This window comes from Mauremys mutica, chromosome 9 (genome assembly GCF_020497125.1).
Source record: "Mauremys mutica isolate MM-2020 ecotype Southern chromosome 9, ASM2049712v1, whole genome shotgun sequence".
Taxonomy (NCBI): Eukaryota; Metazoa; Chordata; order Testudines; family Geoemydidae; genus Mauremys; species Mauremys mutica.
The window spans coordinates 95,930,150-96,041,394 of NC_059080.1; the positions used below are offsets into that span (position 1 = coordinate 95,930,150).

General features: G+C 39.6%; 1 protein-coding gene across 3 annotated transcripts; it reads left to right on the forward strand.

Moving 5' to 3' along the window:
• Window positions 1–714: 714 nt before the first annotated feature.
• ATP11B (ATPase phospholipid transporting 11B (putative)) lies at window positions 715–99,760 on the forward strand. Of its 3 annotated transcripts, none has more exons than XM_045030344.1 (30): window positions 715–971; window positions 27,277–27,393; window positions 28,362–28,451; window positions 33,670–33,750; window positions 38,778–38,885; window positions 39,089–39,217; window positions 40,378–40,481; window positions 41,908–41,955; window positions 44,842–44,906; window positions 45,413–45,494; window positions 47,086–47,236; window positions 50,144–50,341; window positions 50,609–50,767; window positions 51,029–51,204; window positions 52,585–52,653; window positions 53,698–53,771; window positions 53,857–53,960; window positions 55,369–55,550; window positions 56,531–56,734; window positions 57,012–57,165; window positions 62,236–62,338; window positions 63,016–63,161; window positions 68,733–68,792; window positions 71,098–71,225; window positions 74,809–74,947; window positions 79,973–80,038; window positions 80,359–80,462; window positions 81,619–81,784; window positions 94,225–94,358; window positions 99,166–99,760. In XM_045030344.1, exons 1-30 carry the CDS (start codon window positions 945–947, stop codon window positions 99,245–99,247), a joined length of 3,450 nt encoding a protein of 1,149 aa, XP_044886279.1. In that variant the 5' UTR covers window positions 715–944; the 3' UTR covers window positions 99,248–99,760. The 3 variants fall into 3 exon arrangements, with proteins under 3 accessions (XP_044886279.1, XP_044886280.1, XP_044886278.1); XM_045030345.1 differs by lacking the exon at window positions 99,166–99,760 and adding an exon at window positions 90,635–90,760 and having other exon boundaries at window positions 94,225–94,355; XM_045030343.1 differs by lacking the exon at window positions 99,166–99,760 and having other exon boundaries at window positions 94,225–96,969.
• The last annotated feature ends 11,485 nt before the right edge of the window (window positions 99,761–111,245 follow it).

Consider the following 111,245-nt stretch of genomic DNA (forward strand, 5'->3'; position numbering starts at 1 on the left):
CATTATATAGATGTGACTATATAACTTCTTGTCCCCTGCTTCTTTCTCTCCTCCCCCCAGCTTGCTCTCCATAGGTTGCTATACTTTGCCTAACTGCTTCCTCTGCTTTTCGCCAGCTTCTTCCCAGCTTTATTACTTATGTTACTGTAGTGTTTAAGACCCCTAGTAATGGACATGGACCCCCATTGTGTAGGCCCTGTACAAACATATAACAAAAAGACAGTCCCTGCCTCAGACTATACAATTACGTTTGAGAGCAGGCAACAGCTGGATACATACAGATGGGGGAATGCCTGGAAACACTACAATAAATGTGTTAGTCTCTAAGGTGCCACAAGTACTCCTGTTCTTTTTGCGGATACAGACTAACATGGCTGCTACTCTGAAACCTGGAAACACTGAGCCAGTTTTGGTCTGCAGGCTAAGCAGTGGTCTCAGCCCAGCAGCAGCTTGGTTCTTGTTGAGGGATTTGTAGGCATCGCAGCCAAGGAGGGTTTTAAAGCAACAGGAGTTGATTTTTCAAGACGTTTAAAGGGGGCGCCTCCGAAGTGGGAGGGGCAGCCTAGGCGGAAGCACAAAGGTTTGAAACTTTTCCTCAGCTCCCCCTGTCCCCCCCCCACTAACTTTCCCTTCCCCTCCGGCCCGCCCCTTTCTGCAGGCCCCGCCCCCCACTCGGTGTTGCTGCTCTCTCGTCATTTCCTGGGGGCGGGGCGGAGCGCGGGGAGAACCTGCCTCGGTGACAACAGCGGCTGTTTGATGGCGGTTGTCGGGCGGCCGCGGCCCCGCCGGCTCGGGGTGCTGGGCGGGTTGCGCTGCCCCTAAGGAGGCGCCGCGTCCCTGCGCCATGGGGAGGCCGAGCGGCAGCGGGCGGCTACACTGAGGCGGCGGCATCGAGCGGCGCTTTCGAGGGGAAACCCCACTCCGGGACCCGCAAGGCCGGGGGGATGTTACGGTGGATCCGCCAGCAGCTGGTAGGTTCCGGGCCGGCGATGGGGCAGCCTGAGCGAGAGGGGCCGGGGAGCGCTAGGCCTCGCCCAGGGGAGCGGCGCGAGGGCGAGGGGGGGGGGCGCCCCTCCCACTGGTAGGCGGCGGGGGGGGAAGCGACCCTCCTACTGGTAGGCGGCGGGGGGGGGCGCCTTTTGCCCTCACCTCAGAGCCGCCCCTGCGGGCGGAACTTTCCCGCGTCGCCCCTCTACCAGCCCCCCCCGCTTGCCCCGTGCCCGGGGGCGGCTCACCAGCAGGGTCCCGAAATCCCGGGTTCCCTCTGAAACACGCCCGGACCGAGCCCTTCCGTCCCGAGCGGGGCCGCGGCGAACGAGGGAGGCTTGGGGCAGGTCTGAAGGAGTCCGGGACTCCGGCTCCTCAACCTGTCTCACCCCGAAGGAAGCGAGAGGCGGCCTCCCCCTCCCCCATGGCAGGCGTGGTGCAGTTTGACGGCGGTGAGGAAACGAGCGAGTCTTTCTTCCTGACTGCGGGATGTGTGTAAAACAGCGCTCAGAGGAGTCAAACGTGGCAGGGCGGCTGAAATCCGAGGGGTTTTTTTGTTTGGTCTGGAATAAAATATGTTCCTGCAGCTGTTATCTTTGGGGGGGGGGGCGCTCACACTCTTGAGAGAAGAATGACAATGTCTTTTTCAGTGGGTGGACAAATTCTAGGACTCCTCCTTCCTAGCACAAAACCTTTGGAGTCTTCTCTTGCCTGTCCCAATTCTAAATACGTGAGCTCTTAGAAGCCGAGGTAACTGAATGAATAAGATTTTAAACTTAATTGGTAACGTAACAAAATCTTCTATCTGAAGTCGGACACTTGATTAAAAATTGCCTTATGACAGACTAGTAGTGAAGGGAGACTCCTTCAAATGAGCAAGAGTTGATATGCCTGTTGCACAGTACTCTGATAGGGACACAAGGCAACTGTACAATAACACACATATTATCCCGGCCACTACAAAAATAAATGTACAGTGATGTTTGCTGTTTCCCTTTAAATAATTTGTCAATAAAATAAAAGTCAGTAGCCCTTCAATGCCTTCCAATTTATAATGAAAAAATGAAATACACACTCCCAATTAAATAAATGCTTTTAGACTGTCCCATGGATAGATGCTTCCATTATTTTTAAACGTTTATTTATTCATTGCACTTATCTTATGGCTGGCATGATTTATACAAAATGTTAGTGTGGCTAGAGCTTCTCTCTCTCATCATTTATTCTAGTTTGTTTAATTGCAAACTGTCACTTTTTTATAAAGTAAAGAAGAACAAAGCCAAGACTGTCGTTTTTGTGGACATGATTTGCCTTTTTTGAACCAGTTTATAGTCATGAAGAGAGCTATAGTTTAGATTATTTCTGATGTAATTTATTTGAAGCATAGAGCTGCCAGTGGCAATATGATTGCCAGTTTTGACTGTTTTTATTGCTTTGGTGTGATGCTGAAGTTTTATGTCCCTGGTAATTAATTGTTTTATCTCAGATCTGTCTATACACTTTAGTTTTATTGCATCCACACTCAAAAGGTTTGCTAGGCTGTTTGAAGGCTTTGATATAGTGCATCCATCTTTCATGTTTACCATGAAGATGGAATTACTGTAGAGCCTGTCTGTAAATAGTTTGGGTTTTTTTTTTAAATATCTAGTCTCTTTCCCACAAGGTGTACCTTGAAATAGTATAATCAGTTCTGGATATTAATATATAAGATATGGTTTTCTTCTCCAATTGCACTGTAATATGAACAGTTCTTCAAAGATCTTTTTAGTCTTGGAGTAGAAAGGTAATTATGTGTCATAGTCTGCATGCTCAAGATGATCCAGTAGATTTAAGGTAACTGCTTAAAGTGTGGCTAAAAAGTGACTTTATATGCAAAAATCCTGGTACATAGACCTATCCTACATTTTGAATTACTTTACCTGCTGTTTATTTTTAAAGTTAAACATTGGGTTGTCTGAGCCCACAGCTCAGCCACTGCAGATATTGAACTTCTCATTGCAAGCTGACAGTTGTAATTTTCTTAAGAAGGTTCTTAATTTAATATTTTAAATACTGTAACTTAAAAAAAAATCAGGTGAATTAAAGGTATTTTTTCAGATAATCTGAAGATGAAGCTGTGATCTCTCATTTCTTTATAAAAATAACAAATGGCACATAAGTTTCATTTTATTTGTAGTTTTTAATGTTAATAAAGGTTCAACAAACAGTTATATTAGAAGAGAACATAGTAGTGCTGAGTAGCTGGGGTGAAATAGTGAGAAGATACTAGGGAAACTGGTGAGCTGCAGGAGAAAAAAGTTAGATACCAGAAATAGGTTTGATTGTGCCATGGACGGCACAGATGTTCAAGGAGAACTGGGGCTATTGTGGGGATGTAGAAGCAGAATCTAGTGGGTAGGAGGAAATATGCTTTGTTTTGGATATATTTGGAGGTGTGTGCTGGACGTGTTGGGTGTGGCAATGGGTCTTGAAACAAAGTATGCCTGTAGATGGGAAGTTTAGAAACTTGAGTGTATGAATGAGCCTGATTTCAGTGAGTGGGAGTAGTGAAAGAAATATTATAGAAGAGTATGGAAAATGGCAGGGAAGCAGTGTGGGAATGGGTGTCAATGGGCAGGTCAGATATGCTGCTGAGGCTGCATCTATCTATATTTTATGTGAATACAAAACTAACGTTTCACATACCCTTTTTTAAAAATTGTTTTACTGAAAGTCCAGTACTGCATATTGTTTGTTACTGGTGATATATGCAGAAGTAGGATCACCATAGTATCTGAACACCTATGTGCACAAGGAAAACAGCAAGAAGACTGGTTTTCTCTGAGATGTAGGAGGGATGGTAGGGGAAACGGGTTACTGATAGAACCTGATTCTCAGTTGAGGAATTAGATAGTAAATTCCTCAGATTGGTGACCTTTCCTTGTTTTTGTCTGTGAAGGTCTATGCAAACCTCTGGTTTTGTACAGCTAAGTGATTGGCCTAGATCTCTCTTGTGTTGGGAGGGCTCTGGAGCCCTCATAACTGGGAAGGCCATAAATAGAAACTAGCAGTAGCTTCTCAGGAGGACTGGATTTGAAGAAACTGAAAATGTAGTGTGTGTTTAAAAAATGAAGCATATAAAAGAAGCAGGAGAAGCAACAACTGTGTTCATTTTTTAAAGTACAATGTATAATGAACTTATTAGCGTTCACCACCATGAAGAGAGTAATTGTTCTACTCTGTCCCTCTGTTCTTTCAAGGAGATATATAGTCTTTCATTATGCTGTTTGAACATGTAGGTTACCATTCTAATGCACATGAGCAACAAGCATGAGGGGGTATAAACAGATTAATTTGCAGAAAAGGAGAGAACAATCCAATTTGAAAATACTTTTGTTGTCTAGATGTAATCTAAAACTACTATGTTTTAAAATATAGTTTCCCTTCAAGCTAATGTTACTATATTGTTATATAGTATTTCTCACAAGCCTATAAACACTTTACAGAATTGCAAAACTGTACATATCTTCATTAATATTTATACATTGTTTTGAATATTTGTTTTCCTATTAACTAGTCATATAATAAAGCTGTGTTCTTAGAGATAACATTATTGATGAACACAGAGCAAGATAATGTTAGTAAGACTAGAGGTTAGTGTTCAGTGTACACACATGAATCTGTAATACCAATCACTAAGTTCTGTTTTGTTGTGCTAAATTTCTGCATATTACATTAATAACTGTCTGTGTTGTTAGCCTAATTCAGGGGTACGCAACTATGGCACGGGTGCCGAAGGCAGCACGTGAGCTGATTTTCAGTGGCACTCACAGTGCCTGGGTCCTGGCCACCAGTCCGGGGGGCTCTCCATTTTATTTAATTTTAAATGAAGCTTCTTAAACATTTTAAAAACGTTATTTACTTTACATACAACAATAGTTTAGTTGTATATTATAGACTTATAGAAAGAGACCTTCTAAGAACGTTAAAATGTATAACTGGCACACGAAACCTTAAACGAAAGTGAATGAATGAAGACTCGGCACACCACTTCTGAAAGATTGCCGACTCCTGGCCTAATTAGTAAAACTTAAAAATGCAACATCTTCTTTAGTTTTTATTTACATAATGCCAACATGCAACAAGTCATGCAGTAGGTTTCTAACCAGGTTATCTTACTAGCTGCCAGTTAACGTATGTATTGGGTGTGGTGGGAGAGGAGGTGGATGTGGGACCAGCACAATCAATAGTTATAGGAATGGGGTATGGAGGGTGGAATGTGCTTTTGTATCTTGGAAGCAGCAGTCAAGCAGCAAAAATGCTGGTGCCCTCACCATATTTAATCTTTAGATTACACAAAGAGAGTAGGTGAGTGGATTTGTTGAGGATTGGTTAATTTCATAAATGCAACCAACTCTGCAGAAAAATGCAGCCAGGTTGGTAAAGAGCAGTTAATAGAACACTGCATTAACATAGAATTAACATCTGCACATCTACCAATGGGAGAGATGCCATCATGTGCCAGCAGTGCCCCTCTGCCATGTACATTGGACAAATCGGACAGTCTCTGCGCAAAAGAATAAATGGACACAAATCAGACATCAAGAATTGTAATATTCAAAAATGAGTAGGAGAGCACGTCAGTCTCCATGGACACTCAATAACAGACTTAAAAGTGGCCATTCTTCAACAACAAAAAACTTCAAAAACAGACTTCAATGAGAAACTGCAGACCTGGAATTAATTTGAAAACTCGATACCATCAAATTAGGCCTGAATAAAGATTGGGAGTGGCTGGGTCACTACAAAAAATTTCTCTGTTGATATTCACCCCTTCTTGTCGACTGTTGGAAATGGGCCACATCCACCCTAATTGAATTGGCCTCGTTAGCAGAGACCCCCCCCACTCAGTAAGGCAATGCCTATCTTTTCATATGCTGTGTATTTATACCTGCCTACTGTATTTTCCACTCCATGCATCTGATGAAGTGGGTTATAACCCACGAAAGCTTATGCCCAAATAAATTTGTTAGTCTCTAAGGTGCCACAAGGACTCCTCGTAGATATAGAATGAAAGTGTCACTTTGCTTTTTAGCAGTAATGATGGCACTTTAAAACAATAAATTTTTAAAGTTCTACATACTGCATTTGAAATGCTAGTGTTCTGGAGTGAAATGTGTGAAACTTGAAAGAGCAGTTTAGTTAGTGATTATTTATAATATATTAAACAAAGCATTGTAGTTCAAATCTTGCATATCTTGGAGTGTTTAGATGTGTCAGAAAGTACTCTAATTTTGGTGTAACTAGCTAAAAGATTTTTTTTAAGAGTAGTTATTCACATAAAGTATTTCCTATTGGGTTATTCTGTAGATGCTATGAACCTGCCACTATTTCCTTTCTGGGAGGCTTTAGAGTTGCCTGTTCTTTGGGTCATATGTGATTGACCACTCTGTTGCATCTAAGTGAAGCATAAATATAAAAATGTTTGTCATCTAGGATACTTGTTTCTCTTTTACACAAAAGTGAATAGAAGATCTACCCAAGCATATAGGTGCAGTATGCGGAGTCAGATTCCTAATAAATTTATATTATGTTCTAAGGCCAAGTCTACATTGTAAACGTACATTGGCATAACTGTTGCTCAGGGGCATGAAAAATCCACATCCCTGAGTGATAGTTATACTGACCTAACCCCCACTGTAGATAGCGCTAAGTCGATGGGAGGGTTTCTATCAATGTTGCTACTGCCTCTCATGGAGGTAGATTATACTGATGGGGAAAAGCTTTTCCATCTGCATAGTAGCATCTTCACTGAAGTGCTACAGTGTAGACCTGCCCTAAGATGCTCTTAATCATGACTTTGAACTAAAAACATTGTTGATAGAGGATGCCCTAGGACAGGAGTGGTCAAACTATGGCCCGCAGGCCACATCCGGCCCTCCAGTTGATTTAATCTGACCCTCGAGCTCCTGCTAATTTAGTTAGGGTGGATGTGGTATTGGTATTGACACCTCCTCATCTATTATTGGGAATGTACCACATCTACCCTAACTAAATTGGCCTTCAACTTGGTTCTCCACTTGTAAGGTAACTTCATTCTCTTCATGTGCCAATATATATTTATGCCTGTTTCTGTAATTTTCACTCCATGCATCTGAAGAAGTGGGTTTTTTACCTACGAAAGCTTACGCCCAATTAAATCAGTTAGTCTTTAAGGTGCCACTGGACTCCTCGTTGTTTTTGTGGATGCAGACTAACACGGCTACCCCTCTGATACTTCATACCCAGATGTGGCCGTCAGCCCATAAAATTTGCCCACCCCTGCCCTAGGACATAGCCAAGGATATATCCATTATGTTGCCGATTTGGAGTTAACTGTCTAGTTTTGAAAAGAAAACCCTGTTTTAAAAAAACAAACAAAAACCTTCCAAAAAAGCAGCCAGGAATATTATTTTCCATGATGTTTCTTCTTTGTGGTATACCTGAGATTAACTGGTACATATCAGGCGTTTATAAGGCATGGGATGTCTTATTCAATAATCATTTTATGATGCTTGTCTCTATACAGCGAAGAACTACTGTAGTTCTCCTGATCCAGTCTGGATGAAGAAGCTGTCATGAAGCTGTGGTTTTGAATATAAAGTTGTAGAAATTTTAAGCTATTTATAGCCAGTGGGAGCTGTGGACCAGCACTTGGGGCGGAGGCAGCGTGTGGAGCCCCTGTGGGCACCCTTGCGCCTAGGAACTGGACATGCCAGCCGCTTCTGGGAGCCAGGGCAGGCAGGGAGCCTGCCTTAGCCCAGCTGTGCCGCCGACCAGACTTTTAGCGCTGACCAGAGTCACCAGGGTCCCTTTTTGACAGCACGTTCGGGTCGAAAACTGGACGCCTGCCAAACCTACTAGGGAGACTTCAGTTCTTACCAGCAGTTTCTACCTGGACAAATTAATGCACAACACGTTAGTGTGTGGTAGAAATACCCCCAACGTCCACATTGCTGCTCTATGTAGAGACAAGCCCTTAGATCAGTTGTCTTCAACATTTTTTCATTTACGGACCCCGAACAAATTTCAAATGGAGGTGCGGACCCCTTTGGAAATCTTAGGGTCTGTGGAACAAAGATTGAACACCACTGCCTTAGATACACCATTTCTGCTGTTTTTCTAGTGTTTGTTGGATAAGCACCAATTTCATTTTTGTTTAAATCAGGAGTGTTTTATCAGTGTTTATTGGTTAAAACCAATAATCAGAAGCCCTGTTTATAACTGTGTGTGGCCTGATTTAGGCAGTGTTTGGTATAATGCTATTTGGGCAGTGTTTGTTCATGTTTGTTTTGTTAAGTCATTGCAATGTCAGCAGCTGAAAAGAATGGCAAACTTGTGATAATTTCATTAAACTGCCCTGCAAGAAGTCCTTTTGGAAAGCCCTGTTGAGTGAGAAAAGCTCTCTGGAGCTGTTTTCTAACTGCTGTTCTGTAGAGTTCTTGAGCTTCTCAAGCTAGTATATTCTTGCACTATTCAAACGAATAAAAAAAAATCTACCTAGGAGCAGTTCCAGGGAAGATGCTGAGAGCTACCTGGATTCTCAATTTTCACAAGCAATAATCCAAGAGTACCAAAAGGCTGCAGTTGGCAGAGTATCTATCTTTTTCCTGTGTCCAGCGAACCTGAATATTATCATGCACTGACAATGCATTTGTCTCTGTGCAAGACATGAATCAAGACAGTACCTGCCCTAGCGGACTTAATTAGAAAACGGACAAAATTTATGGAGCAGCTTGGAAAAGAGGAGACTAAGGTGGGATATGATAGAGGTATATAAAATCACGAGTGATGTGGAAAAAGTGAATAAGGAAAAGTTATTTACTTGTTCCCATAATATAAGAACTAGGGGCCACCAAATGAAATTAATGGGCAGCAGGTTTAAAACAAACAAAAGGAAGTTCTTCACATAGTGCAGTCAACTTGTGGAACTCCTTGCCTGAGGAGGTTGTGAAGGCTATAACAGGGTTTAAAAAGAGAACTGGATAAATTCATGGAGGTTAAGTCCATTAATGGCTATTAGCAAGGATGGGTAAGGAATGGTGTCCCCAGCCTCTGTTCATCAGAGGATGGTGATGGATGGCTGGAAAGAGATCATTTGATCATCACTCCCTTTGGAACACCTAGTATTGGCCACTGTCGGTAGACAGGATACTGGACTGGATGGACCTTTGGTCTGACCCAGTACAGCCATTCTTATGTTTTTATGTACTGTTTAATTATCTCATTTAATTTTAATAGACTTCTTCATCTAGCCTCTCAATTTAATAATCATTACTTGGTTCTAAATTTTAGTTGCTGCTCAGCAAAAGTTTTCTTAATATACCATGGGCTTTCATGTAGTACCATACATACAATGAGCAAAGCCTGACTTGCTGATAGGAGATAGGTCCCTGTAAATATAGATTTATTTTTTTTCTTCAAGGTGTTGGACTCTGTTTAGACTTTGTGAGTGGGGAATGAGTTATGAGGTAATTTGCATTTTTTTCTACAACCTCAGCAAGTTGAATAGCATTTGGTTATATTGCCTATTTTGGCACTAAAGGCCTTGCGTGGTAGTTTCATTTTGTCACGAAGTAATTTCACTGCTTTTATTATTTATATATTATTCTTGTTTTTCTGTATTGTACTGTAAGTGCTCTATTTTGAACTAAAACATTATTACTAAGGATCCTTAATTTCTGAAGTCATCATCAAAATGTCTGATTGCTCAGTGATTCTACATTTTTCTGGTCATTTTATCCACCAGTCAAGATTGTGGTCCAGATTCTCTGCCCTGAATCTGGCTTCTTTGCACTGCCTGAGCAATGCAAAAGTGGAGGAATCTTGCCACCCCTACTTAGCTGAGAATTCCCCTGGCTCAGCTCCACCAATTCATAGCGGATGTATGATCCCTTACAGATTATAGTGTTGTAAATTAGAGCAGCTTCTGGGCTTCTCTATCTTGTATTGGGACACAGGAAGCATGAGAATCAGGGAGCTATAACCAATGCGAACAATCTCCCTCGTAGATCTCCACACAGGAGAGAATCTTGCCTTGTGTCTTTGAATGGGCACATTCTGTCACCCAATTAATATGTTGTCTTTTAATCGTGTTACAAAAGTTGAACTTGCTGAGTATTTTCTCCTTCTAATTTCTCTTTTATAGTCCGTTTTACTGCTGACCAGGGCTTTTTTTCAGTTCAGTGTGTTCCAGAAGCATGCAGCAATGGTCCTATGTTCCACCAGCTGTCTGCTCCAAAGAGAAACGTCAGTTGCCTGCCTCATATATGACTTATATCTCATTTTATAAAACTCTAAATTTTAAATTGACTTGCAGAGCAGTGTGATTTTTTAAGAGATTATTGTTAAAGACGACTTTCAAAACTGCAATTGGAAATTCTGGATAGGGTTTGGCATTTTAATTATATGCTTTGGGGTTTTTTTCACTTGTATCTTGTCTCATCTTTTGCTCTAGTCATGAGCCTCTTCTAAGCATCAATTTCTAATTGTACCAAACTTTTTTGGTTTTGATATTTGTGATTTAAATGATGGATACTTAAACCAGTGACTAGTAGACTGTAACCATTATATAGATTTCACGTTTCTGTGTGCAAGACTCCTGCATTAACCCAATCCTATCAACTAGGTGTCCACTCTAAGTTTATATTGTAATATTATTGGCTAAAGTATTCACCAAAAATGTTACTCTGATAAAAATGAAGAATTTCTTGTACATTCTGGCCAATGCACATTATACCAGTAAAAATAAGTTGCAGTAAGTGATTGTTCCACTACGTAAATTCGCTTACAAGAGAAAAGCTAGTTTCCAGTTTTGTAAAGCATGAATAATTTAAGGTACTGCCAGTATATTATTTTAAATCAGATTTGCAACTAACTTCCACAAGTTGGAGATGCTTGTTATTGTTGCAGCTGGCTACTGCAGTTTCCAGAAAGTTTTAATTTTAAAACTCAGTTTTAATAGATTATTTAAGAGTACATAGCCTGTAAAAAAGCACCCTCTTAATAACAGTCAAAATATTTGACCCACAAGTCAGTTTTTAATAGGTTTCTGTTACTATTATAACGTATTTCTAGTGATTAATCGTATGGGGTAGTGTCAAAAGCCCTCAATCTGGATCAAGGTTCCAGTGTCCTAGGTGAGTACAGTCATGTAGAAACACATAGGCAGCATCAGACGTGTTAGACACTCTATAGTCAAGTTAGAGGACAATGTGTTTGTCACAAGGATCTTAGTCTAACAGATTACTTGTAGATGAAAGATGCAATATAATAAAAACCAAGTTAATTTGTTAAGCTTATCAATTTTTTTCTTTTGTTCTTGAGGACCTCTTTGGTGATGCATTCTATTTTTCTTTTTTGAAAGGAATCCTAGGGATTATAGGCTTCATGGAAGAATGATTTTTAAGGTGGGACTTGAAGGAGAAGATGGAGACACAATGCACTGGCCTATTTAGCCTGGATGACAGGCTTTAAATAGAAGCTAAATTCTTGAAATCCTTACACCTAATCATGTGAGGGTAGAACAAAAAAATCCATTATGCACTTTGAAAGTAAAAATTAAGATTGCAAAAAGGCAACATAGAAAGCAGAAAAACAATTAAAGGGTCACTGTTAAGGTGGGCAGTCCTAAAGTATAATCTGCCTTTAAAATAACATGCTATCTTTTGTACTACTGTACCTGGACTATTATATTAGTTCTCAGAATGGAAGGTGTGATGTATGAAAAACGCCCTGTACCCAACTAGGCGAGTATATGGTGACAAACTAGGACACTGGAGTTTACTATTTATAATAATCACAGGAAGGTAAAAAGAACTATACATATAGGTTACTGTAGCATATACAAACCAATATCTACTATACTTGGTCAGTCTATTTTTTCTTGTGCGCAGGTAGGGTATTTATCCTGCAGTTAGAAAGCCTAGAAAGTATTTTTTGGATGACGATAAAAGTATATTTACAGTCCAGGTCTAGCAATGAACCCTTTTCCTTTTTATATGGATTGACACAATGAATCCTAATTGACACTTAGAACAAATATGTTAAGACAAAACTTTGTTTTACTAGGCTGTTATATATTCCTTAGGCATCTTGAAACACAAGGCCAAAAGAATATCTTTCAAAAATGTGAAAATATGACCCAAAATATGTATTATCTTAATTCAATGTTACTGTAGTCTGGATTACAATTTAATTTTTTTTCTTTGAAATGTATAGGCAGGTGTTCTTTGTATTTTCCCTATCATTTAGTCAAATTTGCTTGCAACTTAAATTCTTGTTTCATTTTCTAATGGAGGTGGGAGGAAGATGCTGAATATGAAATAATTCCTTCTTTATTTTAATTAAATTGAAAGAATCCTGACTTGTCTGGTTACTCTTAACTCTGCTGTTGTGTCCTGTATAGTTTTGACCCCATTTAACTAATTCTCTAGGAACCTGGCATTGATATCAATGCCTTAAAAAGGCACACACAATTCTTTAGTTGCTTGCATGAAGATTTGAGAGCCAGCAGATAAGAGCAGTAACAGAGTTGATCTGACAAAGCAGTTCTGGAAATACAAGGTCATTTCTTCTGGCAAAGTACAGGTGACACATTTGCAACCAGGTTATTTTTTTTTATGTAAATTCTTCTTTTCTCACCTCTCTTCCATTGAAAGGATTTTAGGAAAAAACTGAAACTATAGTGAGAATGAATAATAGGAATAGCAGCAACACTATCTTTTTTTTTTTTAAGTCTAAACTTATTTGGCCTCCAAACTTGAACAGGATTTTTTTGTTTAGGATCAGCTAGGGGGAATTTTCCTGTAAATGAAGTAAGAAAACAAGTGGTTTAGGGACACTGAGAGAGGGTATTCCTTGAGCATGTTACATGTCTCTTCTGAAATGTTTGTTTTTATGTAGAAAATTGGAAAAGACATTTGTTCCTATACTACCAGGAAGCTTAAAATATTTAAATTATAGTTCTTATTAGGTAGAGTCTAACCCTCAGGGAACAGCGCTCCTTCTGATAGTGCATCATATATTGAAGACTAAAATTAGCATTGCCTTTTGTCTATGCAATATCTGAACTTCAGTGTAATAATACAGTTGCTGAGTAACTTTCATAGTACAGAGCTGGAATTTAATTTTGAGTTTTTTCTTATTGTCTGAGGCGTATTCCTCCCTCTTTTTGTGCATGTATAACTTTATTCTGAGTTTAAGCTTTCTACCTAGAAGTGTTAATTTCTCAGGATATTTAAATATCAATTTGGGGAAAAAAGGGTAGACACAAAATGCCAAGGAAAGTTAAGCTTTAGCAAGCTTTAGGGAGGAAATTGTTCATGGACATGTCTGAAAGTAGCACATTGTACTGATATAAAAATAATAAAATCATGGTTGAAATGCTGAATTAAAAACTGAGACAAAAGTGGCATGTTGATAAAAGAACAGAATAGGCTCTGAGCTGTAATGTTAGGTGACAGTGCATCCTTTATCAAAGTAAATTAAAAGGAAGAACTAGGCAGTTTGACTACTAACTAAATTATTTTCCTTTGAAATTTGTTGAGCAACAACCATAAGTGCAATTGTCACTATAATTTTGGCCTAAATTTTAAAGCTCTTCATTTCTTATGAATGTGTCTAGGAATTTTAATCAGGGTAAAATCTTCAGCTCTCTCTTTCTGTGAAGGAGGGGAAATCTGAATAGATTTTGAGGGATTGGGGGAGAGGAGGAAATACTTTACTTACCGTATTTCCAAACTAAACATATTAGCCTAAATTATCTACTAAATTAAAACCAAATGTTGGAAATGGGAATTATAAAATGTTTTTGGTGAGCCATTTGATCCTATTCATAGGTGTCTGTATGAAAGACCTATAGGGACATATAGTAATAAGCTTGTTGAGTAACATTGGGTTGTATGTTTAGAGGATTTGTCTGGGATGTCATTCAGAAGTAAATGGAGCAGAATTGTTTCTTAGTTGGTGTAGTCAACATTACAAGTAAATACATAAAAGAAATGAATGGAAGTGCATCCCCCTTTGTGGTTGTGCATGTGTCATGGTATAGACTCAACAAGATAAATGATTTTTTGCATTATAAAATTGATCTCTGCAAGTGAAAAAGAGCTTGAAATTTAATTCTGATTTTAACTGAAGAAAGCTCATGGTATGGCACAAATTTGGAGTGTCCTTTATGTCCCTGTAGAAATTTTCCTCCAACTTTCAACACACAGATGATGATAGCTGCCTGATAGTTGTGGCAGGAGTACACAATTGGATTTTTCAAGACAATATAATTATTCCACATGTATGAAAGATAGGTGTTGAAAGAAATGGATTTTTTATTACTGAGAGGAAAACAAGGCATATTCTTTTATTCTTGCATATGTTTAGAAACCATGCAAATCTTTCACCATATATAACATGAGCACAAGGAAATATTAGAGTAATAATACTTAACACTTACGTTCAAAGTGCTTCATATATATTGGGCAATATTAAAAAGTGGTTATTCAAATATTAAATTTGGTATGCCTAACTTGAGTTATGTTAAATGTGTTTGATTTTCAAGAGGTGCTGAGCAGCTGCCTTCTAACAATAAGATACCTTTCAGGTGCTCCAAGGTGAGCATCCAGAAATTGCTAGCCACTTTTGAAGATCTTGGCCATTATCTAGTTATCACACTCTCTTCTGGGAGGGAAGTTATCATGTTGTAGATGGGGAAACTGAGGTTAAATTATTTGCTCGAGGGCACAAAGGCAACTGAAGATAGCACTGGGATTAATAATAACTAGTTCTTCAAAACATCTTGAATCACATGCTTAAACCACTAGACCACATTTGCCTATCGGAGTAAGGTAATGATCGATCTATCGGGGATTGATGTATCGCGTCTCATCTAGACGCAATGGATTGATCCCCGAACGCGCTCCCCATCGACTCCACCAGGGCGAGAGGCAGAAGCGGAGTCAACGGTGGAGCGGCAGCCGTCGATCCTGTGCTGCGAGGACGCAAAGTAAGTCAATCTAAGATACGTTGACTTCAGCTATGCTATTCTTGTAGCTGAAGTTGCGTATCTTAGATCAATTTCCCCCCCATTGTAGACCTGGTGTAAGACTGAATATTGCATTCTGGAACCTGTAAACTCTCTTCAGTTTCACCCCATTGTTAGAGATGAGGACTTCTCAGTTGTAAGCCCTACGTGCTAGTCTGCCATCTCTGATGGTTACCAGTTCGTTCAGCATATCTTGGACTCTTGTTAAAAGCCCTGTTGAAAGACAAGCTCCATATTTAGCACTCCTCTTTGGTGTGCTCCTACTAGACATTATTTTGTTGCCAGAGCCATATTTTCTTCCCATAGGGTCAGGGAGTCTAATCCTTATCTAGCAACTGTAAAATAGGACAAGATCATATGGTGGAGGACATTGAATGAAGTTGGAACTGTGGTGGCATCCATAAAATAAGATTTTTTTTTTAAAACATTGTTTAAATTTTTAATTTTAGAATTACTTTTGCCTGAACAGTCATTGACAGTTCCACAGTTTGTGTTGTCCAAAGCTTTATTGGAAAATTTGATAGGAACTTGTATAAAGCTACGTAGTTCCACATAAATGCCAAAATCCCTTCCCCAGAATACTAAAGAATTAGACAAATATACTGCTTTGTGATAAGACTTGAATAGATCTATTTACTGATTAAAATTTGATGTTCTATATTAAATGAATGACCTTTGTAAACACTGTCATTTAATAGTCTTTATTATCTTATTTGCTATAAATTCTCATTTGACTTTAATATTAAATAAAATGTAGTTTAGACAAATTCTCGAATCTGTATTTTAGTTATGCATCCTAAATTCAAGCAGTCAATGAGAAATTTAGTTTGGATAATTGATTGTGTTTGTTCTTATACTGTACCTATTTAATATTCTCCTAGAGAACTTGAATTTTTGGGTGTGGGGGGGGAGGGTAGAGAAAGCTATCAGATTTCTGTTGGAACAAAATTTGTAAGAGAACTAAATTGTATGTGTATGCTGCCATATTGATTAAAGTAAAAACTTTTTTACTATTGCTGCAGAGGAGTTTAAATGACTTAATGCTCTAATAGAGTTTTAGGAATACAGTTTTTTGTTTTTAAATTATGACTTTTTGTGCTTACTTTACAATCAGTCCTGGTTACCAAGAGGTCTGTGTAAACAGAAGCAGTCTCCTTCTTGCTCGGATTGCACTTTTTTAGTGATGTCAGAAATCCATTATGTTTGACATCAAAATTGTTTCCATGGCAAAGCTGCCACAGTAAAGTGCAGCATCGTTGAATGACCCTGAAGAGAGAAGGGTGGATCCAGAAGAAGGCTTACAGGAGTAATTTAGACAGGCAGTTAAATTCTGCTTAAATTGGAATTCATCCAGGGCATTTTGGTTAACAGCCTTACTCTTCTTTTAAAAAAAATAAATAAATAAGTCTACTAAACATCATCATAGATAGCATGCTGTTTGGGAAACCGTACTGCTGAGTTATTGTTCTCTTTTTCAGAATAGAGTGCTACTTAATTTTCAGCCTCACTTTTTGGAACACCTGCGTTTCCCATAAAAATGTCATCTGATCTTATGAGAGACAATGTGGTTACAAAATGTGGTAAACCACAATGATTGAGAGGAGGAGGAAGAGGAAATTGCAGAAATAGTACATGATAGCTATGTTTTCTTCTTAACATTGCTGCAGTGGATCTTTAGAACAGGAAGGAATATAGCAGTAGTTCTTTAAAAGAACAGGAACAAAGTTGCATGGAAACACATAAACCTGAGGGTACCTGGGGTTCTTCACTCTTTTTCTAAAACAACGAGGAGTCCTTGTGGCACCTTAGAGACTAACATTTATTTGGGCATAAGCTTTTGTGGGCTCTAACCCATTTCATCAGATGCATGGAGTGAAAAAATTCAGTAGGCAGGTATAAATATTCAGCATATGAAAAGATGGGAGTTGTCTTACCAAGTGGGGGTGGTGGTCAGTGCTAACGGGGCCAATTCAATCAGGGTGGATGTGGCCCTTTCCCAACAGTTGACAAGGTGTGAGTATCAACAGAGGGACCACCTTAATTGAATTGGCCTCCTTAGCACTGACCCCCCCACTTGGTAAGGCAACTCCCATCTTTTCATGTGCTGTATATTTATACCTGCCTAATGAATTTTTCACTCCATGCATCTGATGAAGTGGGTTAGAGCCCCCGAAAGCTTATGCCCAAATAAATTTGTTAGTCTCTAAGGTGCCACAAGGACTCCTCATTGTTTTTGCTGATACAGACTAACATGACTACCCCTCTGAAACTTTTTCTAGTTGATGCTATGCTTAAAATTGCTGCACAAAAGGTTTTTCTTTTCTCTACAGTAGTCTTTGATATGACAAATTTCGTTTGACTTTAGTACACCAATCTGCCTAGAAGAATTATTAGCTGGATGTGTGAGTACAAATTTGTATAGACTGAGTATATGTTAGCAGGTCCTTTTCTGTTGCAGGAAAACTAGTCATCTAAATAAAATAGTTTTCAGAAGATGGATTTTCATACTCAGTTTTGTTTTTTTTATTATTATTATTCTTAAAAAATCTGAATAGGCTCAGCAATCTATTGGCAGATCAGTGGGCTGTTTCCCAGAGAGCAAGAGTTCAGATCCCATGCATCTTGGGTCAGAATCCCTCCCTTCCCTAGGGAAGTGACCTCTTGCAATGGTCTGAAGTTTATTCTCTTTTTGTTAATAAATGGTTGTGTTGAAGGGCTCCAGAAGGAGCTCTCTTTCCTCAGTTACTCTTGCTGTGATGCATGTCTTCTGAGTGAACGAAGAGTTTCCAGATAAGACTTTGCCCTCTTCTTTTTTTCACTCCATCCACTTAAACATGAAATTCTGAAATTGCCTTGTTTCTATTCCAAAACAAATTAGAGTCTCACACCTTTCGTGATTGGAGCTGGAATGACAGAGGGCTGGCTCAGGGTTTCCTAGCCAGTACCCTGTCACACACTTCCCCCTTTGAACTGCCATGTTCGTCCTTCGTTGGCCTCTCTGCCTCCTTCCGGTGGGGTTCATCCAGGGAAGTCTCCCCCCCTCTTTCGGATGATCACCGGCATTGTCTCCTGGGGGTTCCTTCATCCCCCACCCGCAAAAAGTACACTGTTCGGGGGGTGGATGTCCCCATAGCTCTGCTGCCACCCACAGGTCCTCACACCAGTCACACCCCTGCAGTTATCTCTTATCCCCTTTTTCTTCTGGTAGGAGGTCGAGGCCAATCCTGACCTCCTGCTGGACACCCTGGGTTTGCCCAAGCCACCAAGCGGGGTCCCCGTCTCTTCTCCTGGGAGCAGTGTTGTGGGGAGCTCCAGTTGCCCCTTTTTTCCCCTCTAAGGGGCTATGGCTGGACCATCTACCGTATCCAGGCTCTGTTGTCTAGGGTTCTTATGTTCATTACCCTGAGGACCTTGCTCCTCTTCCTCCCTGGGGCTTCTCAGTTTAGGGGTCCCTGCCCTCTTCCTCCGGGAACCTTTTGTTTTCCCTCTGGGGGGAGGGCACCAGTCCGTACCTAACACAACAGGGTGCGGTAACCCCCCCCACACTACTCTGACCCACTTCCATTTAAAGCTGCCCCGCACTTCAAGGGGCACCTAGGTCGCCAGGCAGTATCTCTGTCCCGATGGAAACATTCCAGGGCCATCTGTGCATCTGGAATTATTCAGTGCGGTTTTATCAGCCCCCTCTGGATGAGCAAGCGCTGAAGCTGTATCCGCCAGGCCCCTATGTGGTTTCCTCCCTACCCTCACCAGGAAGGTGAACAGTTCTCCAGCATTAGTCCATCCACAAAATTCAGCCCACCTGCATTCCATATCTGGGCAGTCCCCCTTTTTGTGTCCTGGCCACTCTCACTGCCAGCAAACAGTGGTGCTGACCAGAGCCGCCATGACCAAGTGCCTTACATTCCATGACCCAGTACTGGGTCATGACCCACAGTTTGAAAACCACTGGTCTAAATCAGAAAGGGTGAGCTCTTATATCCTGTTGGTCCCAAGAAAACATTCATTCCTCTTAAGTGTAGACCAGGCTCTAGTTTCACTTTAAAATTAGATTGACCTGGCCATGTCATGGGGGATGCAAAAAATTGTGCACCATATTTAGGTCCACCTAACCCCCACTATAGATGCAGCTAGATTGATGGAAGAATTCCTCTGTTGATCTAGTTATTACGTTTCAAGAGAGGTGGATTAGAATATTAGGGTTGGAAGAGACCTCAGGAGGTCATCTAGTCCAATCCCCTGCTCAAACCCAGGGCTTTATCAAGCTGGGCCTTAAAAACCTCTAAGGATGGAGATTCTACCACTTCCCTAGGTAACCCATTCCAGTGCTTCACCATCCTCCTAGTGAAATAGTGTTTCCTAATATCCAAGCTAGACCTCCCCTATGGCAACTTGAGACCATTGCTTCTTGTTCTGTCATCTGCCACCACTGAAAACAGCCTAGCTCCAACCTCTTTGGAACCCCCCTTCAGGTAGTTGAAGGCTGCTATCAAATCCTCCCTCGCTCTTCTCTTCTGCAGACTAAATAACCTCAGTTCCCTCAGCTTCTCTTCGTAAGTCATGTGCCCCAGCCCCGTAATCATTTTCGTTGCCCTCTGCTGGACTCTCTCCAATTTGTCCACATCCCTTCTGTATTGCGGGGACCAAAACCTGACGCAGTACTCCAGATGTGGCCTCACCAGTGCCAAATAGAGGGGAATAATCACGTCCCTCGATCTGCTGGCAATGTTCCTACTAATACAGCCCAATATGCCATTGGCCTTCTTGGCAACAGGGGCACACTGCTGACTCATATCCAGCTTCTCATCCACTGTAATCCCCAAGTCCTTCTCTGCAGAACTGCTGCTTAGACAGTCAGTCCCCAGCCTGTAGTGGTGCATGGGATTCTTCTTTCCTAAGTGCAGGACTCTGCACTTGTCCTTGTTGAACCTCATCGGATTTCTTTTGGCCTAATCCTCCAAAAGATTAGGTCATTCTGGACCCTATACCTACCCTCCAGCGTATCTACCTCTTTCCCCCCAGTTTAATGTAATCTGCAAACTTGCTGAGGAGTGCAATTAATGCCATCATCCAGATCATTAATAAAGATGTTGAACTTAGATGATTAACTGCATTGAACTACAGAAAAAAACACTTCTGAAGATGTAGGAAGCATTTGTGTTGCTAGAGCACTTGTAGTGTAGACATAGCCCTAGGAGTGCAGTAACTGACTGGAGGAAACAGCTTTGAAGTATGTGAACTAGTGGGAGAGTATGTGTGAAATGGGACGTAGGAAAGAAACAGGACCCTACTTATTTTGGAGGGAATCAAATTTTTGGCATCGTGTAGAATAGGGAGAGGAAAGATAAGTTCAGGGGTGGAAGAAGAAACCCTAGTAACCTCTTACATTTTAAAACAAAAACACTCTTCTCTTTCTATATCCATTTCTGTTGAAAATATGGTTGATAACCACCTTTTGTGAAGGGATCTGAGAGCCTCAATGAAAGGTCCTATTTGAGTCCAGGTATTATTTCTCTTCTTTCTTCTTATATATTTATTGTGCTGTGACCTTTGTACTGCTATAGAAAAGTATTAATATGCATTAACACATGAGCCATCAGACAGTTGAGGAATTTTGTGGGATTTTCATGCTTGGGTAACTTTTTAAATATGCAGTACGGTACACAGGAAACTTTGAATTCCTGATGCTACATTCACTTTTAAATCCCTATGCAAAACTGCCTCATACTTCAGTCCATTTTAAACACAAATCTTTTTGACTGTATGACTTGAAGAACTTAAGGAAAGAAACAACCAGCAGCAAAAGGAACACTACCACATACACCTCTACCCCAATATAACGTGACCAGATATAACATGAATTCGGATATAACGCGATGAAAGAGTGCTCCGGGGGGGGGTGGGGCTGTGCACTCTGGTGGATCAAAGCAAGTTCGATATACCACGTTATAGATGAAACCGCGTTAAGATTTTTTTGGCTCCTGAGGACAGCGTTATATTGAGGTAGAGGTGTATATAATGCTTTTATTATGGATTGAAAGCATTTGCTTCATAGTTAAGGTTGCAGCGGGGCTTCCATACAAGCTCACTACCCAGTCTAAAATGTACAAACAAACCCTATATTGGAAGGCTGGACCTAGGATTTGGCTGAATTGTTCCTGGAAAAAAGTAAATATCTCAGACGAAGGTTTCCTGAGCTACACCACCCTAAAAATAGAGCTGTAAAACAGTTTAGAAAGTTTAACTTTGAAGTGCAAAAACAAAAAAGGAGATAGAAGAATCCAATAAAGTGGATTTCATAACAGTTATAGTTTTTAGCACCTAAATTTAGTTGATTAAAGTCAAATTATTGAAGTTAACATTTTCTTTGATAATGACACTAGCGAGCCTGAGCTTAGATTTGCAAGAGTGCTTTGATATCATATACTGAGTTTACAATTTTTTTAAATGAATCTAGTTGTTATCCGTGTAGAAAGACACCTCAGAAATGTTTCATGAACACCAGATCAGGAGACATGAGATTGCCCTTGACACACACTCACTGCGAGGCTCGCATGGGAAACTGACAAGTTTCTTAAGGCTTAGTGGGGCCTTTCCCCAAAGAACCCAGTTCTTATCCAGTCCCGTCTTCCTGAGGCACTCCTGGGATTTTTAATGATGAATACCCTGCTCATGCATAACGTAGGAGCTCTGCAGATGGCTGAGAAGAGGAGGTAATATCCGTAATGGTATTTCTCCCTTCCTGTTGACTTTCTGAGGTCTGCAGGTGGGGACGAGTCCCAGCAAGCATTAAGAGGCTCGCTGGGAGCCACCTCCAAGTCTTTGGCTCATTGGAGCCTGCCACATCCACCTGAGCTTGGTGCGGTCACCCCGACCCCTTATGAACCTAATGCTGAGAGGGAGTGCTGGTCCCTAGTGGGCCCAAGGATACTTATCAAGTTCTTCCTCCTCTCCCTCCTTCTCCAAGGAATGGACACGCCAGGGACCAGGTCAGATCCATCCCCAGAAACCTGCCCCAGCTGCAGGAAGCTCCATGCCCTCCCTTCCTGCCCCCATTGCTCCTCAGCCGCTTGGGGAGGGGTCACTGTACGGGGAGCTGCTCTCCCGTCCGCCCAACACCTGTGCATCCGGACCCTGCCATACCTAACCCAACCCTCCCTCACCACCACCACCCCCCGGTTGAGCCTCACCCCCTGCATCCAGAACCCTTCTGCACCCAGAGCCTCAGTGAGTCCCCCCCACCCCTGCACCCAGACCACTCCCCAGTGAGCCCTGCCCCACTTGAACCCTCATCCTGACGAGCCCAACCCACTCTACGCCTGGATGAGCCCCCTGCCCCACTGAGCCCCAACCAGCTGCACACAGACCCCATCCCATCGAGCCCCATTCCCCCAGCACCTGGGCCCTCCTGCTGAGCCCACCAGACTCCCACTGCTGAGCCTCAACTACCTTCAGCTGGGCCCCTCTGCAGCATCCCATTCCCCCCACTGAGCTGCCTGCAATCACATTGCACCACTCAGAACCCTCTCACCCCACACCTGGATCCCTCCACACTAAGCCCCTCCACGCTTGGATCCTGCTGGATCCAGGCATTGTGGGGGAGATTATTAAAAGCACTATGGGAAGTTGAGTGTCTAACTTCCCTTGTGGCTTTGAATATTCCTCTGTGTATTTTTAATATACGTAGTTTAAAAAAAAAACCCAAAACCAAGTAATGGCACAGTGAGACCATTTTATTATCTGAATGTCACCAGTTATCTACCTTGGAGTTTGTTCTGCTTTCCCCTACTCTCATTCTTTCTTTAGAATGTAACCTCTTCAGACTAGAGACCAGGCTTTTATGTATGGAAAGTGCCTAGCATTTTGTGGTTGCCATGCACTTTCCAAACAAACAAGAAAAAAAATCTGTGTACATTTATCACATCAACCAGGTAAATATCCTTTCTTACTCACAAATATTTCAGTACTTAATACAGCATCTTTAGTATTGTTTTAGAAATAGATTAAGAAGTATTCATTCACAAGCTCCAGTTATCCAAAATATTGGTATTAAAAACATTCGTCTATCTTTTCTCTGTCAGCATTCAAACAAAAATCCCTTCATTAACATTCTGTATTTTACCATCTCAAATTCATGCTTTTTACACTTCTCCCTTACAAAGCTCTAAACAGTTTCTTCCTCTTTTGTTTCCTATATATGTTTCTAGTCCTTTCTCCTAACTGATCCCTTGCAGTGTATGTCTACACTGCAAAAAAAAGACCCATGGCAATGAGTCTTGGAGGCTGGGTCAACTGACTTGTGCTTGTGCTACAGGGCTAAAAATAGTGTTGTAGATGTTTAGGCTCATGCTGGAGCCCAGGCTCCAGTCCGAGCCCGAACATCTACACTGCTATTTTTAGCCCCACGAGTCAGTTGACCCGGGCTCTGAGACTTGCTGCCACAGATTTCCTCCCCCGCTCCTCTGCCAATGTAGACATACCTTTTGTGTTCTTGTCCCAGTTTTATCTTATCTTCTTTCTTGCCAGACACTGTACATAGAACAGACTCTCCCTTCTTGTCTGCCAAAAGTTTATTCTTCTTCAAATCTCTTTGTAAAACCTTCCTAAATTGTTCTTGCTCCTTTCTTTCTGCATTAGCGTCCTTCATATTTTCTGAAAAAATAAGTTCTGCAATACTTACCCACCTTTGTGTACAGTGCTTTTAAGATCAGTGAATGAAAAACACTGTAAGTGTATGGGGAAAAAAACACTCAGGATTAAAGTATTTTTATTTTATCCATGTTTTGTTGCACTTATGTTTATTACATTGTCCATCGCATATTTTTGCTGGCAATCAATTTCATGCTTACAAATTGAGTACGAAGGGATAGATCTCTAATTGGTTTTATCAAGCACTGAAAGAAATTTTAATATGACAGTTTTCAGAGTACTTGACATTGCTGCTTTAATTTTAAGGTCTGATGCCTTTATTACCTATGATATAGCTTTTAATCAGGAATCCTCTTTGAGTTGGTTTATTGCAAAAGGCAGCTTTATTCCCTCTACAGTTTATAAAGCAGAAGAATTGAACTTTTCAACCCTATCTATGTTACTAGTGAGGCCTTGAAAAACATACCCAAATTTACTAGAATGAGGATTAAGCCTTCCAGAAAGGTGAAAAAAATCTTACCTAGACTGGGAATCTGTGGAATGCTACAAAGAAGAGTTAATGAAAAACTGAGAGCATATGATTAGGTTTTGTGCTGTGTTGCTTGTTCTACCTTGTTAGGTTTTTAAATTCAACACTGTTGTGGCTTTATTGGGGTTTGGTCTTGTCAGATTGTCCCCTTATTTCTCCCGTTCTCATTTGGTATTGTTTTGTGGTTATTTCTGCAGGATTTGGACTAATTAATTGTTGCCTTCATTTCTTTACTCAGTTTATTCCATGACTTATGCAGACAAAAAAGCTAACTTTAGGCCACGTGCATTCTGTGATACCTTGTTGTTTGTTACTAATGACCACATGAGATGTCTCTCGTCATCAGCTGAGGGGCATAATCTAAACCAGGGGTTCTTAAACTTCATTGCACCGCGATCCCCTTCTGACCTAAAAAATAAATAAATTTACTACACGACCCCAGGAGGGGGAACCAAAGCCTGAGCCCCAAAGCCCCCACCCCACCACCTCAGGCAGGTGGGCACAGCCAAAGGCCTTCAGTCTCTGGCAGGGAGCCTGTAACCTGAGCCCCACCACCCAGGGCTGACACCCTCAGGCTTCAGCTTTGGCCCTGGGCAGTGGGGCTCGGGTTTTGGCTTCAACCCTGGGCCCCAGCTAGTCTAATGCCAGCCCTGGTGACCCCATTAAAACAGGGTTGCGACCGACTTTGGAGTCCTGACCCACAGTTTGAGAACTGCTGATCTGAACTGATATTTGCTTTCCATCAAACCCAAAGGAAGTGTAAGGGCTACCTCAGACTCTGTCTGTTGGAGTAGATTTTTAAAGCTCCCGTTCTGCAATCCAGTGCTGAGGATCTGGTAAGGGAGCCATAAAGGAACTCTTACCCCTGGTCTACGCTGGGGGGAGGGGATCGATCTAAGTTATGCAACTTCAGCTATGTGAATAACGTAGCTGAAGTCAGTGTACTTAGATTGACTTACCGTGGTGTCTTCACTGCAGTGAGTCGACTGCTGCTGCTTCCCCGTCAACTCTGCCGTTGGCTCTCGCCGAGCTGGAGTACAGGAGTCGACGGGAGAGCGCTTGGGGGTCGATTACTGCCCGCCAATCCAGTGGGTAGTGAAGACATACCCTTAGATATCACTTATCTAGTTAAGCCCAATGCCAAATTTGTAGGGTCAGAATTGTATGAAGTCTGAAAATATGGTGGAAAAGCTGTTTTTGGTGCTGAGCCTTCCTCATACTAAGCCTTGCTAAGGAGGCATGGAGCTGTGATTTGTAATCAGTCTCTCCATGCTGAGATTCTTCTTCTGCAGGGCAGACTTGCCTAAGCATTTCCCAAGAGTGGAGATTCATAAAGGCAGTTTTTGAGAGAGAGAGATTTGTTACCACTAATGGTAGTTCTTTCCCCTTCTTGTCAAGTAGTTGTCTCCTGGAGTGTCTTTCTTTCCATAGCACTTGTAGGTAGGTCTCTCAGCCTTGTGGAGCTTGGGGGTAATGACCAACCCTCTAGAAATTTGACCAGAATTGTCTGACCTCAGCGGCACAAATGGCATCTGTGCCGCTGTGCGTCCCCTCCCATCTCCATCCCTGCCTTGCAATTTTGGTCAGGTTGTGTCCCCAAAATAACTTGGTCTCCTTTCAAATTGTAGGATTTGGCCACCAAATTTGAGAGGATACATAACTTCATTGATACATAATGCTTGCTGTTTCCCTTCCCGTAGTTCCTTGTCAGAACAGGCAAAAATGGCAGAGCAGGCGAAAAGCAAGCTTAATCACTGCAAGGAGGTAAATGGTTGTGGCATGCAGGGACAGACTGGGCCCCTACAATATTTCAGATGGCCAAGAGCAGCCTTGTAGCAGACTCCTGGTACTTGTCCCCCCTCAGCTGTTGGAGCAGCTATCGCACTCCGACATCCTGTCCCCCTCCACCCACTTTTACCCACTTTTTTGATAGTGGGTCTTCCTGACCTACTACCAAAACTAGAGCAGCAACAGATATTGATGTGGCTTTGCTGGCTCTAATTCCAGAGCAGCTGCCAGTGTAGGCTACAGCAGCACCAGAAGTAGGATCAAGCTCCCAGGTGGAGTATCTGCTCTTTGAAGAGGCTTTGCAGAGGAGGCAGCACTGAGATTACTTTTCACTTCTAAGATTTGTCTAACCCTGCTGAGCAAGTCTACAAAACACAGTGCTCCCACTGTTATCATTGGTGCACCTGAATTGGTGGTAACAGTGGGAAATTTTAGAAAATAAAGTCTCTGAATGTAAGCAAGGCTTTTAAGTTCTTTGAGGCAGGAAATCATTTACTTATTTGGGAAAGAGGGAAAATAATGTTTGGTCAGTTTCTTGATTTTCTACTGGTCAGATTATTTTTTCAAACTTGAATCATAGCATTATGTTAGTGTGACTCTCTTCTATTTATTTAAACTTTCTTATGATTCAATTATGATCAACATTAGTATGGCGTTTAAAAGTACAGCTATGACTATCTTTAATTTCCACCTGTATTTTGGTTTCCATTTTTGCTTCTCTCCGCCTTACTCATACCCTCTCTCAGCCAAACTGCCATTTCTCTGTTTTCTTTTTTTCTGGTATTACTGTGAGACAGTAACTTTTATCCTCATTTTGCATAGCCTGCATGTGCTCTTCCTTCTGATTCTTAAGGTTTTTGGTGACGTGTCCCCCATAAGGAATGAACACACTCCACATAAATTTAGGTTTGTTTTCAGCTGATCATGTCAAAAAAATTTAAACACAAAAATTAATCAAACACAAATTAAAAAAAATAATCAAACACAAGTTTAAAAACCACACAAATTAATCAAAAATGTGTTTAAATGGCATTAAAAAGCCAGCCTCCTAACAGCAAAAAAAAAAAAAAAATCCTTTCTGGCCCAGATATGTTCATCTTTTGTGTCCAAATCATAATCTGCTATTCTAAGACTCTTGTTAAAATTTGGATCCCAATTTCAGTTTAAAAATTAGCAGAATTTTGTGTGCCATGTGTGGTCTGAAACTATAGTTTTGATGTAAACTGTTCTGCCTGTTGGTCAACTGATTTTTACTTTTGCCTTTCAGGGTTTTGACCCACCACATCAAAGTGATACGCGAACTATTTATATAGCAAATCGTTTCCCCCAGAATGGCCATTATGTTCCTCAGAAATTTGCAGACAACAGAATCATATCATCTAAGGTAAGGATCCATGTACTTTGTCAAAAGTATTTGATAAAGAGTAAACATCACTTAGAATGTTATGGAGTATCTATGCATCTGGTGGTGTGATGTGTTTTCATGTCATTTATAACAGCAAATGACTTCAAAACCAAAGTTTAAATAGTGAGACCCCTTCTCCTCCTCCTCCTCCTCTCTGCTCCCATCACCCTGCCCTGCAAAATACAAAAACCTAATTTCACACTGACCAACCCTCTTGGATAAAATTCCTCAGAAAAAAGGTGGGTCTTGAGCCATGAGATCCACTGGCAATTCCCTGAATCACCTCCAGATATTTACATCTGTACTTAGAGGGCATCTCTCAAATTGCGAAGTCTCAAACCTGTTATGTGAAAAGGAGCATGTTAGTGTAGAGAACATTGAGCTGCACACAATTTCCTTCCTGGTGCACAGTCTGGCCGTTGGTGGGGTGCATGGACATAATTGGTCAGGGTAAATATCTTAGTTGGCTGAAGGGTAAGAACAGAAGGCAGCAGCCGCAGTAAATGTCTGCTGCAGTAAATCTTTCCCCTGTCCCAATAGCCAGCTCGCAACCAGCTGATCGGCTCAGTGGGAAGGAGAAAGTAGTCCCCAGGGGAACCACTCTGACACTGCTCCCTCCCTCCCACCCACCCACCCACCCATGCACATGCACCAATAGGTAGAAAGGTGTCTTCAGCTGGCACTGCCACAAGTGCACAGCTACCTCCATGCCTGGGTTTCTCCCAGCTCCTGGCTTGCCCACAAGAAGGGACAAGCCTTGGCTCTGCCTCACCCCAAAGACACAGAAGGGTGTACAGCACTTTGGGGAGGGGGAGAGAGAGACAGACAAGAGAATGAAAAGGTTTTGAGGGATTTGTTGGGAAGAGACTGGGAGGAGATTGGGACGTTTTTGATGGAAAATTTATGCAATGTCATGTTATATAACCACACTTCTCTTTTCTTTACAGTATACAGTGTGGAATTTTATTCCGAAAAATTTATTTGAGCAGTTCAGAAGAGTAGCCAATTTTTATTTTCTTATTATATTTTTGGTTCAGGTAAGTTGAATAAAATTCGTAATTTCATGAGAGAGACTCCATAGTCTGAATATAGAGCTGGAAACGAGGATTTACTGGGTTATATTCTCAGCTCTGCTACTCATTCTCTGCCTTGGGCAAATCACTTAAACTCTGTCTCAGTTTTTTCGTTTTTAAGGCACAATAACTACTTCACAAGGGTGTTGGAGGCTTAACTACTTAAAGGGACTGCACTGAATTTAGGCTCACATTTGAAATATTTTGAATATTTAGTTTTTATGAATTTTAAATCTCCTTAATTAAAACTGCATTTTTCAATCAGTTATTTCCAGTGTCTGTAACATAGTTGTAGCACTGCATTGATGTCTGAAAAGTGGTCAGTGAAACCGGACAAAGAAAAGAGATTGGGGGCATACACAAGAATATAGGTTAGAGGCCCCTTCTTCTGTTGGGATTCCCTGGGGGAGAGGGCAGGTATTCAGTTGCTCAAAATTGCTACCTGCCTCAATTTTCAACCAGTTAGAATGCATGGTTTCTTAGTCCCCATGCATCATAAGAAAGAAACTTGTTTGTAGGATAAACATTTCTTTAATAAATTCCAAATGCGGGTCCATCTCAGTTTTATGGAAATCACTAGCATTTGAGACTAGAATGAGACTTCAGTGACAACAATTTTATCTGCTCAGCATTTTCTTCAAGGTTTTTTTCAATCACCAAATGTTGTACAATTCTAAAATGATGAATTTGGAGATTTTAGGTACATGAAACAAATGCCTGGAAATTTAATGTTAGGACGGACAGTTTGTCAAATTATACCTTTTCAGTAAATAAATGCATGAAGACATGAATTAATGTCACTGTCAAAGCAAAGAAAAGCATAAATTTAGCCTACTTTGTAACCTGATAGGGGATTCTCTAGATTCTTAGTGCTGCTACTTTTAATAAGTGGGAACCTATGTATTTAATGAGATTGCTCAGCACACAACTCCGTAATCATATAGCGCTTTAGGTATTCAAAGCGCTTTACAATTACTAGATACAATTACATCACCTCTGTGAAATGTAGGTACATGGTACCCAATTTTACAGATGGGAACACTGAAGAGTTTAAAAGGCTTGACCACGACCACACAACAAATCAGTAACAGAGCTGTGATTAGAACTTGGCACCTTCTGACTCCCTGTTCTGTGCTCATTGATCGAGACCATTCTGCCTCCCTTTGCACCTGCTCTTTTAAACTTCTGATATTTTGTTTCTCTGTTAAAATGCCTATTTGAATATCAATGAGTCTTAAAGTTGTTCCATTTCCCTGTGAAGGGCTGGTATCCTATAGTAATGAATGCTTTGTCCAGTCTCTCTGCCTAATTCCAGGAATGCTGATTTCACCCTTCTCTTGGGAATCTATCCTATTATGTTACTAGATCTTAGCATGATGAAATTTTGTTCCTAATATCCAAAAATGCATAAGTAAATATAGGTAATGCTCAAATTTGCCATTACTATTAAAAAAGCTTCTAAACCTGGTGGTGTGACTTGTTCCTCACACAGCTTTACTCGTGTAGCTTAGTTCTGAGCTCAACCTCCATTCCACTAAGGGTCTCTTGAGTCAAGATTAGTAATTGTCCCCTAAGCCCACCTTTACATTCAGATGTTGCCAGTCTCCACATGAACAAACTGAGATTTAAAATGAAACTAGAGTTTTATTTTGCCTTTGACTCTAAACCCACCTCCTCTCTCCATAGGTGAAAATGCATGAACCCAGTGGATCACCTACCTCATTAAAAAAAAAATAATAATAAATCTTTGTCCATTTTAATGGGGAGTGCCACATTTTTATAACACTTAATTTTTGTGCCCTGCAATATCCTGAGGAACTGTCCAGATTGAGGTGTTTAGAAAAGGAGGTTTTTCAAACAAATTGATAAATTTACACAGTAATAAGTCACCAGGACCAGATGGTATTCACCCAAGAGTTCTGAAGGAACTCAGATATGAAATTTCATAACTACTAAGTGCGGTATGTAATCTATCACTTAAATCAGCTTCAGTACCAGGTAACTGTAGCATAGCTAATGTGGCACCATTTTTTTAAAAAGGCTCAAGAGGTGATACCGGCAATTACAGGTCAGTAAACCTAACTTCAGTACCAGGCAAATTGGTTGAAATGGTAGCAAAGAACAGAATTATCAGACACTTAAATGAATACGATTGGGGAAGAGTCAACACGGCTTTTGTAAAGGTAAATCGTGGCTCACCAGTCTATTAGAATTCTTTAAGAGGGTCAACAACTGTGGACAATGACGATGCAGTGGATATACCATACTTGGACTTTCAGAAAACTTTTGACAAGGTTTTCTGTGGGATAAGAAGGAAGGTCCTCTTGTGGATCAGTAATTGGTTAAAAGACAGGAAACAAAGCATAAGAATAAATGGTCAGTTTTCAGAATGGAGAGAGGTAAATAGTGGTGTCCCCTAGAGATTTCTACTGGGACCAGTGCTGGTCAATATATTCATAAATGATCTGGAAAAAAGGGTAAACAGTGAGGTGGCAAAATTCACAGATAATATAAAATTACTCATGGTAGTTAAATCCAAAGCAGACACTGAAGAGTTAGACTCATAGACTTTAAGATCAGAAGGGACCATCATGATCATCTAGTCTGACCTGCACATTGCAGACCACAGAACCTTACCAATCCATTCCTGTAATAGACCTGTAACCTCTGGCTGAGTTGCTGAAGTTCTCAAATCATGGTTTAAAGACTTCTAGTGTTAATGGTGGATTCTCTGTAACTTAAATTTGCACGTGACCCGTGCCCCATGCTGCAAAGGAAGGCGAATAACCTACAGGGTCTCTGTCAATATGACCCAGGGGAAAATTCCTTTCTAACCCCAAATATGGCCATGAGTTAGACCCTAAGCATGTGGGCAAGACCCACCAGCCAGACACCTCAGAAAGAATTCTCTGTAGTAACTCAGAGCCCTCCCCTTCGAGTGTCCCATCACCAGCCATTGAAAATATTTGTTGCTAGCAGTTGCAGATCAGCTACATGCCCTTTTAGGCAGTCTCATCATACCATCCCCCTCATACATTTATCAAGCTCAGTCTTGAAACCAGTTAGGTTTTTTTGCCCCCACTACTCCTTGGAAGGCTGTTCCAGAACTTCACTCCTCTGATGGTTAGAGTTATAAAGGATCTCGCAAAACTGGGCGACTAGGCAACAAAATGGCAAATGACATTCAGTGTTGGTAAATGCAAAGTAATGCACATTGGAAAACATAATCCCAACTATGCATACAAAATGATGGTGTCTAAATTAGCTGTTGCCACTCAAGAAAGAGATCATGGAGTTATTGTGGATAGTTCTCTGAAAACATCGGCTCAATGTGCAGCAGCAGTCAAAAAAGCCAACCATGTTAGGAACCATTAGGAAAGGGATAGATAATAAGATAGAAAATATCATAATTCCACTATATAAATCCATGGTACGATCACATCTCAAATACTGTGTGTAGTTCTGGTTTTTCCATCTCAAAAAGATATATTGGCATAGGAAAAGGTACAGAGAAGGGCAGCAAAAATGATTACAGGTATGGAGCAGCTTCCATATGAAGAGAGATTAAAAAGACTTGGACTGTTCAGCTTGGAAAAGAGAAAACTGGGTGGAGCAGCATGATCGAGGTTTATAAAATTATGAATGGTGTGAGGGAAAGTGAATAAGAAAATGTTATTTACTCCTTCACATAACGCAAGAATCACGGGTCACCAAATTAAATTAATAGGCAGAAGGTTTAAAACATAAGGAAGTACTTCTTCATACAATGCACAGTCAATCTGTGGAACTCACTGCTGGTGGATATTGTGAAGGCCAAAACTATAATGGGATTCAAAAAAGAATTAGATAAATTCATGGAGGCTGGGTTTGTCAATGGCTATTAGCCAAGGTGGTTTGGGATGCAACCCCATGCTTTGAGTGTCCCTAGCCTCTGACTGCCAGAAGCTAAGAGGAGACAATGGGAGGATCACTCGATGATGGCCTGTTCTGTTCATTCCCCCTGAAACACTTGACATTGGCCACTGTTGGAGACAGGGTACTGGGCTAGATGAACCATTGGTCTGACCCAATATGGCCATTCTTTATCCTCTTGGAAACTTAAGAGAAGCATTTCTTTTCCTATCTGCTTTATCAAAGTAGATTTTTATTTACTGCTGTAAATGATCCACTTAGTGCTGCCCAATCTTTGTCTGTTATAGTATTCTTCTTGGTATAAAATATGTTTCCAGGCTGAAATCCTGTCTGGCTGTATAATAGCAGAACACAAGTTATCTAGCTCAGACTTGAATTGGCCATATATTTTAACTCTGGTAAATTTGAGAGTAAAAAGATCATAAACAGGCCCAGCTGTGGCCCAAGCTATTTTCTCTAACCTTTAACTTTTTAAAACTGTGCAAGATTTATTTGGTAGTGCTTCCCAAGGCAATGAGTTAAATTTCAGGTAAACCTAATAACGTTCTTAAATTAATATTAATGTTTTGAATAACTGTTTGCCTCTGTATCCTTTCTCTGCAGCCCTTTAATACAGTTAGTTTATTCTGTAAAGTAGCACTGTTCCTGCAGTAGAGAAAAACCCATGCAGGCCCATGCACAGATTTTTAGCATTTGCACTGAAGTTGGCATCACAGCAGTGGTAGCACAAATTGTAAAATCTGCGAGGTTCTCTTGTGGAAGACAGAAAGCAGTACTGTGAGGAAAGGGATTGTTTAATTTATGTGCCGGAGATAAAGCCATAGGAAACTTGTGCTTTCAGTTTTCGGTTTGAATTTAAAATGTCTTTTATCCTACTTTTATATTGTTGTAAGCTAGTTCTTTGTATGGTGTAAAAAAGCAGTTTCGTATAATATATTTCTTAACTCAACTTGGTAGGAGAAAAAAATCTTGTTTTCATTTAAGAATCTTAAAATCAAAATATGTGATGCACACTACCAACTGCAAGAGAAATTCTCTTCTCACCATGGATTTTCTGTCTGCATTGTATGTCAGTATTGCCACCTTTTAGGAGAACTGTTTCTGACATCAAGGGGAGTTTTACACAAAGAATGACTCTAGAACACGTAATAAAGATCCTCACTGATTTACGCAATTTTGCTCATTCGGTGTAAAATGTTATTGTCTCTGGTTTTATAAGATTTTAAGAATAATCTGGTACTAACATTATTCTCATTCTCTTTTCCTATAGCTTATGATAGATACACCTACCAGTCCTATTACAAGCGGATTGCCATTATTCTTTGTCATAACTGTAACAGCCATAAAACAGGTATGAAATTTGCCTAATTAACATGATTCCTTTTTAAACATTTTCTTTAAATAATGTAGTCAGGATTTGTTAGACATTCTAAGCAGAAAAGCGCACACAGTTTCTAGAAAGAAATCAGTAAATGTGTTTAAAATGTTGCCCACCAGAAGCTTAAACTGGGGAGCTCTGCTTAGCTGTCAGACACCCAATGACTCATTGTAACACCCTTAAATGCACAGGAATGACTGTCAAAAGGCATTTTTGTCTAGGCTTTGTATGTCGGTTGTTATAAGACCATTTCCTAACGCCTCTCACTTATTTGCTTGGCATACCTCAGTACACATTATAAAGGAATCCTCGTACGTAATACAGACCAGGAAAGAGACTTGGGGTGGATAATGCATTAAAAGTACCTGTGCGATGTTTGGCAGCGGTTAAAGCAGCCCCAAGAGTGGGGTGGTAGAAAGCTTTTCTTGCCAGTATAGAATGGTGCCCTAGGCAGGAAAGGCTTAAGTCCTCCCCTGGGTCAGAAATATATAGGCATTCACACAGCTGTCAGATGAATGGAGGTAACCACTTTACAGTTGCATATTGATTAGAAGCAGAAATTAAATTAATATCCTAACCTACAAGTATACTGAGGCCTTTTTCTTGTTCAGATAATTAAGACAAACAAGTTTGTTTACATTTACGGGAGATAACACTGCCCTCTTCTTATTTACAATGTCACTTGAAAGTGAGAACCGGCGTTCTCATGGCACTTTTGTAGTTGGCACTGAAAGGTATTTATGTGCCAAGTATGCAAAACATTTGTATGCCCCTTCATGCTTCAACCATTATTCCAGAGGCCATGCTTCCATGCTGATGATGCTCATTAAAAAAAATAACGCATTAATTAAATTTGTGACTCAACTCCTTGGGGGAGAATTGTATGTCGTCTTCTGCTCTATTTTACCCGCATTCTGCCATAGATTTCATGTTATAGCAGTCTTGGATGATGACCTAGCACAGGTTGTTTGTTTTAAGAACACCTTTACCGCAGATATGACAAAACACAAAGATGGTACCAGTGTGAAATTTCTAAAGATAGCTACAGGACTTGACCCAAAGTTTAAGAATCTGAAGTGCTTTCCAAAATCTGAGAGAGATGAGATGTGGAGCATGTTTTCAGAAGTCTTAAAAGAGCAATACTCCAATGCGGAAACTACAGAACCCAAACCACCAAAAAAGAAAATCAACCTTCTGATGGTGGCATGTGACTCGGATGATGAAAATGAACATACGTTGGTCTGCATTGCTTTGGATCACTATCGAGCAGAGCCCATCATCAGTATGGACGCATGTCCTCTGGAATGGTGGTTGAAGCATGAAGGGGCATGTGAATCTTTAGCGCATCTGACACGTTAATACCTTGTGATGTCGGCTACAACAGTGCCATGTGAACGCCTGTTCTCACTTTCAGGTGACATTGTAAACAAGAAGTGGGCAGCATTATTTCCTGCAAATGTAATCTTGTTTATCTAAGTGATTGGCTGACCAAGAAGTAGGACTGAGTGGACTTGTAGGTTCTAAAGTTTTACATTTGTTTTATTTTTGAATGCAGGTTTTTTTACATAATTCTACATTTGTAAGTTCAACTCTGATGATAGAGACTGTACTACAGTACTTGTATTAGGTGAATTGAAAAATACTATTTCTTTTGTTTTTTTACAGTGCAAATATTTAATCAAAAATAAAGCGAGCACTATACACTTTGTATTCTGTATTGCAGTTGAAATCAGTATATTTGACAATGTAGAAAACATCTAAAATATTTAAATAAATGGTATTCTATTGTTAACAGCACAATTGCGATTAATTTTTTTAATTGCCCATTAATCACAATACCCTTTTTTTTTTATTCACTTGACAGCCCTAGTTCCTAGTGCATGTTCTTTTTCGGAGTTGTGTTGCTCAGAAACAAGAGAATTGTAATGGCACTGGGATTTACATGACCCAAATAAGCCTTCCGTTCTTTCTCCTTCATTGTTCCACACCCTCAAAGAATTGGGTTATTCTTCTGAGTATTAGAGGAGTATTTGCAACATAACGCTATAAACTTGGAAAAGAATACGGTACTTTGGGTTTTTTTTTCTTCATTCATTAGTTGTGTGGGATCGTCCAATATCAGGTCATTTTTTAAATAAAGTGTTCTGTATCCAGGACACTTTAATCCATAAGAAAAAAAATCTCATGCAGTGACTGAATTAAGAGTATAATTGGGGGAAAATGCTTATATTTTATATATAATAAACACCATGTATGGAGATATCATCAATTTTATATATTAAGAACTAGTTGATAGGAGTATGATAGGTTTATCATCTTTGACGGACTCAATAAACTTTCCATAGAAATATTTCCTCTGTCACAGAAAACTGATCTTTTGCTGTAATCTTTAGAGGTAGTTGATGAACACACTTTTGGTACTTTGAGTAGCATTCAGCTTTTTATATAGAAATGGTAAATATAAATCTGCTGCAGGCTTTGCTTTTTATCAAGTCAAACTTTTTAAAATGTTCACATCTGAATTTTATGCACAGCTGTGAGCTTGCTTATTCGTCCACCAGGCCTACTTTTGTAACTTTGAATTGAGAGTACAATACACACACACTTGTGAAAGAAACATTGGTAGAAAAATTATTTAACAGTGAATCATAGCCAGAGTTAGACAGGAAACAGCAAAATACATTGCTGCTAAAAATTACTGGCTCAAGAACTTCCCTCCTATATACTTAGATTTTAAGCTTCTTGGGGCAAGGACTGTCTTTTTGTTCTGTGTTTGAGCACACCTAGCACAATGGGGTCCTGGTGCATGACTGGTACTCCTGGGCACTACAGTAGCACAAATAATATTAACATCAATCTTAGTTTCAGGAATACAGATAGCCATTGAATTCATACGTATGCTGGCCGATCCATTGCCTCCTGCATATCAATAGTATCTTCCAGGATATACCTATTACTGTCTATCACAAATGTATTGGGAGGTGTACAAGTAAACAAGCAATATTTTAACTAATGCACAAAGAAAATATAAAACAGGGCATGTACCCTCCTTTGATTTTGGGATATCTGGAGGAAAAAAGTTAGATTGTAATTCAGGTTGGTTAGTCAGTCTAAATCGTTGCCCTGGCACAGTCTGGATGAATTAAAACTTTGTACCTGACTGTTTTTCTCACGTACACTGTCATCTCCTCTTGCTCAACAAACCATGAATGTCAACTCCACACCGTAGAAGTTAAAATCCCTTTGCAAGAACAGGTGCCTCGGCTGTTGCTTAGAAAGACACTAGAGCAAGCTCTCTGAGAATTGCACAGGTTAACAGAAAAGGGAGTTATTTTAATAAATCAGTAAATGAGACTGTGGCTGTATTCCTTACGCAGTTGCCTTAATCCACTTAGACATTGTTAGGCTCTCAGGTTGCATGAGCAGTTGTTTTAACTCTTCTTCAGGCACCTTCTCCTCAGATATTTTTGTTTTAAAATAGTAGTAACAGATTCCATAATTCTACATTATGACTGCACAGTGATGGGTGCAATAGAACCTGAATAGAACAGAGGTCTAGTGACATGCTCAAGTTCAAACAGCTTGTTGTTTGCAAAGCTATGGTGCCTCAAACTACTTTCAGAGTAGCAGCTGTGTTAGTCTGTATCCGCAAAAAAAACAGGAGTACTTGTGGCACCTTAAAGACTAACAAATTTATTGTAGCATGAGCTTTCGTGAGCTAAAGCTCACTTCTTCGGATGCATAGAATGGAACACACAGACAGGAGATATTTATACGTACAGAGAACATGAAAAGGTGGAAGTATGCATACCAACAGGCAGAGTCAAATCAATTGAGATGAGCTATCGTTAGCAGGAGGAAAAAAAACTTTTTGAAGTGATAATTAAGATGGCCCATAGAAGGTGTGAGGAGAACTTAACATAGGGAAATAGATTCAATTGGTGTAATGACCCAACCATTCCCAGTCTTTATTTAGACCACAGTTAATGGTATCTAGTTTGCATATTAATTCAAGTTCAGCAGTCTCTCTTTGGAGTCTGTTTTTGAAGTTTTTTTGTTGCAAAATTGCCACCTTCAAGTCTGTCACTGAGTGGTTAGGAAGGTTGAAGTGTTCTCCCACTGGTTTTTGAATGTTATGATTCCTGATGTCAGATTTGTGTCCATTTATTCTTTTGCGTAGAGACTGTCCGGTTTGGCCAATGTACATGGCAGAGGGGCATTGCTGGCACATGATGGCATATATCACGTTGGTAGATGTGCAGGTGTACGAGCCCCTGATGGTGTGTCTGATGTGATTAGGTCCTGTGATGGTGTCACTTGAATGGATATGTGGACAGAGCTGGCATCGGGCTTTATTGCAAGGATAGGTTCCTGGGTTAGTGTTTATGTTGTATGGTGTGCGGTTGCTGGTGAGTATTTGCTTCAGGTTGGGAGGCTGTCTATAAGCAAGGACTGGCCTGTCTCCCAAGATCTGTGAGAGTGAGGGATCATCTTTAAGGATAGGTTGTAAATCTTTGATGATGCGCTGGAGAGGTTTTAGTTGGGGGCTGTAGGTGATGGCTAGAGGTGTTCTGTTATTTTCTTTTTTAGGCCTGTCCTGTAGTAGGTGGCTTCTGGGTACTCTTCTGGCTCTGTCAATCTGTTTTTTCACTTCAGCAGGTGGGTATTGTAGGCCATCTTAATTATCACTTCAAAAAGTTTTTTTTCCTCCTGCTAACGATAGCTCATCTCAATTGATTAGACTCTGCCTGTTGGTATGCATACTTCCACCTTTTCATGTTCTCTGTATGTATAAATATCTCCTGTCTGTGTGTTCCATTCTATGCATCCGAAGAAGTGAGCTTTAGCTCACGAAAGCTCATGCTACAATAAATTTGTTAGTCTTTAAGGTGCCACAAGTACTCCTGTTTTTTTTTCAAACTACTTTGTTACTCTTAGAAAAGTATATAGCTGTTAGGTTTCTAGTTTAAAATATAACGTTCAATCTTGTATTTCTGCAGGGTTATGAAGACTGGTTACGACATAAAGCAGACAATGAAGTAAATGGAGCTCCAGTTTATGTTGTTCGAAGTGGTGGCCTTGTTAAAACTAGATCAAAAAACATTAGGGTATGTGTCTAGTAACTAGAAGAAGACAGTGTATTTCTTCTTTAGAACTATAGTTATGCCAATTAGTTCATTTAAGCAAAATGCTCATTTGCTGCATTGCAATTTTATGTAGGCCTATTGTATTATAATTCTGAATAATTGTTAATTAATTCTTAATCTATTCTTTTTCAGAAGCATGCTCCCATTTGTGCTTATCTTTTCAGGTGGGTGATATTGTCAGAGTAGCCAAAGATGAGACTTTCCCTGTTGACCTTGTACTTCTGTCCTCTGATAGAGTGGATGGTTCGTGTCATGTTACTACTGCTAGCTTGGATGGAGAAACTAATCTTAAGGTTGGTAGTCTAAACATATGCAGTTTTCTAGTATGAAATGCAACATCTTTCTTGGTAGTCCATCGGTCCGATGATGACAAATCTGTGCAGATCATCTGTTCTTGGTCTCATGGTGTGCCCTCTGATGACTATACAAGCCAATTCTAGAGGTGCACATTTTGCTGCAGATGGTGCATGGGAAGTTCACGGTCAGTGGGTTGTGCGCTGCTGGTGCTCTGTGACGTTGTTCGCGTGCCTCTTGTAGATGCCGGCAGCGGTCTTCCTCAAAGGTGATGCAGGTATTTCTTACTGTTGCACGCCACTGTGTTCTGTCACTGGCGGCGTCCTCAAGGTCCTTAGGTTTGATACTGCTGTACTGCAGATTGGAACATAGAAATAAGGCAAATCAACTTTCAGCCTTTGCTTCCTTAAATGTATCTGTTAATGACTCAAATGGGAGGTTTTTGTATGTCTAATTTTACTTTTATTAAAAATTTCTCACAGCTTCCACAATGTGCTAGCAGTTTTACTAAAAGAAAAGAGTGTGTCTAGGCTCTGTACTTACTGAAATATAGTTATTTTTTTATTTTTACTTATTTGAGCACATAGCAAGGCTATTTTTAAAATCACAATACGTCATAATCTGCTGTTTTACCTTGTTGTGCTACACATAAGATCTTATTCTGCCACCCTTACTCAAACTGAGTAGTACCCAACCCCCTTGAAATCAATGGGCTTATTTTTGAAGTAAGATATACTACTCAATGAGAGTAAGAGTAGCAGAATCTGACTTTTAGTTATTAGGTGTGTCTTAATATATCAGAACTGTAGTCTCCCTGTTTATTTTTCTTTGGTTTGAGTTGCAGTATATTAATAGGACCAAGAATCTTGCTTGATCTGCTAATGTAAGAAATGTTATAAAATGGTAATTAATGTGGGTTTTTTCTGGTCAAGTTAATCACTTTTAAGGAACACTATTGCAGTACTTTAAATGGCAGTTTTCAATGTCACAGTGATGAGTGAAACATCTGTCAGTATACAAGATGTGATGCTTTCATATACAAAATCCATGACCCTTTTCAGGGTTCCAGAGGCTTTTCTTGACCAACGAAACGCCAGCAAACTAGTACTGTTCTGTAATCATTGAGAAATTCTCATATATAGAGATGTGTGTTTTTCAGACTCATGTTGCAGTCCCAGAAACAGCAGTATTACAGTCAGTTGCCAACCTGGACACACTCGTAGCTGTTGTAGAATGTCAGCAGCCAGAAGCAGACCTATACAGGTGTCATTTTATTCTTCATAATTTCAAAGTTGATTTAATGGTTGTTAATGATACGGATCTTGCTGAGAGGAAAGTTTCTCCACGTGTATTGTTGTACATTTCAGGTTTTATTAAACAAATTTAGGAATTTGTATGTAAATCCCTATGATGCTTAAAGCTGCAAAAAGAGAGAGAGCCTTCTGATTTTTATTGTTTACATTTTAACACCAGCATGGTTCTACATCGCTAGATAAGCAGTAAATTTGTTCACAAATTTTAAAAGTAATGGTGCTTGAGCAGGAATTGTGGAAAAAGACAAGAGCTGTACATGGTTCTGCCAAACACTTCATTCCTGAATATTTAACACCCCTTTCTTTTGTTCTAAATTAAAGTGTCTCAAATTGTGTGATTTGTGTTAATTTTCCACTAAGAACATATACCCCAAAATTCACTTTCATTTACAGCCTAAGCAGGATTTGAACTGTTTCCCAGCAGCAAAAGATTAGTTTAATAAATCATTAACACCCACCAACATGTCTCATTTAAAAGCTACAGTCAGCAAGCAATGTGATAAACTTTTTAAAGGGTGTTTTCATAACAAATGTATGTTATATGTAGGTCTATGGCCCTGTAAATATTTCTGACTCATAGCATATTATTAACATTGCATGAATTTTTTATTCATGACTAGTTTTAATAGACGCTGATAACTTTCATGTACATTAGTTTTAGTAATTATACTATATGGACAGTAGCTTATTTTAACTGAGTATTTGGATCCTTGTGGAATTTCAGATTCATAACATGAATGTATATTTGCTTAACTAGTTACTGAACACTGAATCTCTTAAGTGGATTGTAAAGGTCATAGAATTAGTGGTGTCAGTAAGGAAGTACTAAACCAATGATCGTGAACTTTAAAATCAGGGTGTTATAAGGCATACAAAATATATTTGACATATCAGACACCTAAGAATTTGAAAGTATGGTTTATTCATCCACATTGTTAGATGTGAAATTACTATTCATTTCAGATGGAAAAATGTACTGGTAACTTTTACCCTTTTTTCTTTTTTTTTCTTTTTTTTTTTTAATTCTGTTTCTTGATTGGAACATGTAATCACTCTGGGGGGGTTTTCAAAAGATACTTGTTACCTGATTTCATAAATTGAGTTGTATGGGTTATTTCTAAAATCACTCAGTTCATTTTCTTGAAGGGGGGATGGTTCCTAGCTCTTGTTGATGACTTCTTGAAACATACATTAACCTTGGTGATAATTTTGAGGTATTGCCCATTAATAAAACAGACTGTAAATCAAGGACGGGATATTCCATCTGGCACATACCACATTTATGTCATGCTTTCCTTGCATAAATGAAATAAAGATTTTTTTTTTATATTGGAGTTTGTACACCAACATACTGACATATGACCTTTTTTTCATAGATTTGTTGGAAGAATAACTATAAGTCATCAAATTGAGGAAATTGTACGGTAAGTAAAATGTTTGTAAAGCTCACTTAGTAAAACTTAAAAGCTAAGTTAAGGTGATTGAACATGACTATTATAAAAGAGCATTATCATGGAATGGAAAAGGATAATAGTTTATTATCCAGATGCTAGTTCAACTCCATAGTTAAGGTTGAGTCAAGTAAAACTGGATTAGACAGTTGAAGTATTTAAACCTAAATTTACTTGTGTTTTCCAAAGATTAGTTTATGGTAATTTTAAGTGTTAGCTTCACCACTGGAATTAACTTGCTTTTTGTAACGTTGGCATTTGAATGTTTTTAAAATGTGTGTATGAAGTTAGCATGTCAAATACGTGAGAAGTGTAGTAACTTACAATTCTGTGTCTCGTAATGCAATGGCTTGATTATCAGAGGCACTGAGCAATCTCAGCTCGTGTTGAAATCAGTGGGAACTACTGGCTTATTACTGACTTTGGTTTTTTTAAACACGTTTAATAAATGTGCACTTTCACTAGGTATTTAATTACTTAAATGTTGCAGCACATATAATCCCATGTATTGCAGTAAATGCACATCACCTGTGGTAGTGAACATGTCTGGTGTAATAGGTTTTCCTGTTCCATTAAATGGAATATCCATTTAAAATGCAGCAAAAATTATCAAAAGGGTCAAGCAATAAAGAAGTTCAGAGATTTAAGACCAGATTTTCAACTGATAGTAGCTCCCATATAGGCACCTAATAGAAGTGCCCAGAGTTTCAAGAGTGCTTAGCACCCAGATTGCAAGTAGAGCTGGTGGGTGTTGAGACCTCTTGAAAAGTTGGTCCTCTCTATCTTTTAAAATGTGCTTTTCTACATAAGAGATGTATTCATTAAAAACCAGTTCCTTCCTATGACTTGTTTGATATTTTAATACCCAAGAAGTTCATTCTTAATTGTTTTCATTGTTCAGGCATAGATCTTTCATCCCTAAGGCCTATCTTCTGTCCCCACACTTCATACAAGACTTCGGGCAAATCATTTATTCACCCTGGACTTCAATTTACTCATCTTTAAAATTGACATATTTACTGAGTTCACAGCCAAATTGGGAGGCTTAATTAATTAATATTTATATAAATTTTTATAACTTCAGATAGAAGACATTATGTAAGTGCTCAGTTATAAACTTTTAAAGCAGCAAAGAATCCTGTGGCACCTTATAGACTAACAGGCGTATTGGAGCATGAGCTTTCGTGGATGAATACCCACTTCGTTGGATATAGTACATGCATCCGACGAAGTGGGTATTCACCCACGAAAGCTCATGCTCCAATACGCCTGTTAGTCTATAAGGTGCCACAGGACTCTTTGCTGCTTTTACAGATCCAGACTAACATGGCTACCCCTCTGAAACTTGTTAGAGATTATTCAGTTAAGTGGGAAAAGAGCTATAAAAAAAAAAATCAGAACCAGTTAAGAATGAATTTCTTGGACTGGTTCTGATTTTTTAAATCCCTTTTTCCACTAACTGAATAATCTCTGAAACAAGTTTATAGTTCAGCACTTATATAGTGCCTTTTATCTGAAAATATAAAAATCTTTATAAATGTGAATGAATTGATGCTCTCAGTACTGCTGTGAGGTTGGTAAATAGTCTGTCAGTTTTAACGATGAGTACATTGAATAAGGGGTGAATAAATGATTTGCCTGAGCTCTTTCCCAAGGTCTTGCATGAAGTATGGAGACAAAAGATAGATCTTTCAGCCCCAAAGCCTATGCCTGAACAACAAAAACGGGGCATTCTCAAAGGTTTTCTTTAGGTTGCTACCACATTTACAGCTCTTCAAAATATCTTATTGCCAAGCTTTTCATGTTCCGCTCCAGGATTAATCTCAAAATTAATTCAGTTGAAAGGTATAGCAGAACCATTTTAAAGCATGTGTGAAAGACACTTACAGCTCCACCAGTAGACAGAGCTTATATCTCCTTACCATCAAAAATAAACCAGTTTAGCCTGTACTGCACTGATTTAGCTAGCTCAGAATACACAGATCAACTAATTTTATTGATTGTAAAACCAATTGAGTCTAGCAATATGGGTACAGCTTCTTAGGAGAACATAATTTACCTGAATACGTAAAATCTTCTCTACTTCAAGTGTACTATATTGCATTGTTTTATTTTTTATTAAAACTTTGCAAATCTACTAAGAAATATTTACATTATAAGAATTTTTACTCAAGTTTGGGTTGAATTCTTTCTAACAGTGCTTTTATAAGGAAAAAAATTAAAGCAAATGTTACAAACTCAAGTGCATAATTTGCACATGCAGTTACTGTAGTTGTAGATGCAACTATGGCAATTGCTTGTTTAGCTATAGTTAGTCTAGCATAAAAGTCTGTCTTTTGTGAACAGTTTTTTAAATCTGGGTTATGTTTTCAGTTGAACGTGAAGGATAAGACACTTTATGTAAATGGTAGTTATGAGTTGTTACTGCTTATGAAAGAATGAAAAACCAACACTAAGCTGTACAGGAGGTTAATAAGCTGTACATCTTAGTGTTTAGTTTTTAATTCTGGTGTCTGCTCTCCATTGGAGGGTGTTTTTTCCATTTCAGTTTCTATGGGAACCACTTCAGGCAAAATAAGAAAATTTTACTTTTTTTGCTTGACTTCAAGCTAACTTTTTTGACAGTTTCCAAAGATGGTGCAAACATTGGCATGGAACATATATATATCACTCTTATCTTAAATTAACCTTCCTGATAACTACAGTGGTGCTTTCCACAGCACCCGTTTCAGCTAATACAAATTGATTTAAAGGAACCCTTAGAATTCAAAATGGTGATGTCCTAGATTTTAAAAATAGCCATTCTTAAATATTGTGCTTTTTAAAAAAAAAAATGCTGATGTATTTATTTCTTTTTAGACCTCTTGGGCCTGAAAGTCTTTTACTTCGAGGAGCAAGATTAAAAAACACAAAAGAAATTTTTGGTTTGTAGACATTGAAACATTTTTAACAGTGTGTCGTCTTAAAACATGTTGATGAGTTGTGGCCTAATTTTCACCTTCATATTGAAGATATTTTAACAATCCTACTGGAGGTTACCTGTACATGGGGTATGATTATGGCGGAAGGGGAGGAGACTATGACCAGAGAGCCCTGTGGGGTATCAGATTCTGTCTTTGGGTTTAATAATGGAGTAACAAGAATCCATTAGCTAGGTGTCTCTGACACTGCCATCTGTTTCCAGACCTACTCTAGGGCATTTATATTCTGACCTCTATACTCTTAATTATATATCAGGGAACAGTAAAGACCTAACATTGAGCAGTATTAGCAAGTGCTAAAATTAGTTCCAAAACTCTGCTTTATCATCACAGAATGCCACCTCGCCATGGTGTCTGAGTGCACATTACAAGTAGCAACCCCTCTAATTTTTGTAGAAAACACTAAGCTGTACCTGAACAGAAACTGAAGTATGGTTCTGTTTTTTCAGGTGTTGCTGTGTATACGGGTATGGAGACAAAGATGGCATTAAATTACAAGAGTAAATCTCAGAAACGATCAGCAGTAGAAAAGTATGTATGTGTTATACTGTCTTATTTATGTGTAGAATCTAAACTCAGTGTTTCAGCAGTAATTTAAAAAATTAATTGCCTATGTTTTTGTCAGTTGTCAGTACATAGACATTGTAAATGTTAGGTCTTCTGCAGGCTGGTGTAATTGTAATTTAAATTCCATTTGTTAATACTGGTTCTCTGATTTCATCACTTAATTACTTACAGCTTCATTTTGCAATAGTATGCAAAACTAGTTTGATTGCTCTCTCTTACAAGGAAGGATTAGAATAATAAAAATAAGTCAGATTTTCCTCTAAGGCCCTGTTTGGCAGTCCTTAGGCAGCAACTACCTAAGGCCATGAATGCTACTCCAGAGTAGTCAGGAGGAGATTATTGAAGAGATGTGAGGTGCTCCTTTCACCAGAGGTTCCGAGTTCGTGTTTTACAGTAGTCCCAACCTTTGTCACTCTCTTGACACATCCTTTATTAGGAAGTTGCATCCTGCTCTTGCAATGGGATGAACCCAGTCGAAGTCTTAATTTCTATCTCCTGAATCCTGATTTTCTCCCCTTCTTGTTCCATGTGGGTGCTTGTCCCTGTTACATGGTCTGTGGTATTAGTAGAGAAGATACGGATTCTGAAAAGAATGTCTCCTCAGGTGTATATGGAGCACTAAGTATCTGAAGATACTGGAAAATGCAGTTTGCCATGAAAAAAAAAACATTTGGTTTAATTATTTCTGGGAAAAATAATTTACCCAGAAACATTGTGAGGGATATTAACTCCTTATACAGGTTGCAAGTTCTATTTTTAATTCTTGGCTTGTTGTCTTTCCAGTCTAAAAGGCTGTTAAATGTACTGTTTTGACATAAGTCTACAAATAGAACTCATTATACCAAATTTCTCTCTTAAAAATATTTAATGTTTTTGTCTGTGCAAGTTGTTCAAAGTCCAGGCTGGCCCGCTGACATTCTTTTACAACCAAAATGTTAATTATACTAATGTAGCCAGACACAAACAAATCTCTGGGATGCACAAGAAGCTGCTGTATCTTTCCCTCTCCTCATTTAACATTTCCCGTGCACTGACATCAACGATGGCTTTAATGAGTATTGACAGGGTTGAAAGGTAGTCACTGTCCAGTCAAGTACTGACAGGCAATGCTATGGAACTGCTATGGAAAAGGGAGCAGCCTTGGATTGGGTCTCTGTATTGGTTTTCCTTAGTTCCTTCACATTCTGAAGTGGTATTCAGAAGAGAGGGTGTCCTTGGAACAAGGATAATAAAAATTAATCCCCAAAACTCCAAACAGCAGCTGTTACAGGAGACAGGTTTTGATACAGTGTTGCACCTTAATCTAACCTTCAATTTACAATAACTGCAGAAATCTACTGTAATTTAGTATACATTTTAGTCAAATGTAGTATTCCATTCCTGTCTGCCATTGTTTCCATTTGTCACATAGAAACTTTTCTGTTTGAAACAGACGCACTGAAAATATTTTCCAACAAAACATTTTGTCATAGTTAAATTTTAAGATTACTTTCATACATTAAGGAAAAAACAGAACAGAATACACTGAAATAGTATTTTTGTGTCCTCCTTCTAGGTCTATGAACTCATTTTTGATTATCTATCTAATAATCCTCCTTTTTGAAGCAATCCTGAGTACAATCTTAAAATATGCCTGGCAAGCTGAAGAAAAATGGGATGAACCTTGGTATGACCAGAAAACTGAACATGAAAGAAACAGCAGTAAGGTAATATGTGGTTATGTAAAACTACATATTGAGTCAATACACCCATAGATACTAAGAGTATGTCTGAACCTTAGAATACTTCCATTCTTGGATTTAGGCATGGCAGCTTCATAGTCTTTCATAGATATAGTTGGAAATCGGTATTTCTTTAATCAGGGCCGATTCCAGCTTTTTTGCCGCGGCAAAGGCGGGGTGTGTGGTGGGGGGAGATCGGCGGCACTTAGGCGACTGCTCTACTGTGCCACTTCATTCTTCAGCAGCAATTCAGCGGCCAATCCTTCCCTCCAAGAGGGACTGAGGGACCTGCCGCCGAATTGCCACCAAAGACCCGAATGTGCCGCCCCCTTCCATGGGCTGCCCCAAGCACCAGCTTGCTGTGCTGGTGCCTGGAGCCGGCTCTGGCTTTAATTTAACCTTTGGAGCAATCCAGCTTTAGTTTTAGTCCTGTTTCTGAAGTGGGGGAGCGCAAACTGTCATTTCCTAGACTTTTTGTTTCTTTTGGCAAGGCCCAGTTTTTGTTTTAGTAGGGTATATTCACAAGGCTCTGTTTCAGGGTTCTGTGTGTTCATCTCACATTGTTTGAGGGTATCTTGCCCATCCTTTTATGTTAAAACAAAGAAGTTTTTGGGATTTTGCCTATTTTGTGCACTGCCTGTTGCAGTGATTTTATTGTATTTTTTACTTTGGGAAATCCTGTCATGCTGGTATCAGTCAAGTAACTTCCCTTTGCCTGTAATTTCACTGCTTTGAAGACATTGCCAGACAGAATTCTCTTTCCTTTAGAGTTTGAATGTATTCTTTGAAGAGATGTTCTGTTGGATCTTATAGTTTACGTCTTTGGAGGATATCACTACTTAGTCATTTTTTTATTTTAAATTTCTGACTTGTTTTGGGGGCCTCCTGCTTCCCATGCAGTTCAGGAGCTTATAAGAAAGTTTGGGAGGGGGGGTGAAATTTTCAGAGGTACATGGTGGAGTTAAATGCTCATTTCACTCTGACTTACACTGGGAGTTAGGCACCTAACTTGCCTTTGTAACATTGGAAATCTCCCCTCTAAACTCTAAGGCTGTGGCAGTTGGTGTGTGTTGACTAGTCATCATACAAATATGTAAAAGGATCCAAATTATTGTACTGAAGAGAGTTCTCCCAGGTTTCACATTGCTGCTGTAAAATAAAATGGAAGAAGATATGAGGAGCTCTCATTCAAGAACCTACCGCCAATGTTGTATTGGTACCTTTATTATAACACATGACTTTCCCAAGGGTTTATGATGTGAATGTTCTTCATGATTGAACTGGAAAAACATAAACATAATCTCTTCCTGGATGCCACTTTTTTTGTAAATTACATTTATAGTTAAGTTGAGTGTTAAACTCACCAAATGCTTTTAGCTTTAAAACAATCTTATTTAAAATTTTAATTTTGCAAAGTATTAATGAATTGAAGATGTTTCAAAATTGCTCAGTGGCCATCTTTTTAGTATCTGAAACTACTTAAAGACTCTCCAGTTTTTTGAAGTAGTCAGTCAAGTAAAAGGTGTATTTTTTTTCTTGATTTGTCTGAAGTAGTTGTTATATAAATGAGAAGAATTTCTGGAACCATTGCAGTGTGTTAGAAAAAATAGGTTAAGTATTTGCTAAGCCATTCCATCCCCTCATCCTCACCTTCAAGGCTATATGTAACCTTGCCCTTTTCTTTAATGTCGTTTCTTCCTACTTTTCCCTCTTAATCATCTTTTTTTCACTTTGTTGCTCCCTTTATCTTTCTTCCACTCTTGTCAACCACCTGCCCCTCTATAGCTCCATTAAATATGCAGTTTTTTAAGAATTCCTTCTAGCTTCTGCCACTGCCTTTTTCCCAAAAAATACCTTCACACCCTCCATTTTCTGAGCTACTACACTGTACCTTGTCTTTGTTTATCTTGTCTGTCTTAGATTTGAAAATCTTTAGGGCAGGAAGCCTCTATGTTTTGTAAATCACCATGTAAACTTACAGTGCTGATTAAATAGTTATGCCAGCATTCCCTAGTTAGGAAGAATACTTTTTATTATTAGCAAAATATTTACTACTTTTCCACTCTATTCCCGCACATTGTTCTCCTACTCCAGTTATGTCAGTGGAGTTAAAAGGTATGTTCCAGTTCTTCTTGTCTCAAATATCCCCCTTTAAGCTTTCAGACATGGGTAGGAATTTCCTCAAAGATAAGTTTAATGCTGAGATTGTCACACTAATTATCAAGATAATATCCAGAGAAACTGTAAGATTGCATTTCATCTCTGATTCACACCTTTTTCAAAGTATGACTGAACTATGTTGTCATCCTTTAATATAGAAATTTCTAGTTTTTGTTATTTTGTATGGCTACTTTAATGTGATCTTCAATATCAAATGTAAATTATGAATACTATAGATAAACGGGTAACAATGTGGAATATCTGTTGCTTTTAACTTGTTTTGCCTTCAGAATTTGTGGATTGTTAAAAACAGTCTGTGATTGGCTGTTTTGTGGAGTATGTGATGTGAGTTGGTCATCTCAATCCAATTCCTTTTAAAAAAACAAAACAAAAACAAAAAAAATTCACATTACAGAATCATCAGAACGCTTAATATTGCACCCTCCTTTACAGTCTCAGCAGAAAAGGCATGGATTGATGGGCTTGAGAACTGAAATATCCTCTCATCACTAAAGGCAGTCTGTCTGCATCAATCTTAAAGACACATTGCTAGGGCATTATGGTGAAGCCTGCATTGTTGCTACTTGTGTTGTACCTCTTCTGTGTATATAGAGGACTTCAGTCTCCTCCAGTACAGACAATCTAATAGCTTTCATAATGCTGAAACACACTTAAGTGACTAAGTTCCGCTTAATGACTCTGATAATCTTTCCTTCTCTCTCTCTCTCATAGATTCTGAGATTTATTTCAGATTTTCTTGCTTTTCTGGTACTTTACAATTTTATCATCCCTATTTCACTTTATGTGACTGTTGAGATGCAGAAATTTCTTGGATCTTTTTTTATTGGCTGGGATCTTGACCTCTATCATGAAGAAACAAACCAGAGAGCACAAGTAAATACTTCAGATCTCAATGAGGAGTTGGGACAGGTAACAATAATGTCCATTTTTTACTTTTTGTTTAAATATCAGTGTTAAACAGTAAGAAAAAATATTAGTGTCTTCATATTGACTCTATTTTGAGCAACTCATGAGTTTGAAAATAAGATCTACATATCTGACTTGATGGCAGAAATACATATTTGAAGTCTGGGTTTTTTTTAATGTTAGCAAAATAAGTTTGAATATGGGTAGATGGTAATATTTTTTGTGTTAAATGTACATGATTCCAATTTGTTTTCTTTTATATTACTCTAGGTGGAGTATGTGTTTACAGATAAAACTGGTACATTAACTGAAAATGAAATGCAGTTTCGGGAATGCTCTATTAATGGCATCAAATACCAAGAGATCAATGGCAAACTAGTTCCAGAGGGATTGACTGAGGATTCCCCAGATGGAATTAGACAGAGTCTTGTAAGATTTTTTTTTCTTTAACCTGAATAGATGCTGATTAATATTTCAGTTTAAATGTTCTTTCTTGGTGTGTTATGTAGAAGAAGCAGAACTTCTGGAAGGATTTCAGGTAGTAAAAGTGATTACAGAAAGAGTGGTAGATGTAGGACAGTTTTTGAGAAATTTGATTTAAATACCCTATTCTGTGGTACTGTAGAGTAGCTCATCTTGTTTTAGAACGATGAACTTGGCTTATGAACTGCTTTGTCTTTCTTTTTATAGATGAAAGAGGAAGAGCTCTTCTTGAAAGCAGTCTGTCTCTGTCACACGGTGCATATCAGTGCAGATCAAACTGATGGCATTGGTGATGGGCACTGGCATGCCAATGGAATAGTGTCTCAGCTGGAGTACTATGCTTCCTCACCAGATGAGAAGGCTTTAGTTGAAGCTGCTAGCAGGTGAGTTCTAAGGCCAAAATTGTGACAGGCACAGCATGGCCTACAGCAGCTTCAAAAGTTAACAGGGAGATTTCACAGCCCTGTGGCAAATTACTACAGTTTACTGCAAAGGGGCGCACGCGCTCTCGCTCTCGCTCTCGCTCACCCCCACCCCCACCCCATCCAGGCATTTTTTTTATATAGAGGAAGTTTTACTTCTGGATCAATTGATAGAAAGTAGGCAGCCCAGGGACGGGTCAGTGGGGTCTGTACACATCACGATTTCCTGGGCCACAAAGAGACTTAGGGGAGCACTTAGAGACTTAGGCCTGGTCTACCGCGGGGATTGGCGGGGGGGGAGGGGGGGAAATCGATCTAAGTTACGCAACTTCAGCTACATGAATAACATAGCTGAAGTCGATGTACTTAGATCTACTTACCACAGTGTCTTCACTGTGGTAAGTCGACAGCTGACGCTCCCCTGTTGACTCCACCTGCACCTCCTTGCCCTGGTGGAGTACTGGAGTCGACAGGAGAGCGCTCGACGGTCGATTTTATCGCGTCTAGACTAGATGCGATAAATCGACCCCTGCTGGATTGATTGCTGCCCGTCAATCCAGCGTGTAATGTAGACATGCCCTTAGGCAGCTCACATCCTTTACACGTAGACTGTGATTATTTGCCATCAGCACAGTCTTAGACTAGATTAATAATGAGCCACTGGGACATTGCAGAATATTTTAATAACTATTACAATTAAATACTCTGGCTGCAAATGTCTTCGTTTTAATTCTCTAGTTTATAATACTCCAACCTTAAAATTGCATTGCTGTTTAATAGTTTCCTCAGTTATTTTATAAATAAGTTAGGCTACATTAAGAGGACCTGTGAACACTTTGAATCAGCTGATCAAGCTTAAACAAAGCACACTGTTTTAATTGTCATATCTGTGTTTTGCTAATATTTAGGAAGTTGCTGCTATTGCTGAAATGCAGTTATAATTAGGCTTAGCAAGTTAAAATCTGTTATGGAATATGTAAAGTGTATGTTTAGAATAATAAAGTAAATAATATAAGATAGACTGTAGATCTGTAGAAGATGTCGAAATCCCCACCTGATGTTAAACAGTGGGTGGTTAAAAACATTTATAAAAACTAATTCTCTCCAAACTTAAATGGAGGGCATATCCCTCGTGTTACTATGTTTCACACAGTATTGCATTATCTTTACTACAAAAGAGGTATAGAAGTATTGAGTATTTTTAATTTTCTGGAAATTAGAATCTCTTTTTTTAGGTTATGTAATAGTTTTGCATTATTTAAAAAATGGCTCTTCCACAGAATCTCATGTTGATGAAAATAGCAGGTAAACCCTTTTTTTTTTTTTTCTTTCCACATTTAGAGTTGGTGTTGTATTTACTGGAACTAATGGGGAAGGTATGGAAGTGAAAAGCCTTGGAAAACCAGAAAGGTATTTCTTTCATATCACATTTATTGTGGTTTTCAAAGGATAGAACATTTAAATAATGTGGATTAGTATAATGTTGTACTTTATATTATCTTTACCCTTCCTAGCTGGAAAGCATAGACTATTTTATTCTTCTTGCTTTCCCCGTAACTCCCTTTTTCTGAAACCTTTGCATATGATGTCCTTGAAATGGTAGTATTCCGTCTTTTTTTTAATGAGAATTAAATGCATGTAACAATGGAAGGTGTGTGGGTGTGTATATATATGATCTACTGGTATATATGTTACACTTGTCCCCTGTGCCCAATCCCCAGAGGATCTGAGCCTTGTTACAGTTCTCAGATAACCTGGTTCTTTAGCTCAAGTTGTAGCATCTCATGTTTTCAGCTCTGGAGGTCCTCAGTTCAGTTCCTAGGGTCAGTCAAGATGGCAACTGTCATACATGCGCATTTTGATCATGTCTCAAATTTTTCAGCAAGCAGTTGAGACTATATGGATATTTGCATTCGCTGCATTATACCATAGAATTTTTTGTCTTGGTCTGATCTCTCTTAGTAATAACATGACTGAGGTCAAAGTTTTCAAACCTCTTAACTTCTTTCAGAGTTGTTAAATAACATTTTCAAAAGTGACATAGACACTTAGGATCCTAAATCTTATTGAAAGTAAATGGGCCTTAGGTTCCTAAGTGACTTAGCACTTTTCCAAATGTTACTCCTTAAATTAATACAAGATAAGGCAGCAAGCTAGCAGCTAATAGTAAAAGTAGCTTTCCAGACCCAAAGCTAGTATTCAGTAAACAAGAGTTCCATTGGAAAAAGAACATACTTAACTCTTGCCAGACAGAGGCTACCAATACACCACTGCTGAAAAATAGCAGTTGAGAAAGTATGGATAATCGTCCCCATTTGTACATAGTATAGTTCTTATAGAATGTCTAGAGCAGAATAGGGGTTTGGGAGACATTTTTATAACTTGTATTTAACTGTTTCCTACTGGCATTTGTTTCTAAGAAAAGATGCTTTCCTTTCCCCTCCCTCTCCCCAGGTATAAATTACTTCATGTTTTGGAGTTTGATCCAAATCGTAGACGAATGAGTGTCATTGTAGAGAGTCCTTCTGGTAAGCAGCCAGATCTTGCACAAAGTTGTAATTTTTAAACTACTAAATGGTGCATATGCTCAATTTTTACTCTGTTTTTTCTTAGGAGAAAAGCTCTTATTCACAAAAGGGGCAGAATCATCCATTCTTCCTCACAGTAGAGGTGGAGAAATAGACAAAACAAGGATTCACGTAGATGAATTTGCTTTGGTAAGTCAAAACATTCAAGATCTGAACCAACTAATAGATCTTGGTTGCTCGTGCTACTGCTCAGAAAACATAGTGGAAGTGTACAAAAAAACCTGTGGGTCTCTGTCATGTGGAAGGGGTACTGTTTTATGTGACACTACCTCTGCAAGATCTGAAGCTGACACCACCAAATCAGAATAAATTAGTATGTCTTCTAATGTGATTTGATTTATAACTCAGTGTAATTTATAAAACAAAAAAATTTGATTTTTATAGTTTAAAACTCATTCAGATTTAAATTTGGCACTTGCATCCTAAGAACTCACTGTTACTTAAGCCAGTTGGAAACCCATTCAGTCCTTTTCTGGCTGCTGTCTTTTAACCGAGCCCCTTGAAACTCTGGTCAGCTCTTTTGTTCCTTCAGATTACAATATCTAGGGTCTTAAAGCTTCATAAATCACTTAAATCAACCAAAAGCCTTAGTCTTGAACAGATTAAACCACTCTTTAGATTAATTTAAGATGTTTATGCAGCTTTAAGGCCCTAGATATCTTAAAACTTGGAAAAATGTTCAAGAAAACATAATTTAGGGGGACTAGTCAAGAGTAGAGAGGCATTTATATGGGGAGAAATTGTAAGATTCCATGAGCTCAAATGCCAGCAATTTGCAGATGACACTGAGCTCTATTATTAACATTCTTATGCCAATGCCACCCTTGCCCCACCTATCCCAGGGTCTGAGTGAGGAAGATTTGACTGAAGCTATACCCAAGCAAGGTAGAGGTTATGTTTACAAGCAACAGGAAACACTTAGAAAAGCTTCCAACCACACTGAGATCTCCTGTTGAGGGAATTTGTTCCCAAATCCTCAAAATTAGACCACAGTCTGAGTCCTTCTAGACTCCTCAGGGATACTGAACTCTCACATAGCACTGGTTGCAAAACTGTGACTAACTAGGAATTTATAGCCTACTCTTTCCACTGACACATTTTCCTTATCTGAACACTTTTGTTACCATCACACAATACTACCACAATTCAAAATAACAGACAGGTATTAGAAAATCGTATAATCTGCAGTGCTCTGTCACTAGTCAACATTTGGCCTGCTGGTGCTTGTTAAGTCAAATACATTCCTTCTGCCTCTTCTAGGCTTTCCAATATGTTTCCTTTCCTTGGTGTCTTCTAGTGATTTATTTTTTGTCTTGTATGGTGCTGAGCACATTTTTTGCACTTAACCAAATTTTAGCTTGGTAGTAGTAATCTACCTTATGTAAAGCAACTGGTCAGTTTTTTAAGGTTTCCATTATGTATATTTATAGGATATAAATATTGTATTTATAGTGCCTTCTTTAGTGCCTTTCATATGCTTTTAAATGGTTTTATGAATATTAATATGCCTGAAAATGTGCTACTTGTTTTGTTGCAGAAAGGGTTAAGAACTTTATGTGTAGCCTATAGAAGATTCACAGCTGAGGAGTATCAGGAAATAGACAGACGCCTTCATGAGGCTAGAACTGCCTTACATCAACGAGAAGAACAACTGGCAGATGTATTCAACTTCATAGAAAAGGATCTGGAATTACTTGGGGCTACAGGAGTAGAGGACAAGTATGTTTTGGGCCTTCTGCTGATTCCGCTACCAAAACAAAACAGGCTTCTGTTTTATAATTCCATGATGTTGTACCCTTCTTTGTAAAATTGTCCCAACAAACCATGAAGTAATAGACAGCTACTTACCTGCGCTTAAATAAATGCACACGTACACTCAGTGAAGTCTTAAATGTACTAAACATGTTGTGCAGCATGAGACTTGATAGTTCCAATAGTGTGCTATGTGCTTTACAGACAGGTTTTCAAATGTCTACCTTGTAAAGTGCATTCACAATCAGACTGACTTAAATGTATGGTAAGGCTTCCAGATTCCTCCTGGGAAAAACCTGAAAAGTAGATATTCTTGAGGCCATTCTACTTTTATGCTATATTTAAAAAAAAAAAAAAAAAATTTAATTAGTCTCAAAATAAGTTCTGCTGATTCCCAATTTGAAATCATAATCTCTTTAACAATAGGTTGATGAAAAAATTATTATGATTTGTGTAAGATTATAATTTCAGGGTGCAGATAGAACACTAAAGGGTTTTTCATATATTTTATGGAAATATTGCTAAATGTAAAAAAAAAAATAGAAAAAAGTACTGAATATAGGAAACTAAAACTTTTCTTATGAAAGATTTTTCAAATATATATAGAAGATCTCAGCTTAAAACGCCTTACTGCTGCAAATTTGAAGTAATTTCACTTTAGTAAAGGTAAACTTTAGATTGTGCTTCGCTGAGGTCTTGATTAGACTGGGTGGAAACAAAATTAGCTGAATACATTTGTGAATAGTGTTAAGAATACCCTTATTGCATCCAAATATGCCAATTTACAAGTTAAATATCCTACCATATCATAATTGCCTATTTCAAACATGATTTTGTGTTCCTTTTTATCACACGCTTTGTTATATTTAAATATTAAACCCAATCATAATGTGGACTGTTTTTTTGTAGCGAGTTCTACCAATTAGTGAAGATGTTCTTATTTTCAGACTCCAAGATAAAGTCCAAGAAACTATAGAGGCACTCAGATTGGCTGGTATCAAAGTGTGGGTGCTTACTGGAGATAAGCATGAAACAGCTGTTAGTGTGAGTTTATCATGTGGACACTTCCATAGAACCATGAACATCCTTGAACTTGTACAACACAAATCAGACAGTACATGTGCAGAGCAGCTAAGGCAGCTAGCCAGGAGGTAAAGTACCATATGTGGCAATCTGAATGATGTTACTAACTCTGGATTATTTTTATTTCTCAAGTTTTACGACAATCATTTTAGTTTATTTACATGCCTAATATATAAATTTACTCTGACACTAATAAAGCTGTTGCTTCTGAAAGTCTAACAGACACTCTTCTTCTCAACTTGTGTGATTATTTGTTGTGAATATAGTACTTGCTTACTGTGTAACTAAATTAAAATACGATGTTATTTTCAATGTAATAATGACTTTTTTTTTTTCTCTGAATAGAATAAAGGATGATCATGTAATCCAGCATGGGCTGGTTGTGGATGGCACCAGCCTCTCTCTTGCACTCAGGGAACATGAAAAACTGTTCATGGAAGTCTGTAGAAATTGTTCTGCGGTGCTGTGTTGCCGCATGGCACCCCTGCAAAAAGCAAAGGTAAGTCAATATGCAATAATAATGGTTATTTTCAAATATAAGAATGTTTACATTTGTAAACTATATATTATTGTATGATTATGATGACATCCTGCATTCCAAAGCTGCTTATAAAGTTAAGTATTATGAACTTCTTCTCAGAAGAATAGTCCTATTGACCAGTAATACAGTTGAGATTCCTTCAAGGAAATCCTTTCCATCTCACCTCAATGGAGAAATCTTCTTGGATTAAATTGGAGAAGCTTTATGGAGAAAGTACAACTGCAGTTCTTAAAAGGTGTAAAACATCTGGAAGCTTGAGTTGGGGGGGAAAGAGGCCTCACCTCTGAAAGAATAAGATCTCTAGTGGGAATGTGCCTTCAGACTATTTTTTTTTTCTCTGAAGCTGTCCTGATTTCATATCTACTCATATTTAGTTCTTCACTGAATTTTGCTCAGCACAGTTTTAATAAGTTGCTGGATATCCCGTAACACTGGATAGTGGCATCTTTCTGGCTTGTTCCTGTCAGGCACAGGAATGAAGTTTGAACCTTCTATGGTTCTGTTCAGACTGTATAGAAGAAAGTGGTTGCAGAAGTACTGGTAACTTATTACCACTCTCCAGCCCAGAAATCCAGATGTTTTCAAAATTACTGTCTGGGGTGAAATTTCATGTTTAACCTGGGCCTGTAAATTATACTCTCTGGAATGCTTTTGAGTAACTGGTAGCATGGCTAACCATCATAATAGACCTGTTGCTCCTGAGAGAGAGTATTATTCTGCTTAACGTAATGGGACTGAAAATGGGTGTATAATGTAAGAAAAAAATGTTGCCTAAATAGCATCAGATACCTTTCCAACGTGGAACTAGTTTCTGTCTGTTATATAACATTGGACCTCTTAAAGGATACATGGAAATCAAAACAATGAATTATGGGCTTGTTCCAATGTCCACTGAAATGAGCGAGGTTCTATTATTCACGTTTCTGAAATCTCAGGAGTGGTTTGTTTCTTGTTACTATTCCCCACTGGCTGAGACAATTCACTGGCTTGATGATGGTAGTCATATTACATATTTTGCTTGACTTGAAATTTTTGTTGCCAGCCTGCATCTTGAAAGCATAGCTATCTTCCAATTTTGGGTCAATACCTGTTTAGTTGCTTTTGCATCTGTGAAGTACGTATTCTTGGCTGCCAAAGAAGGTAGGTGGCAGCCAACAAGAATGATTTTTCACATCCTCTTGTTCCTGTCTTCTCCTACAAGTATATCTGCCTTATTTCCCGCATCTTATAACAGCCTATGTTAAAGCAGCTTCTGATGGAACTGACTTGCCTTAGCCATCAAAACTACAGTCAGATTACTCTGAAATGAGTACAGGACGAGGATAAACATGTAGGCCTTTAAGGTTGTATTCCTTCATTCATCATGCCATTCCTCTCCTTTCTTTTACCCTGAGTGCATATTGATACATCAGGGAGTTATATGATTTTCCTCTGGGAGATATTTTCTGAAAAGGTTTCTGGCTCCACATCCAACAACTTGAAGACTCAGAACATCTGTAATTGTGTTTGTGAGGTTTATCCCTTTGAGCTAGAGCAGCAGTTCTCAAACTGTGGGTCGGGATCCTAAAGTGAGTTAGTCCCATTTTAATGGGGTCCCCAAGGCTGGCATTAGACTTGCTGGGGCTCTGGGCTGAAGCCAAAGACTGAGCCCCAGTGCCTGCATGGTGGGGTTCAGGTTATAGGCCCCCTGGGCTTTGGCCCCCCTGCCCAGTGTGGTGGGACTCACGCGGGCTCAGGCTTCAGTGTGTGTCCCCCCCCATCCATCCCCCCCTGGGGTTGTATAGTAATTTTTGTTGTCAGAGGGGGGGTTGCGGTGCAATGAAATTTGAGAAACCTCTGAGCTAGAGCACTCTCTCTCAATCCAGAAAATTAATAATTCATTATTTCTTCTTCGCCATGTGTCTGTTTCAAGGAATGCTTCTCAAGTTTGAGTTTTCCTAGCACTGGTTAGAAGGTTCCTGTTCAGAATGTGTTTAATGTGTGCAGCAAAGATTTCGAGGGCTGCTGTTCTCAGGAATGCACGTAATTCTTGCATCCAGAGATACAATAGTGTTTCTCCATTTTACCTGTTCTACAGTTGTCCCGCCCAGTAACTAAACTGGGGCTACTCACTGGCTGTAAACCTATTTTGCTTTGAAAAGAGGAGGAACTATTTTTGTTAGTGCCATTCTTAATTAGAATTCCTGATGACTCTTTGACTTTCTCAAATCATAATTGATGGTTATCTGTCTGTCCTTTTTAAGGGATGTTTCTTATATGAACTTACTGTATTTTCCGGCGTATAAGACGACTTTCTATACTAAAAAACAACCCTCAAAAATCGGGGGTCGTCTTATACGCCGGGTATAAACAGCGGGCAGCCCAGAGCCCTCTGACTCCCCGCCGCGGCTGGGATTTAAAAGGCTCTGGGCTCCCCCCCTCGGAAGGGGGGGTCGTCTTATACGGCGAGTATAGGCCAAAACCTATGTTTTAACTGTAAAATTAGGGGGTCGTCTTATATGCCCAGTCGCCTTATATGCCGGAAAATACGGTATCCTTTCTTCTAGTCTCACTTCTAGTATGTGAGAGGATGCAAGATTCTTGTATGGCAATGGTATGTTCTTCTGGCACGGCACAGCACATCCTTTCCATTGTCTGTGCCAAAATACATATTTGATGACATTAGCAATTCCTTTATTGCACTGTACTTAAGTAATCTAGGGAGACATCTATACATATGTCTACTTTCCTTAGCTGTATTCATCATGGTTGATTCTATGGAGTATCTCACAAAAGTTTTAGCATTCCCTTCCAGGTTTGCTGTGTCTCCTGTTACATTATAGAATCATAGAATTCAAGATCAGAAGGGACCATTATGATCATATAGTCTGACCTCCTGCAAGATGCAGGCCACATAAGCCGATCTACCCACTCCTTTAGCAAGCGACCCCTGCCCCATGCTTCGGAGGAAGGCGAAAAACCTCCAGGGCCACTGCCAATCTGCCCTGGAGGAAAATTCCTTCCCGACCCCAAATATGGCGGTCAGCTGAACCCCGAGCATGCGGGCAAAACTCTCCAGCCATACCCTCTGGAAAAAGGTTAAGAATATCATATCATTGACCCATTACTAGTACCTTTCTAGGTTCTAGCCTTGCAATCAAAGACATTGGGGCTGCACCTCTCTTCCTGCACAAACAAAAGGCGGTTCAAACTTATCCAGAGGGCTTGGTCACACCCCTTATCCTTACACTAGATTATCTCTGCCTCCATTGGTGCAAACAAAGCAGCAGTTTAGCACCCCCTGCCTTATCTATTGCAGTCCTTAATGGTGGAGCAGTCCAGTCGGAGCAAACTGAAGATCAAGAGGTGCTTCATCTGCAAAAGAGACCTTTTCAGGAGCCACTTCTCTCCTGAACTGTGTGGAAAGGATGAGTTTGTTAATCCCTTTGCGTATATATTCTTTAATGGAAGTCTTTTGGATGAGTTTGTTAATATATACCCCTAGTACTCAACTTGATACTAATGCAAAAGATCACATACAAAGGAATGCAGTGCAGGCCATATGTTGTTGTCTTCGTTTTGAGCAGTGTTGTTTGTGTCTATGTCCATTTACCACCTGTTCAGCTATTCCCATATTCTCCTGTTTCCTGTTTGTTGTAAGAAGTTTAGGAAGTCTCTGGGGTGTTCTCAGATATAAGAAACAGTCCTGGCCCTTTTTATGATCTGGTGATTGTTCTGTGGATAATTCCCTTCAGTTATATAGCCTTCAAGAAAAGGAATTCAGTAAATACTGTATTTTCAGAGAGATTAAATGTGTTCTTAAGCTTTAAGAGTTGAGGGAATTTCATCCAGTCTTGTCAAATTATGTGATACTGAATTCAGAGAAATTAATCTCTCCTTAAATCTGCACATACCACCAGATAAGAGTTTTTCTCCATAACCTACTCTGCATGATCTTGAGACCGTATTATCAAGGGATTCAAATTTTGGATTATTCCCTGGTTCAATTTTCAGTGTTCCCTTTGTTCAGCGGCTATGGAATGTCTGTTCATCCTAATTATTTTGTATGTCTTTTATGTGAAAATACCAATTTTATAGTAGCTCTGTTTTTATATAGTAGTTTTTGCATCGGTAGCCTGTGAATTAATATGGGGAAATTGTGCTATATTATTTTCCTACCCATATTGAAAATATGCTTTTCTTATGCTGTGTGGGATGATTTATATCATACAATTCAACTTCAGGATACAGTTGAGGTTTTTTCTTCCTGTCTTAAGTGTTGTTTTCTTATATTTCAAGTTGTTTAGCATTCAAACTTTTTTAGTTTGCCTGCATTATGTATACACAGCATAATCTGATGGATGAATGAGTCTGTTTTCATAGTCCCCGTGAAACCTTTTAAGAGAGTTAACTCTGTAGGTAACCTTTGAAGGTACTGTCTATCGGTTGCTCCCACTCCCTACTTGCATGAGAAGTAAAATTGAGTATTTTGGTTAGATTAATAGTTGTAAAAGAGCAGATAGTTATGTGGGGAGACGGTTATATGTAATAGCCTGGAGGCATGTGTAATTTCAGAGTATGTCCACACTGCAATTGAAGGTGTGATTGCAGCTCAGGTGGGCATGGCTTGGTTAGCTTTAGTGTAAACAGCAGAGCTTAAAATACCAGTGACAATGTGTCAGCATTAACAGTGCAGGCTAGCAACTCAAGTGTGTACCCAGGGCTACAAGCCGCTTGTACAGCCTATGCTGCAAGACATGGCAACATGTGCTTCTGCTGGATTAAAGCTCACATAGGTATACCTACCCAAGCTGTATTCACATATTTGATTGCAATGTAGACATATCCTAAAAGTTGTGTTAAAAAACAAGAGGCTTTTCCAATAGAGCTATGAATTTATGTGACATGCTGGAGATACTCTTATCCAAGCATGCTTATCCCTGGGGTTCACTGGTGGTTGCATTTATTTAAGCTACTCATGAATTAGTGCAGATTTATAACCTGAAAATCCCCTCACCAACCTTTTCCTTTTTTCCCCCTCCTCTTCAGGTAGTACGACTGTTAAAAACATCTCCAGAGAAACCTATAACATTAGCCATTGGTGATGGGGCTAATGATGTAAGCATGATACAAGAAGCGCATGTTGGCATAGGTAACTGACCTTTTTCAGAACTTTCACTTGATATAAATATTTAAGCTTGTGTTCTTAATAAAGCATTTTACTGTATATAGAATTAGTCTGTACTTGTACTTTTAAACTGCTGAACTTGACATTTACACCTGAAAATGACAATACATCAATCTTCCAATCATTTTTCAACACGCAGTTGCATGTTGTATGTCAGAATTTCAGTGGAATCTAAAATGGAAGACCATTCCCTTCTGAAGACAACATCTTAAATATCAATAGCTCGTGTCCGTTATACTGCACATCAGAATCTAGCCCCCCATAAAATGGTATTCTCTTAATTATCTTCAGCTGTTACTTAAGACACTATTGAATGTCTCTCTTGACACAGAATTGAAGCTATTCTCTTTATAGAGGTAACTAAAGTTTTACCACTTAACATATTTTTTTTGCTATAAACTGTCAGTAAGGTGTAAATGCAGTAGTATTTTGGTCTAACTGGTCCAGGGACCTTGAGTGAAGCTGATCCTCTAATTGTCAAAATTGTTACCTCCTATTGTTATGAATAGCTATTGGAGTCTTTAAAATGTGAAAGTGTATAGAAGATAACCTGTCGCTTTCAAATGTATATTTTCATAAATTTACTTTTTCTGCATGATTTACTCTAATTTCATTTATATTTTCTGTCCCAAATATTACAGGAATTATGGGGAAGGAAGGAAGGCAAGCTGTAAGAAACAGTGACTATGCAATAGCAAGGTTTAAATTCCTCTCCAAGTTGCTTCTTGTTCATGGTCACTTTTACTATATTAGGATAGCAACCCTTGTACAGTACTTTTTTTATAAGGTAAGTCTATTCAGTGTGCCAGTGATGTTCAGTAGAACTAAGGATTCTTTTTCCTAGCCTAAATGTGTCTCAGACTTAATTCTTGCAGTTAAATCACCAAAATATTAAATATCTACCACCTGGGAGTGTCTGGGTATTGATATACAACAGAGCAAACCTGAAATGAGAGACCCATTTTGCTTCAGAATTCATGTGGAATACTGCCCACTGGAAGTATCTTTGAATATTGCAGCAGAGTTCACCTAGGCAAGTGTGCAGCTATTGTTACTCTACCAACTTAACCCATTTTAAAATTTATTTGGATTTTAAGTCATCTTGGGTACTACCCTGAGCCCAGTTCCTCTGTCAGTTTTTGTCATCTACAGTCAGTTTTTTGTTGTTTTTTTTTTTGCAAAAAGAACAGGAGTATTTGTGGCACCTTAGAGCCTAACAAATTTATTTGAACATAAGCTTTTGTGGGCTACAGCCCACTTCACCAGATGCATAGAATGGAACATATAGTAAGAAGAGAGAGATACATACAGAGAACATGAAAAAGTGGAAGTAGCCATACCAACTGTAAGAGGTTAATTAATTAAGATGAGCTATTATCAGCAGGAGAAAAAAAACTTCTGTAGTGATAATCAAGATGACCCATTTTAAACAGTTGACAAGGTGTGAGGATACTTAACATGGGGAAATAAATTCAGTATGTGTAATGACCCAGCCACTCCCAGTCTCTATTTAAACCCAAGTTAATGGTATCTAGTTTGCATATTAATTCAAGCTCTGCAGTTTCTTGTTGGAGTCTGTTTTTGAAGCTTTTCTGTTGCAAAATTATAGACTCATAGACTTTAAGGTCAGAAGGGACCATTATGATCATCTAGTCTGACCTCCTGCACAATGCAGGCCACAGAATTTCACCCATCCACTTCTATAACAAACCCCTAGCCTATGTCTGAGTTATTGAAGTCCCCAAATTGCGGTTTGAAGACCTCAAGCTGCAGAGAATCCTCCAGCAAGTGACCCGTGCCCCATGCTGCAGAGGAAGGCGAAAAACCTCCAGGGCCTCTGCCAATCTGCCCTGGAGGAAAATTCCTTCCCGACCCCAAATATGGCGATCAGTTAAACCCTGAGCATGTGGGCAAGACTCACCAGCCAGCACCCAGGAAAGAATTCTCTGTAGTAACTCAGATCCCAACCCATCTAACATTCCATCACAGACCACTGGGCATACTTACCTGCTGATAATCAAAGATCAATTGCCAAAATTAGGCTATACCATCCCCTCCATAAATTTATCAAGCTTAGTCTTAAAGCCAGATATGTCTTTTGCCCCCACTACTCCCCTTGGAAGGCTGTTCCAGAACTTCACTCCTCTAATGGTTAGAAACCTTCACCTAATTTCAAGTCTAAACTTCCTAGTGTCCAGTTTATATCCATTTGTTCTTGCCACCTTTAAATCTGTTACTGAGTGACCAGAGAGGTTGAAATGTTCTCCAACTGGTTTTTTAATATTATGATTCCTGATGTCAGATTTGTGTCCAGATTTCTATTCTTTTGCGTAGAGACTGTCCAATTTGGCCAATGTACGTGGCAGAGGGGCATTGCTGGCACATGGTGGCATATATCACGTTGGTAGATGTTCAGGTGAACGAGCCCCTGATGGCGTGGCTAATGTGATTAGGTCCTGTGATGGTGTCATTTGAATAAATATGTGGACAGAGTCACTTTTTTTTTCTCTATTTAAAAAAAAAAATGTTTCTTCTTCTACAAGTGATTGTCCCTTTTGTATTCCAATGAGGGGATATGTGCATGTGCCCTTGTATTGCCTTGTGGTTTATCCCGAGGCAGTAAAGGGCGGGGCAGACCGACCGTGTCTCCAGTTCCTTCTCACTGCCGCATGGTCAGGGTTGGAGTGTCTCCTGATCTCTTGTTCTTAGTAATTCACTTTTGAAAAATTTTACCAAAATACTTACTTTTTTTTATAGGATTTTATTGGTTTTTATTGTAATTTGATAATTCCTTGGCACACGGCTTCTGCGTTTTTTCCCACCAAATAATTTCTTCCCACACCCCAGCTCCTAGGTCTGGGTTCTTATGCCGAAAATGACAAAATTAAAAGTCTGTGCTTCCTGCCCTGGCTCATTTTCCATCAGCAACAAACACCAATGCTGTTTATACTGTTTGGGGGAAGCCCACATCACCTTCAGGTGCAGGATCTGCCTCTCCTTCCCTGCCTATACACGGGAGGGCCAAGCTCTCTACCTCAAGAAACACCTCATGGAGGTTGCCATGGGGCTGAAGTCGGATCCTGGCCCATTGTACATGAGCCTGAGCAATCCAAGAGCACTCCCCCTACCACATAGCCTCCGTCTGGATCTGCCAGTACCAGTGCTACAGGCCTAGCCATCAGCCACAGAAGTATGCGCAGAAGCATGGTAGTAAGTCTTCCTTTAAATCCAAGAAGGACGCTGCATGGTCCACAAGTTCCAGGCATGGAGGGAGCTACACGTTCCAAGAGAGATGAGGCCACACCACTTGCCAGATCCACTGGTCCCGGCACCGAATCCACATACCCCTCCAGCATCCCGTGAATTGTTGGTCCTGAGACAGATGCCTTTACTAGTTCCAGTCCCATCAGTACACCAGAAATACCATTGACTCCGGAGTGACTCAGAAGTGCTCCCAGCCCTCACAAACTGTTTGCTTTGGAAGGAGCGAAGTTTCTGCATATTCCAGTGCACTCATCTCTGCAGAGGGCTCCATCTCCTGCACTACATCTGCTGTCTGCTGGCTGTACCTTTCTAACACCTCTTGTTCTGCCAGTACTGCCATTCATGCAAGACTCTGACTCCTCTGAATCTGAGGGATCTGGACTTTCGGCACAGTGTGCCACTTCCATTCCAGAAACACGACTACCAGAGGGTTCTGACAGCTCCGTGGCAGTTTCAGCCTTTGTCTTACCCAAGAAGCTGCTATCCGGCTCCTTGGGCACAAGTACAACAACAGGATCAACCGGGTTGGCCATATTGGAGTTCCTGGCCCCAATATTCACCTTTAGAACAGTCTTGTCTGCCTCGGGAGACTATTTCCTCCACCTGAAAACCTCGGGATGTGTTCTCAGCTCTGTCAGAGTGCATGCTGCCACCATTTAATGCTTTCCACCCTGGAGTGGACCTCTTGACTGCCCAATCCTGGAAGGGCCTTTTGCGTAACTATCCACTCATTCAGCCTATTGTTCCCCAGTGGGACCTCAGCTATTTCTTACCTCTTTAATGAAAACTCCCTTCAAACTGCTGGCCTCCTGCCCTCTCTCCTCTCCATGAAGGTTGCTTTCCTTGTTGCTTATCTCAGCAAGGAGGGTTGGTGAACTGAGAGCCATGATGTCAAGCCCCCCTTTCACCATGTTCCATAAAGACAAAAGCTCACTGTGACTGCATCCCAAGTTTCTGCCAAAGGTGGTTTCCCAATTCCACCTCAACATCTGACTACCTTCTTTCCAAAACCATATGCCTCAAAAGAGTAATGACAGCTTCCTTCCCTCAATGTGCATACGGCCCTAGCCTTTTATCTACAAAGGACAAAGCTGTTCCAGAAGTCTCCCAGGCTATTTGTCACCATAACAGAGATAATTAAAGGACAGGCCATTTCCACCCAGAGAACCTCTAAGTGGGTCTCAAGGTTCATTACACGCTGCTATCAATTGTTAGAGTGCTCCCCTGAGATGGGATACGAGCCCATTCCATGAGTGCGCAAGCATCAACCACACCCATGCTTCACAACATGGCCCTTGTGGACATATGGAAGGTGGCCACATGGAGTTCAGTACACACCTTTTCCTCTCACTATGCTCTGGGATGTGATTCTACGATGGATGCCTCATTCGGCACAGCGGTCCTCTGCTATACGATTCCACCATCTTCCTCGCACCCTCCTCTCTCTAAGTACTGCTGGTCAATCACCTTCAGTGGAATACAATAGAGACTAGCATTTGAAGAGGAGGAGGTTACTTACCTGTAACTGAAGGTTCTTCGAGATGCATGGTCCCTATCTGTATTCCAGACCCACCCTCCTTCCCCTCTGCTGTGGATCTGTAGATCTGTGGTGAAGAAGGAACCGAAGACACAGTCAGTCTGCCCCTCCCTTTATCACCTCAGGCGAAACCACAAGGCAATACAAGGGCACATGTGCAGATCACCGAGCAATACCACTTTGAGAAGCTCTGGCTCTGGGCACATGGTGCATGCACATAACCTTCAGTAGAATACTGATAGGGACCACATATCTTAAAGAACCTCCAGTTACAGGTAAGTAACCTCTTCTTTCCTCTCTTGCTGTGTGAAGGTGCCACACCAACAGGACACTATAGAGGAGTCAGAGTGAAAATTAACTATGCACAAAGTGCTGTTAAATGCCCAAGTAAACAAGCTGGGGTGGAAATAGCGATTTTTTTGTTTTATTATTCTCACATCTTTCAGCAAGGGCTGGTCTACACATAGGGCTGGCCTGTACTAACGCTGTAAGTCAACCTAAGTTGCGCTACTTCAGTTATATATGCTATGTAACATAGGTCGACTTACAGCAGTGTCTACACTGCGCTATGTCGACAGGAGGCAGTCTCCAGCTGACTTACTTTCCACTTTTCAGAGAGGTGGAGTACAGACGTTGATGGGAGTGTGCTCTGCCATCAGCTTAGCTTGTCTTGACCAGACCCACTAAATTGACATGGCTGGATTGATCACAAAGTGCCAATTTAGGTGGAAAAATAGACAAACCCACACACACATTTTTGTACTGCTATGCCTATATCTGTTTAGAAACCTGTATCATAGAAATATAGGGCTGAAAGGGACCTTGAGAAACCATCAAGTCCAACCCCCTGTGCTTAGGCAGAACCAAGAAAACCTAGACCATCCCTGTCAAGCATTTGTCCAACCTACTCTTAAAAACCTCCAATGATGGGGATTCCACAACCTCTCTTGGAACCCTATTCCAGAGCTTAACTACCCTTAGAGTTAGTAAGTTTTTTTTCCTAATATTTAACCTAAATCTCCCTTGCTGCAGATTAAGCCCATTACTACTACTTGTCCTACCTTAAATGGACATAGAGAACAGTTGATCAGTTTCTTTTTATAACAGCCCTTAACATATTTGAAGAGTATCATCAGGTCCCCCATCAGTCGTCTTTTCTCAGAAGTAAGCATGCCCAGTTTTTTTCCTTGTAGGCTGGGTTTTCTAAACCTTTTTTCATATAGTTAAAGCAATACAACCCCTGAGTCTGGACACAGTTATACCAGTGGGAAAGGTGTTTATATTGGTGTAAATTATTCTTACAAATATATGGAATCTTAGGTGATACTTGTGAGAATAGTAGATGGTAAGATGATTATGTTTAAATTGAACCTTAATTCAAAAACAAGATCTGGTACAGGGTGAAGCTTATTACTTTGCCTTCCCAAGTGAAACAGTGGAATGCTTTACTCACTCCATGTATTCATGCCAGCTTCATAGAAGTCATTTTTTTCAGGGCTGAGTGTGAGGGGCTTATACATTCTAGGTCTAACAATCCCTTTCATTTTTGTTTTTCAGAATGTATGCTTTATTACACCACAATTTTTATATCAGTTCTTTTGTTTGTTTTCACAACAAGTAAGTATTGGGTGTCTAACTTCTTTGTACATGGGAGGGGATGTTAAATGACTAGACGAATGGGGAGGAAAGCACTAAACTTTCTGCAGAAACTTTGTACAATTTGGCAGCTGAATAGGAATACATATTTTTTTGTAAATTGCATATTCTTTAGCCTGTTGCTTTATTCTTTTTCAGAAATGCAAAAGTATATTAAATGATATTATTTTATTTCCTTTATCAAAAATGACTGCTGGCTTTTAAAAATAATCAACCACCTATTTCTTAACATGGCACTTTAAAAAAAAAATAGCTCTCTCTTCAGAAAAAGTGTCTGCTGTACGACAGCTACTTTTCCACAATAACTGTATGAATCAGTAGTGCAACTTCATGGATATTTTATTTTTCTCTTTCACCTTCAAAGTTTGTCACTTTTTTTAAACTGAATTGATGAGCTTGTTTTTCCCATGTCTAAAGAGACCATAATTATGGAGGGAATAAAATTACACTATTGACAACCCATTTTCTCTGACCAAATCCACTATTTGTAGTGCCTTTCCCACATTACAGACAAATCAACTTCTGCTGTAGAAATGATTGACTTCAAGTGGACAACACATTTAAGTATTAGCTTAAAAATAGCCAGCCTCCATTTTAATATTAATGATTAGTAAAAAGCAAAGTAATTTTCTAGAACAAATCTAAAAAGTTCATTATGTCAGTGAGTTACTGTTTCCCACCCCAATTAAGTCACTTCTGCTTATCTCTCATAAATTATTATATAGCTGTAGAGAGTTTATAAAATAGCAATTGCTAGAGGTTGGGGATCTGAGCTTTAAAAGCTTTAGACCAGGGGTTCTGAAACTGGGGGTTGGGACCCATCAGGGGGTTGTGAGGTTATTATGTGGGGTGTCACCCCAAACCACGCTTTGCCTCCAGCATTTATAATGGCGTTAAATATATTTAAGTGTTTTTAATTTATAAGGGGGGTTGAACTTAGAGGCTTGCTGTGTGAAAGGTGTCACCAATACAAAAGTTTGAGAATCATTGCTTTAAGACCATGCAGATTTCATCTCATGGGAAAGTGGTCTTGAGGACAATGTGGAGCAGAGTTAGGTGCTAGTGGCTGAAGATCAGAAAACTGGGTCAGTGATGGAGATCTCATTGTCTCCTCTGCACCACCTCTGACATCAGTTCCTGCACAAATAGCAGATTTTATTGTTAACGTTATAAGTAGCCTGTTTTTTTTTTCTTCCAATATCTAGTACATAATCATAAGGCTTTTAAAAAATGTCATGGTTTACTTTATGCACCATGGTTTGTTTAGGTAATTGGTGTTTGCATTTGAATTTCCCTGCGTTTATTGCTTACATGTAGTTTGTGTATAAATTTAATCTTTGGATTATGCCAGTTTCTCTCTCACATTTCTGTCTTCAACTTTACAAATCTTTGATTTAGACTGTTTGGATATCTGTCAAAGCCAGTCATGTTACAAATCAGAGCTTATGGGAGAACACACTGGAATCAAAAGAGAGCTAAAAAGCTCTCTAGGTCCCTCTTGGGAGTATAAATCCTATTCTGAAAACACTATCCCATAGTATCCTGAAGACTAAGGCCATGTCTACACTATAAACTTACATCGGTATAACTACATCACTTGGATGTGAAAAATCCACAACCCTGAGCGATACAGTTATACTGTGTCCCCTAGATTCCATACAGCATCACACTGACCTAATCTCCGGTGTAGATGGCACTGTTTCGATGGGAGGGCTTCTCTGAGCAACATAGCTACCACCTTTCATGGAGGTGGATTAACTATGCTGATTGGAGAAGTCCTCCTTTTGGCGTAGCACCATTTTCACTAGTGCTACATCGGTGCAACTGCACCAGTTCAGGTGCACCGCTGAAGCGTTTTAAGTTTAGACCTGCCTGAACTTGGAAGATTACTTCACATTTGCATAGAAAAGGATGATCACAAATGTCCAAACTAGAACTTGCTTAAATTATTAATTCTTTGGGGTAGGAGGCTGATTTTTTGTTCTGTTTGCACAGTGTCTATCACAATGGGGTCCGAGGCCATGACTGGAACGCCTAGGTGCTACAGTAATATAAATAAAAAATAATTGTAATAGGATTTAACACACAGTGGAATGCACTTTCATGTATATACTGTTTAGCAAACAAATTTTAAATAGTGCAGATTCGCATGAGATTAGGTGAATTTGCTGCTACTATTGCTTTTATATATCTGTTTTTAAACAAGTCAATCTTTCCATTTTTGTATTTAAAAACTTAAACTAATTAAGTGTATTTCCATTTACAGACGCTCTATGACAGTGTGTACCTGACTTTATACAACATTAGTTTCACTTCTTTGCCTGTTCTGATGTACAGTCTTTTTGAACAGCACGTTCACCCTCATGTGTTACAGAGCAAGCCAGCACTCTATAGGTATGCATACCCTTTGTACCTAAATGTGGACCTAGTAGAATGTCAGTAGTAAAACTTACTAATAAAGTAAAATAAAGTGGTGTCTTCTGTAGTTATATCTTAATGTGCTAAAATTACTGCATTTGCTTAGATTCCCCAGTATTTGTATAACTTATTAACAATCTTCAGAAGAAAAACTTGTAAAAATGAGGTTTCCAATATTAAAGGTTAGTTTTCAAAAATATTTTTGTGATTCAAGAGCCACATCTGTTATATCCAATCCCATGTTAAGATTTGAAAAGAATGAGCTCTTCTTCGAATGATGGTGGTCCCTATGGTATTCCACTGAGGGTTTACACATGTGATCCATGCATCCAGAGTCAGAGAATCTGAAAGCAGGAGTGTCCATTGGTCTGTGCATGTGTCCTTGCTTCGTCTCATGGTTTCGTCTGAGGTGATAAAGGGTGAGGCGGACCGACTGCGTCTCTAGATCCTTCTCACCATTGCATAGTCCGAGTCGGAACTACCAGCGTCCTCGTGTGTGACACACCTTAAAAAGTGTAGAGTTATATGTACTTTGTTTTTCTTGTATTTGCTGTTTTTACATAGTTTTAGCTTTTTAGTTGTGTTTGAAGTAGAACTGAGACTTTGGGGGAATCTGTTTACTGGTTACCCCTCCCGCCTGCATACCCACATGCCAAAGACTCATGGATTTAAAATGTGTGCCTCCTGCCTTTTTTTTCTCGATCAGCGATGAGCATCTGGTGCTGCCTCTACTGCTTGGGAGAAGCCCACATTTCATCCAGGTGCGGTATCTGCAAGCTGTACCTGTTACTCCATTAGTCAGCCCAAATTAACTGCACCTGGCCTCCTTACCACTCCTGCCACTAATACTCCATAAGATCAGGCAGGAAAGAGCCACGGTCTTCCTGATCATCCCATTCTGCCCAAAACAGTTCTGGTTTTCCAACCTTCTCTGCATGTCAGCTTGTGCCCCACTTCCCATTTGCACTTTCCCTGAGCTGCTAACACAACACAGTGGCAGGATCAGAAATCCTGCTCCACAGACGCCTCAACTCAGAGCATGGTATTTGGATGGGTGCATCTGCTCTAGAACAAGAGTGCTCATCGGAAGTGCAAGACATCCTATCGAGCAGAAGGAAGGAGTCCAATAGGCATTCCTACCAGGCCAAGTGCAAACGCTTTGCCTCCTGGGCCAAACCAAAGATGCTTTCCCCATAGGAAGTGGAGATTTTCCCTTCTTTTGAATTACTTCCTGCCCTTAAAGATGTCAGGGCTTGCCCTAAACTCTCTCAGGGTCCACCTAGCGGCAGTCAGCACATTCCATCTTCCCAGGGAAGGACACTTCCTATTTACACATCCGTTGACTACTAGATTTTGGAAAGGCCTCCTCTGAACTTTTCCACCTGTACAACCTGTTGCTCCCCAATGGGGCCTCAACCATGCCCTGTTTGCACTGATGAAACAATCCTTTGAGCCACTGGGTTCATGCTGTATGTCCCTTTCCATGAAAGTCACCTTCCTTGTGACTCTCACTTCAGTGAGAAGGATAGAGTTCGCCATGATGGTGAACTCCCATTTCACCACTTCCTATAAAAACAAAGTCTCTCTATGCCTGAGTTTCTACCAAAGGTCATCTCTCAGTTTCATCTCAACCTACCCATCCATGTGCCTGCTTTCTTCCCAAAGCCTCATGCCTCAGAAGAGGAACGACGACTTCACTCCTTTGATGTACAGTGGGCCTTAGCCTTTACTTGCAGAGGACAAGATTGATCAGAAAGTCTTCTAGATTGTTTATTGCAATAGCAGAGAGAGTTAAGGGGCAAGCACACAGAATTTCCAGATGGATTTCCGGGTACATTACACTATACTATCAATTATTAGGCCTCTCTCTCCACACCTCAGGGTAAGGGCCCATTCCATGAGAGCCCAGGCATCCACCATGGCCACCCTGCACAATGTGCCGCTTAGAGAATATGTAGGGTGGCCACGTGGCATTTGGTACATACCTTCACTATATGTTACATCGTGGTGTAGAACTCTGATGGATACCTCATTCAACACAGCTGTCCTCCACTCAACTATTCCATCCTCATCCTCACACCCTTCTCCAAATTAGGTACTGCTTGTTAATCACCCAAGGTGGAATAGAACAGGGACCATCACTTGAAGAGGAGGAGGTTACTTACCTGTAACTGGAAGTTCTTTGATATGTGTGGTCCCTATCTATATTCCACATCCTGCCCCCTGCTGCGGATCTGTTGGATTTGTGGTGGAGAGGGAACTGGAGACGTGGTCGGTCCGCACCATCTTTTATCACCTTGGACGAAACCATGAGTCAAAGCAAAAGCACATGCACGGACCAACGGACACTACTGCTTTCAGATTCACCAGCTCTGGATGCAAGCTGTCCTCAGTGCAATTCAGATAGGGACCACATGTCTTGAAGAATCTCTAGTTACAGGTAAGTAACCTCCTCTTCCCAATCACTATCCGCTCATGTCCAAAATCAGTGGTGGGGCTGCAGGTGGCAATCCTTGTAGTGAAGGGCAGTTGGGGAGAAAACAGTATTTATTCTTGTGTGACTCTCTTCCTATTCTCTCTTAATCTCAACCTATCCCCTCAAAACTAGTTGTTACTATGTACCTCATTCCTCTGCTGTCTGCAGTTTGTGCTTGTGGACTATAATTCCCCTAGTGGAAGCATGTGGAACTGCATTCTTCAGCACACTGCATTACACAGTTGTGATATTATTGGTGATGCTTAGTCCCTTCGGCTTCTAATGATCAGCTGACCCTTTCTAAATTATAAATTATATTTACTTTATTGAAGGTAGCTTTGCTTATTGAAGACAGAAAAGTGTACTGTAGCTAAAACTAAATTCACTCATGTCATCTCCAAAGATCTTTTAAGTAGAATTATCTGTCATAATTGTGGGTTTTTTTATTTGTATCTAAAGTAATAAGTGAAATAAAAGTCTCTATAGACAAAATAGATGTTCAGATTCTACAGTGATGGGAGAAAATACAGTGCAGATTAAAAAGTGTTTTAGCCAAGATTTGATGGTAAGGTTACAGGACCTAGGTGGCAGATCCTGTCCCCCCCGGGAAGGAGGAACTTTGTTGTCTGACATTCCTGTTAGTGACTTTTTAATTGGACACCTGTCCACTAGAAAATGGGCTGAGACCAGCTCTTTTTAAACATGTGAAGTGGTTAAAGCAGGGTACTCTGAGTGACAGAGCTCCCACTGATTCCTCTTAAGGCCTGAGGTATATCATTTAACCTTTCTGCCTACATTTTTCCATAAAATTGAGATAAAAATAATAGTCAGCTCATGAGGATGTTTGTAAAGGAGATTTAGGATTTATTTCTCATCTAGGCAAGGACCTCTATCAGTGCTTTCAAGGTTTCCAGTTACCTGTCCCGTAAATAATTGTTTTATTATTTGCATTTTTTAAAAATGCATCTCAGCAAAGTTAGAAGAATGAACAAATGTTATTGTTTTGAGTAAATGCAGTTTCAGTAGCTAGCTGATTGGTTATTTGGAGAAAAATTGAAATTAAAATTTATTTTATTTCCACAGAGACATTAGGAAAAATGCGCTCTTGGGCTTTAAACCGTTTCTTTACTGGACCATTTTGGGGTTCTCTCATGCATTTGTTTTCTTCTACGGCTCGTATCTTCTGATGGGAGAAGACACTTCTCTGCTGGGAAATGGCCAGGTAAAATAGTTCACAAGTTGCAAGACAGTGTATTCAGTGATTTATTTTTTTAATAAATATACTCTGCACAGTTTCTGTAAAATTAGTGTACTCTAGCAGTGCAAAAGTCACACTGTATTCAGTAAATTTAAATAGTAAACCAGTAGACTTCTTTTTTCAAGACCTTAAATACTTTCTACACTGAATAAATACAAAACGTGCTTTACCATTATTCCCCTATAGGCAGTAAAAGATCCTGAAATTAAAGTGAAGAAAATGCAGAAGAACAGATCATTCATATGAATGATCTGTTGCTCCTAGGCTGGTGCCTGGATGTTTGTCCAAAATAAACTCATATCCTAGAAAGATCTCTGCTGATGGATTAGATTCTATCTGCTTTATTTCTAATATTGTAAAAAATTGAAATGTTGAATCTTTGGATAGTGATTTATGAAAAACCATTACTGTTCTATTCTAATTACTGAAAATCTGCACATTTTCTGATTACATAACTTTCCCTTTGTATTAGCCAGTGTAACCACAGAGTTACAAACACTTTGGGAATGGAGGTTGATTGTAATTCTGAAATGTTCTTAACTCTGAACAAAAATGTTATGGTTCTTTCAAAAGTTTACAATTAAACATTGACTTAATACAGCTTTGAAACTTTACTATGCAGAAGAAAAATGCTGTTTTTAACTATCAACTTTCTGTGCTTTTTTCATTTAAATTTCCGTACCTTGTCAAATCTTTTTTTAAATTTTCCCTTTATTTTTTTTAGTAGTTTACATTTAAAACAGTAATGTACTGTATTAACTGCTTTTGGGGAGTGGAGGGGGGTCTCTTTTGCTGCCTGATTGCATACTTCCGTTCCAAGTGAGGTGCGTGGTTGGCTGTGATGTTCATAACTCTGAAGTTCTACTCTACAAAGCAAATGTTCATAAAAGCTCAAACGAACAAAAACCCACAGAAAAATTAAATGTATTACTGAGTTTTTATATCACATGAAAACCTGTAATAAAATGTGTTTGAACTACCAGTGAATTATAACTGAAGATGACAGAGCATTATATAAATACCTCCACTCTCGGAGGTACAGAAATTCAAGCATTAAAAGAGAGATCCTTCCAGATGAGCATTTCTGTCTTAGCCATTAACAAAATGTTGAGCAATCCTTTAGTATGCCCTGGAGTATATTTTGATATTTATTAAGATAATTAATAGAAAACCCCATGCAACTCTTAATTGTCAAAGTAATTCTACATAATTGTATATCTTTATTCCAAAAATTTGTCCCCCTGAGAGCATGTGCTGAAAGGCTTCTTTTGAAGTTGCCACAGAACCAATATAATATTATTCAAAATGTCATTGTTTAACATCTCTGTAACTTGAAGTCTTTTAAATCATGATTTGAGGACTTCAGTAACTCAGCCAGAGCTTATAGGTCTATTACAGGAGTGGGTGGGCCACGTTCTGTGGCCTGCAATGTGCAGGAGGACAGACTAGATGATCATGATGATCCTTTCTGGCCTGAATGTCTGAGTCTAAAAGGAGTCCTATTGGTTCTGTGTAAATAATGAAATTTTAGACTGATTTGATTATTTAAACAATTTTTCAAACTCTTTATTCATTGTTCTAGCTAGACTTTTGTAAATCATTTTGACAGATTTGATAGTCTGTCATTAAATTTATATGAGTAAAGTGTAAATAGTTTGTTTTCCAATAATGTGAAGTCTTCAGCAAATAATTGCTGTAGTATCAATGATGAACTCTCCTTCAAGGTCATGAAATGGAATAAGAGAGTCTAGTTTTCAGTACTTAAAAGTGAAAATATGTCAGGAAGACTAAAACTTTTGTTTTAGTAGAATTAGTAGTATTTAATCATTAGCCTTTTTAAATTACAGGACACTAAGATCAATTCTTGGGATTTCTTTTTTACTGCTAGACCGAAACAAGAAAAACAAAAGGGCACTCTCTTCTAGAATCCGTCCAGGGTCAACTGGCCATTGTCCCTTTACCGCCATCATTACTCAACTTGCAGTGTGTTTGATACAAATGGGCAACTGCTGCTTTTGTGGGACTAGGATTTAGCATCACAAAGTAGTTTGTTTTTTTCTCTTACAGGTGGCTGTACAAATTAGGCATTTCTTACTTTTAATTACCTACTACCTTGTCCTCAGTGAGATTCTTGCCTTGTGTTCCTTATTGTTGAATGCCAAATAACAGGAGAACTAAGTCCTATCCTAGAAGTTAGATTTTTTTTTCCTGCAGCAAATAACTTCAGCAAAGAGGACTGTTTGACTTAGTAAATTTGTAATAAAGGTAATAATTGGAGATATACCAATCTCCTAGAACTGGAAGGGATCTTGAAAGGTCATCGAGTCCAGCCCCCTGCCTTCACTAGCAGGACCAATTTTTGCCCCAGATCCCTAAGTGGCCCCCTCAAGGATTGAACTCACAACCCTGGGTTTAGCACGCCAATGCTCAAACCACTGAGCTATCCTCTCTCTCTCTCTCTCTCTCTCTCTTTTCCCACCCCCCCCCCCGGGGTCACTGGTTCAAATTCATCCCATCTTGTGACCTTGTTTCCATCCAGTGGCCAATGTGAAATAAGTTGGTGGTTTCCTTCTAGGATGATGTGGGGAAACTCACATTTCCACTATCCACATGCTACCTGTTCTGTGAAGAAAGAAGATTTCAGTCTGCGAGGCTGTAACCAAGCACCTTTGACATATATACTTTGTAAAATAAATACATTTTTCAGTGAATACAGTCATTTTCCTTATTTTGTAGTATGACAGGGGCTTTTTAGGTCTTCCAAATGAGTGCTGCTACTGTTGGCAGGAATTGTCAATCTGTTATATTCTGTATATCTCTGCCATAGAATCCTCATTCATTCTTGCTCAGACCTCAGTAAAACTTCCCTCCATAGCTTCCATTTATGGCAGTCAGATGCTAGAAAAAAGGCATCTGTTAAAGTTCTTGAATGTTCCCGTAATCTTACAGGTGCCTTGTGAGCTCTACTCCAGTTTCACCAGCAAATGATATATATATTTTTGGTGGATGGACAATGGACAAAAATATTTTGTGTGCTAAAGTCAGAGAGAACATGAAACAATTGCTAAATTCTGTTCTGTTTAGAGAGAGCAGAATTTAGATAGGGTGCAGGCTGAAAAGTTAGTGGTGATAATACAGCTAGCTAGAGTACCTGTCCACTTACGAGTTGTTTGACAGAGGCATTAAAATAGTTGAACCTCTGAGCAAAATATCTTTACTAATTGAGGTATGTATTGTCTCCTCTGGTGTAACATAGTAAAAGCCATATGACTTTCTGCTTGTGCATTCATAGATGTCTTGCTTTTGTTGAATTTTATTGAATGGAAAAAGTTTTTTAATACAGCTTTTCCCCTCTGGATCAATCCATTCCTGAGCAGTTATTGGTTCAGGTAAAAAAAATCCTTTTAACATCAAAGTGCCTAAGTACAGACTTAATGGTAGACTTTCAGAGCACCAAACGGAACAATTTACTTTGTATACATATAACATATGGTTAGCTTCCAGAGCAGAGTATGTAAATGTGTGTTTGAGATTTAATAGCCTTACATCATAACACACTGTACTTCAACTTGATCTTTTAGTTCTACCTTTTTCCCCCTTTTTTCATGCTGTGCATGTCGTCAGATATTGAAACCTAACAGGCAAATGGTAAGATTTACATTAGAAGAAGAGAAGGAGATACAAAATATTGTATCTGGTATTCCACAAAATTAAAGGATGCAGCATCTATTCTCTGTAAATACTTTCAAAAATAAAAATGGTGGCAAGAATTTGTTCATTTTTTGCATTGCAGCTGTACAGCCATCAAGGGTAGTGTAAATTAAGACACTTTTTTTCATGGGCCACTCATAATAGCAGTAGTTTAATCTCATGGTTAACAAGCTGAAAAATTATTTTTCTTCCTCATATAGTAAGGCACTGGGTGTCTGGGGGTACACTTGAGGGTTGTTTTTTTTTAATCATTTCTCTATTACAAGGGCTGTAACCATGTTAATCCTAGCTTTCTAACTGATAAACTAAACTACCAAATTCCAAAGTGATGAATTTGGTTGCATATCTGCAGGTGGTGTCTTCCCGCACTATCCATGTTTGCCTACTTCTAATAAATGATAAAGAAGTGAAATTTACAAGAATTCTGGGCTCTGTCCTAAAGTATGTAGTGTGTCAGTAACCATAATATCTAGGTGCTACAGAATCTCTTCAGTTTCAGTACCTGCTTGTTCATGAGAATAGTACAGGCAGGCAAAGTAGAAGGGTGATATGTGTTTGTGAAGCGTGTGGGTACACAGTTGAAACAAACACAGCATCCTCGCCTTTTGTTAGAGCTGGGATTTTGACACTGGAGAATTTGTTCCAAGGTCTGATAATTTAGTATATTGGGATGGGATGATGAAAGTGGTATATACTTTAGAAGTATTTTAGGGTTCAGATTAAATTTTCATCTTATCAGCCTTGGGGGTGGGGGAAGTCTCTTTTCTTAATGTTCTCTTTGAAGAACATAACAGCACCATTATTTTTGAATTATTAAGATTGTGGTTTGGAAAAATGAAACCCTCCAACGATGCTGCATTTTTAAAATAACCTTTAATGTTAAACTTAGTAGTTGAGGAGTTACTGCTTTTACACTAAAGTGGAATACCTTCCCATTGATAGTCATGGCTAGCCTGGATAGTCACACATAATTGGTTGATTAGTAACTTCATTTTCCTGCCATCTCATTTTATGATTTGGTTTTGTCATCTTCTGCTGTAGATTTGTGGTGGTAAGGAAAAAGATTCCTTGCTAGTGGGGTGTAAATTTTGTGACTCTTAATAGGAATTATATTTTTTCTTTGCCTGTGGTTTGCGCTGGACCCTTCTTGCTCTACTAACTATACTTAGTGAACAATCACAGGTTTCATTAGTGTAGCTGGTTTCAAATAGCTATAATTTATTACAACTGCTATTAATTGATTTTGTGCAATGACTTCTGTTTTTTTATTTTATTTAGATGTTTGGAAACTGGACTTTCGGTACCTTGGTCTTTACTGTTATGGTTATAACTGTTACAGCGAAGGTACAGTAGTATAATATTTACTCTCCATTTTGGGAAATGTAGGCAAATACAGAATAATTTGTCAGTTTAAAGTTGGTTTCATAGTTATACAAGAGTGGTGAATAGTTTCTGTCTCTCAAGGAAACAGGAGGTAAAGAGGGAATTAGGGTTAACTTCAGTGTTGGCTTAAAAAGACTAATTTAATAGTTTCATGTGTCTTGAAAGGTGTTTACTGATTAAGTTTGAAAGTAAAGCCAAATAATTTGAAAGCAATGTTGTCTTTTCATATTAATGAAGTAAAACAACATAGATTAATTTTCTAAACATTCTTTGTTTTTTAGATGGCTTTAGAGACTCATTTCTGGACTTGGATAAATCATTTTGTTACCTGGGGCTCCATTGTGTTTTATTTTCTATTTTCCTTGTTTTATGGGGGAATTATCTGGTGAGTGATTTTTCCTTTTGTCTCTGTGTGCGCGTAGAACATTGCTTTTAGTATTTGATATCCTGCATTATAGCTATTAGTTTCTTCATACATTTAGAACAGGAAAGGAAATGACAATCCCAGCAGTGGGTTTTTGCCCTTTTCTTCAAACCTAGAGCCTGTTACTCCTAACATATAGCATGTAACTTTGCAGCCTTGCATGCATTTATCCCTCACCTGAAGCAGACACATGTTTATGCATTTTAGAACTCTGAAATTCATTGCATTTTTCTCTAAGTTTACTAGTTTTCTGGTTAAATGAAACTGCAGTCATTTTGTGTAACAACCCAAATTCTTCTCTAGAATGGCTGTTTTCTAAATCTCAGCATCCTCATACTGTTTCTGGAAACTCTTTTTTTGCCTGCTACAGTACTCCGTGGATGCCATTCTCTCAAAGGCCATCCACCTCTTTCTGAAAAGGCTTCTGACTCCTATTTCCATACACATGAATGCTGAAAAAAATTCTTTGTAAATACAGATTTTCACTTCACCATGCTGCACAATGCAAGGCTCACTGTATCAAATATGGAAGATGAATTAATTAGATATTTGCCTATTAGTTCTTCATAGAATTTAAGACTTTATAACGTCTACATGTTGGTTTAACAATCAGAATACTTTAAGGAATACTCTTGTTAATCATGTCCCTTTAAAAATCCTGCACTGTTCTCATTTCTGATTCTACAGGGATGTGCAAATTGCATATAGCTGTATCTGTATGGAACCTTCCACAGCTGTGGGAAGTCCAGGACAAATGGCAAGGCGATGTTTCTGTGGTGCCATCCTCGTGTGTTCAGTTGAGGGGCAGCTTTAAGATGTGCCAGGAGCTCCAAAGGAGCATTTCCTCTTATAGAGGCTGCAGCAGGGATGAATTAAAACAGCACATCCCCAAACTTCCCTAACCACACTCTTCTCCAGCCCACACCATTCACTTTTTATCTGCCCTGTGCCACTTTCAACTACCAGACTCCCCTCAGTGGACTCGCCGGTGCTGGGGTCCTACACTCTGACTTATTCTGGTGGACAGCATAAAAACAGGGATGAATTTAGCAAATTAGTTTTGTTTAATTTGTACTTCTGATATTTTCCTCTAATTATCCTTTCTCTAATTTTTCAGGCCATTTTTGCATACGCAGGACATGTACTTTGTATTTGTTCAGTTGCTGTCAAGTGGTTCTGCTTGGTTTGCCATAATCGTCATAGTTGTCACTTGTTTGTTTCTTGATGTTGTGAAGAAAGTGCTGTGCAGACATCTACAACCAACAAGTACTGAAAAAGCTCAGGTAACGTTATGTTTTTGTATAGAACATGGTCAATAATTAAAAGAAGAACTTTATTAAATTCAGTCTTGTAAGTGGATAACTAAATAATCCTTCTCTGAATAAATGTCAAAAGATCACTTCCTCTGCAAAAATTGAAATTGTTGTGATACTTCAGTGTAAAATAGTGGTTTCATTTGAAAGCTGTCTTGGGATAAGAGGGACGGTTCTCTCATGGATTGGTAACTGGTTAAAAGATAGGAAACAAAAGGTAGGAATAAATGGTCAGTTTTCAGAATGGAGAGAGGAAAATAGTGGTGTCCCCCAGGGTCTGTGCAAGGCCCAGCCCTATTCAACATATTCATAAATGATCTGGGGGAAGAGGGTAAGCAGTGAGGGGGGGGAAAAGGGTAAGCAGTGAGGTGGGAAAATTTGCAGATGATACAAAACTACTCAAGGTAGTTAAGTCCCAGGCAGACTGTGAAGATCTACAAAAGGATCTCTCAAAACTGGTGACTGGGAAACAAAATGGTAGATGAAATTCAATGTTGATAAATGCAAAGTAATGCACATTGGAAAACATAATCCCAATTATACATATAAAATGATGGGGTCTAAATTAGCTGTTACCACTCAAGAAAGAGATCTTGGAGTCATTGCGGATAGTTCTCCGAAAACATCCACTCAGTGTACAGCGGCGGTCAAAAAAGTGAACAGAATGTTGGGAATCATTAAGAAAGGGATAAATAATCAGACAGAAAATATCGTATTGCCTCTATATAAATCCATGGTATGCCCACATCTTGAATACTGCATGCAGATGTGGTTGCCCCATCTCAAAAAAGATATATTGGAACTGGAAAAGGTTCAGAAAAGGGCAACAAAAATTATTAAAGGGTATGGAACAGCTTCTGTATGAGGAGAGATTAGTAAGACTTGGACTTTTCAGCTTGGAAAAGAGACGACTAATGGGGGATATGATCGAGGTCTATAAAATCATGACTAGTGTGGGGGAAGCAAGTAAGGAAGTGTTATTTACTCCTTCTCATAACACAAGAGCTAGGGGTCACCAAATGAAATTAATAGGCAGCATGTTTAAAACAAACAAAGGGAAGTATTTCTTCACACAACACGCAGTCAACCTGTGGAACTCTTTGCCAGGAGATGCTGTGAAGGCCAAGAGTATAATGGGTTCAGAAAAGTACTAGATACATTCATGGAGGATAGGTCCATCAATGGCTATTAGCCAGGATGGGCAGGCATGGTGTCCCTAGCTTCTGTTTGCCAGAGGCTGGGAATGAGCAACAGGGAATGGATCACTTGATGATTCCCTGTTCTGTTCATTCCCTCTGGGGCACCTGGCATTGACCGCTGTTAGAGGACAGGATACTGGGCTGGATGGACCTTTGGTCTGACCCAGTATGGCCATTCTCATGTTCTTATGAAAAGATAATTAATTTAAATTATGTAAACCTATTTAATGCTATCCTCAGATCCAAGTATAAGTAAGGATTCTACTCTTGCAACGGATGATAACTTTTGTACTAGAAGTGAATAAACCATTTCTGAAAAAAGTGAGCCTACAGACTTGCTGGCACACAAACTGTTCAGTCTTTAGCATCTACGTTTGTAAAAGCATGCCAGCATACGCGTTTCGTAAAGAGTTGCACTGCTTTAAAGGTAGTTGCGAAATTTACTCTTGTTGTTTTCTGAGACTGAACAAAGTCTCTAGAGATGATATTGCCTTTGAGTGGCTGTTACAATGTAATGATGTGCAATAGTTTAAATGATTTCACTAGCATGTAGTTTGGCAAAATAGTTTTATAGCAAATATTCATTAGTATTACTATACAGAAATATGTACTTCTCTATTATATGCTGATAAAACATTCTCCATAATGTAAATAGTGTTCCATAAAATCCTGGTTATGACTTATGCCTTATATAGACTATTTGACTAAAGGTTATTGAGTTTAATAAAACTGTATTATAATGCTAGAAGGGACCACTGTTGTCATCTAGTCTGACTTGCTGAATAACAGACCATAGGACTTCCTCAATTAATCCCCATTTGAACTAGAGCCTCTTATAAAAACATCCTATCTTGATTTTAAAATTTCCAGTCATGGAGAATCCACTAACCGTTGGTAAGTTGTTCCAATGGTTAATTACTGTCATTGTTAACTATTTGCACCGTATTTCTTGTCTGAATTTGTCCAGCTTCCAGCCAGTGGATCTTATTATACCTTTGTCTGATATATTGAGGTGCCCTCTGTTATCAAATTTGTGTTCCCCATGTAAGTACTGATAGATTGATCAAGTCACCCCATAATCTTTTCTTTGATAAACTTAATAGATGGAACTGAGCCACTTGATTCTTTCACTGTAAGACATGTTTTCCAGTCCTTTAATCATTCTAGTGGCTCTTTGCTTAATGCTCTATAATTTATCAACATCCTTGAATTATGAATGCCAGAACTGGACACAGCATTCCAGCAGTAGTTGCACCAGTGCAAAATACAGAGGTAAAATAACCTCTCTACTCCTACTTGAGATTCCCCTGTTTTTGCATCCAAGAATCACATTAGCCAGCTCATGTTCAGCTGATTTATCCACCATGACCTCCAAATCCTTTTTAGTCTCCTTGCTTCACAGGAGAGTCCCCTATCTTGTAAGTATGGCCTAAGTTCTTTGTTCCTAGATGTATGACTTTACAATTGGCCATATTAAAACACACATTAGTTGCTTGCTCCCAGCTTACCACGTGATCCAGATTGCTTTGTATCAGCTACAAGTCTTCTTTATATACACTCCCATATTTTTTTCATCTGCAAACTGTCAGTAACAATTTTATTTTCTTCCATGTCATTGATAAAAATGTTGAATAGTGTAGAGGCAAGAACCGAACCCAGCAAAACCCTAATGGATTCACACCTACTTGTTGATGATCCTCTATTTACAATTACATTTTTTAGTCCATTTAATCTGTTCCATGTTGATTTTGGAACATTACTCAAAATCTGGTTTCTTACTCAAAATGTCTTGATACCAAGTCAAATTCTTTACAGAAGTTTAAGTATATTACATGAGCACTATTACCTTTATCAACCAAACTTGTAATCTCATAAAAAATCAAATTCATTTGACAAGATCTATTTTCAATAAACCTGTGTTGATTGGCATTAATTATATTGCCCTCCTTTAATTCTTTATTAATCAAGTCCTGTATCAGCCACTCCATTATTTTGCCAAGGATCGATGTCACAGGCCTATAGTTATCCAGGCTGTTGCATTGACCCTTTTAAAATATTGGCACCACATTAACTTTATTCCAGTGCTCTGAGACATAGCCAGCATTCTAAGACTTAATGAAAATCAACAGTAAGGTCTAGAGAACTCTTGGTTACAAGTTATTTGGACCTGCTGGTTTTTAAATGTCTGACTTCAGTAGCTGCTGTTTAACATCCACCTTAGTTACTGTTGGAATGGAAAATATTTTATCATCATCATAGGACATCATCATCTGGCTTTCTCCCAAATACAGAACAGAAATATTTATTGAACACTTCTGCTTTCTGCGTTATTGGCAATTCTACCACTTCCATCTGGTAATGCACCAATTACATTGGTACAGGATTCCTTTAGTTCCTAACAGACTTTACACACACACAAAAACCAAAAAAACCTTATTTTCCTTAATTCAGCTAACCATAGATTTCTGCTTATGTCTTTTTTCTCCTCTTTATCAATTTTCTACACTTCCTATCTTCTGATTTCCATTCATTATAATACACTATTTTTAATCTCACTTAGTCTTTCAGTAAGATGTTTGTTGCCATTGTGATTGCTTGCTTATGGGCATGACCTGTCATGTTACCTAAGAGAGAAGTATGATACTATCTAACGTTTTTTCCTGTGGTAGGGTATGTGCTTTGGCTAGTGCATTTTATTTCCCTTTCTCCATTAGTACTGGACACTTTGGCAGCATCTGCATTAGTGCCACTGTATTCTGCCGGAGTACATCTTGCTGGGAAACCACGACTGGTATCAGTTGCATTAGACAATCAGCTAAACTTTGCAATAAAAATCCATTAACTCTTGTGTAATTTTTAATGTTGGTAACAACTTAATGACCATCTAGCTGCTTTTTGTGTGTGTGCATGTGTGTCTTTAGAAGTGTAGTTATAGTCAGAAAAGTAAATTTGCAAAAACGGGAGATCCATGAAATAGTAAGGTCCTCCTGCATACATTCATACATGTACTCACCTCTTTCAGCACTTGCAATCTAAGGGTCAGGTTCTGCCACTCTTTGTGAGCAGTTCTTGGGACTAGTCTGAGATCATGAAATCAATGGGAGTTACCATGGAATAAGGAACTAAACATGAGTGAAAGGTGACCATTTTTTTCCTACTTATTTTAGTTAGCTGTATTATCATTAAAGCAGTGTGGTATGGGATTCTTTTCAGGTTTGTACATCGCTATGTTTGTTAACTAAATTCCAATTACAGAATTTTTTTACTGTTGATCTCAAAGCAAAGAAAATAACCCAGTTTGACTTTCAGATCTCATGTTGAGTTGGTAGGGATGACAACTAGAAAAAATGTTGTTTTTAAAAATAAGCAAATTTTGTATGGAAGCTATTGAGAGAATAAGTGGAACTCCACATTTCCATTGTAAATTTACTTTTTGCAATACAACTGCATCTTACATGTGGCTGAATTAATTCCTGTGTACTTGCATCTTTTAAAAACAGCTTAGCTCCCAATAACTGAGACTCTTATGTGATACAGCAAAGTAAAACTAGTTTTAGGTCAGGACAAGGAAATAGATTACGTGCAGTAATCACAAATTTTTAAAAATGGAGCTGTAGGGCTTTCATCACCTGCTGTCTTTCATCTTTAAGTTCTAAAATATTTCACTGGGGGAAATAAGCAAGCTTAAAGTACATTTTCTTAATTTGGTATGCAAGGGATAATAATTGTCCCCGTAAATGAAAATGAGTCAACAGATTGTCTCCATCTTTTTAAACCCAGATAATAGTTTACTTTGGAAATTATAAATACTACTATCATTAAAATAATAATTCTCCAAAGACCAATTATTTTCTGCACGTAGTTAATTTAGACATCATGTAAGATCTGATAAACTTCTGCATGAGAGAAATAGCAGAAAAAAACATTATACACTGTTTCTAAAAGCTGTCTTAAAACATAAATGTTAAGGTATTGTAATCAGGAACTACTGTATAAGAAACTATTACTTTTACTGCATTTTAAAAGCCGATTTAATTTAAAAACTTGGCAAAAAAATGTAGTGTGACTTGAAAATGGGCTTTCATACCGGGACAAGCATAATTTTTTGCTGTGTACCAAGATTTTCTGCCTGGTACTGCAATGAAATCATAATTCTGTGTTTGACGTCTGTCAAATGACATGGAAGTAATTGCTGTGAGCTTTTGTGATCGTATAGGAAGATATGGCTACTGGGGGGGACAATCCCAGTCAAAACATAAATCTTTTGGTAAACAGCAGAAATTGCAATACTAATGGGGTGGCGGGAGAGTCTAAGGACAGCTGGAGAAGTATGCCCCAAGTATTTCCAGGGTTTTTTCACCCATTATGAAAGTTAAGGGACACTTTTTAAACATGTCACCGGTGAAAAATAAATGTTAGTGCCAGGAACAATCTTGCAAGTATCAGTCTCATATGTGTTCTGCATAGGAAGTATATTCCAGTAAATAACAATGTCTTTTAAAATCCTGTCCTGTGTCTTTCTCCTAGAAAAATACTATTACTTACTGACTTGTATGTTCCATCCCTTCTCTGTCCACTTATAGATGTACTCCAACAGAGTTGCTTTAAGTGATGAGTTCATCGCACTGCAGCCATTATCCAGGGCAAGGAATCAGCTGAGCAGAATTAGGTAGAGTAGGAGGGACAATTCCTCATAAACTCTTATGCATGTTGAAGGTCAACTAACCAGCAATGAGAGAAATGGGAAGAGGCATGAATATTAAAGTGGGATGAGAGGCAGTATCTATAGTGGAGATTCATTCTATTTGGCATCTTTCTTGGCTTTGCTATGTATTTTTTCTAGCCAATTGCTTCTCATAAGTAGCATGTATTAGACGGTCTTTTAGGAGAAAATCCCTAGCATGATGCTCAATTTAGAGAATACAGTTCTAGTCTTTCTTGCATCCATTTTTAAAATAACCACAATTTCTAGCATGGTTCCAATGTTTTTGCTTTGTGTAGTCAAAATTAGCAATTCTTTCTGCATGTTGGATAACTACAGCTTCATAAGACCACAACAGAAAGGTTCTTGTATTTTAGGCAGCAGTTTTCTTGCTAATTATTTGCCCATTTTAATTTGCTTTCACTTGTGCCATAAGAGCATAGAACATGTCTTATGCTTGGGTGTAAATATGCATTTGTGCATCAACTAAGACTCTTGCTTTTGTTTAATGCATCTATCAAGTGAATGTTATTTATTTTCAATGTATTATGGATGTCTGTGTCTCTAAAGATATTCGGGTGTAAATTGTATGAAATATTCAAAAAGACTGAAGTGTGCCTGTCTAGGTAAAATACTAGGATGCTGGAACTTTTATAATGCACTCAGTCTCAGTATGTGAAATGCTATAGGACTACGATCTGACTTCTATTCTTTCAAAAAAAAATACACAAATAAATGTTTTAACTTGCAACAAAGATTAAGGGCCAAACCTTCATCCCAGCCTTATATAACCATCCACTTTTGCAGCAACAAAAAATTAAAAGCACAGTTTTGTTCATATAGTATTTTGTCTAAGTCTGGAATGGTGCCTGTAAATCAGGACCAGGACATCCATGTGGCCTACATTGAAGGAATGGGTGTACATCCTTCAAAATAAGGGAAATAGGAGAGGAAAGTGACCTACGCAAAGGTAATGAGTGCTATATTTTAAACAAATAATTGTGACAATTAACTCTTAAAAACCTGAGACATCTCAGTTGCAGACTCCATGGTTCATCTGCCAGGGTGAGTGACATCACCACAAAGAGAAATTTGAAATAACAATTCCATTTTTTCTGTTATTACCGTGTGATGGTACTTGTAATGCAACTCATTCTAGCAGAAATACCAGGAAGTCTGCAACTCAGATTTCTGAATATCATAGGGAGTTAATCTTGTTGAAATTCAGCACAAAATTAACTTTTGAAGGAAGGTAAGTTGGTACTTTCTAGCTTTTTAAAAACAAAAACTAAGTTTTTGTTTGGGAATGTATTTTGAATGTGATGCCAAAAGTTCAAAGTAAATTAGTATTTATGGTCCATATGAGTAGCACAGGCATCAGCAGGTCTTAGAGTTCTTTTAGGTGGTTTCTCTCCTGTAGGTTTCACCCTGTACATGAAAGTTGTGTGTAGTGGGGTCATTATAGTTGGGTGGCAAATTGAGGTTTTGTACAGCAGAAGGCGAATGTAAGGGACAGGAAGACTTTTATCCACACGGAATGCTAATGCGTGAAGTTTTAAATCTAGGAATTAAATATTAACACTTCTTATTAATGTGGATCAAGCTCTGTCCTTCCATCACTCTCTGCCCCCACCCTCCTCAAACAACTCCACTGTTACCCCTTGTTTTCTCCATTATCTCCATGCACGTCTGCCTTTCCTAAAGTCCTCCATTCCAAAACTATAAGAGTATGCCTCTGTGGCCACAGGTTCTCATGACCTGAACTGCTGCTGTTTTTCTCTTAGCTATCATGTCTGCCTCTGATCAGTAGTTGCTGCATCAAAGCCTGGAGCCAGAAGCAGATCAATTTCTATTAAATTTGTATTGTACATATTGTTATATGTTGTAATTCCACTGGTAAACCAGACTTTTCCTCACCCCTCTCTCTCTCTCTCTCTCTCTAAGGGGCACCAAGGCATCTCTTCTTAGCATGACGGACTTAGATTGTATGCTCTTTGGTGGCAGGGACGATCTTTTCATTTTTTATTTATACAGGCCCTACCACAAGTTGGGGCCCTGATCCATGACTGGGGCTCCTATGGGCTGCCACAGTACAAATAACAAAAATTATTTGGTGTTTGTAGACTAAGTCATTGTAGAGGTACAACTGAACAAAAGGTTTAGGATTTTTTTTTTTTAAGTGCCAGGGAGACTTTTGAAATGCCAAATTTCAATATGCCTTTTCTAAATTTTCTAGAAAAACTAACTAAGGGTGAGATGTGGCATTTGAAATTTCAGGGGAATCAGTCTCTTGTTGGGGTGACTAAGAGAAGTTAAAATGGGGCTCATAATGGGAAGCTACTTTAAAGCTTAATTGTGGTGTAGCAATAACCATCTCATAATCTATTTTAGCTATTTACATAGCATCGATTATATTAGTATCTAGGGCCTGGCTTCAGCAAAGCGCCACTTAAGCATTTGCTTAACTATAAGCACATACTGTATCCATTTCTTTTTAGCAGATCACATAAGCATATGCTTCAATGAGATATAAGTGCTTTGTGGAACTAAAACCTGCAGGTGTCATTTGGCATACAACAGACCCAACAAACTGGGAAAAGAATTGGAAAGACCCTTTGGACAAAAGCGCTAATTTTAGACCTTTATTTGGGGAGGGAGGGGTCAGAATTGAAAATTACTCATTTACATTCTTTGTATGCCTTTAATTTGTTGACAAACTATACTCTGGTAATGTTGATGTGCATTAATAAATAATTTGTGATTTGGATAACTTGAGAAAGTGGTCATCTCTTCCTGCGTAAGCAAATGTGCACTGTTCTATCAAGAACAAGTCAGTAGATTAAAGATTGGTTTAAAGATTGTTCAATTTAAAACTGAGTGTGGTGTTTTATAAGATTTGTTGCTTTTCTGTCCTTCTAGATGGAAGAAGATAAGGGTTCAGTCAGCTCAGCATATGACTTTGCTGAAAGCAGGCACAGAGGGGAGGACAATAGGCAACTGCTAGCTGATCCAACTAGCCAGCAGGACAGTTCTTGCGTTCACTAGGTAGTACTCCCACTGTACCCTTATGTATAGTCAGTCATGGAATCATCTTTGAAATTCCATACTTGTGATATTTACAAGGAAACCTACATGACTGCATGTTTTTTGTTTGGGCTTAACAGATTGAATCATTAATTGTAATACATAGTATTTAATTTTTTTCTTGATTCATTCCATTAAAGATATCCATTCCCCTGAAAAACATTTGCATTACAATGATTTGAGATCTTTAGCCCTAAACCATACCTTTTGAAAACTTCTTTGCAGCCCAAAGATTAGTGTTCTCATTTTTTTTCTCTGTATATGTCAGTCTTTAAGCAGTGGCTCTTCCTACCAGTTGCAGCCCAGTCGAGGATACACTTAGTATTGCCAGAGACTTTTTTGTTTTAAAAGTATCTGTGCTCAGTACTGTCCACCTCACAGCATTGTGCATTGTTGTCTTACCTGTTTTTGTCAGGCCTTAGTTTAGTGTAACACACAACTATGATCAAATCTGTGCACAGATCTAAAACTGGAGAGGAAGGCTAGAGGAGATGCAGGCAGTCAGGAGAGATTCTGTATTAAAGATAAAATCCTTCATTCAGGAAAGGGATATAAAGAGAATGGATCCTAAACCAGGTAGCCACTGCCATCATATTGAGTTTATTTTACTATTGTCTCCTTTACAGTCTCCTAATATTACTTTTGATGTTACTAAGAGCTAGTTGGTATAGCTGACATAAGGAAGGTGTGGATTTGGGATCGCAAAGGGATCTCGGATGTTCACAGTTTACTCTGGAAATACTACTTGTAATGCTTCCACTCAGTTTTTAGTCTTTAAAGTGGGAGGTCTGTGGATTTAAAATAGCAAATATTAATTCTTTGCAATTATCTACATACTGGATTCTGTAAGGTCACTATTTTCAAATAGGTGGTATTAACCCTTTTGAGTCATGGTAAAGAACTGACTCCTCATTAAGCCACTATTGTATTGCACAGAAACTAAAGGCAAAATTGGTTTTAAGCTCATTAGAAATCAAATATTTTCATCTTAAGTAGATTTTTTTTTTGTATTTTTTGCCTGTTTTATTTTTCCAAAATGTCCCTTTTGCATTGCAGTCACTGCTTTTTTATATGTTTTATAGGCAGTTCAGAAATACATGGTGCATTATACGTGAAAGATTGCACAGACAGAGCATAGGATTCTGGCATTGAGGGAGACAAAGATAGTTTTATGCACCTTTTATACGACCCTTCCTCCCAAATTCTAGTGCCAACTGTTTCATCCCTCAGGTGCAAATTTGTGCAGCCTCTTGGCTACTCCCTCTTTGTGTCAGCTTGTAACATTCCTCAGTGATCTCCAGCCATTATGCCAGCTAGGGATCATTAGAGCGCAATTACACCCTACTTCCCCAACATGCACCCTCTGCCCGGGCTAAGGAGGCCATAGCGCTGCACCATCTGGATAGTCCCTCGGCTGACTGCTGAAGTCAACTTTATGGCCCCAGAATACTGCAGGGACCAGGTTCTGCTTCATACAGTATATATTAAGGGAAGAATCAATTCTTTATATAAAAATCAAAATTGTAGAATGTGAAGTTGGCTCGCCGCTGACTCAAAATTAGGGGTTATATGAATCTACCGCTAATAAAATACCTGTTTCCAGAGCAACTATGAGACAAAAATATAGGTACATATGCCTCCATGAGTGTAGTGAGAAAAGGGACATGTATCATGCATGAATAAGTAATAATGGAGCTCTTTCATGTGTGATCAGATAGAAATTATTGGAAAACATTATATACTATTAGAGGAGCGAGACAATTTTCCGTTAGCTTTGAGCCAATTATAAGTAGAAATCTCAGATCTTAATCTCTTTCATGAGACTTTTTAAAGCCCCTCTCCTGTGATTTACTGAGGCACCTTCTGAGAGGTTCTCTGTCCTCAACTCCTGCTTACTTCTGTTAATTTCTACATCTAAAGTGAGCAGCATAAATTTGTAAATATTTGAATGTCCTGTTGGAAATTTTTGGCGCCTCAGAATAACTGATACATATCGTCCAGTCAGGAGGTACGCCTCTGTATATAATTCATCTCATTGCATTGCATCTGTGATGTTAAGTGACTAATACAGTTTGTGTGTCCCACCCCCCTCCCCTGTATTAGTATAACTGCTAAACAAATAGTTTAATTTGAATTATGTAGGTACCTCTTCCCCCCACATCACCACCCTCAGTAGATTTGTATACGCTATTAGGAGGGAGGTAAGCACAAATGAATTCAAAATATTCTCTCTCCAGTTTTTCCTGTAGTGCTAAATATTTGGAAATTTGTGTGTGCTGCAGTGGAAAAATATTCGGATGAAGTGTAGTATGAAGGAATTTGTTAATAGGTGATTTTGTAATAAAAACATCTTCCTAAACTCTGTGTAACCTCTTTCAGTTTATTCTAGTCTGTTTTACACATACTAATAAACTTTGTTGTATTCATTCATAGTTATACTAACATTCAGCTTTTCCTTATTCTTGCGTGGATATGACTGATGGTTCTTAATGTTAATTCTGTGTTTAAATTTAGATAAAAATCTGTAGACACCCTTTTTTCCCCCCAAAAAGTGAGAGGTTAGTTCGATCCGTATCATAAGCTTTAATAATGGCATTCCCAAATTCCAGTCCATATCCTGTATTTTGTAAAGGGAGGTTTATCTGGCATCATAAATGGTAACCTGGGATAAAATTTCAGAACTATGTAAATAAGACAAGAAGGGTAGCTAGAAAAATTTACTTCCGTCTTTTTTGCTCATGATTTAATGTCAGCTTAAATTAGTAATAGTAAGTCTTATTGCTAGTCATGGAACCGACTTCCTTCAGAAAACTGCGTTCTGCAGTTCTTTTTGAATTGTTAAAACTATTATTTTTAGGCAGGTTGCCATATCCACAGTCTCATTTATTCTAAAGCTTTTTCTATTATTATTTTATTTGGGACTGGGGGACTAGTATATTTTGAATGGGGATAGATCTTGAGCTAGTGTAAATTATCATAATTCCATTAATGTCAATGGAGCTATGACAATTTATACTAACTGACAGTCTGCCCCCTGTAAGCGTATTACAGGTAGAGCACTATAGCGGATGATTGGCCAGCCAGGTTACTTACGACAGTAGTGGGAACTGGACATATTTTTATTTGCTGGGTGCTTGTGTGGGATCAGTGTTAAACAATCTCCCATTTGTTCAATAAGCCATTTATTTGTTCAAACCTTGGCCGCACCAAAAAGCATCTAAATCTCCATCTGTATGATTCACGTGAAGAAAGCAAATGCTCTTCTTAATAAGGTGGTATAATGTTTTTCCTATAAAACAGAAACATATTCTAGTAACACTATTGAAATTTAAAAACTAGCCTTCTTTAAGCATTGTCTGTGATAACAGGACACTGTTGTCACTAGAATCCACAAATACTAATTCTTCTCTCTTTTTTCACTCCAGCTTACTGAGACAGGTTCAGGTATCAACTGCTTGGACTCCATGTGCTGCTTCTCAGATGGGGAAACAGCATGCGCATCTGTTAGAAGAATGTTGGAACAACTAATGGGAAGATGTAGTCCAACCCGGGTCAACAGGTGTGGAATTTCTCTCAATAGCCTTTGCTGCAGACGATTCTCCTATAAACTGGAACCTGATGAGCCTGCAGCTATAGATGTCTAGCAAACCAGTTGCAGGTTTTGTGTAATTAACAGGAAATGCTATTCTTTATAGTGCTTTTTGATCCTAAAAGATCCGTTTCTTGCTTACTGGGAGTGCTTTTGTTACAAAAAGGAAGAAAACGGTTTTTCAAGAAACAGAACTCTCTTCAAACTTTGTTTGGTCTTTCTAGTATGAGATCTTGTGTTGTATATATGGTATTTTCTCTGGGTTTGTACATCCTTCTGTTTAGAAAAACAAACCTCACTGTGCTGATTGTTCTCCTGATCCAGCTTTTTGCCTTCATGAATCAAGCGCTATTTGTAAAGTCAAAAGGCTTTTCCTTTGATACTTAATGTATGTCCTCCAAATAGTCACGGATTAGCTTGAGTTACTTCTAAAGATATACAAAAGGGTCACATTTCCCCCAGACAATCATTAAAAGGAAAGTCTTCAGACTTTTCATCCATTGGTGGTTACTAAAATTAAATATTTTTGTAATAAAACTTTTATACTCTATTTCTAGAAACCAGCTAATTTACAAAACAAAGACTTCAAATTAACTTAGTTTGAAGGATTTTTCTGTTTGTATCAAAAATGTCAGCAAAATCATGAGTGCCATTCAAAAATATGTGCTAAATATCTTCTTGAATCTCCCCGTTTCCAAAAAAACTCAGAACTAGGTAACAAATTTGGGGGTAAAAATAAAAAACCTTTTGTATATCTTAGTCTGTCTTTTGCTGAATGATATCATAGTACTCCATTATTCAAAAGCCAAACCTGGAAAAAAAATTGCACTTCTCACATTTACATGGAGTTTCCTTTAATATGTGAACAACTGTCTCTTTTTAAGTTAAAGGATGTGGTATCATTCATACAGAATAAAATCTTGTATGGGTAATTTATACTGACATGCATTGTCAGTTCTGATTTTACCTTTAGGTGTTGACTTGGTATGTGGTACATTGCAGTTTTAAAATTCTTGTGTTAACACAGTATCTGTGATTCTAATCATCTTCTTTATTCTGGCTTGCTTATGAAATTTTGTTAGTTATTTCCATAAATCTAGAGTATAATTATGCAAAAATATCCTATTCTGTATAAGAAGGAACTGTTTATGATCAAGTAAATTTTTTAATCAAAACTCTTGCTGTATAGTAAGCAGGCATGATGTGTAAAATAAACAGTTGAATAGAATTTTTAAACTACAAGATGAGCATTTAATTGGTCTAAAACCAACATTTCTGTAGTGGTTGCTTTAGCTATATTTTCACTTATTGCTATCTTCTGTAACAAATGAAAATGCTGCGCTGCAAATTAGAAACTTTTATTTTCCACGCTGCTTTCTTTGTTCTAATGTCATCTAATAAGTGATGCTGCTTTTGGCCAAAAAATTGTTTATTGTGCAGGATCTCATAAAGGTAGGTATAATTATTTTTTCATTCTGCTAGGCATCTAGATTTTTTACAATTTCTTCCCTCCTCCTTCGGTGGGATCTACTAATAATAAAAATAAAATATCATATTTGACAGAATATAAAGCACTTTTTCAATATTGTGCTATTTCTCAGGTTACTTGTGTGTTACCTCGTCATCTTTTTTCCTAATGACTGTACCGTCTAACTGAATAATTTTAAAGCCTAAAAAAGAGTTGTTAAAGTATTAGAATTAACATTGCTTCAAACAAATGAATATGCAAAACAATCTAGGTGCTAGTCAAAGGGCTTTAGAAGTTCCGTTGTTGCTGCTGCAGCTCCAGTTTTTATATTGAAATGGCTCTTCACAACCCTTTCAGTTTCACTTTATTACATTTTTGTTTTGAGTGACTCCAGCTCCTTCCCTTCAGCATTTCTATTTAAAATCTAGTCTAAAAGTGGTAGGAGGATATATTTACGTTCTTCCCCCTCACTTCCCTTGCAATAGGTGAAAGTTGCTGAATACTTTTGTTGAACGTACTAATTATGTAAGTCACATAAAACAGTTACCTGAAAGTACAATTAAGTACTTTTAATCCCAAAATATATTTACTTCTCAGTGTTAAGCTTAGATCAGACTTGGGTACAAATGCAATTTAGATTTTATTAAATAGCTATTGCCTTTTAGAAGATGCATGCAATCTCAAATGTAATAGACTATTGTGTAATGTTACGGCTGGTGTGAACCAACTGTTCTATTCCATCCCAGAGGTAGCTGCATATCGTTGATGAATTAAGTGATACCTGTATATATGTAGTTTGTAAAAGTGCTTTGTAATCCCTTTGTAATGAAAAACACTTTTCCAATTCTGTTGATATAGATAGCTTGTGTTTATATACAATATGTGCACCTAATATTCTGTCAAATATGATAATGGGATATGAAATTATTATGCTATCAAATTTTGGGTGGGAGCCATTTCTTTTGATCTCAAGGTGTACAAATGCTTGGAGTAGAGGGCAGCCGGCATAAAGTACTGCAGTTCTATTGTTTTTTAAAATATAATCAAAATACATTTTTCATTGTTTCATTCATTTAAAATAAAATTGAAATATTGCATGTTTCTTGCAAATTAGTAAAATGCATTTCTGTCTCTCTCTTCCATTAAACTATACTGTCTGTCTACTCATCAGCCAATAGAATATTAAAAATGCTGGATCACATATAAATTGTTATGGTAGAACCCATTACTGAATGATCTGGACCTGTCATTAACCAATACACTTGTCAAGATACATGTGTTTACTATTTTTGAAGAAACAGCAGATTTTTGACAGGGGTGGGCTTTGGAGCATAAATTGTTTCTACTTTGTGGCCCCCTTCCTTCCTGCCCTTTATTTTCAACTTTTAGTCTAATATGTTGACTTTAGCCATCCTGCCAAAGCAGTGGCCTATATACAGGATTTATTCATCTAGGGAAATAATGTACTCTTAGGTAGAAAACATTGGTAGATTATATCAGAATAAAAAAGCAATGATAGTTTGGATATTTTTTCTCTTGTCATTTTCGTTTAAATCTAGCACAGCCAATAGTAAAATACAGTAACTCTTCACTTAAAGTCCTTCTGGTTAAAGTTGTTTCATTGTTACATTGCGGATCAATTAGGGAACATGCTCGTTTAAAGTTGTGCAATGCTCCCTTCTAACTGCTTGCTCTTCCTGCAAGCAGTGGACAGCCTGTTACCACTAGCTGGTGGGGGCTTGGAACCAGGATGGACCGGCAGCCCCCTTATCAGCTCCCCCTATCATCTCCCCACTCCCCAAGTTCCCTGTGCAGCAGCTGCCAGCAGGCTAGCAATTGCAGCTGTCCCTCCCCCCTCTGCCAACTGCCATGTGCTGTTCCTGCCCTCTGCCTTGGAGCTGCTCCCCAAGCCTGCTTGCTGTGCAAGGTGGGGAGAGGGAAAGGGGGGGCTAATGTCAGGGTGTCCCCCTCACCCCTGCTCCTACACCCTGCTTACCCCTTCTTCTCCATATAGAGCAGGGTGGGGACACAGACTGAGAGAGACAGAGCCTGGGACAGCAGCTGCCCTCTCAGCTTCCTGGTCCACTTAAAAAGACAATGCACTTAAGAGTGGGTGAGCTTACTGAAAGGGGCAGTGTGCATTTCTCTCTCCCACACACAAGGTGTGTGTCTGTCTCTGTCTGCCATGCTATCTCCCCTCCCCTCCATTCCTGCTGCCTTGTAGAATGTGAGGCTACATTAACAACAATGTATTAACCCTTGAGGGCTCAGCCGAGTGCTAGTTCATCATTTAGCACAGGGGTTCTCAAACGGGGGTCGGGAGCCCTCAGGGGGTCATGAGGTTATTACATGGGGGGGTCGGGAGCTGTCAGCCTCCACCCCAAATCCTGCTTTGCCTCCAGCATTTATAATGGTGTTAAAAATATAAAAATGTATTTTTAATTTACACACACCCCCATATATCACTCAGAGGCTTGCTATGTGAAAGGGGTCACCAGTACAAAAGTTTGAGAACCACTGATTTAGCAGCAAGACGTTCCCTGGGAAATATCCCACCCTCTTCCAAACTTCACCCCTCAGCCAAGCTTCACAATCACCATAGCTGTGAACAGTATTCAATTGTTTGTTTAAAATGTATAGTGTGTGTGTGGTTTTTTGTCTGGTGAAAAACATTTCCCTGGAGAAAACACACACACACACACACACACACACTTACATTAATTCTTATGGGGAAATTGGATTCGCTTTACATGGCTTTGCTTAAAGTCACATTTTTCAGGAATGTAACTAAAACGTTAAGTGAGGAGTTACTGTATATCTTAATGGCTGTAGTTAAACTATTAGATTAAACTTGTTCGAAGTTAAGTAGCTCACTGCATCAGTATTAAAATATATAAATAAAACCCCAATATATTAGCATACTGCAATTAGCTATTTGTGTACTGAGAGGATTTGTTAGAATGATCTTACTGTGCCAAAAATAAATGTAGTATTCACTGTGCCTGATTTACATATATACGGTAATATTGAAGTTGCCTCAAAAAGCCTAGAAGCCCCATATAATTTAAATTGATAGCAGATTAAATATCTTTAGTCATGTTATAGTGAATTTTAAAAATAAATACTGTCCAGAAAATTCATGAAAGCATATTTTTGAGGGTTTGAATGACTTGCAGGTGTCAGGATGGAATTAACTGACTACAGTTTTAAAGAAAGGAGTCATTTGCTTTATGCTCTTAGACCTTTTTTCCTCTCACTTAGATTTATAGGTTCCTAGTCAGCCAAACTTTTCTTTTATTGTTACTGTAGATCATGGAGCTCATCGGATCCCTACTATACCAACGACAGAAGCATCTTGACTCTCTCCACAATGGACTCACCCACTTGTTAACAAGGACATTTGTTAGTGCCTGGTGGAAGCCATATGGTGCTTGCATATTGATAATAGGTTATGCATGAGTTCAGTGCTGTACTCTCTGTCCTAGAAAATGTGCTAGCACAACAAAAACATCTAAATACAAACCTCGTGCTCTATCTTGTAGCATAGCAAAACATATACGTGAAGGATAATCTCTTCCACTAAATTTTCTAATCTTATAACCAAATTATTAAATACTTGAATGCTTTTTCTCTGCCCATTTCCTCTTTGTGCTTCATACTAACAGGTTGGAATCCTGTGTTTGACATTTTATTTGAGATCTCAAGGGAATGACCAAATTTTTCTGCCTCCAAGTAATTGATTTGAGCGTACTAATTTATTTTTGTCTGGTTTTGTAAATTAAGCTGATTTTTTTTCCTTGGGGGGTGGGAGGGGAAAGATATTTTTTTATTCTAAATTTATATTGAAGCTTCTTGTTATGCTAACCTCTTAGTCCGCAAATAAACAAAACTCTTGTTTCTTCCATGGGCAAGTCAATTCATTAATATATCACTTTAAAGAAAACTGTGCTGATGGGTTAGTTGTTAAGAGATTGAAATACCATTCGTATATCTGTACTGGTGTACAAATTGCAATATACCAGTAAAATATGACATAGCCTTTTCAAAGTGGTGACAAAAGCATAGGTGCACCCTTCAGGTATAATAAGCATCTCCTGTTCTTTACAGGTAATATTTAAGGGCCAGTCATTCTCCATAACCATTATATCCTACATGTTTTAATAACTATTCTTGATCCTAACATGGAAAAATAGGGGGAAAACATGTTGAATGGATTGTGCAGGTCTCATTAGCATAAGTGTTGAAAATTTAAATGATTTAATCCTTTTACCATTGGGGGGGGGCGGGGTTTGCATGTTTTATTTTTAATATATTTATATTCATACTGTATTTTGAAGATTTAAGCGTTATCTTCATATATCTGAAGGATCTGACACATTGACGATGGTTTTATATACAAGTATCAATAAAAAACAAAGTGCACAGATGCTACTTTGGACAGAATTATAAATTTTGCAGCTACATTTTCTGCTATAAATGTGTCTGAGTTCTTGGGTGGGTGGGTTGGGGTGTGTGTGTGTGTGTGTGTGTGTGAGACAGACAGACAGGCACACCAACAAGCAGGAGGACTGAATCTTCTGGCCATAGAGAGATACAAATAGGATGTTGCTAGACAGCTTTTTGCCACCCCGGCGTCTGGGCTGGTGAAGAGTGCTGCAGCCCCTGGACACTGATTGGGGACTCCATGTTTTAAATCAGTGGTTCTCAACCAGGGGTTTATGAACCCTTTCAGGGCGGCTGAGGAGCTCTGAGGCTGAACCCTGGTGCCCCAAATCCCAGTACTGAAGCCAGGAGGTCGCAGGGCTGAAGCCACCCCCCAAGTCCCTGAAGCCAGTCAAACCTTCCCGCCCCCCAAGCCAAGAGCGGTGTGGGGCTGAAGCCGGGAGCCCAGCGCTCCCCCTGCTGAAGCTCAGAGCCACACTGGGAGCCCCCCCCCCGCCTGTACACAGCCTTTAGCTACCCTCTCCCGGCACCCTGAGTTACTCTTCTCACTTCACACTGCCCCTAGATACCCGCTCACTGCACCCTGAGTGGTTTTCAAACTTTTTGAACTGAGTCACCCTTTGAGTTTTATAGTTTTTTGGTTGCATCTCCCCACAGCCCAGACAGGCTGGGTGGCCTCCTGAGTGAGTCGGGGGTGGAGGTGGCACTGGACCCTGCTGTGCGGAGCTGACTCGAGCCCTGCCAGCCCTTGCCCCCCCCCAATAGAAGTAAAAATATGCCTATGCCCCAGGGTCCCCCACTGGCCTGGAGCCCTGTGTTCCCAACCCCACTGGACCCTAGTATTTTTATAACATGTTGAGGGGGGCCTCAGCAAGAAAAAGGTTGAGAACCCCTGTTTTAAATCAGCCTCTGGCTACTAATTCCCATAAATAAAATTTCTGCCTCACTGAAAAGGAGATGGTGGTGGTGGAAAGCTGCATCTATACTGGCAAAACTCAGACCTGTAATTATGTACCAGTGATGGCAATGGCAAATGCAGTGGGCACAGACTTTCTTACCAACGTCTTGCCTAATCCTAGGTAGTGTAGACAAGGTGTGTAGGCATGCCTGCCAACAGGAGGGGCAATCGCCCGGGCAGACCCCACGGCGGTACCAGTGGTGGCGAAGGTAGCCGGACAGGCATGTGGAAGCACTGGCCATGCCAGAAGAGCACAGTCATCAGCTCACTGGGCACCAGCCAGCGCAGGCACAGCACCACCCAAATGTCAGGAGGACTATGTCCGCGGCTTGTGCATGCACGCACCAGCCGCCACGTGGTCCATCTCCGCGCCCATGTGGCAACATCACACCGGGCCTGGGGGCCCACTGACTGTTCTGCCCTGGGGCCCGGTATTGCTGTCGGTGGGCCTGTGTGTAAGGTAGACAACACAATGGTCTAAGTGCCTGCCCTGTCTACACTACAGTTTCCATTATTGCTATCACCTGTAGAGCTGCATTAGCAGTGAATGACATGACTGGTATTTTTTTCATAGTGTAGACAAAGCCTTTGAAGTCTTCTACGCTATGGGGCATGGGCTGCTGCAAGAGAGAGAGATTGCTCTCCATTATTCTACTTCTCCCAAGCTTTCCTGGATTCTGTGAACTGTAGGAGATGAAGTGTTAAGATGTCTCCACTGCTGTTCTCCTTTTCTCAGATTTTTGGGTCATCACTGCTAACAACTCCAGTGCCTACTTCTGGTGCTGTTCATGGCTTTCCCAGCAATGCATTAGTTTGGTTCACATCTTGAGTCTTCATTTTTGCTATAATAAGGACTAGAAACTTAACTTTTTACAAATGAAAGTTTAAATTCTTGAGCAACTGGTGGATTTATCAATCTTTTAATTGTATACATATACTTGGAAGTCTGAGTTAAATACTAGCACAGGTTTTCTCAGTGGTTTCTGTTCCTGAGACAAAAAAAAATTATGCCATGGTTATCTGTGAAATAATTTTAGGCCACATTTTCTAAACAACTTCTCATCAGATATCTGTTGTTTGCAACTGTTATCTTTGCATGTTAAGCCATTATGCTTCACTTCTCAAAAGTAGCCGACCGTGTCTGTCAACGTCATTCATTCCTTAGCCAACCTTCAGTGGTTTTCAGTGTTGCCATATAGTTTTTCATTAGTTTTTGTGATTAGTATGTCATGTTTTGAAATCTAAATTATGGCAAATAGTTTATAAAAAATAAAAAAGGGAAAATGCTTTGAAAATTAACCCTGCTCCAAGCATTTATAACAATTCCATACCACACATATAGTGTTTTGACTTTTGTGGTATGAATAAAAGATTGAATACATTTGTGCCAAACAAGCAAAATCTAAGGTTACTGGAGAAATAAGCTCTTCCTGAATTGTTTAAATACATAAGAATTTATCAATTTACCACAGGTACATGTCTCTATTTGGAGAAAAACTTTATCAGTAATGTTTATTTCTCATTAATGGGAATACATAATTGGTTTGCATAGAATACAGAATTTTTATCTAATGAATGCTTAGGAGGAAAAACAACAATATTTTGTAATGTACCACAAATAATGTAGAATTGGTTTTACTCGAGAAAGGTTGGTTTTGTATACACCTCTGACTGTTACAGTATATGCAATATGCCAGTTCTAGATTGGCTAGTATGTGGAATTTTACACAAAGTTAACCAAGTATGTCATCTTCAGTTATCCAACGGTAACTATTGATCTTTCTGATTGAGGACATGAGGGAAAAGAATGTATAGTATAGAGATGAGTATGTAGAGTTACCTTTACTCTTGAAATCCACAAAATGAAGGCACATGCAAAGGATTCCTTATGGAGTTTTTCCTTTTACTGCAATAAAGGCTGCTTCAAACATTCTTAACTCACGGTAACACAAATGACATTATATACATTCTTATGGATGAAAGAGAGCACTTTGTCCATAGCCACCTTTAAAACTAGATTGAATTCTCAGCGGATCTTAATACTTGGTATGGGGGAAAAGTCAGTTTTTCAAGAGCATATATTCTTTCACACAACATTTGGTGTCTAAAGCATACTGTGTAGAGACTGGGAACTGGAAATGACATAGAAGTCTGCTTACATTAAAAACACTTCAAGCTAAAATATAAATATTATTTAAAATATCCATTTAAATATAATATAGAGGGAGACCACAAAAGTGGAGAGGCAATGTTGAAAACTGTGTAGATAAGAAAAATACAATCAACCAGGCTCCTTTGGCATACGAAACAATTTCCTTCAAAAATGTTGACTATAAAGAATGGTATTTGCTATTACATTAGATCATGTTTAGACACATTTAAATGTGCCTTTTTAAACAATTCACACTGTGTTGTAATTAGCAATATTATTAGGGTACTCTCATATACCTTTTTGTACTATATAATCAGATGCCTTTTTGCCCCAAGCCTGTCAGACTTTATTTAAGTTCCATGCATTTATAGATACTGGAAACAAACAGTCATATCTACTGTAATGACAATTGTCCACAATTGCATTATACTGTGGTAATAGCTAGAGCTAGGTGAATGTTTCAAGAAAGCGATGGAGAACATTCTAGTGAAAACCATGGATTAATGTGGATACCACCTGGCTGGCGTGTATTTTTCATTTGACTGCCTTTGCAATCTGTATGAATGATATTTAGCTGCAGGAATGTTTCTGTGGAAAACAAAAAGACTTGCAAGTACTTTTGTGAATGTGTTTGTGAGAAGATCAGTTGCAGAAGCTTTCACACAGCTATAGCAAAATCACCAATTTCCCCTACCCTGTTCATAAAAGTTAAGTAACCCAAAATAGGGAGAAGAAACCAGATATGTGACTGGAAATGACATAAAAGTCTGCTTACATTAAAAACACTTTCAAGCTAAAATATAAATATTATTTAAAATATCTATTTAAATATAATATTATAGAGGGAGACCACAAAAGTGGAGAGGCAATGTTGAAAACTGTGTAATTTCAAAATGATCTCTTGTTTGCTGGTGAAAATAGTTATTTAAAACAGAAAACACAATTTACAATACAAACTACCCAACTGTCTCTCCTTACTAGAAATAATTGGTAATACTTTCAAACCCTTATTTTTACAATCAGATAAAACTGTTCTCTGTGTGAAAAGTCTCATTTCTAGTACTAGAAATCTCGCATCAGAAAGCTATTGGTAAACAAGAATAGTCTATAGAATTTTTGATTGACAAACTTTCTTTTAAGATTAGGCTTTATGTACTCCAATTGTATTTGTGAAGTGCAGCATTCAGAAGTACTTACCATGTATGCTACCAAAATCATTTTGTTCAGGAGAATTCTCTATCTTGCTATATTATTCTCATTTTACAGTATACAATAGTAATGTGGCAGTTTAACAGACGTTAACCCATAGTAACTGTAATTATTACTGCATTATTGTATGCTCATGGCTTCTAATGGAGTTACATTACTAGAGCTGGGTAAACCATTCATAGTGAAGAAGTTGACTAAATTAGCCCTTTTTCTGTTCACAAATTATCTGTGGACAGAAATTTTACAGATTAGTGTTTTATGCAAACATTTCAGTCTACTGCTGGCTTGCAAATTCCTTGCTTCTGCTATTTGCTTTCTAAGGTGTGTGATTTATCACCTCAGTCACATATCTGGTTTCTTCACCCTATTTTGGGTTGCTTAACTTTTATGAACAGGGTAGGGGAAATTGGTGATTTTGCTATAGCTGTGTGAAAGCTTCTGCAACTGATCTTCTCACAAACACATTCACAAAAGTACTTGCAAGTCTTTTTGTTTTCCACAGAAACATTCCTGCAGCTAAATATCATTCATACAGATTGCAAAGGCAGTCAAATGAAAAATACACGCCAGCCAGGTGGTATCCACATTAATCCATGGTTTTCACTAGAATGTTCTCCATCGCTTTCTTGAAACATTCACCTAGCTCTAGCTAATGACAACACCGTGTGAATTGTTTAAAAGACGCATTTAAATGTGTCTAAACATGATCTAATGTAATAGCAAATACCATTCTTTATAGTCAACATTTTTGAAGGAAATTGTTTCGTATGTCAGAGGAGCCTGGTTGATTGTATTTTTCTTATCTTGGCAGTGGGATAAATCATAATCCGTTGCATGTATATATTTAAGAAGCATGGGCAGAATACTTAAAAATGAGACTGTTTGGTGTAGTCATGACATTTTATTTATACTTGAAAGAGTATATTTTTAAGAAAAATGCTTAATTATGGTCCCATTAAATGTTTCAATTACTATGTATATGTAGAAACAGTGAATCAACTTAACTCCCCACCCCCCTTTAAGAAAAGCATGATCAAGTGCTGCTTGTTTTGGGTAAAAAACTTGAATGATACTCATGCAAGAAGTACTGGATGCTAGGTTGAAATTGATACTGTTAGACATTAACGGGCATTAACAACTGGAAACTGTAGCAATAATTAGTACAAAAAATTTCAGACCTCAAACACTGTGCGCCGCTAATGTTCTGACTGACAGCAGAGTTAATGCAGGCTGTTAAATGTACAGTTCTGTTAGTGAAGTTGTTTTTAAATAGTTCATGGACATTATATTTATTAAATAAAACTTTCACTTTTAGCTGGGTTGGTTTGTTTTTAATTGTGTGATTTGCTTTGAATTGTGTATATTTTGATGCATCTATATATACTACACCATTCTGTGTGTGGAAACAGTGCTCCAGAGCATGATTTCATAGCCACCGTTCTGTGTTTAAATTGGCTTTGAGCTATTGTAAAATTTACTTTAAAATCTTAATGCTCCGTAGCATCCTCTCTTGTCTACATTTGGGAATTTTCTTTAATCCCGTCAACAGCCCATTGGTGTACCTACAGCAAAGGGAACCTTCGGCACATCCTTCAACTTAGAGCTGCTAATTTTTCTGGTAGCCACAAATCTGCATCCAAGAACTGTGACAAAGAGAAGTTTTGTTCTCTGATAGCTGATCCCTTTTTGTTGTTGCCAGCATTCTAGAGTAAATAAAGTCATTTGCAAACTCAGGTTTTAATTCTTTACCTTCAAGACAACTTTACATTTAGCAGAACAGCAGCTTTTGTTGAGTTTTATTTGTTTTCTTATGCTGAAACTTTATCAGTGAAGTTTCTTATGGTGTGCAAGCAGACCCAAATCTCCAAAAACTCTCTTGGGCTGCATTAAAAATTTAACAGCATCTCCTGCCCTTTCAAATAAGGAACGTCCCATGCATCAAATCAGGAATACACTTCAACCTTATTTTTTGTTGCATCTTCCATGCCAATTATCCCTCTGCTCAAGAAGTGAATATCCTATAGAAACTTGTCTTCAGGTTGAATTTTAAGATGCGTACAAGTAGGAGGAGAAGAGGAGATCCATGAAAACTATTCCAGTTGACAAGAGTAACTACAGTGAAGTTTTATTTGCAACCCTTGTGGCTGGATTGTGTAACAGAACAGAGAAAACCAGTGCTAGATGAGCAGAGAGAAGCAGTCAAGATAGGTTGCCGATCCCTGATCTAAGCTATGTCATGTGTCACCTTTGGCATGTGAGCTGATTTTTGCCTGGCATGCGGCTGCCAGCTGGAGTCCTGGCCGCCGGCCCCGCTCAGCACGCAGCCAGCTGAGTGAATGGAACCCCAGGCCAGCAGGAGGCTGAGAGGGGCCGGCAGTCGGGACCCCAGACCAGGAGCAGGCGCCCCCCAGGTTCCCCCTCACCGCGCTCGGGTTCTGCATCTTCCAGGAGTGTGAGCCGCCAGGGCATGGGGCCCTGAGCCTGCTGCAGGAGGGGCGGCAGCGGTGGCTCACACTCCCGGGAGCCGCAGAGCCTGAGCGCAGTGAGGAGGAAGCCGGGGGGCGCACGGGCACCACCGCCCACAGGCATCCGCTGCAGAAGCCCCCCCGGGGGGGGGGCACCGGGCCGAAGCCTGGGCAGGTGCGTTCCCCCCCCTCCCCCGCGCCAAGCTGCCTCAGCACTCTGCGTGGAGCCAGCGTCGGACCGGCATGGGCATGGCAAGGGGAGTCCCGGGGCACGGGGAGGGTTGGATGGGTTAGGAGTTCTAGGCGTCCTGTCAGGGGGCAGGGAGTGGTTGGATGGGGTGTGTGAGTCCCGGGGGTCTGTCTGGGGGTGGATAAGGGTTGGGGCAGTCGGGACAGGTAGGGGGTAGGGAACTAGGGGGGCAGTTAGGGTGGGGGGGTTCAGGCAGGGGCAGTCAGAGGACAAGGAGCAGGGAGGCTTAGGTAGGGGGTGGGGGTTCTGCGGGGAAGTTAGGGGCACGGGTTCCAGGAGGTGGCAGTCAGGGGACAAGGAGCAGGGGGGGTTGGGGGTTCTGGCTAGGGCAGGGCTCTCCCCTCTTTTTTGATTGGTGAAATATGGTAACCCTAGGCACGGGGGGAGCCAGGCACCCGCATGCATCTACTGAAGCCTGCAGGAGCCCGCGGAGGGGGCACCAGGCCACAGCCAGGGCTGGGGGGGCACCGCCGCTCCCCACTCGCGGTGCTGCCCCCGTCTTTGCAGGGCTGCTGCCCCCCTGCAGCACGCCAGCTCCTCCATGGCTGGGGCTCGCTGCTGCTGCTGCAAGCAGGACGCTCTGGCTCTCCGGTGCCACCGGAAGGTGGCTCCTCCCTGCCAAGCTGCTGGAGCAGCCCAAGCCCGGCAAAGCCTGTGAGTGGACTCGGGCTGGGGGCCACCTGGGTGGGGTGGGGAGGGCTCGTGGACCCTCCAGGGGAGTTTGGGGGGGGGACCCTGGTCTGGGGAACAACTCTTGGCCACGCCTGGCCCCTGGGGTCTATAAAGGCGTGTTGGGATTTGCCCCTCAATGAACCAATGTGCAAGGGGCGTGGGGCACTAGGTCCAAGTTTCACCTAGGGCGCAAACTATCCTTGCACCGACCCTGCCCCAGGGGCACTAAACGGCTGAGAGCTGCATTTTAATTCTAAATGAAGCTTCTTAAACATTTTTAAAAACTTGTTTACTTTACATACAACGATAGTTTATAGACTTAGAGAGAGATCATCTAAAAACGTTAATGTATTACCGGCAGGTGAAACCTTAAATGAGAGTGAATAAATGAAGACTCAGCTCACCACTTCTGAAAGGGGACTGACCCCTGGCTTAGATGAAGTCACATGGTAGCTTATAAAGCAAACAAGCCAACTCTAACTTGGGGGGAGGGATAGCTCAGTGGTTTGAGCATTGGCTTTGCTAAATCCAGGGTTGTGAGTTCAATCCTTGAAGGAGCCAGTTAGGAATCTGGTGCAAAAATCATCCTGCTAGTGAAGGCAGGGGGCTGGACTTGATGACCTTTCAAGATCCCTTCCAGTTGTAGAAGATTGGTATATCTCCAATTACTACCTTTTTAGAGACCGAACTACTGCTTGTGGCAGCTCCTCAAGGCATGGCTGGGCCCCAGTGGTGATTTTTGGCCTTGGGATCTCGAGTTCTTACTCTAGGCCAGGTGGGGAGGGAAGGCCTGCAGCTAAGTGCCTCTACCACAGTGCTCCATCTTTCTGAAGGCTCGGGGTGCGTTGGTGGTACAGTGCAGTAAGCAAGACTGTCACTGAAAGCAAATTATACAGATGCCGCTCGGGACAGTATTATAAATTTTGCAGTTGCTGGAAACACCAGCAATTCATGGTGGTTAAATGAAGCAGAGGACATTGTCTGGTGAGGGAGTCTTCAAAATACAGCCTAGTTCTTCTGTAACGTTAATAGTGCTAAATGGTGGCGGTGGCCGTCTGGGAATTGCATGTGTAACCCGTCTGCCCCTCTGAGTTGGCAGCAACAAGGGCCGGGTTCAGTATCCAGCGGTTCCGTTTCAATAACACAATGCAAAACCGGCTCGAGCCCCCACCCAGTGACCTGGGACAATTACCTACCACCCCCCCGGGCGCCTCTAGGAGGCAATACTTCCCCTCTCGCAAGCACAGAGTCCGAGTGTAGCAAAATCCTTTTAATAAAGGAGGGAAACAATGCGGCATCACGTTGGAGAGACACCACAAACAGGACTATACACAAACCATAAGCAAAAAACCCACCTGCAAGTACATTTGGCACTGTCCTTTCCCCCTTAGGGTCTTAAGTCCAACAACCCAGGAGTCTCTGTCTCCGGTCAGTGCCACCCCAGAGTTCAAAAGTTGATCTGCAGAGTTTTACCCCCCCAGCCTGGGTGGAAATGGGGGGGGCACACACAGGGTGTTAAGGGACACCTTACGTGGGCCAGGGCCGACTGCCCTGCTTCTCCGTGGAGTTCTGCTATAGCCTTCACCATGACTGGCTCCACTCCACCAGCTGTGCTGCTCCTCCAGCCGACCCGTGAACCACATCAGCCGTCCCCGCGAACCGCTCCACACTGCTCACTGTTCCACGGGCTGCGCCAACGGGCTGCAGACTGCTCCGCTCTGCCAGCTGCTTAGCGATCGATCTTCAGGCTCCCCCACTCAGTGATCTCAGCTCAGTAAGCTTAGCTCTTTTAGTGATTTCAGCTCTTAGTGGTTTCAACTTATAGTAAGTGGAGTGGGTTTACCAATGCAAATGCACAGGCCTAAAATTCCTTTGCCCACTCCTCATAATGTACCACCAGATGTCAGGGTAGATCTCATCCTGACTCTGCTTACACATGTAAATAGCATCTTACTATAAAACAAAGACAAATCATAGCAGGCGTGTTCCATCTAAGCGGGAGGGGGGAGGGATATTTGTAAAGTTCTCTAACGGGGCTGACGGTTTTTCCCCATACCCAACTCTGAGCATGCGTCCTAAACTGTTCAAGCTGGATATATCCCAGCATGAGGTGCTTTCATTTTATAAGGGAGAAGCAGCGGTAGGGCCAGCACCCTGTACTAAGGGGCGGCTAAAGAGAGCAGCAGAGGTAGGAAATTGGATGGTAATAAACTGGAGCCAGAGCAAGAGGAGATTTCAGGGCCAAACAGCCATATTTGAGCTGACACGTGACTGGGACATGTCCTTACTCCCCCCACCCCTTTTGGCCAGAGGCTGCTCCAGAGTGGGCAAAACCCTAACTTTTGTCTATAACTAAACGATTGTTCTATGTAAAGTAAATCAGGTTTTTTAAATGTTTAAGATGCTTCATTTAAAAATAAATTAAAATGCAGAGCCCCTGGACCAGTGGCCAGGACCTGGGCTGTGTGAGTGCCACTGAAAATCACCTCACGTGCCATAGGTTGCCTACTCCTGATCTAAATGGCACAGGACACAGGCACTGGGGCAGGGCTGTGACGGTGGTGCTTGCTGCTCCTTGCTAGGCTCTGCTTTCCCCTGCACACCTGAGCAGTGCTGGCTCGCACTAACTATCCCTTCGGCATGAGGCTGCTGGGGCAGCACTGCATGTGAACTCCTGAAACAATGGACCTGGAGGCTGAGAGGAAGCAATCACACAGGTCTTTAGTCTCATACCATGGATGTGGAGTATGTGGCCTTAAACCCTGGGCCATCAAATACTACCCCTGCCTTTCATGCAAAGAGCGAGGCTTTGCCATACCTGTCCCTTCCCCACAGGCCAAGCCCAGAGTCGGCCCTACTACCCACCGAGGATTGCAACAGCAGGACATGGGAGGTGGGGCATCGCAGGGCTCCTACACTGGCTCTGTTGAGGGCAGGGTGACCAGATGTCCCTGATTTTATAGGGACAGTCTTGATACTGGGGCTTTGTCTTACAGAGGCATCTATTACCCACCTCCCCCCAACCCCTGTCAGCACTTTTCACCTTTGCTATTGGGTCACCCTAGCTACGGAAGTTCTTGCACTACCCACCTTCCCTACAGCGGCTGGGGCAGGGATTAACCCCCCCGCCCCAACGCTCAACCTAATGCCTGGAGGAGGAAAGGGACTCAGAGGGCAGTGGTGGAGGGCCCGTGGGCCGGCCCTGGCAGACTCGCTGGAATGCAGCCCCTCCCGCTGACC

Bases quoted from the DNA above. Each gene is read 5' to 3' on its own strand.
- ATP11B (XM_045030343.1), top strand. From the start codon at position 945: ATGTTACGGTGGATCCGCCAGCAGCTG. The intron at 62,339-63,015 runs GTAACTGACCTT...CAAATATTACAG, and splicing joins AGAAGCGCATGTTGGCATAG to GAATTATGGGGAAGGAAGGA. The intron at 80,463-81,618 runs GTGAGTGATTTT...CTAATTTTTCAG, and splicing joins TTTTATGGGGGAATTATCTG to GCCATTTTTGCATACGCAGG.